The sequence below is a fragment of the Budorcas taxicolor genome, chromosome 1 (genome assembly GCF_023091745.1).
Source record: "Budorcas taxicolor isolate Tak-1 chromosome 1, Takin1.1, whole genome shotgun sequence".
NCBI classification, from domain to species: domain Eukaryota; kingdom Metazoa; phylum Chordata; class Mammalia; order Artiodactyla; family Bovidae; genus Budorcas; species Budorcas taxicolor.
In genome coordinates this window covers 159034582-159178760 of record NC_068910.1, presented here as the reverse complement: position 1 = coordinate 159178760, position 144179 = coordinate 159034582, and the positions used below count along the sequence as shown (strand labels likewise).

The window sequence follows — 144179 nt, the reverse complement described above, 5'->3', positions numbered from 1 at the left end:
TCCAAATGTCCTTGACTAGACGGACCTTTGTTGGTAAAGTAACGTCTCTACTTTTTAATACGCTGTCTAGGTTGGTCATAACTTTCCTTCCAAGGAGTGTCTTTTAATTTCATGGCTGCAATCATCATCTGCAGTGATTTTGGAGCCCAGAAAAATAAAGTCAGCCACTGTTTCCACTGTTTCCCCATCTATTTGCCATGAAGCGATAGGACCTTTTGAACACATAAATGTCATTTCTTTTAAAAACAACATAAAACATCTATATTTTATCCACATTATATTTACTCTACTTTAGTAAATTTCTATTTTAATTAAAACTGATTGTCATATACAGAAAGAAAAGTACTCTATGACTCATTTATATGTGGAATCTTAAAAAAATAAATAGAAGCTCATAGAGAATGAGATGAAATTTGTGGTTACCAGAAGAGGACGATATAGAGAGGGGGAATTGGGAGAAGGTGGTTAAAAAACATAAACTTGCAGTTATAAATAAGTCAGTCAGTCAGTTCAGTCGCTCAGTCGTGTCCGACTTTTTGCGATCCCATGAATTGCAGCACGTCAGGCCTCCCTGTCCATCACCAACTCCTGGAGTTCACTCAGACTCACATCCATCGAGTCCGTGATGCCATCCAGCCATCTCATCCTCTGTTGTCCCCTTCTCCTCCTGCCCCCAATCCCTCCCAGCATCAGAGTCTTTTCCAATGAGTCAAGTCTTCGCATGAGGTGGCCAAAGTACTGGAGTTTCAGCTTTAGCACCAGTCCTTCCAAAGAAATCCCAGGGCTGATCTCCTTCAGAATGGACTGGTTGGATCTCCTTGCAGTCCAAGGGACTCTCAAGAGTCTTCTCCAACACCACACTTCAAAAGCATCAATTCTTCCATGCTCAGCCTTCTTCACAGTCCAACTGTCACATCCATACATGACCACTGGAAAAACCATAGCCTTGACTAGACGGACCTTAGTCGGCAAAGTAATGTCTCTGCTTTTGAATATACTATCTAGGTTGGTCGTAACTTTTCTTCCAAGGAGTAAGCATCTTTTAATTTCATAGCTGTAGTCACCATCTGCTGTGATTTTGGAGCCAAAAAAATAAAGTCTGACACTGTTTCCATTGTTTCCCCATCTATTTCCCTGAAGTGATGGGACCAGATGCCATGATCTTCGTTTTCTGAATGTTGAGCTTTAAGCCAACTTTTTCACTCTCCACTTTCACTTTCATCAGGAGGCTTTTTAGTTCCTCTTCACTTTCTGCCATAAGGGTGGTGTCATCTGCATATCTGAGGTTCTTGATATTTCTCCTGGCAATCTTGATTCCAGCTTGTGCTTCTTCCAGTCCAGCGTTTCTCATTATGTACTCTGCATAGAAGTTATGTAGCTTGATGTCTAGAGCTAACTCTGCTGTATGACATATAGGAAAGTAGTTAAAAGAGTGAATCCTAAGAGTTCTCACTCATTACAGAGAAAGATTTTTGTTCCTTTTTCTTTTCTTTTTTTGAATCAGCCACGGATGTACATGAGTTCCCCATCCTGAACCCCCCTCCCACCTCCCACCTCATATCGTCTCTCTGGATCATCCCCGTGCACCAGCCCCAAGCATCCTGTATCCTGTATCGAACATACACTGGCAATTCATTTCTTACATGATAGTATACATGTTTCAATGCCATTCTCCCAAATCATCCCACCCTCTCCCTCTCCCACAGAGTCCAAAATTCCGTTCTAAACATCTGTGTCTCTTTTGCTGTCTCGCATACAAGGTTATCATTACCATCTTTCTAAATTCCATATATATGTGTTAGAGTCCAAAAATCTATTCTTTACATCTGTGTCTCTTTTTCTGTCTTGCACATAGGGTCATTGTTACCATCTTTCTAAATTGCATATATATGCATTAATATACTGTATTGATGTTTTTCTTTCTGACTTACTTGTTTCTCCACTGATCAAAGACAAGGGTTATTGGTGGGATTAAAATCATTTCCAAACTTACTGAATATAATCTTATATATTAACCGCCTATAAAATGAAGGAAAATAAAAGAAAGGAATCAATGAAGACTATGTCGGCTTTGGCCTCAGAGATTAGGGACAGCAACATTGTGGAAGGGTATTAGGAAAAAGAGCAACTTGGTAATAGTAATTTTTCTCATTTGAATTTCTCCCCAGAACATCTTTAGTCTATGATTCCATTTAATATATTTTAACATCAAAATGGTTTCTATTAACAAAGCATTTGTCAGTTCAGATTTAATCAGCAGTTTTAAACAACTGGATGGATTCCTGGTCTTAGTTGCTTTCCCAGAAGTTTGTCTCTTCTCCCATTGTCTGTAGAAAGATGTGGGAGGTTATTCCTCATATAAACAAGTCTCCTGGGTGTTAAACATTTTTCTATAAAGGTCTATTGCCTTGTCCAGTAACTTGGATACTCCTTTTGTGCTCTCACTGCTCCCAAAGAAAATAGCTATCTTGACTTTTGTGATACTTAGTTTCTTGCTTTAAAAAATATGTAGTTTTACTGCCTGACTTCTATTTCTATTTCTAGAAAGTGAAAATCTCTGCAACCCCATGGACTATACGGTCCATGGAATTCTCCAGGCCAGAATACTGAAGAGGGTAGCCTATCCCTTCTCCAGGGGATCTTCCCAACCCAGGGATCGAACAAGGGTCTCCTGTATTGCAGGCTTTACCAGCTGAGCTACCAGGGAAGCCCTGAATTCTATGTACATAGAATCATATAGTGAATGTTCTTTTGTGAGTTGCTTCTACTCAATCATATTATGTTTAAGGTTCATTCATAGTGACCTATGAAGCTGCAGTTTGATAAAATTCTCACCACTTAAAAATGTTCCATTACGTAAAAATTTGACGATTTATCCACTTAATTGTTAAAAGGCTTTGGGGTTGTTTTTGATAGTGTTGCCATGAACATTCTTATACACAGGTGCTCTGATGCACATGCCCATTTATCTGTATTATAGGTTATGTTCCTGTCAATTTAACAGGGAAAGTTTCCAAATGCTAGTACCAATTGGTAATTCCATCTGTGGTAAAAGACTTCCTGAAAGTTCACCAATACTTGACATTGTAGGAGTCTTTCTTATCAGTCTGTTTGATGCATAATGGGAAGCTATTGTGACATAATATGTATTACCTTACAATAACACTCAGTATCTCTTGATATGTTATTATTCATTTACAGATCCATCTTCTGTGCAGTGATTATTCAAGTTTATTTTTTAACCTTCTCTTTCTGTGGGATTATTTTATTCTTAATGGCTCATGAAAAATCTTCATATATTTGGGATTCATGTGTTTTGTTGTTTGTAGATGTTGTAGATATCTGGTACTTTTCTGTATTTTCTTTGCACTCTCCAAATAATGCCTTTTGATAAGCAGATAGTCCTAATTTTTATATAGTCAAATTTATTAATCTATTCCATTATGGCTTGTGTTTTATGTCTTGTTTAAGAAACCCTCTCTGTCTCCAAATTGCGACTATGGTATGAAATTCCATTTACTTAGGTCTTGATATTTATGCTTTCAATCACCTGGAATTTTTATTATTATTTTGGGGCTTCCCTGGTGGGTCAGACAGTAATGAATCCGCCTTCATTACTAGGATTAAACCCTAGGATTAAACCCTAGGATTAATCCCTGGGTTGGGAAGATTCCCTGGAGAAGGGCATGGCAACCCATCTCAGTATTCTTGCCTGGAGAATCCCCATGGACAAAGGAGTCTACTGGGCTACAGTCCATGGGGTTGCAAAAAGTCAGACACAACTGAGCAACTAAGCAAACACATTATTATTTTTTGGTATGGAGTGTGGTAGGATGTCTCGGTTCCTTTTATATGGATAGTCAACTGTCTCAGAATCTTTTATTGATAAATCCACACTTTGCCTATCTATCTCAAATACTAACTCTGTCACATACTGAGCATCTTTATATGCATAAGTCTTTTGAGTTCCCAGTTTTGTTCATTGATTTGTTTGTTGCCATGGGAATGCAACATTGTCTTCGATAGAAAGCCCTCTCACCTTCTTCAAGATAGTCTTGGATATTCTTGTCTTTTCTTTGGTTTTCTTAACTTCAGAACTAGGAGTTAGTACTAGATCATCCCTATGGTTCTCTCTAGATCCAAAAGATGTATTATATTTTATATCACATTAAGCTGTATAATAACATGGTTGCTTTTCTTCATGGTACCACTGGATATACCAATTATTGCCAAACTACATTAATCTTTTAAAATAATTTACATGGTTCTGTGGTTATTAAATTAATACCTCTCCTTTTTTGAGGATTTTAATGCTGTTAGCCTCAACACCATTTTACAATAGTGGCATTGCTGATATACAAGTAGTTATAGAGTATTACATGTGCCCAGCAGTTGCCTGGGGTTTAGAGGAAATGCAAAGAACCATGCATCACTGTCTGATGGGGAATAACACATACTTTAACTGGGGAGACATGGCAATGACACAGTGCTACCTTTGACTATATCTGGATTTGATCAACAAATTTTCAGGACCTCAGGTTTTTGTGTTTTTGTTCCTTATTTTAAAAAACACCCCTTTTAGGCCCTCATATTTGATGAATTGACATACAACAGCTCTCTCTATACCCTGCCCATCAGAAGGCTGTCAAAACACAGATAACCTCCTGAAACTTATATAGTATTGTATGCCAACGATGACTCCATTTTTGAAAAAAGCAAGCCAACCTACACATAATAGGGATTCCAGGAAGAGACCACAACAGTATGCAACTAGATATCCACCACAGAAAGAAAAATGAGAAAAGAAAAGATTACATGGAGACTAAACAACATGCTGTTAAAATACTAATGGGTCAATGTGGAAATCAGAAGGTAGCTTGAGAGAAACAACATTAAAAACACCACCATAAAAAGTCCATAGGGTGCAGCAAAAGCAGCTTTAATACGGGTGTTTACAGCAGGACTTCACGCTCAGCTGTGTCTGATTCTTTGCGGCCCTATGGACCATAATCCACCAGGCTCCTCTGTCAGTGGAATTTCCAGGCAAGAATACTGGAGTGGGTAACACTTCCTGCTCCAGGGGGCTTTCTCAGTCTAAGGATCAAACCTGTGTCTCTTGCATCTCCTGCATTGGCAGGTGGTTTCTTTACCACTAGCACCACCTGGGAAGCCCCAGGCCTTCCTCAAAACACAAGAAAAGTTTTAAATGAAGAGCAAATGAAACCATAAACAAAATGAAAGGAAAATCTACAGAATGGGAGTAAATATTTGCAAACAAAGCAACTGACAAAGAATTAGTCTCCAAAATTTACAAACAGCTTATTCAGCCCAATTTCAGAAAAACAAATGACCCAATCAAAATATGGATGGAAGACCTAAACAGACATTTCTCCAAAGAAGACATAAAGATGGCCAACAGGCACATGAAAAGATACTGAACATAACTATTAAATAAATGCAAATCAAAACTATAATGAAGTGCCATCTCACACTGATCAGAATGACTATCATTACAAAGTGCACGAATAACAAATCCTGGAGAGGGTGTGGAGAAACAGGTATACCCCTACACTGTTGGTGGGAAACTAAATTTGTGTAACCACCATAGAGAACAGTAGAGAGTTTTCCGAAACAAAAAGAGTTACCATATGATTCAGCAATCTCATTCCTCAGCATATATCCAGAAAAGATAACAATCTAACTTGAAAAGATACATGCACCCCAAAATTCATTGCAGCACATAAGACATGGAGGACATGGAAGCAACCCAAGTGTCTGTCAATGGAAGAGTGGATAAACAAGATGAGGTACATATATACAATAGAATACTACTCAGCCATAAAAAGGAATGAAGTAATGCCATTGTCAGCGATATGAATGGACCTAGAGATTATCATGTGAAGTTAGAAAAAGACAAATATGATATGTAGTATATCATACAAATATTGTACAATAGCACTTATATGTGAAAGTGAAAGTTGCTCAGTCGTGTCCGACTCTTTGCTACCCCATGGACTATACAGTCCATGGCATTCTCCAGGCCAGAATACTGGAGCAGGTAGCCTTTCCCTTCTCCAGGGGATCTTCCCAACCCAAGGATCGAACCCAGGTCTCCCGCATTGCAGGAAGATTCTTTACCAGCTGAGCCACAATGGAAGCCCACTGATATGTGAAATCTAAGCTATTTTACAAACGAATACACAAAACAGACCCACAGACATAGAAAACAAACTTGTGGTTACCAAAGGGGAAAGAGGGTAAATTAGGAATATGGGATTAACAAATATACAACTCTCTATAAAAAATAAACAAGAAGGTTTTACTGCAGAGCACAGGGAACTATATTCAGTATCTTATAATAATGTATAGTGAAAAAGAATCAGAAAAAAATATATATGTATAACTGAATCACTTTGTTGTACATCTGAAACACAGTGTTGAGAAAGATGACCTTTCTCTGTACTATGTGAGGACACAGCAAGAGGATGTTTGTCTGCCAACCAAGGACACGCTTACCAGACACCAAGTCAGCCAAAACCTTCATCTTGGACTTCCCAGCCTCCAGAACTGCGAGAAATAAACGTTCATTTTTAAGACAAAAGCCAAAACCACCACCGCCAACAACAAAAACCTCACACAAACAAAAACAGATAACCTGCAAGGTGATTCGTCTAGGGAAGAAAAAAGAAAACCTTGGAAGAGATAGTCTCTCCTTTAAAGAAACAGTTAGGAAACAGAAAAATAACCTACCACATCTGTGCCAATTAAAAAAAAAACAAAAACCTTTGTATTCTCTTCTTCTCTCTGTTGAAATCAGGAGTCTCAATTAAGTTGTTTGTTTAGGAAGGAGCCTGGACTCTTGCCATAGTAATCTGCTTTCCTGCTTTGTATGCCATCCAAATGTTAGGTATGATGACAAAGGAACTGCGTGAAAATAGTAACGCACCAATGATGTTTGAAATATTTTGAACCTAAGTAAAAGATGCTGAAAGGGAGCCTCCTTTCCAAGTGAATGCTGCAGGGTGACTTTGCCTTGCCCTAAAGAGGCAGGGTAATTTTCCTTAGATTATCCAACTAGACAGAGGTAAAACCATGACTAGAATTCTGATTCCCAGACTCCTGATCGGCTCTTCCTCCACACTGTTATTGTTGTTTAGTTGCTAAGTCATATCCAGCTATTCCCCACCACCCCCATGGAAAACCTCCAGGTTCCTCTGTCCTTGAGATTTCCTTGGCAAGAACACCGGAGTGGGTTGCCATTTACTTCTCTAGGGGATATTTCTGACCCAGGGATTGAACCCACATCTCCTATTTTGGAATGTGGGTTCTTTACCACTGAGCCATCAGGGAAGCCCCCTTTCTCCACATAGAAATAAATAAATCTGATCCATATAGCCTTTGGGGGAAGCCTGTGTGAGACAGGAAATGCACTCTCTCTTAAATTTTATTAAAACAAGTATTTCAAATGCAGATAGTGATAGCATTTTCCTAGGAATGCAGAGAGGGAAATCATGTATGTCATACACCACAGAAGTAAATATTTATAGTCTGAGTTCAAGGTTAATAAATATTTTTCAGGAGATAGAATTTTTGGCAGTACATCAAAAAATATGTTTGATCTATGTTAATATCTGTTACGGGTCTGATTGTGTTCCTTCCAAAGTGATATGTTGAAACCTAATCTCCAGTACCTTAGAAATGAAAATGGAAGCGTTATGGAGGTAATTAATGAAGGTTATAAGAATGGAGCACTAATCTAATATGTCTGATGTCCTCATAGGAAAAAGAATAAACCCCAGGGATGGGCACACACAGGGAAAAGGCCATAGGAAGACACAGTGAGAAGGCACCCACCTATAAGCCAAGGAGAGAGGCCTCAGGAGAAACTAAGTCTGCTCATATCTTAGATGTTTGGCCTCCAGAACTATGAGAATGCAAATTTATATAGAAATGTAAATTTCTGTTATTTAAGCCACCCAGTCTGGGATGTTTTATTATGGCAGCCCTAAGAAATGAATGCAATATCTATTGAATCTCCTTATCTAAAAATTACTCATTATTGCTCTAAATGTTTTATTGTCTTAATTCTATAAAAAATATTCTGTCTGAAGTCTCCTTTCTCTATTAAACAAAGTACAAGAACCTTCACCGGGCTGTCTTGGGCTCTGGCTAATTGCTTTTCCTGATGTATGTATCTTGGACCAAACTCTCCTATCTGAGAGTGGAGCCTCTTACTCTGGCCTCCATGTCCCCTGGGTTTCCTCTCAGGTGTTCAGGAGATACTGTAAAGGTAGGGTCACTCAGACCTGAGATGCAGGAGGACTGCAGTTTTTCAAATCAACACATATGTTACTAAGTAAACAAAAAGTCAAGAGTATTTTTGCCAGAATATTATGTGGCCAAGGTGGGATGTTGATGTTGATTTGGAAAACACTAGCAAGGTAGATGCTAATTTTCCTAGAATTAAAATAATAATTCTTTTTTTAAATGCAGAGATCTCTGGATTGTCAATAGGGATATCTGTCCAAAGTTATCTTGCTTAATTGTTTACCCAGTTCAAATTCTTCAGATAATACTCTCCACTTTGTGATGAGTAAGCATGGTTCAATTTTACTGAATCAGTATTTTGTAAAATGTAACTCGTGGAGTTTCTCTGTGTTGTATTTAAAAAGAGAAAGGTTTCTATTGCTTAAGAATAGTAAAAAGTCCTCTCTTGCCCCTGTAACCCAAGGCACTTACTTTTATTTATTTACTTGTCCTGATTGACTTTGTGCCTGACACTGTGCTAAGTGCCTTCTATGCATTCTCTCATTTAATTCTTGCAGTGTATTTCTCAGTCATGTGCTAATAAATTTTATATGTAAGAAACCTGGGATCAGAAAAGTTAAATGATGATCCTAACTAATGATTCATGGCTGAGTTAGGATTTGAACACAAATCTGCCACTTAACACAAAATATTTTACCAATTTTCTTTTCTTTCTTGACTGTCAAATCATCCTGAGAAATGTTTTCCACAAAGCATACCCTAGAGAAGTTTTAAAACTGGAGAAAAAAAATGATGCAAATATACCAGTTTTAATGGGTGACAAGTATCTTTTAATAGAAGCACAATTAAAATGCCACTAATTAAAATGTTGGCAATTTGATCTCTATTTCCTCTGCCTCTTGAGAAACCTGTATGCAAGTCAGGAAGCAACAGTTAAAACTGGACATGGAACAACAGACTGGTTCCAAATAGGAAAAGGAGTACGTCAAGGCTGTATATTGTCACCCTGCTTATTTAACTTCTATGCAGAGTACATCATGAGAAACGCTGGACTGGAAGAAGCACAAGCTGGAATCAAGATTGCCAGGAGAAATATGAATAACCTCAGATATGCAGATGACACCACCCTTATGGCAGAAAGTGAAGAAGAACTAAAGAGCTTCTTGGGGAAAGTGAGAGAGGAGAGTGAAAAAGTTGACTTAAAACTCAACATTCAGAAAACGAAGATCATGGCATCTGGTCCCATCACTTCTTGGCAAATAGATGGGGAAACAGTGGTTGACTTTCTTTTCTGGGCTCGAAAATCACTGCAGATGGTAATTGCAGCCATGAAATTAAAAGACGCTTACTCCTTGAAAGGAAAGTTATGACCAACCTAGACAGCATATTCAAAAGCAGAGATATTACTTTGTCAACAAAGATCTGTCTAGTCAAAGCTATGGTTTTTCCAGTAGTCATGTATGGATGTGAGAGTTGGACTATAAAGAAAGCTGAGGGCTGAAGAATTGATGCTTTTAAACTGTGGTGTTGGAGAAGACTCTTGAGAGTCCCTTGGACTGTAAGGAGATCCAACCAGTCCATCCTAAAGGAGATCAGTCCTGGGTGTTCATTGGAAGGACTGATGTTGATGCTGAAACTCCAATACTTTGGCCACCTGATGCGAAGAGCTGACTCATTTGAAAAGACCCTGATGCCGAGAAAGATAGAAGTCAGGAGGAGAAGGGGACAACAGAGGATGAGATGGTTGGATGTCATCACCGATACAATGGACATGAGTTTGGGTAAACTCCGGCAGTTGTTGATGGACAGGGAGGTCTGGTGTTCATGGGGTCACAAAGAGTCGGACATGACTAAGTGACTGAACTGAACTGAATTAAAATGTAATTAATCAGAAAGTCTTTTTAAGTAACGTGAATGGTGACTGTTTGGGGTCACCCTAGAAGTGGAACTTGAGATGGGGGTTCTTATGCAAGGGATATGATAAAAGAGTGTTCTTAGGAGAGGGAAAGGGTTCCCTGAGCATGCAGGACAGAACAAGGGAAGAAGTTAGGCATGGATGAAGCCTCAGCACAGGCTTAGCTTTGAGCTGATCCCAAGAGCTGCTCTGGAGCATGAATTTCACCACATCATTTATCCCACAGCAGGACAAGTGAAAGTGTTAGTCACTCAGTCATGTCTGATTGTTTGTGACCCCATGGACTGTAGCCTGCCAGGCTCCTCTGTCCATGGGATTCTCCAGGCAAGAATACTGGAGAGGATTGTGATTCCCTTCTCCAGGGGCTCTTCCCAACCCAGGGATGGAACCCAGGTATCCTGCATTGCAGGTAGATTCTTTACCAGCTGAGCCACCAGGGAAGCCCACCAAGACAAGGGGACTGTCTTTTTGTACCATGTCAGTCAGTGATTTGTTTCACATTGCTCCTATGGGGAGGAGAGATGGGAGGGCGTATCTTCTTGAGGCAGCTCCTATTGGTTAAAGAAAATTCTTTGGAGACTGAACAGCCAATAAGGCAGAGGGATGGTGACTGAGTCACCAGCTCCCTAGAGGAGATCTGAGATATCAAGAGCACCCGCTCTGTCCTCTCTATGTACTGGTCAAATCCACTTGCTCCTTGTATTAATTTCACTCTGTCTAGGTATAGATTCTTTAGGGTCTTCATTGATCACAATTCCTGGGAAAGTTTACAAAAAGATTTGATGGGATGAACTACAGTGTCACTGTTGCAGTTGGTCCTGGGACAGTAAATAATGCTCAATTATCTTTTTCCCCCACTGATATTAGTTGCCATCCCTATCTATTAATACTTAGGCTGGTCCGGTTAAGTGTCCCAGACCATCATCTCTGGAGTGATCTGAGTCACTGGTGACCATGGCCAAACAGGTTGTGGTTGCTACCCTTGCCCACATACAGCTAAAATTCAGCACAGAGTGCTAATATATGCCCCAGTAGAACACACGAGAACCAAATATATTCCCATTGTGTAGTATAAGCTCTCCATCTTAGGGAATATCTGTCAATTAAAGAAAACTGAGCACCAAAGAATTGATGCTTTTGAACTGTGGTGTTGGAGAAGATCTTGAGGGTCCCTTGGACTGCAAGGAGATCCAACCAGTCCATCCTAAAGGAAATCAGTCCTGAATATTCATTGGAAGGACTGATGCTGAAGCTGAAACTCCAGTACTTTGGCCACCTGATGCGAAGAGCTGACTCATTTGAAAAGACCCTGATGCTGGGAAAGATTGAGGGCAGGAGGAGAAGGGGATGACAGAGGATAAGATGGTTGGATGGCATCACCGACTCAATGGACATGGGTTTGGGTGGACTCCGGGAGTTGGTGATGGACAGGGAGGGCCTGGCGTGCTGCAGTTCATGGGGTTGCAAAGAGTCGGACACGACTGAGCGACTGAACTGAACTCTTGCTGGTGTGCTCTTTTTGTAGCTATTGCTCCATTTGTGCAAGCACCCTAAAATGATCAGGGTGCAGCTAAAGCTTCAAACTTAGTGGTACTCTTACTATGTGAATAGTGTAATTGACCATTGGGAAACCAGGATATTCAGACCCACAGAGACTAAAGCTATAGGAATAGTAAGTATAAATTTCCCAAATGTTTGGAAATGATGTCAAGTGGGGCCCTTCTGATTTCTACATCTTGTTTCCCAGGCTCATGTATTCTACTTACTGAGTTCAGCATCACATACTGGCCGTTGGTTTAGGGTATATATTGCACCTTGAAGTTTAGTGCCTCACCATCGTGTGTGTGTGTGTGTGTGTGTGTGTGTGTGTGTGTGTGTGTGGTGGGGGAGGGGGGAGTTACCTCCAAACTGGTGTCTTAGCTTCAAAAAGCCATCCTAGAACTCTTAATGGCCAGCATCTTCCAGATGGAATGTTGTGTGGTAGGGTCAGTGGGTCTCATTGCCATTTTCCTGCCAGCTCACTCCCTATACTATAAAGAGAATCCTTTGGGCTGAGGTGATATTATATGGGATCCCACGTTGGTAGATTAGGCCTTGAGTGGTGGTGCTGATTGAAATATCAAAAGCAAAAATGTAATCCACTTGCCACCAAGTGACTGGTAACCCCCTTCAAGGAATGGTTTCAGGTCAGGGGCTCTGCATTCATATCTGTACCAACAGGGTGGATATTCAGCAGTCATGCATTTTGATGAAAGTGTCTGCACAGTTGGATACATGTGTAACTCCCTTTCTGCTATCATGAGCCCATTGCACAGTTGGGTTGGTTGAGACAGTTGCTGGCTGACATTTGCTTTCTGAGTTATCCTGTCCACTTGTTTGTTTAGTGCTTCTTCTGCGATGGATGCTTTTTGGTGGACACTAGTGGAGACTATCAATGATAGTGAGAGATCAGGCTTCAATAGCTGCTACCGAAGCCAGGGGAAATAGACATGACACTTCCCCTAGCCCCAGCAGCTGGACTGTTTAAGCAGATGCCTCTACCAGTTCTTGACTCTCAAAATAGACTCAGATAGCTCTCAGTTACTGCAGCTATAGCTACAAAGTCTAGATTCCAGGGCCTGGGGGTGGAAGAGTCCTGCAGCACAGAAAGCAGAGATCAGTCAGCCAGCCACACCGGCAACAACAAATGATGTCCTAAGGGGCAGTTCAGTCGGTTCAGTTGCTCAGTTGTGTCTGACTCTGTGACCCCATGGATTGCAGTATGCCAGGCTTCCCTGTCCATCACCGACTCCTGGAGCTTGCTCAAACTCATGTCCATGGAGTCAGTGATGCCATCCAACCATCTCATTCTCTGTCGTCCCCTTCTCCTCCCACCTTCAATCTTTCCCAGCATCAGAGTCTTTTCAAATGAGTCACTTTTTTGCACTAGGTGGCCAAAGCATTGGAGTTTCGGCTTCAACATCAGTCCTTCCAATGTATATTCAGGACTGATTTCCTTTGGGATGGACTGGTTGGATCTCCTTGCAGTCCAAGGGACTCTCAAGCGTCTTCTCCAACACCACAGTTCAAAAGCATCAATTCTTTGGTCCTTAGCTTTCTTTATAGTCCAACTCTCACATCCATACATGACTACTGGAAAAACCATAGTTTGACTAGATGGACCTTTGTTGGCAAAGTAATGTCTCTGCTTTTTAATATGCTGTCTAGGTTGGTCATAGCTTTTCTTTCAAGGAGTAAGTGTCTTTTAATTTCATGGCTGCAGTCACTATCTGCAGTGATTTTGGAGCCCAAAGAAATGAAGTCTCTCACTGTTTCCATTGTTTCCCCATCTTTTTGCCATGAAATGATGGGACCAGATGCCATGATCTTAGTTTTCTGAATGTTGAGCTTTAAGCCAACTTTTTCACTTTCCTATTTCACTTTCATCAAGAGGCTCTTTAGTTCTTCTTCACTTTCTGCCATAAGGGTGGTGTCATCTGCATATCCGAGGTTATTGATATTTCTCCCAGAAATCTTGATTTCAGCTTGTGTTCCTCCAGCCCAACATTTTGCATGATGTTCTCTACATATACGTAAATAAGCAGGGTTACAATATACAGCCTTGATGTACACCTTTCCTGATTTGGAACCAGTCTGTTGTTCATGTCCAGTTCTTACTGTTGCTTCTGCATGCAGACTGCATACAGATCTGTATACAGACCTGCCTACAGACTTCTCAGAAGACAGGTAAGGTGGTTTGGTATTCCTATCTCTTTAAGAATTTTCCACATGGAAAATTCCACATGTTTGTTGCAACCCACATGGCCAAAGGCTTTGGCATAGTCAATAAAGCAGAAGTAGAATGTTTTTCTACATCTAAGAAAAAGATACCTCTTTTCTGTCCTAAAAGGCAGTTCCTGTGAAAAGGTCATGGCTGTGCTTTCCTCCCTTGACTTTGCTGGGATCTGGCTGTTTGGCCTTCTCTCCAATGCTGTTAGCAACCCAAGACTCTTTCAGTGATTTCCTTTTCTTACTAATTTATCTAGAATCAGTTTCTGGTTTTGCAAGAATCATGACAAACCCATTATTTTGTTAATATCAATGAAAACTGGAAAGGTAGGTAGTGCTAGATAACAGATGCAGAATGACCTTTAGAAAGAGAATTACCAAGCCAAGATAGTGTAAGGAAATGAATCCATGTGACAGGCATTCATATAACCTGGCCAGGTTGGGAAGAACCTCATTAAACGGAAGAGATTTGGCTATTTCAAGATAGCTGATATCTTGTTATTGAAGTTACAAACGAACAGTAACACCATATTTTCCCCATCATCTTTTGCTTATAAACTTCAGGGACCAAAGTCCACCTACTGACTCTCCATTTCATTTAAATTCATGTGCCTTTCCTCCTCATGCCACGAAACACTTTGAAAAGGAGAAATACTCTTATCCATATTGCCACATTTAGCAGTTCAACCAAAATTTTCATGTTTTCTTTCCCAGAATATAAAAAATTATTTTAAAAAAGATGTAGAGTTCCCTGGTGATAAAGAACCTGCCTGCCAATGCAGGAGACACATGTTCAATCCCTGGTCTGGGAAGATTCCACATGCCTTGAAGCAACTAAGCCCATGTGCCACAACTACTGACCCTGTGCTCTAGAGCCCAGGAACCGCGACTACTCAGCTCATGTGCCACAGCTACGGAAGACTGCATGCCCTAGAGCCCATGCTCCACAACAAGAGAAGTTACTGTAATAAAAAGCTTGTGCAACATGGTTAGAGAGAAGCCCCCACTTGCCACAACTAGAGAAACTCCCTTGCAGCAATGAAGACCGAGTACAGTCAAAAACAAACAAACAAAATTTTAAAAGATATTTACTTACTTCCAAACCACTCTGAAATCAATATTTCCTTCCATCTTCCATCAGATGAAAATCTGTCCCTCCATCCTTCCCTCCTTACCACACTTCCTTCTTTTCTTTCATTCTATGTCTTTGTCTTTTACAACTTTTATTTAATAAAATTTAATATATATATATATTTTTTAAGGGATTAGAATGGACAAAAATGTAAAAGAAAGCAATAATCAGTAATTGTACTTGCCATAGGTCTTTCTTTTTGTTTCTTTGATATATTTCCTTCAAGATTTTTTCCTGTTCATTTAAGTCTGTAGTAACAAAATTGTGATAAGAAATTGACAATGAAGGGAAATATTTACATACATACAATATATGTATAATATGTATATCATACATTTTACTTTACCCACTTAATATTTTAATTTTCCATTTTATAAAGCTATTTGAAGATATCATTTTTATTATATAATATGCTATCATGTGACTTAACTTTTTATCCATTTCTCTGATAAAATTTGGATTGCTTCCAAATAGTACAACTAAAATAATATTGTGAATATTTTATTTATTCATGAATATTGCCTTCCCCACATACCAAATTACCTTGTAGCAGAACTAGTAGGTTGAAAGATACAAAAATTTTAAGTTTATTGATGCATATTGTGAAGTTATTTTCAGAAAGGTTATACTAATTCACATTCTCACCAGCACTGCATAAGAATACAAATCTCAATATTGTATTTTTTAAAAACCTTTACTGACTTGATAGTTTATCTCAATGATGATTTACCCAGCTTCAAGATATAAATTCTATTTCTGCTTTGATGATTAAAGCTGTCATTCATCTTTTATTTCAGATTTACAAATGCACAGCTTGTTGGAAGAGAACCGATGATTTTAAAAACATTCTTTATCAGAAAAATATCTAGTGTGAGTTAACCTACTGTAGGAAAGGAGAAATACTCTGTTGACTAATTTCTTTGTGTGACTGGGTAACTCCATGTGAAATTTCAGACAGGTTTTCTCCTAAGCTTTTGACCTTTCATGGCTGGTTCACACTTCAAAAGAAATTTTTCTGTACTTGATACTTTACAGAGAATAACAGCTTTCCTTTATACCCAGTCATTTGTTACCTGTAGAAGAATGAACTTCAGGATTCCCTAATATACACTCATACACATATTTATGCACACACATTTACCATACCATATCCCCCTCAGCCTTCCTTCACCAGTCTCCATTTAAGGCATCTAAGAAGCAAGCCAAAAGTGTGGCTTCTGCATCTTCCAGTGCAGATTAACTTGATAACCATAAATTAAGCACTGGACACTAGGCTTAGAATCATATCTGGTCTAGAGGGCATGTCTAGAGGAAGTGATTTGAAGATAAGGCAATTTTTCCAGTTCTTTAAAGAGGCTCTCAAGAACTAAATAGCTGCATGACTGTATATGAGCAAGTTTCATCCTCAGATCTACATTAACTAAGGATTTAGAAAGGTTCTGGACACACAAAAATACTGTTTCCTAAAATTTAAACTGGAAGCCTATGCTGGGAAGGTGACTAATAGTTGCATGATTTCGTGATATTAGTATGAGGACTGACTGACTAATTTTTAATTGCTCAGTCATGTCCAACTCTTTGCAGCCCCATGGACTGTAGCCACCAGACCCCTCCATCCGTGGAACTCTCCAGGCAAGAACACTGGAGAGGGTTCCTAGTTGAACTCAATAACATAATAACTTTTTAAAAAATAGTGAGAATGCTAAATAAATCAGCATTATCTAGAGGAAAAACTGGAAACACTTATCACAGGCCATAATACAAGCCCAAAACATCCATCTCTCTTAATCTAGCAATCTCACTACTAGGAATTTATCCTAAGAAAACAGAGTCTTCAAAGAGATTTATCTGCAAAATTCCCACTGCATCATTATTTATCAAATAAAAAACTGGAAATAACCTAGGAATCCAGGAAGAGGGAAATATTGGGTTGAAACACATAAAGTTGATGCTATTCAACTTGTGCTAAGTTGCTTCAGTCATGTCTGACTCTTTGCAACCCCGTGGATTGTAGCCTGCCAGGCTCCTCTGTCCATGGGATTCTCCAGACAAGAATACTGGAGCTATTTCCTTCTCCAAGGGATCTTCCCATATTCAACTATTTTGACTTGCAAAATGGCAATTTTATGTAGTTCAACTTAAATATATATTAAATATATTGTGTTAGATCTGATTTTAGACCAGATACTTCAATAAAGAAGATACTTCAATAAAGAATCATGTGTTTAAAAAACACTTAATCATGTGAAAAAACATCACAACATACTGATTAGAGAAAAACATCATAACAAAACAGTGAATAGGACATGTTTCTTTTAGTGACTGGATAGACATACATCTATGACTTAACATGTATTATCTCTGGCTGTGGACCTATGGATTATTTTATATTCATCTTTATGACTTTGTCTTCCTGGTAATCATGTATTATTTTTGTAAACATTGGGCTTCCCTGGTGGCTCAGTGGTAAAGAATCCACCTGCCAAAGCAGGAGATGCAAGTTTGATCCCTGGGTCAGGAAGATCCCCTGGAGAAGGAACTGGCCACCCACACCAGTATTCTTGCCTGAAAAATCTCATGGACAGAGGAGCCTGGTGGTCTACAGTCCATGAGGTCGCAAAAGAGTCGGATATGACTTAGCAACTAAAAACAACAATAACAATATGTACATACAACTCAGTAAAAAGACATGGGAGTGTATTTGCACTTTGCTTTCCCACACAGCTTTCCACAACTCTTGTCATGGGGCCATTTTCATTTGCAAGTAGGCAGATTGTCATGGACATAAAATAATTTATTGTTGTTGTTCAGTTGCCCAGTCATGTCCAACTCTTTGTGACCCCATGGACTACAGCTTGCCAAGCCTCCCTGTCCCTCACTATCTCCCGACGTTTGCCCAAGATCATATCCATTGCAGTGGGGATGCCATCCAGTCATCTCATCCTCTGACACTCTCTTCTCCTTCTGCCCTCAATCTTTCCTAGCATGAGGGACTTTTCCAATGAGTTGGCTATTCGCATCAGGTGACCAAAATACTGGAGCTTTGGCTTGACTGATTGATTGATTTCCTTTAAGACTGACTAGTTGGATCTCCTTGTCCACCCTTAAATCAAGGTTGGCTTTTAGTTTAGACAGAATTAGGTGAGGGGTGATGTGCCTTCAGAAAGAACATTCTCTATGCTTCTCAGATGGTTGAAATATCTTTAAAAGAGGAGAAGCTTTCAACAGGACAGGCTTCTTCCCTGAGAGGTAAAATTCTCATTAGATTGGGGGAAGGGCATGGGGCTCGTGCACAAAGACTGATCAGAAGCCAATACAAGAGCAGTATAGGGGGCAGGGCAGGAAAAGCTGAGAAAGAGCAGGTTGGTGCCACTGCAGACCTACTTGAGGTCCCAGTAAAGCAACAGAAAAAATAAGAAAATAAAATGAACAAGAGCAATGAGCTTCTAATACCTCTTGAAGTTGGGATATTAGAGAAAGATCTTGGAGTCCCTATGAATACTTAGATTTAGATCCAGTTGTTGAGAAATCTATTTGGACTAAATTCCAAAATTCACTGGAGACCGTAAAAACATGTCAAAACATTAGGGTAAATGATCACAAATATGAATAATTCTATTCTTGTTTCAGTACGTGTGACATCTCAAAGCATGAATTTAGTTGCTTCATCATTTGGCAAGACTGAAACAAGATAGTTCTCTGCTAGGGCCTGCAGATAAACTGCTGGATCCACCTGGAATTTCAGAATTCTTCTTTCAGTGATAGTAAAGTAAGTTTCTTTCCTATGGTTTAATAAAACAAAGAGTTGAGAAAAACACAGTGATTTACTAAGTAATTCATATGGACAGCTATTTTAACATAAATGAGTATCATTTTAACTACTGATTTCTTTAGTCAGGGACTAGTAACAGAACTAACTCCAGAGCCAGACTGCCTGGGTTTGCATACCAGCATAGCCATTCATTGGCTGTGTGACCATACCCTTGCTGTGTCTCAGTTTTTCTATTTATAAAATGGCAGTAGTTATAATAAATAACCCCCTTGTTGGATTATTGTGAAAACTAAATGAGTTGAAATATGTAAAGCGCTGTAATAGCTGGGCATAGCAAACAAAAGGGGAGTATCGGCTCTCAGTATCTCAGTATTCTTTTGTCTTCTATATCAATCATTAATTTTTCTCATCACAGTGAGAAATATAGTATGCTCGTCAGTAATGGTTGCTTATTATGGCAGTGATTTTTAAAAGGAGGGTATAAGACTTCCCATGTGGGAGGAGGAGTTCCCTCACTTTCTAAAAGCTCTCTAGATGACTCTGATATCCACTTACTTCCAGGAGAGTGATAGGGTAGAACAGCTCATCCAGCGACACTGTTCTGCACTGTACTCCTCTCTTCCGCTCTAACCTAACTATTTCTTGGATGGCTTTAGTCCTGGACAGAATAGTTCTTGGATACCACCCCCACCCCCACAACTCACATACCATTTCAAATTATTAATATCATATATTTGATTCTCTTTGTGTAAAAACTTGATGACGATGCTTATACCACACCTGTCATGGGTGTTCTTTTTGCCACTGCACACTCCATTCACTAGCCAATCCACTTTTTATCCACTCATTGAGTCATGCCACCTCTCTAAGTAGGAAACAGCTCTGTATACTCTCTATACTTTGGCAACAAGTTATGGATTAACCCTGTGATTTGGGGCAGAAAGAGCCAATATATGGGGATGTTGTTAAAGCATTACTTCTTCCTTTTGCTGTAGGAAAACCTCCAAAGGCCATCTCTCTGCACGTTTCCCTGTCTTCTACTACAAAAGATTGCAGGTCAAAGAATCACCTTCCCCTCGGGCCACAGCCAGAACTACACAATGACTCTCCTGGGCTCAGGGCACTTTGGCTTGATGGGCCCTTCCTTCATCAAAGTATTGTTACATTTTATGACTATGTTGGTATAAAGAAGAATGCATCAATATTACATATTAAACTTTTTAATTTAACCTAAAAGTTTAAGCTTTTTTTTTTCTTCTGATTTTAAAAGAAGTTAATTTCCATTTCTATGGGCCTGTAAAAGCACGGTGGACCTGAGTTATGGAGCTCATTATGCCTAATGACAAGTTGGCTTTGGCCACACACTTGCCTGGGACCCAGCACAGAAGAGTCTTATCATTATTCCCAGCTTTCACCATGGCTGCACTAACTCCATGGCAAAATCTAGGAGGGGTAACTCAATAAGTCGAGATTGGGGTATGTTAGTATCCTACACCCGGGAGCAGATACTATTGCCTTTTATGCTGAAGGAACGATTGTTATCGAAGTCTGCAAGGTATACTACAAATGCCAGTGCCTTATACTAAATGTGCATGGATTGTTAGTTGAATTGGATGGGCTGAAAATGCAAAGGGCAAAACTAGTCACCTAAAGTAACCAGGCCCTACTCAGTGTCTTTTGTTGTTTCAGAGGCTAAGTCATGTCTGACTCTTGGACTGCAGTGGTCCTTTGCACTCTTCATGGGGTTCTCACAGCAAGGATTTGGGAGTGATTTGCCATTTCCTCCTCCAGTGGACTACGTTTTATCAGAACTCTTCACTAGGACTCGTCCTTCTTGGGTGGCTCTGAACAGCACCGCTCATAGCTTTATTGAGTTGTGCAAACCCCTTCTCCACAACAAGGCTGTGATCCATGAAGGGAATTCAGTGTCTGGGCACTATCATAAGAATTCCATATGTATGAGGTCTTCAGGGTTTTTTTTTAAATTTTGTCTTTCAGACATTCTTGTCCTTTCATATATATAAGCATACCTCATTATATGTTGAAGTAGCACTGATTGGTTATAACACTATTTATCTCAGAAATAAGTTATTTAAATATATGTGTATATTCATGCAAATGTAGCATATTTATTTGTATATTAACATTTATATGTTCTTTTGAGTGCTATGTGTATTTTCAGGAAACAAAAACAGGGATAACAGATGTTGTGTACACTCTTGGCCATTGAGCTTTAATTGAAAATGCAAAGACTATTTACCAGTGAACACTTTGGCATGCTAGTCTGAGTTCTGATTTCTGTAACACATGTAATTTACTTCATTGTAACTTCTTTTTCTGCAATTTATTTGGTATTTTGTAAAATACTTAAAACCATGAATGGTTCACTAAAGTTGTATAATACTGCTGAAAATGATGCAAAGAACTAAAGGAAAGGTACCATGGTGAATGATAATATGCATATTTTAAGGAGTCCAGAAGCTAGACCTCTGGAGGAGGAAATGGCAACCCACTCCAGTATTCTTGCCTGGAGAGTTCTATGGACAGAAGATCCTGGAGGGCTACAGTCCATGAGGTTGCAGCAAGTCAGACATGAGTGACGTGACTTAGCACACAGGCACAGAAGCTAGACCTAGGTGGAGATCAACAACTAATTTGGGATTGTTGTAGAGGTTTAAAAGACAGTAAAAGGACACCGTGAAATATTTTATGCCAATAGATGTAAAACTTTAAATGAAGTAGATGAACTTCTGAAAACAAATAATATATTGAATGGGCTCAGAATGACTGACAATCACCCACTTGAGTTGGCAGTTAGGTAGTTGATGACCTTGACAAGACTGATTTCAGTGCAACAGTGGATGGGAGGAAAATAAATAGATGGTAAGAAGAAATAGTTCTATTGAGGAGTTTGTTGTGAAGGGGAGCAAATTTAAATCTGCTTCACATCTCATCTTAAGCATACTCACTCACACTCACACACACACACACACACACACACACACACACACACACACACACCAGCTTGCTTCACCAGGCTTTACCACTTGATTGAATCCATCTCATATGGTAACTTCTGGATTCTATATTGAATTGTTTTTATGTTACCCCTGTATAGATGGATCACAATACTTATAAATACTTAGATAACACTGCATGTCAGTTTGCATAACTCTAAAGGCTTAGCCTGTCTCTACAGTCACAGAGTTATGCTAATACGCCAAGTTATTTCATTTCTCTCTTTTAAGTTTCTAATTGGATTTTTTAAGATGTATCACTTTCCCACTCTGAGTTAAGTAATTATGTTGTATCTGCTATGGCACTATATCCAGTCTGCCAGTCCTTAGGGTTTTTTTTCTTGACATCTATTTACAAAATTCAGCTGGACTGGCATTTTCCAAAATGTTTCTCAGTTCAGTTCAGTTGCTCAGTTGTGTCCAACTCTTTGCAACCCCATGGACTCCAGCACACCAGACTTTCCTATTCTTCACCAACTCCCAGAGCTTGCTCAAACTCATGTCCATCAAGTCAGTGATGCCATCCAACCATCTCACCCTCTGTCGTCCTCTTCTCTTCCTCCCTTCAATCTTTCCCAGCATCAGGGTCTTTTCCAAGGAGTTCGTTCTTTGCATCACGTGGCCAAAGTATTGGAACTTCAGCATCAGTCCTTCCAATGTATTCAGGACTGATTTTCTTTAGGATTGACTGGTTGGATCTCTTTGCAGTCCACGGGACTCTCAAGAGTCTTCTCCAACATCACAATTCAAAAGCATCAATTCTTCAGTGCAATTCTTTGTGGCCCAACTCTCATGGTTTCTAAGGAACACTAATTTCACAAGCCACACTATCAAAAAGGTTTCCATGGTCAGCCAAGTTTAGGAAACCCTGCATATTGGATCCACCACCACCCTCCTGATTATCCTTTTGGAAATTTACACTGTGCAGAGATAGCATAGTAAAGGTTTTAAGAGGCTTCAAATCTGTTGAGTTTTATTTAGCACAGCTTTTTACAATAGAAATACTTGTAATTGGGTCTGGAAATATGTAATGATATCTGCACTTTAACTTCAGCATGGACTCAAACGGTGGCCCTAAGAGAATGGGCCACAGCCAACATTGCTGATCAGCCAACATTTTAAATGCCAGAAGTGATTATTTCAAACGCTTCTCTTGGCACTTACCGGGAGGTCCAGTGGTTAAGACTGCACTTCCACTGCAGCAGGCATGGGATCAGAAAACTAACATCCCACATGCTGCACGGCATGGCCAAAAAAACCCAAAAAACCAGTTTTGGCATAGTAAACATTAGAAATTTTTTGATGAAAATAATGGCTGATTAGCCTAACAAATGATAGAAATGAATTTTCACTGGTGAAATGAAGGTTTTTAGGATATGTAAATTGGCTACAATCTGATACTTGGCTTTCATTATAACCTGGCAGCAAAGTTGCATGGAGTTAATGACCCTCACTCACTGCAACCTTTTTCAGTGACTACTATTATCTACTGAAAAAACTGAAAGAGTCAGGCATTCCCAAATTTTCTTTGCAAAACAGTATTTAAAACAACAACAACAACAACAACAAGAAACAGGTGTTATGGATTGGAGAGTACAGATGAATAAGTGAAGGGTGATATCTGAGGCAAGAATTCCAAATAAGGTGAAGATAAAAGCGTGACTTCCCCTGAGTCTACAAATGATTATGTATTAGTTCCTCTGATTGTATTACCTCAGGCAGAAGACAATGGCTAGAGAAAATGAGTCTGTAGAGGACTTGTCCAGGGCACCTGCCTGGAAATTAGTCAGAAATATCCACAACTCCCACATATCCTCTCGACTCCATCCATGATAGAATTGTCAGAAGAAAATAGCGCTGCTGCCATGTTAATGCATCTGTGATTCATGGACCCCAGGGTAAGCAAAAATGAAAACTTCTAACTGTTCTATGCGCTAATGAGTGTTGTGAACTGACTTAAGCATGTTTGGCTGATTACAGATATCAGATTCTTTTGGGGAACCTCTAATATTTAGTTCAGGGCTAGAACTTTCCTCTTCTCATAACCTGCCTTCCAGGTAACAATGACATCAAGGATCAGTTAGCATTCTGCTACACAAACAAACACCAGCAATGGTTATTGCAGCTGCCCTCATTAGCTTGACAAAGTCCAAACTCTGTTCTATCAAAAATGGGCTCAACCCGCATCTTTCATAAACAGTTTACTTCAGGTAAACTCAATAAATTCTAATGGCAGAATTCAGCCTCACTTCCTAGGGAGAGTCAATGAACAGTAATACTCAGGGAAATCTACTGGGCAAGGAGTACACTGGGATCCTAAATCTAAGGGGTCATGACAAAGGGTGTGGACTACTGGTCTCATTAAATACTTTGACCTTGTTCAGGCTGGCACAGAAATACAGGTACAAAATCCCCAGAGAGCCTGAACACCTTGACTACCACTCATTGCACTGAAGAAAAATTTATTTCTACAAGTTAATTACACTACTTAACCAGGTCCCTTTTTTTGTTCTAAGAGAAACACAGCAGAAGCACTTGTAGGTTTTTAAAGGTTACTGTAAATCTCAGGAGTATATGCTCAATTCAGATAGAATGTAGATTTAAATTAATAAAGCTTTGTATTCCAACCACAATGGGGTAACTTGCCCTCGACCCATCTTTCTACCATTAAACAACTGGATGCATGCATGAATGACTATTTTCAGATGTTGAACAGCAGGGAGTTGTAGTGATCCCTGAAAGAAGGAAACAAACAAGGTGAACTCAGAGATCACCCAGCTCTGTGCCTGGAGGCACTTTTGAGGCTGCCACACAAACGGGAAACCCAAGTACAGCATGGCCCCCTCCTGAGCTGAGTACCACCAGGGAGAAGGGAGCTACATGAAAAAACCAACACATTGGTCCCTTGGTCTCTGTGTCCTAGCCCGCTCATTCCCTGGATGCAGTTTCATGAGGCTAGACAAAGGAGAACTACTGCTGAGGAAAGAAAAACCACCAGGGAGCTGTGAGCTGAACAACTATTAGAGATTCGGAGAGCTGGAAGATGTTCCCAGCTACTCTGAATGAAAGGACATCTGTAGCCTCTGGGCCTTCAGTGGTGACCCTAGGAAGGTGATGCCTTAGGAGCCTACTAACCCTAGTCTCTTGAGGGCCTACCAGGGGCTAGGGAGTAAATAACACAGGGTGTTTCTACCCTTTACGTAACAGAGGACTTTTCCCGAATCTCATGACAGTTTGGATTATGCAACTTTGGGTGTAAGAGTAAAGACAGTGCTGAATTCTTCCACCAAATATAAATAGAAGGGAGGTGGGACAATGGTGAGAAGGGATTCAGGAGAAACAGAAAGAGTGGCCAGTACACCTGGGCCAGGGAGCAGAGAGTCCATGGGTCAAGTTTTTGGTGGCTAAAACAGCTACAGAAGGAACATTGAAGAAAGAAATACCTAATAGAGATTAAAAAAAAAAAAATGAAATGAGGAGTGAGAGGAGTTGTGCAATGCAAACTCATCTTGTTCATTTCCTCTTTGATATTTCTAGCAAGTTTACATACTTTTGTGCAAAAGAATTCTCTTTAGCAATTTCAGAGTTGACTGACATTAAACTGTGAAACCAGCTTGACCCAGCATGAAACAGAGATAACATATAACAGATGTAAGGACCAGAGGAAAAGGAGATAGCTGCTGACTGCATGGGCCTGCAACAACCCTGGCAGGAAGGTGAGGTTTTCTCCAGTACCTCAGGCCAAACTCAAGGAACCCTGCTGCTCCCTCACTGACATGTCATACAGTGCAGCATCCCACCCCACTCTTCAGTACATTTGCAGTTCTCCTTGAAATGAGAAACTTTGTGGGGAACAGTGGTCTAGGATAGGAAGCTTTATATTCCATTAAATTCTCCTTTGTAGAAAAAGAAAAACATCTCTATGCTAGTGTTTAGAACATAACAAACTGTACATGTTTCCAATACTTTTTTTACTCTAGGTAGCATTAAAAAAACTGCTCTTACTCTGGCAACCTCAATGTTGGCTCCGGAAAATGTCATTTCTAATTGTCCCTTGGCATACTGAGTATCAAGGAACATTTATGTAGGGATCAGTTTTCTTTGAAGGAATCATCTTTTTTTATATATGTTACTGAATTCCCCTCCTTCAGTGCACCAACATCCTTAAGTGAAAAATGAAAACTGTGTTTCCCAGTGGAGAGAATGAATTCTTAAACCAGAGCTTCCAAAGGGCTGAGAGAATATGAATTGGTCTTCTTGCCTGGTCCTGAGTAACATTTCTTCTTGTTTATGAAATAAGGAGGCTGCTGTTGACTTGCAGAACTCTCCACATCCAAGCCTCTGAGAACATGAAAAGCAGCTTGCTAGATGCAGAGAATGGACTTATGGACACAGTGGGGGAAGGAAAGGGTGGGACGAATTGGGAGGGTATCACTGAGATATATATACAATGCTGCTGCTAAGTTGCTTCAGTTGTGTCCAACTCTGTGCGACCCCATAGACGGCAGCCCATGTGTAAAATAGACACCTAGTAAGAAGCTGCGGTATAATACAGGGAACAAAGCTCAGTGCTCTGTGATAACCTAGGAAGGTGGAGTGGCGGTGGGGTGAGAGGGAAGCTCAAGAGGTAAGGGATATATGTATACTTTTATCTGATTCATAGTGATGTACAACAGAAACCAACACAGTTCAGTTCAGTTCAGTCGCTCAGTCATGTCCGACTTTTTGCGACCCCATGAATCGCAGCATGCCAGGCCTCCCTGTCCATCACCATCTCCCGGAGTTCACTCAGACTCATGTCCATCAAGTCTGTGATGCCATCCAGCCATCTCATCCTCTGTCGTCCCCTTCTCCTCCTGCCCCCAATCCCTCCCAGCATCAGAGTCTTTTCCAATGAGTCAACTCTTCGCATGAGGTGGCCAAAGTACTGGAGCTTCAGCTTTAGCATCATTCCTTCCAAAGAAATCCCAGGGCTGATCTCCTTCAGAATGGACTGGTTGGATCTCCTTGCAGTCCAAGGGACTCTCAAGAGTCTTCTCTAACACCACACTTCAAAAGCATCAATTCTTCGGCGCTCAGCCTTCTTCACAGTCCAACTCTCACATCCATACATGACCACAGGAAAAATTATAGCCTTGACTAGACGGACCTTAGTTGGCAAAGTAATGTCTCTGCTTTTGAATATACTATCTAGGTTGGTCATAACTTTTCTTCCAAGGAGTAAGCGTCTTTTAATTTCATGGCTGCAGTCACCATCTGCAGTGATTTTGGAGCCCCAAAAAATAAAGTCTGACACTGTTTCTATTGTTTCCCCATCTATTTGCCATGAAGTGATGGGACTGGATGCCATGATCTTCGCTTTCTGAATGTTGAGCTTTAAGCCAAATTTTTCACTCTCCTCTTTCACTTTCATCAAGAGGCTTTTTAGCTCCTCTTCACTTTTTGCCATAAGGGTGGTGTCATCTGCATATCTGAGGTTATTGATATTTCTCCAGCCAATCTTGATTCCATCTTGGGCTTCCTCCAGCCCAGCATTTCTCATGATGTACTCTGCATATAAGTTAAATAAGCAGGGTGACAATATACAGCCTTGACATACTCCTTTTCCTATTTGGAACCAGTGTGTTGTTCCATGTCCAGTTCTAACTGTTGCTCCTGACCTGCATACAGATTTCTCAAGAGGCAGGTTAGGTGGTCTGGTATTCCCATCTCTTTCAGAGTTTTCCACAGTTTATTGTGATCCACACAGTCAAAGGCTTTGGCATAGTCAATAAAGCAGACATAGATGTTTCTCTGGAATTCTCTTGCTTTTTCCATGATCCAGCGGATGTTAGCAATTTGATCTCTGGTTCCTCTGCCTTTTCTAAAACCAGCTTGAACATTAGGGAGTTCACGGTTCACGTATTGCTGAAGCCTGGCTTGGAGAATTTTGAGCATCACTTTATTAGCATGTGAGATGAGTACAATTGTGTGGTAGTTTGAGCATTCTTTTGCATTGCCTTTCTTTGGAATTGGAATGAAACCTGACCTTTTCCAGTCCTGTGGCCACTGCTGAGTTTTCCCAATTTGCTGGCATAGTGAGTGCAGCACTTTCACAGCATCATCTCTCAGGATTTGAAACAGCTCAACTGGAATTCCATCACCTCCACTAGCTTTGTTTGTAGTGATGCTTTCTAAGGCCCACTTGACTTCACATTCCAGGATGTCTGGCTCTAGATTAGTGATCACATCATCATGATTATCTGGGTCGTGAAGATCTTTTTGTACAGTTCTTCCGTGTATTCTTGCCACCTCTTCTTAATATCTTCTGCTTCTGTTAGGTCCAGACCATTTCTGTCCTTTCTCGAGCCCATCTTTGCATGAAATGTTCCCCTGGTATCTCTAATTTTCTTAAAGAGATCTCTAGTCTTTCCCATTCTGTTGTTTTCCTGAATTTCTTTGCATTGATCACTGAAGAAGGCTTTCTTATCTGTTCTTGCTATTCTTTGGAACTCTGCATTCAGATGCTTATATCTTTCCTTTCCTCCTTTGCTTTTCGCCTCTCTTCTTTTCACAGCTATTTGTAACTCCTCCCCAGACAGCCATTTTGCTTTTTTGCATTTCTTTTCCATGGGGATGGTCTTGATCCCTGTCTCCTGTACAATGTCACGAACCTCATTCCATAGTTCATCAGGCACTCTATCTATCAGATCTAGACCCTTAAATCTATTTCTCACTTCCACTCAAGCCGGCGCACTAAGCGTGGGTGGCAGCCTAGAGTGCCAGGCTGCGACTGTGCAGGAACGGCTGAGAGGAGCTACCCTGCGACCGAGGTCAGGGGCAGTGGCCGAGAGGAGCTACCCCACGTCCGAGGTCAGTGGTGGCCTGGAGGAGACACCCCGCGTCCGAGGTCAGGGCGGCGGCTGGGAGGAGCTACCCCACGTCTGAGGCCAGTGGCGGCCAGGAGGAGACACCCTGCGTCTGAGGTCAGGGGCGGCCGGGAGAAGCCACCTCGCGCCCGTGGCTGGGGGCAGTGACCCTGAGGAGCCACCCCAAGCCCGAGGCCAGGGGCGGCAGCTGGGAGGAGCCACCCACACCCAAGGCCAGGGCCGGTGGCCGGGAGGAGCAACCCAAGGAGCAGTGTCTGCGCAGGCACAGGAGGGCCTAGAAGAGCTATCCCACGTTGAAGGTCAGGAATGGCGGCAGTAAGGAGATACCCCTCGTTCAAGGTAAGGAGCAGTGGCTGTGCTTTGCTGGAGCAGCCGTGAAGAGATACCCCACACCCAAGGTAAGAGAAACCCAAGTAAGATGGTAGGTTTTGCAAGAGGGCATCAGAGGGCAGATGCACTGAAACCATACTCACAGAAAACTAGTCAATCTAATCACACTAGGACCACAGCCTTGTCTAACTCAATGAAACCAAGCCATGCCTGTGGGGCAACCCAAGATGGGCAGGTCATAGTGGAGAGGTCTGACAGAATGTGGTCCACTGGAGAAGGGAATGGCAAGCCACTTCAGTATTCTTGTCTTGAGAACCCCATGAACAGTATGAAAAGACAAAATGATAGGATACCAAAAGAGGAACTCTCCAGATCATTAGGTGCCCAATATGCTACTGGAGATCAGTGGAGAAATAACTCCAGAAAGAATGAAGGGATGGAGCCAAAGCAAAAACAATACACAGTTGTGGATCTGACTGGTGATAGAAGTAAGATCCGATGCTGTAAAGAGCAATATTGCATAGGAACCTGGAATGTCAGGTCCATGAATCAAGGCAAATTGGAAGTGGTCAAACAAGAGATGGCAAGGGTGAATGTCGACATTCTAGGAATCAGCGAACTAAAATGGACTGGAATGGGTGAATTTAACTCAGATGACCATTATATCTACTACTGCAGGCAGGAATCCCTCAGAAGAAATGGAGTAGCCATCATGGTCAACAAGAGTCCGAAATGCAGTACTTGGATGCAGTCTCAAAAACGACAGAATGATCTCTGTTCATCTCCAAGGCAAACCATTCAATATCACAGTTATCCAAGTCTATGCCCCAACCAGTAACGCTGAAGAAACTGAAGTTGAACAGTGTTATGAAGACCTACAAGGCCTTTTAGAACTAACACCCCAAAAAGATATCCCTTTCATTATAGGGGACTGGAATCCAAAAGTAGGAAGTCAGGAAACACCTGGAGTAACAGGCAAATTAGGCCTTGGAATGCAGAATGAAGCAGGGCAAAGACTAATAGAGTTTTGCCAAGAAAATGCACTGGTCATAGCAAACACCCTCCTCCAACAACACAAAGGAAGACTCTACACAGGGACATCACCAGATGGTCAACACCGAAATCAGATTGCTTTTATTCTTTGCAGCCAAAGATGGAGACGCTCTATACAGTCAACAAAAACAAGACCAGGACCTGACTGTGGCTCAGATCATGAACTCCTTATTACCAAATTTAGACTCAAATTGAAGAAAGTAGGGAAAACTGCTAGACCATTCAGGTATGACCTAAATCAAATCCCTTATGATTATACAGAAACCAACACAACATTGTATAAAGCAGTTGTCCTCCAATTAAAAAAAAGCTTGCCAGGAAGGAGATGCTTTTCATGGATCACTGCCTTGTCATGGCAAAGGGGCTTACAGAAGTCAGGAAAGTTCTGAGCCATGTCATTCAGGTCACCCAAGATCATAGTGGAGAGTTCAACGTCATAGTAATCCAAGGTCATAGTGGAGAGTTCTGACAAAACGCGGTTCACCGGAAGAGGGAATGGCAACCCACTCCAGTATTTTTGTTGCGAGAACCCCATGAACAATATGATAAGGCAAAAAGATATGATAATGGAAGATAAGCTCCCCAGAAGGTGCTCCTCAGAAGGTGTCCAGTATGCTACTGGGGAAGAATGAAGGACAATTATGAAGTGCTCCAGAAAGAATGAAGTGACTGGGCCAAAGCAGAAATGATGCTCAGCTGTGGTTGTGCCTGGTGGTGAAAGTAAAGTCTGATGTTGTAAAAAACAAGATTGCATAGAAACATGGAATGTTAGGTAGGTGAATCAAGGTAAATAGGACATGGTCAAGCAGAAGATGGCAAGAGTGAACATCAACATCTTTAGGAATCAGTGAACTACAATGGACCAGGATAGGTGAATTTAATTCAGATGAACATTATATCTACCACCGTGGGCAAAAACCCCTAAGAATAAATGTAGTAGCCCTCATAGTCAACAAAAAATGTCTGAAATGCAGTACTTGGGTGCAATCTCAAAACCAATAGAATCAACTCAGTTCATTTCCAAGACAAAGCCATTCAACATCATAGTAATCCACGTCTATGCCCCAAGCACTGATGCCAAAGAAGCTGAAGTTGAATGGTTCTATGAAGACCTACAAGACCTTCTAGAACTAACACCAAATAAAGGTGTCCTTTTCATCATAGGGAACTGGAAAGCAAAAGTAAGAAGTCGAGTGATACCTGGAGTAACAGGCAAGTTCGGCCTTGGAGTACAAAATGAAGCAGGGCAAAGGCTAACTGAGTTTTGCCAAAAGAACACACTGGTCATAGCAAACATCCTCTTTCAACAACACAAGAAACAACTCTACACATGGAGATCACCAAATTGTCAATAACAAAATCAGATTGATTGTATTCTTTGTGGCCAAAGATGGAGAAGCTCTATACAGTCAGCAACAAAAAAAGACCTGGAAATGACTGTAGCTCAAATCATGACCTCCTTATTACAAAATTTAGGCTTACACTGAAAAAAGTAGGGAAAACCACTAGGCCATCCAGGTATGACCTAAATCAAATCCCTTATGCTCATACAGTGGAAGTGATGAATAGATTCCAGGGAGTAGATCTGATAGAGTGCCTGAAGAACTATGGACAGAAGTTCATAACCCTGTACAGGAGGCAGTGACCAAAACCATCCAGAAGAAAAATATAAATGCAAGTAGGAAAAATGGTTGTCTGAGAAGGCTTTACATATACCTGAGAAAAGAAGAGAAGCAAAATTCAAGGGATAAGGGGAAACATATGCAACTGAATGCAGAGTTCCAGAGAATAGCAAGTAGAGGTAAGAAGGCCTTCTTAAATGAACAGTGCAAAGAAGTAGAGGGAAAAACAGAATGGGAAAAGCTAGAGATCTCTTCAAGAAAATTGGAGATATCAAGGGAGCATTTCATTCAAGGATGGGCACAATAAAGGACAGAAGTGGCAAGGACCTAACAAAGCAAAAGAGATTAAAAGAGGTGGCAAGAATATACAGAAGAACTATACAAAAAAGGTCTTAATGACCTGGATAAGCATGATGATGTGGTCACTCAACCTAGAGCCAGACATCCTGGAATGTGAAGTCAAGTGGGCATTAGGAAGCATTACTACAAACAAAGCCAGTGGAGGTGATGGAATTCCAGCTGAGCTATTTCAAATCCTGAAAGATGATGCTGTTTAAGTGCTGCACTCAATATAGCAGCAAATTTGGACAACTCAGCAGTGGCCACAAGACTGGAAAAGATCAGTTTTCATTCAATTCCCCAAAGATGGCAATGCCAAAGAATGTACAAATCACCATACAATTGTGTTCATTTCACATGCTAGTAAGGTTATGCTCAAAATTCTTCAAACTAGGCTTCAGCAGTATGTGAAACAAAAACTTCCAGATATTCAATCTGGATTTAGAAAAGGCAGAGGAGCCAGAGATCAAATTGCCAACTGCCAACATCCCTTGGGTCACAGAGAAAGCAAGGGAGTTCCAGAAAAACATCTACTTATGCTTCATTGACTACACTAAAGCCTTTGACAGTGTGGATCACAACAAACTGGAAAATTCTTAAAGAGATGGGAATACCAGACCATCTCACTTGTCTCCTGAGAAACCTGTATGCAGGTCAAGAAGCAGTTAGAATGGTACATGGAACAATGGCCTGGTTCAAAATTGGGAAAGGAGTACATCAAGGATATATATTGTCACCCTGCTTATTTAACTTATATGCAGAGTACATCATGTGAAATGCCAGGCTGGATGAAGCATAAGCTGGAATCAAGATTGCTGGGAGAATTATCAGCAACCTCAGATTTGCAGATGATACCACTCTAATGGCAGAAAGTGAAGAGAAACAGAGAGTCTCTTGATGAAGGTGAAAGAGGAGACTGAAAAAACTGGCTTAAAACTTAATATTTAAAAAAATAAAGATCATGGCATCTTATTCCATCACTTCATGGCAAATAGATGGGGAAAAAGTGGAAGCAGTGACATTTTATTTTCTTAGGCTCCAAAATCACTGTGGATGTTGATTGCAGCCATGAAATTAAAAGACACTTGCTCTTTGGAAGAAAAGCTGTGACAAATCTAGACAGTGTATTAAAAAGCAGAGACATCCCTTTGCCGACAAAGGTTTGTCTAGTCAGAGCTATGGTTTTTCCAATAGCCATATACGGATGTGAGAACTGGACCATAAAGAAGGCTGAGCACTGAAGAATTGATGCTTTCAAACTGTGGTGCTGGGAAATACTCTTGAGAGTCTCTTGGACATCAAGGAGATCAAACCAGTCTATCTGAAAGGAAATCAACCCTGAATATTCATTGGAAGGACTGATGCTGAAGCTGTAGCTCCAATACTTTGGCCATCTGATGCCAAATAGATGACTCATTGGAAAAGACCCTGATGCTGGGAAAGATTGAAGGCAAAGAGAAAAGACGGCGACAGAGAATGAGATGGTTAGATAGCATCACCATGGACATGTATCTGAGCAAACTCAGGGAGATAGTGAAGGACAAGGAAGGTGGACATGCTGTAGTCCATGGGGTTGCAAAGAGTCAGACAGGACTTAGTGGTGCAACAACAGGAAGGAGATAGGGCATGGCAAAATAAATGTTTTTACAAACTGAGGTGTTTCTCCTTGGCCTATATCTGCCTATTGTTTAGAGGTCATTTTTAAGTCTACCCTCTCAGGATCTGTGAATTTTCTGGTTCACACCCTCCTCTCAGATGAGCATGGGGTTGGGATGGTGGGATCTAGAGTTTTGACTCAGGTGGGGAGTTTTGGCCTGCATGGGTTTTTGAAAATGGGTATGTCCATGGGCTTAAGAATATGGATCTAAGGGAGGCTGGGGGAAAATATGCACCTGCACTGTCATAACCTCCAATGGAAGGTGAGGATGATTATCAAATGGATTGAGTTGTTGCTGACTCTGGAGCTTTCAGAGAGAAAGAATCAGGTAATAGACACAAAGCGGCAGGCAAGACAACCCAGGATGGACATGTGGATGTGAGATGAACCATGGCAGGAAGCTGACCTGGAAGATTCTCTGCGATCATTTCTTTGGTAGATGGGAGGTGAACCATTAGGGATGCTGTTTTTTATGGGTTGAATTGTGTTCACTCCCAAATTCTTATGGGGGACTCCTAATACCTAGTATCTCAGAATGTGACCTCATTTGGAGACAGGGTCGCTACAGAGGTAATTAAGTTAATATGAGGTCATTAGAGTAGACCCTTGATGGCTCAGCTGGTAAAGAATATGTCTGCAATGCAGGAGACACAGGAGATGTGGGTTTGATCCCTGGGTTGGGAAGATCCCCTGGAGGAGGAAATGGCAACCCACTCCAATATTCTTGCCTGGAAAATCCCATGGACAGTGGAGCCTGGTGGTCTACAGTCCATAAGTTGCAAAGGATCAGACACAATTGAGCGACTAACACACAAGTTAATCCAATGATTGGTGCTGAGGGCATTTGGCACAGACATGCATACAGAAGAATGCCACCTGAAGCTGAAGGCAGAAACGGAGATCAGGGTGATGCTTCTATACACCAAGGAATGCCAAAAACTGTCAGCAAAACTCCAGAAGCTAGGGGAGAGGCAGTAACAGATTCTTTCTCATAGCCCTCAGAAGGAGCCAATCCTGTTAACACGTCAGACGTGCAGCCTCCAGAGCTATGAGACAACAAATTTCTGTTGTTTAAGCTATCAACTTTGTGATACTGTTATAGCAGGCCTGGCAAATAAGTACAGATGCTGAAGGATTTTAGACACAAGCACCTAATTATAACCTCTCTGCTTTTAGAGATGAGAAACAATGGGAAGTCAAATTAAAAAACAGAAGCACACCTGTTTAGTGATTATCCTCTCACAGTAACATTTATCAGATCAAAATCAATGATAATTCTGAAAGTGAAAGTGTTAGTCATATCCAACTCTTTGTGACCCCATGGACAGTACCTCTGTCCATGAAATTCTCCAGGCATGAATACTGGAGTGGGTTGCCATTCCCTTCTCCAGGGGATCTTCCTGACCCAGGGATCGCACTTGAGTCTCTTGCATTGCAGGCAGAGTCTTTACTGTCTGAGCCACCAGGGAAGGTGATGGCTTCATATTCCACTGAATCCAAACTGGAAACCACAGCCTGGAGAGCAGGAGGGTCCTGATAAGGTCACATGGTGAGACAGAGGTCCACAGTAGACTCCTGTACTAGTCCACTAGGGCTACCATAACAAAACACCAGGGACTGCATGGCTTAAACAACAGAAATGAATCTTCTCACCGTTCTGGAGACTAGAACTCAAAGGATGAGATGTCAGCAGGTTTTTTTCTGAAACTTCTCTCCTAGGCTTGCAGATGACTGCCTTTTGCTATGTCTCCACATGATCTTTCCTCTGTGCAGGCGCATATCTGATGTGAGTCTAAATTTTCTCTTCTTATAGAGATACCAGTCAGATTGGATTAGGGCATAGCATGATGCCTCATTTTAACTTAATCTTTAAAAGTCCGATCTCCACATACACATTCTGAAGCACTAAGGGTTAGGGCTTCAACATATGAATTTTGGGGGCACACGATCCAGCCCATAATATTCTGCTCCCCCAATTCATGTCCTTTCACATGCAAAATACATTCACCCTCCAATTCCAACAGCCCCAAAGTCTTGACTCTGAACATCAATTCTAAATCCCAAATCTCATCTAAATATCTAAATCAAGTATGATTCATCCTGAAGCAAAATTCCTTTCCAGCTACGAACCTGTGGAATCAGATAAGTTGTCTGCTTGTTTTGTGATTAATACGTGATCTATCCTTGAAAATGTTCAGTGAACACTTGAGAAGAATATATATGCTGCTGCTGTGGGTGGGATGTTCTATATCCATCTGTGAGGTCTATTTGGTCTATAGTGTTCTTAAAGTCCACTGTTTCTTTGTTGATTTTTCTGTCTGGCTACTCTAGCCACTATTAAAAGTGAGATATTGAACCTCTATATACTATAATATTAGAGTATTGCTGTCTATTTCTTCTCTAGTTCTGTCAATGTTTGCTTCATATACTGAGGGCTCTGATATTGAAAGGAGATTGTATCTTCCTGTTGAACTGATCTTTTATCATTATATAACATCTTTCTTAGTCTCTTGTTACAGGTTATTTTTTGGGACAGTTTTTGACTCAATGCCTATGTTGTCTGACAAAAGTATAGCCACTCATGCTGTTTTCTGGTTATAATTTGCATGGAATATCTTTTTCCATATCTTCACTTTCAGTCTACGTGTGTCTTTAGACCTAAAGTGAGTTCCTTGTTGATAGTTTATCAACTTTGTTATACCTTATTCTTATATCCATTCATCCATTCTGTGTCTTTTGATTAGGGAATTTAATTCATGTACATTTAATCTAATTATTGTAAAAGGATTTATTATTGCCATTTTGTTGTTTTGTTTGCTTTCGTAGTTCTTTCATCTTTTTCCCTTGCTTTTCTCATATTTATTTTCTATATTGATGTGCTTTGATTTCTTTCTCTTTTTCTTTTGTGTAGCTTCTATAGATATTTTCTTTATAGTTACCATCAGTTCAGTTCAGTTCAGTCACTCAATTGTGTCCTCTTTGTGACCCCATGAATCGCAGCATGCCAGGCCTCCCTGTCCATCACCAGCTGCCAGAGTTCACCCAAACTCATGTCCATCGAGTCAGTGATGCCATCCAGCCATCTCATCCTCTATCGCCCCCTTCTCCTCCTGCCCCCAATCCCTCCCAGCATCAGGGTCTTCTCCAATGAGTCAACTCTTCACATGAGGTGGCCAAAGTACTGGAGTTTCAGCTTTAGCATCAGTCCTTCCAATGAACACCCAAGACTGATCTCCTTTAGGATGGACTGGTTGGACCTCCTTGCAGTCCAAGGGACTCTCAAGAGTCTTCCTCTACACCACAGTTCAAAACCATCAATTCTTCAGCCCTCAGCTTTTTTCACATAGAGCTTACCATAGTCTTATAAAGTTTAAGTTGATGAGAACTTACTTTCAATCACATATAAAAACTCTACATGTTTACTTCTCTCCGTACCACAGTGAAAGTGAAAGTGATTTCACTCAGTCGTCTCCGACTCTTTGCAGTCCCATGGATTGTAGCCTACCAGGCTCCTCCATCCATGGGATTTTCCAGGAGGCAAGAGTACTGGAGTGGGTTGCCATTTTCTTCTCCAGGGGATCTTCCCAACCTAGGGATTGAACCCAAGTCTCCCACATTGCAGGCAGACACTTTACCATCTGATCTACCAGAACAGTTTCCTGTACCACATGTACTTGGTTATTAATGCCACAATTTATATCTGTTTGTACTGTGTGCCCATTAACATCTTTAAAGTTATAGTTATTCTTAATATCTACCATCATTACAATAATATTCTGTATTTATCCATATATTTATCTTTACCAACAAGTTTTGCACTCTTTCTTATGCTACCATATTGTTGCTGTTTAACATCTTTTTATTTCAAATTGAAGAACTCCTTTTAGTATTTCTTGTAAGGTGGGTTTAATGGTGATGAACTTCCTCAGCTTTTGTTAATCTGGAAAAGTCTATCTCTTATTCATTTTTGAAAAACAGTTTTGCTGAATATAGTATTTTTTGTTGGCAGTTTCTTTTATTTCAAAAACTCTGAATATATCTTGCCACTCTCTTCTGGCCTGAAAATTTTCTGCTAAAAAGTTTGCTTATAGTTATATGAAGATTCCCTTATACTTCCCTGGTGGCTCAGACGGTAAAGTGTCTCTCTACAATGTGAGAGACCTGGGTTCGATCCCCGGGTCGGGAAGATCCCCTGGAGAAGGAAATGGTAATCCCCTCCAGTACTATTGCCTGGAAAATCCCATGGATAGAGGAGCCCGGTAGGCTACAGTCCATGGGGTCGCAAAGAGTCAGACATGACTGAGCGACAGGTTGTCTCTCTCTTGATGCTTTTAAGATTCTCTCCTTGTCTCTAAACTTTGACAATTTAATTATAATGTATTTCAGTATGTTCTCTTTGGATTCATCGTGTTCACCTTATTTAAAGCTCTCTAGGGTTCCTGGACCTGGAATGAGTTTGTCTAAGTGCTTTTGCCATTGACTAAAAATATCTACAGAATCTGAATACCTGAATAATACCTGTGAATAACTATCAGAGTCAAACAGAAAACATATTCCTGAAAGGGAGGAAATGAAACAAAACCACCCATTTTACGCTTTGATTACAGGCTAGCCTTGGTGATGAAAAGCAAGTCAGTATAAATTAATCAGGAATCCTAATAATAACAGTCTTATGTTGCTAAAGAAGAAAAAAACATCTGCATTTACATATAAGAAGAAAAACGTTTACGTATACTTTTTTACCTACAAGTTTTCTCTCAGAAGTTGTTTTAAGGTTGTCAGCATCTAACCTTTCTTTTAAAGTTGCAGCTAGATTGTTTTCACAAAAGGAGGAATTAGGAAACAGAAAGCAGAGCCAAAGGGAGAGAGAGAGAGGTGGGGGGAGGGGGTAAGGGGGAGAGTGTGACATGGGGGATGGGAATGAAGTGGTATGATTGGGTGGGTTTGCTATCCTGCTCCTGGGTTCCCTGAGGTAGGGAAAGTTCCAGGAATAGACACTGACTTGAGAGCCTTCTATGAGAATTCTTTCATACTAATTGGGCCTTTTTCAAATTGTTAAACAATTGAAGTTTAACTATTTATTCATGTTCTAATTCTCTTTCACTTCTGGATTATGTAACACCAAGCCAAAGAAAATGGCCAACCAAAGAAAACTAATAAATTTTTCTTCATGTTTTGGCAACTGTATTTATAAGTTAAAGATCTAGATATGAGAAAGAGTTTGATAAAAGTGAAGTTGCAATTAGAAAATGGAATGCCACAGAAACATACTTACTGGTCTCTCCTGGGTGAGATTTCAAGTTAATATATTTTCAGCAGAATGAATCACATATCTTCATGGTTACTAGTCAAGTGGAGATTGCTCTGGGTAACAGAAATGTTGCTGTACTTTCTGCCAGCATAATTGGTGAGAATGCCCCTGAATTCAGATCAGAGGATTATTTACTGCTGTTACCTCCAATACTGATATATGACTTTGTTTTGCAGTCATATTCACGTCACTGCTTATGGTATTGAGAACTTTCTTTTCAATGCAGATGATAAGCGAATAGTTCAGTTCAGTTGCTCGGTTGTGTCTGAATCTTGGCGACCCCATGAACCGCAGCACACCAGTCCTCCCTGTCCATCACCAACTCCTGGAGTTCACCCAAACCCATGTCCATTGTGTCGGTGACGCCACCCAACCATCTCATCCTCTGTCATCCCCTTCTCCTGCCTTCATTCTTTCCCGGCACCAGGGTCTTTTCAAATGAGTCAGCTCTTTGCAGCAGGTGGCCAAAGTATTGGAGTGTCAGCTTCAACATCAGTCCTTCCAATGAACACCCAGGACTGATTTCCTTTAGGATGGACTAGTTGGATCTTCTTGCAGTCCAAGGGATTCTCAAGAGTCTTCCCCAGCACCACAGTTCAAAAGCATCAATTCTTCTGTGCTCAGCTTTCTTTATAGTCCAACTCTTAGATCCATACATGACTACTGGAAAAACCATAGCCTTGACTAGACAGACCTTTGTTGGCAAAGTAATGTCTCTGCTTTTAAATATACTATCTAGGTTGGTCATAACTTTCCTTTCAAGGAGTAAGTGTCTTTTAATTTCATGGCTGCAGTCACCATCTGCAGTGATTTGGACCCCCCCAAATAAAGTCAGCCACTGTTTCCACTGTTTCCCCATCTTTTTGCCATGAAGTGATGGGACCAGATGCCATTATCTTCGTTGAATGTTGAGCTTTAAGCCAGCTTTTTCACTCTCCTCTTTCACTTTCATCAAAAGGCTTTTTAGTTCCTCTTCACTTTCTGCCATAAGGGTGGTGTCATCTGCATTCCTGAGGTTATTGATATTTCTCCTGGCAATCTTGATTGCAGCTTGTGCTTCTTCCAGCCCAGCGTTTCTCATGATGTACTTTGCATATGAGTTAAATAAGTAGGGTGACAATATACAGCCTTGACATACTCCTTTTCCTATTTGGAACCAGTGTGTTGTTCCATGTCCAGTTCTAACTGTTGCTTCCTGACTTGCATACAGGTTTCTCAAGAGGCAGGTCAGGTGGTCTGGTATTCCCATCTCTTTCAGATAATTTTCCACAGGTTATTGTGATCCACACAGTCAATGGCTTTGGCTTAGTCAATAAAGCAGATAAGTGAACAAAATGGTTTAATTTATGTTAAATAGAGAAGTAGAGGCTATTGTTATCTTTTGCAAGATCACTTCTCTTTTTCTTTGCCCACGCCTCATGGCTTGCAGATCTTAGTTCCCTAACCAGAAATTGAAACTGGGCGATGACAGTAAAAGCACCGAGTTCTAACCACTGGACCACCAGAGAATCCCCTGGATGATCACATTTTAATCTGAGTGAAATCTATGAAAAAACATAAACAAAACCATATATGCGTCAAATGTGAAATGAATTCCTTAAACACGAAAGTTCATGGCCATAATGTAAAAGAAACAACAATAAAATAGTTATCCCAAAGCAGGCATGAGCCCCACGTCTAGTTTGATTTAGGTCATCTTGGAGACAGTTACCACTTCTAAAATGGAGATAGTAACAAATGCTTATCCTACCTATCTCATAGGGACCCACAGAACCTAAGAATAGGAACCACTTCCACAATAACTTGTTTTCTTTTTCACAGTGACACCTCAAATATTATGCATCACACTCAGTGCCTTGTTCTTTTCATTTGTTCTTCCCAACTATTCTGGAACCTGAGGGCCTCTCCCTTTTTCTCTCTCTCCCTCCCCCTCTCTTTTTTCTCTCTCTCCCCCTCCTCTTTCTCTGTTTTATAGAAAAAGAAATTAAAACTCAGAGACTCTAGGGAATTTGTCCAAGGTATAAGTGAATGAGTCATGAAACAGAAGACTTTGAGAAAAATAGAAATTATCCTTCATCAGGAGTTCTAGGGCATTTGACTTTGGACTGATGCTACTTTCACATGATTGTTTTACTTGACAAAATCCAGGTGAAAAAGCTGAGTGGCTTAATCTTTCACACATTAAATAACTTTTTCTTGGGAAATGTTAAAAGAGTAATTATCAAAACTAATAACAATCCTTTACATTTATTTATTTTTGTTTGTTTGTTTTAGTTTCTTTAAAAATTTTTTTAAATTTTTTAATCCTTTACATTTATTTAAGTGCTTTCCCAGTTTATATACTAATTTCTCAAATATAATCTCTGCTAGAAAATTTTCTGATTTTTTTTTTTACTTTTAGTTACTAAAAAATATGACTCAGTTGTCTCCTTTATAACCCCAAACAAAGCAAACTAAAATATAAAGAAGAAACATACAGAAAATAACTTTTATCACACCACTTTAAACAACTGGCCAAAGTCAACATCATCAGTAAAGGGATAAAGAAACATTATGGACCTCCTGGTATGAGGTACAGAGAAGACAGCAACACTAGAGTGATATTCCTCACAAAGACAAGTAATCTATGGTTAGACAGTCAGACAAACCCATGCTGAGGGACATTCCACAAAATAATTGGCCCGCACACTTCAAAAATGTTTATGTCCTAACACACAGGAGATCTGAGGAACCGTTTCAGATTAATGGAGACATAAATGACATATTAATTGTATGCAATGCATGATCCAAGATTTTCATTTGTTATAAAAGACATTATCAGAATAACTTGCCACATCAGAATAAGATCTGTATATTAGATAACAAAATTGTATCAGTGTTAATTTCCTGGTTTTCATTATTGTGTGATTGTACAAAAGAATGTACAAAGGTATTTAATGGTAATAGGTATCATGCCTCAAATTTATTTTCAAATATTTCAGAATGGATATTGAGAGAGAAATGTGAAGCAAATGCACTAAAATATTAACATTTGGGAAATTGGGATGAAGAGCATTCAGGAATTCTTTGTAATAATCTTGCAACTTCTCTGTAAGACAGAAATTCTATCAAAATGAAAAAAAAACAAAAAAAATTTAAAGCACCTATGCAGGTTTATCTTGGGAAGTTTCCCTGTCTTCTGCCTCTCACACCTTTCTAGGCCCAGGCATGGAATTGGTTATTTTTCCAAGATGCCCTGGTTTGTTTTGGTGGAAAGATGGTATGATAAACTATAACATGTATACTAAATGTACATAGTAGTGCAGTCCATCTTGGATGCCAGTTTTAGAAAACAATTTTAGTGGATTATCCTAGAAAAGATACATTTTGCTTCCTTTTAAGGCATGTGTTTATACTGATCTTTCAAATTCAGTTCTAACACTATTGTGTTATTTCTTAAATTATTTTCTATAATTATTTCCATTTCTTTTATGCTGAAACAAAATCTTGATTTTTAACAAAATAAATATTATTGCTAATAGTTTTTACCTAACTATAAAAAGAAAGTGATTCTGAAACAATAATACCATGAATACAAACGGTAAGATGATAGGGACTTGCCTGGTTGTACAGTGGTAAAGAATCCGCCTGCCAGTGCAGGGGACACAGGTCCAGCCTATGATCCAGGAAAATTCCACATGTCCCATACCCCACAGGGCAACTAAGCTTGTGTGCCACAACTACTGAAGCCCAAGTGCCCTAGATCCCATGCTCCGCAACAAGAGGAACAACCGTGCTGAGAAGCCCATGAACCACAGCAAAGAGTAGCCCAGCTCTTCACAACTAGAGAAAGCCTGAGTGCAGCAACAAAAACCCAGCATAGCTGAGAATAAATAATATATATATATTTAAAAGAGATGATAGGATGAAGTTCACAATTTTCTTTCACTTGTTGTTATACATCTCACTATGAATACATTGCCAGCTTGTTTTGGCCTACAATCATTCACAATCACTCATTTCTTAACATGTTATAAAACACTTACCTAATGTGTGATTATTTGTTCCTTTTCAATTTGAGGTTGTTCATATTCCTTTGGTGACATTCTCAGGTTTTAGAAGAATTTTAGCTTTATTTCAGAGAAGAACAAAAGTCCCTTAAGAGACAGGAGGGGAAAAGTCAGCTACTGAATCTGTAAAGTTCTGTGTATAAATTTCATTCAAGCCACCATCACCAGTAACTAAATGAATGATATGTTTAAGATTCAAATGCATAAGTCCCAGCAGGGCAAACCAATTCTGCCTTTAATATTCTATAATTATAAAGTATTAATGTTATTATATCTAAGTTCCTGTGGAATTAAATCTGTAAAAACAAAAATTACTTCACATGTAGAGGCCAAGTTGCTCCCAGTTATACTTACTCAAGTCTCAGAATCATTGCAACTTGTTGGACTCAAATTATTTGATAAAGCACTTGCTCTATCCTCTATCCTAGGCTTAGCCTGAGGATGAAGCTGCTTCATGTTGGCTATTTCTAGTTTCCAACTATGAAGATCAAATCTTCCAGGTATTGAGTCCATTATTTCCAGAGTGGTTCTTCCAAAATGTTTTGAGACTTTAGAGATAATGCCTTGAAGGCTCAAACTTATTATGAGGCAACCTGATGTATGAGATCTTGGAGTCTCAGGGGATAGTTAACTAGAGGTTCCTAAGGGTTCAGAACAGGGAGGATCTAGGGGATTTGGGGAGCAGAGAAGGAGAGAAGCCTAACTGACCTGATTTATGCTCTAGTCAAGTGTAGGGTAGGGTGGAGACCAGAGGATAGTCTTGGGGGCCATTTTCCAGAATTTTAAAGGTACTTGAGGTGTCCACTTAGACTTTTTCCTTGAGTTTCTCAGTGAGATCTTGGGTAGTAAGCTTCATCTCCCCCAACTACATACACACACACCCCATCAATCCATCTAGGCAAGAAAAGCATTTTCCATGATTTTCCTTAGATGTTTCAAGATCTGTTGAAGATTTCTGAGACTTCTGTTTATCTATTCCAAATTTTAAAATATTTCACATTTGGTGACCATTATCATCCAGCATGGATAAGCACAGGTAGGACTCCCTTTCACAATCTTTATTGCAGTATAGTTGACTTATAATGCTGTGCTAGTTTCAAGTGTACAGCAAAGTGACACATATATTCATTTTCAGCTTTTTTTCCATTACAGGTTATTACAAGATATGGAGTATAGTTCCCCGTGTAATTTGTGCACTGGGTATGTCCATAGTAAGTAGTTTGGCTTCAGTGATGCAAGCCAGAAACCATTCTTTTCACAGATTTCACAGAATATACATGAGGTGGAGTAACACAGAGGTTATCTGGGTGTGGGAAAAGGGAGAAGCCATTTTTCCCCCTCCTTTAGAGGACAAAGCTTTTTGACATGAAAGTGGTGCAGGATTGTTGCTGTTGTTTAATCACTCAGTCGTGTCTGACTGTTTGCAACCCCATGGACTGTAGCCCACCAGGCTCCTCTGTCCATGGAATTCTCCAGGCAAGACTATTGGAGCGAGTTGCCATTTCCTTTTCCAGGGGATCTTCCCAACCCAGGGATCAAACCCGGGTCTCCTGCATTGCAGGCAGACTCTTTACTGCTATGCCACCAGGGAAGCCCTGGTGCAGGATTAGAGCCCAGTAAAGGCAGCCCAGAGGGTGAGACAGTTGGATGGCATCACCTGCTCAACGGACATTTGAGTTTGAGCAAGCTCCAGGGGTTGGTGATGGATAGGAAAGCCTGGCATGCTGCAGTCCATGGGATTGCAAAGAGTCAGACGTGACTGAGCAACTGAACTGAACTGAACTGAAGGCAGCCCTGGAGAGTGGAAAGGAAGTGAAAAACAGAAACAAGACTTTACCTTGTCACTGTTTCTCATCTGGCAATTTCTTCAGCTAGATCTTGATAGGGATTGCTCCAAGTCTCCCAAGACTGAAACAAATTTTAAATGTGAAAATTAAACCATCAAGCCAAAATTTCAGAAGAAGGGAGTGACTCGCTAGCCTACTTGGTATCTTCAAATGGTAACTGTTATTTTAACATTCAAGCTGGTTTTAGAAAAGGCAGAGGAACCAGAGATCAAATTGCCAACATCCGCTGGATCATCACAAAAGGAAGAGAGTTCCAGAAAAACATCTATTTCTGCTTTATTGACTATGCCAAAGCCTTTGACTGTATGGATCATAATAAACTGTGGAAAATTATCTGAAAGAGATGGAAATAGCAGACCACCTGACCTGCCTCTTGAGAAGTCTGTATGCAGGTCAGGAAGCAACAGTTAAAACTGGACATGGAACAACAGACTGGTTCCAAATAGGAAAAGGAGTATGCCAAGGCTGTATATTGTCACCCTACTTATTTAACTTATATGCGGAGTACATCATGAGAAATGCTGGGCTGGAAGAAGCACAGGCTGCAATCAAGATTGCCGGGAGAAATATCTATAACCTCAGATATGCAGATGACACCACCCTTATGGCAGAAAGTGAAGAAGAACTAAAGAGCCTCTTGATGAAAGTGAAAGAGGAGAGTGAAAAAGTTGGCTCAACATTCAGGAAACGAAGATAATGGCATCCGGTCCCATCACTTCATGGCAAAAAGATGGGGAAACAGTGGAAACAGTGGCTGACTTTATTTTTCGGGGGTCCAAAATCACTGCAGATGGTGACTGCAGCCATGAAATTAAAAGACGCTTACTCCTCGGAAGGAAAGTTATGACCAACCTAGATAGCATATTGAAAAGCAGAGACATTACTTTGTCAACAAAGGTCCATCTAGTCAAAGCTATTGTTTTTCCAGTGGTAATGTATGGATGCAAGAGTTGGACTGTGAAGAAAGCTGAGGGCTGAAGAATTGATGCTTTTGAATTGTGGTTTTAGAGAAGACTCTTGAGAGTCCCTTGGACTGCCAGGAGATCCAACTAGCCCATCCTAAAGGAGATCAGTCCTGGGTGTTCATTGGAAGGACTGATGTTGAAGCTGAAACTCCAATACTTTGGCCAGCTGCTGCAAAGAGCTGACTCATTTCAAAAGATCCTGATGCTGGGAAAGATTGAGGGCAGGAGGAGAAGGGGATGACAGAGGATGAAATGGTTGGATGGCATCACTGACTCAAAGGACATGAGTTTGGGTAAACAGGAAGTTAGTGATGGACAGGGAGGCCTGGGGTGCTGCGATCCATGGGGTCGCAACTGAGTGACTAAACTGAACTGAAGCCAAGTTCCTTGAGCTGCTTGTTAAGGGACTCTTTATGGGAACTAACTTTCTGTGTGATAAGGCTTCTTTTTCCTCCCTCCACCCCCAGGAGCTTTTGTTCCTTCTCAGGGCAGAGCAGGGCCAGCGCTTGCCAGCACTTTCATTGTGCAAGAAATCTTTTCTCAAGACACTTCTATCTGTGGGAAAATTGTATAATAAATAAATCCAGAATGTGTGCTCTATGACTGGCACCCCCAGGTAGACAGGACCCCAGGTGTGTCCTGGGGCTATTGTCTGCCTGTGAGGCTGATATGGGGCTAGTGTTGGCCTGGTGGTGGGCAAGGCAGGGTCCTGGCATAACTAGGGGACTGACAGGGGCCTAGGCCAACTGCAGCCTGCTGGCTGCTTGCCTGGGGGGTTCCCAGGACTGGGGCAGATGGGCTGGTGGGGGGGCTGGGTCCCAGCTGCTAAAAAATTTAGAGGAAGGACTCTAAAATTGTGCCAGTCAGCACCTTTGTCCTCACGGTAGAATGAACTCCACAAAAGGCTGCTGTCAACATCTATGTCGCCAGGAGTTTTGGTTGCTTCCAGCACCTCTCCAAGATCAGTGGGTGGGTCTGGCCCAGGCTCCCTTTAAAGGACTGATTCTGCCCTGGATCTTGGAGCGTGCGAGCTCCCTTTTAGAGCAGAGTCTGTTTTCTGTAGCACTTTGGCCTTCCTGAAAGTCAGCCCTGCTGGCCTTCAAAGCCAGGAATTCTAGGGGGTTCATCTTCTCCACGCAGGATGGGGCTAAGGAACCCAATGCGGGGCTTGGGCCCTTCAGTCCTTCACGAGAATCCTTCCAATTGTGATTATCTTCCTGTTTGTGGGTTGCTTACCTGGAGGTGTGGGTCTTAACAACACCATGCCTTTGCTGCTCCTGGCTTCTAATTGTGGATCCTCTTTTATATCTTTAGTTGTAGACCTTTTCTGTTAGTCTTCAGGTTGTTCTCATCCACAGTTGCTCTGTAAATAGTTGTAATTTTGGTGTGCCCATGGGAGGTGAACTCAGAGTCTTCCTACTCCACCATCTTGGCAATTTCCCTCTTCCTATCCTTCTAGTTGCAGCTCCCAAACCAGCTCCTGGTGAAGGGGATCAAAAATGCACTGGGAAAGGCAACCTCGAGCATGTGGTCTTTCAGCCACGTACGGCTGGGCTTTCCTAAGAGCCCATACACCTGTGCTGGGTTTATCATCTTGCATGGGAATAGAGCTCCCTGTTTCAGACCCTCCATGTGCGCCTTTGTTTTTCTTAAGTGCCTGTGTCAGTGCCCTCAGCACACGCTCAGCTTTCTGTAAGTCAGAGCCCACCTGTGTGGGGTTAGAGTCTGGGTCCTTCTACTGCAGCACAAAATAGAGGACGTGTAACCACACTCCCTGAGTTGGTTGCTAAGTGGATCAGCTGGCCCTGGGGCCTGCCACATTGCTAGGAGGTGGATCTTATGCATGTTTTCTCTCCTCTTGCTATGAATAAATGCTGTGTCACTTGAGCTTGGTGTGTGCGTTGTCTGTTCTCAGTGACTTCAAATCACGCACTGGTTTCTTCTCTGGGTGACATGACTGCCCTTTAGCCTTGGCCCCACTCATGTTATACTCTAACCTGCAGCAAAGCCTGAGCACCCAGTGGTCACCCAGTTGCTATGATAACCTGAATAATGGCCCCTCAAAGATGTTCACACCCTAATCCTCAGAAACTGTGAATATCTTACTTGAAATGGTAAGAGTGACTTTGCAATGGGATTAAATTAAGGATCTTGAGTTAAGGAAATGCCTGTGGACTATCCAGGTGGGCCAATGCAATCACAGGGTTTAACAAGAGAGGCAAAAAAGGGTGAGAGTTGTGAAGATGTGATGACAGACAGAGGGAGGAAAAGAGATGTGATGAGAGGCCACAAGTCAAAACAGGCAGATAGACTCTGGCTGCTAGAAAAAGCTACACATTCCCTCCTACAGTCTCAAGGAAGAACTGGTCTTGCCACCATCTTGATTTTAGGACAGTGAGATTGACTTACCTCCAGAAATGCAAGATAATAAATTTGTGCTGTTTAATGACATGAAATGTGTGGCAGCAAAAGGATGCTAATAAAGACAGCCAACAATCAGACCCAAGAACTATCTTTCCAGCAGGCAATTCACAGGCAGGAAGAAGGGCGCTAAAATGTATTGAGTGTTCTAGTACGTGCTAAGTGAAACAGTACACGTAACACATGTGTTCCGCTTGGTATGACTGTGTAACAAGCAGGGACTTGGAGAAATCAAGTAGCCTAGGACCTGAGAGGAGTCCAGCTCCAGCCTTGTTGGGTGGATTTGCATTTCTGAATTTCATTGTACCTCATGGCAAAATGCTGGTACTAACCTTGCAGTGTTGTTTTGAGCATAAGACTATATCTAAAGCACTTATGATAGAGTATTACTAATATTACTATTATTGTTATTATCACAACAGCAAAGCATGGTGTCCACATGGCTCCTATTAGTGTCAATAAGGCCACATCTCGGTTTTAAATAGTCCCTCTTTGTTTCCTGGTTCACTGGCTACTCCTTGTTACCATGGCCTGTCCCTGTGGCCCTGGCTCCACTATAACACAGCAAGTGGTAGTTGCTTTTTACTCTCCTCTTAAAGACAGAGGCCGCAAAGACAGTCCCCTCTACCCACCCCACTGGAAATATGGAATTTCACTACTTGTTGTTTAGAGGGTGCTTGGGCAAGAGCAAATTATGCGTAGATAATGGTATTTACAAGGCCTTTACAGTTTTCTGAGCTGCTTCCCCATTTTTTAAAAATGGAATATTCTTTTCTTAATTAAAAAATATTGACTTTTATTTACTTGGCTGCACCATGTCTTAGTTGTAGCCCATGGGTCCTTTAGCTGTGGCATGTGGGATCCGGTTTCCTGACCAGGATCAAAGCTGGGCCCCCTGCATTGGGAACGTGGACCTCCAGGGAAGTCCCTTCCCCCATTCTTTGCATGATCCTTAAGGGCTCTCAGGTGTCTGCCGCTCTTACTATTGAGCAAGACCTCTCAATCTTGATCTGTTCAAGAAGCAGTTTAACCAAACAGTGGTTTTTCTGCCTGCCCGTATCTATTATACTAGAGAAACCACCTTCTAATGTGGCAAAAAATATTAGAATGCACAAAAGTTATTCCAAAGAGTTTAAAATAAGTTAGATTGGTTTTGCCTGTGAGATGTTCCTCCTGAGGTTGTGTGATGAAGTGATATTTTTTGGAATAAAACAAAATGCCACTGATAAGCTGGCTTGAACTGGGGGAAATTATCTAGCCTCTTAAAAAATGTTTGTGTGTGTGTGCATACAGAAGCAATATTCCACGTAGTAAAGAACCTGTTTCCTTTCTTTTGTTAGTTTATATGTGATTATTTTAAATTTTGACTGCTTTCCTGTTTCTGTTTTGACCATTGTTCAGGTGTGTCCTCAGTTTCGCTTTCCCCTATTTGTGGGTACGAGTTTAGTGAGGTCTTTCCTGACTAAATGAATAAAAAGAGTAAGAAGGATATAGACAATTTAGGTTTGGTATATTGGTCATCATGTAGAATAATCATTCATATAGAGCAATGAAAGCTTACTTTGTATTTTTATGGTAGATGAATCCTTATACATGCTTATTATTGCAAATACATGAAAATTGCATTATAACTACATAGTCTACTCACATGAAGGAATTTTTAAGAATTCACTCAAGTATAGAAATACAAACATGTAACACCTTGTTCCTCTTTGGGTTACTTCTCATAGTGAAACAACAGAGAAACAAAAGCAGTACCTTAAAAGAAAATACAAAAAGAAACAGCTTATGTTTGTTCCTGAAACAGAATTCAAATTAAACTTAGGAAGGAAGCTTCCTTCATCTTGGGAATCAAACTGTTACAAATAAGTCAGAAAAAAAGAGTCAGTTATGTAATGTTGGTTAATAAGGAACTTAACTGTTGATGAGTCAGTCATTTAATTAATTTTACTTTGCTAAAATGAAACTTTCTTCTCAAGTGGGGCAAAAATTTTCATTTACGGGTCTACATACCTCATTAATTCAAACTCTCCTGGGTTATACAAGATTGATATTTTGACTGGGTTTCATATTCACAAAAGTATTGAGAAGAAATGATTCTTGATATCAGGTGGCCCAGGTGGTGCTAGTGGTAAGGAACCCACCTGCCAATGCAGGAGACCTAAGAGACCCAGGTTTAATCCCTGGGTCTGGAAGATCCCCTGGAGAAGGGCTCAGCAACCCAGTATTCTTGCCTGGAGAATCCCAGGGACAGATGAGCCTAACGGGCTATAGTCCATAGGGTCGCAAAGAGTCAGACAGGACTGAAGTGACTTAGACAATTCTCGATAGGTGAAAGCAAAGCATCTGGCTAAATGGTCACCTTTTTAAAACACATACTTTATTTTTTTAAGCGTTTATAGAGTCCATACAAAATCTAGCAAAAAATGGAGTGAGGGATTTCCCTGGTGGTCCAATGGTTAAAACTCTGCATTTCCAATGTAGGGGACACAGGTTTGAACCCTGATTGGGGAACTAAGATCCATATGCCACATGGCAAGACCAAAAAAAAAAAAAAAAAAAAGAAAGTGGAAAGAGTTCCCATATACTCCCTACTCCCATACATGCACAAATTCCACCACTATCAATATCCCACACCAAAGTAGCATACTTGCTACAACTGATTAACCTACACTGACACATCCTTATCACCCAAAGTCCATAGTTTACATTAGGGTATATGTAACTCTTGATGTTGGACATTATATGGGTTTTGACAAATATGTAATGGTGTGTGCCCACCGTTATAGCACCAAAGTACTTTCACAGCCCTAAAAATTCTCTGTGCTCTTTCTCTTCACCCCTCCCTCCTCTCCAACCTCTGGCAACCACTGAATGGACTTTTTACTGTCTCCAGAGCTCTTCTTCCAGAAAGTCATGATATTTGGAATCATACAGTATGTAGCCTTTTCAGATTGGCTTCTTTCACTTGGTATTATGCATTTAAGTTTCCTCTATGTCTTTTCATGGTTCAATAGTTCATTCCTTTTAGAGCTGAATAATATTCCATTGTCTGAATGTACCAGTTTACTTATTCATTCACCTACTGAAGGACATCTTGGTAGCTTTCAACTTTTGGCAATTATGAATAAAGTTGCTACGAACAATCATGTAAAGGATTTTTGTGGACATACATTTTCAATTCACTTGGGTAAATAAACAAGAAGTGGGACTGCTATATCACATAGTAAGAGTATGCTTAGCTTTGTAAGGAATTGCCAAGCTGACTTTCAAAGAGGCTGTAGCATTTTGCATTCCCTCTAGCAATGAATGAGAGTTCCTCTTGCTCTACATCCTCCTCAACAGGTGGTGCTTTCAGTATTTTGGATTTTGGTCGTAGTGTGTGGTGATATCTCTTTGTTATTTAAAATTTTCAATTTGCTAATGATGTGCTGTTAAACATCTTTTCATATGCTTATTTGCTATCTGTGTATCTTTGGTGAGTTTTCTGTTCAGATCTTTTGTCCGTTTCCCAAACAGGTTGTTTGTTTTTGTATGTTGGTTTTAAGAATTCTTTGCAATATTTGGGTAACAGTCTTTTACCAGATACACCTTTTGCAAATATTTTCTCCATGTTTTTGTTTTGTTTTGTTTTGTTTTTAATAAAATCATAGTATACAACCTGGTACTAAGCCTTGATTTTGGGGCGAGGTGGCTTGATGGGACATCAGGATGTTAGGGTATGTTGACTACGACCTGGAAACTTAAGTAAAATCATATGAGTGAGAAGCTTCTACCACGTGTGGCCTGTCTAAGAGGCAGAGAAGGAGGAAATACAGCTTATCTAAGAAACATTTTCCTATGACTATAAATCCAATATGGTTGAATGACAGACTTGAGCTTTGCAGATTTAAAAAGCTGGATTCTTTGTATTAAACTAAAGTCGGAGGAAGAAAAGAAAGGGGAAAAGGGTTGGATATAAGTTTGAGACCTGGAGGAGCCTGATTCCTCAGCCACTAACACAACTTTTGGGACTCTTTTTATTGACAGAGATGACAATTACCCCCACTGTAGAAACCATTCCATGATGCAGAACATGGTGTAAAGGGAAGAGATGAACCAGTCTTCCCCAAACCAGGCTATAGTTTTCCACTGCCAAGTTTAATGCTGAAAACTTACAGAATGGATGGAGCTCTAGAACCTGTTGCTATATGACAGAACCCCTCAGATTTAGCTTTTGACTCCAGAACCATAAGTCATCAAGATCTGTGGAACTGAACAGATATAAATCAACAAAGGCTACCAGAAGAGAAACTGCAAGTTTATTTCCCAAGTAACCAAAGGCCTCTTTAGGTCATTTGAGGTAAGAGAAAGTAAAAGTGAAAAGCTAAACAATTCTAGGAAATCAGCTCAAAAACTGGAAAAATAAGTACACATTCAAACAGATCCCTACAGTCACTCCTCCACCCAAACACCCAGACACACGCAAGGAAAAGCCATCTCATGAAAGCACCTTATTTTATTTAAACTCAAAAGAAGTGTGAGTGAATTTATGAGATAGTGCTACAGGCATTTATTTACTTCTGGGATATGGATCTATAGTACACTGATCCTTCTCAGACTAAACTGAGAGTATTTAAGGCAAATTTTGCCAGCTAACCTGGGTACACTTTGGTTCATCTCTTTCCTTATTTGTTTACTCTGGTAAAAATACATTTGTAAAGTCTTGCAGTGTGGTAAATACACACCTAATTTTTTTCCTTCTTTTCTTTTCCTGATTCTATCTTCAAAAACCAAAGAAAATTAGAGAGACTAGAGATCAGAAAAGGAGAGCAGAAAAAGGAAGAAGAGAGAAAAGAGAAAATACGGGAAAAGGATTTAGGTCTGAGCATAAGAGATATATCTCTTTAATGTGTTTACTATAAGATGAAAACATTATAAAGAATCAGTAGGGCCATTTTCTAAAGAAAAGAGGAAAACATTCCTCATCTTTACAAATTAAATATATAAGCATGGATATTTATTTTCTCCAATGCATTTTTTTTCTTTGAAATAATGAGAATTCTTTGGAAAGACCCTGGGGGTTTAAGAACATCAGCTTCTATGCAGAGTCAATCCCTTATTATTATGACTTTTTTTTTTCTTTCATGAAGCAGGATACGGTAAATCTCTTTTAAGTCTTTTCCTCTTTTCTTTCTTTTTTAAAACAATTTTATTTCTTTATTGACTATGCTGAGTCTTTGATGGTGCTTGGGCTTTCCCCTAGTTGTAGTGAGCAGGGGCTATGCTATGCTCTAGCTGTGGCGTGTGGGCGTCTCATTGTGGTGGCTTCTCTTGTTGCGGAGCACTGGCTCTAGGCATGTGGGCTGCAGTAGCTGTAGCACCCAGGCTCAGTAGTTGTGACACACAGGCTTAGATGCTCTGCAGCATGTGGGAGCGTCCCTGACCAGGGAACAAACCCATGTCCCCTGCATTGGCAGGCAGATTCTTAACCACTAGACCACCATGGAAGCCCCAGGATGAGCTAAATCTTGACAGGCAAAGCATTCAGTTAAAAGGATTTGGTTTTGTTTGTTTCTTTTTGTTTTGCACTTGCTAGGGTAGAATGAGGGAAGAATTAGTCAATCAATTCCTTTCCTAGGTCCAGCTGCCTCTCTCTCATTCACCTTTGGTAAGGCTTCTCAGTCAGTCACTCATGAGCTTCTTGCCACACAATAGTATGAAAGGAAAGTAAGCTTCAGTCCAAAATATCCCAGTGGATTTTTCTTTAGCACTGGAATCTCTACCGAATAACTTTTCTTAAAACTTTTGCCTTTCCTAGGTAAAGATGCCTGGTAGAAAGATGGGCAGGGGTCCAGAGGCCAGAGATAGGTTGTTTGGTTCCCTTTTCTGCCCAGCAAATCTAGGTATCATGGGAACACAGTTCTGAGCTATAAAATGTGCGTATGCTGATGTGCACCGAAGCAGAGTTTCAGTCCGAGAAAACTTTCTCCCCACGTCCCTGAGGACATCATTGTCATGCTGATTTTGTTACAAACACAGCAGAGACCAAGAAATAATTTATTGTTTCTCCTTAAAATTCTGAAAATTCTAGAATTCAACCCAGACAAATCCACACTAAGTCACCTAAGGCAATCAACTTATGAGTCTGTGTGTTGGAAGTTTCCCCTCAAGTGTCAGTCTAACAGGCAGGTGTTCCTGTCTGTTCAAACTCAGCCAAATTCCCTGAGTGACCTTTAAGAAATCTCAGTTTTGATTTCTCCTCCCTTCTTCCTTCCCTTTGTCCTGCCTTCCCTCCCTCCCAAAGACAGTGCTGCTAAGTCACTTCAGTCGTGTCCGACTCTGTGTGACCCCACGGACGGCAGCCCACCAGGCTCCCCCGTCCCTGGGATTCTCCAGGCAAGAACACTGGAGTGGGTTGCCATTTCCTTCTCCAATGCATGAAAGTGAGAAGTGAGAATGAAGTCGCTCAGTCGTGTCTGACTCTAGCGACCCCATGGACTGCAGCCTACCAGGCTCCCTTGTCCATGGGATTTTCCAGGCAAGAGTACTGGAGTGGGGTGCCATTGCCTTCTCCACCAAAGACAATGCAGACAGGAAAATAAGAGCAGTAATTATACTTTGAGTTTTCCAGAGGTAAATAAATATTATTACTTTAGCAATTAGTTATCAAGATATAGATAGATATTGCATAGGGTATATATTCATGTATATAGTAAATGAATATATATATATATATATATATATAGAGTTTACATGTATGTATCCTGAAAGCTGTAGAAATAGGTTGTCTATCTTATGGTTCTTTTAGATAAGAACAGTATTTTCCCTTTATACTTTATTCCTCAGGTAAAGAGAACATGTGGGCCATAAATTCAGCTAAGCTGGTACAGTCATCTAGAAACTGCTCCCTTGGTGGCTAACACACTACTTGCCTGATTAACCACTTCCTGGTGACTCAGATGGTAATCCACCTGCAGAGCAGGAGACCCTGGTTTGATCCCTGGGTTGGGAAGATCCCCTGGAAAGAGAAATGGCTACCCACACTCCAGTGTTCTTGCCTGGAGGAGTCCATGGACAGAGGAGCTTGGCGGGCTACTGATGGAAAGTTAATCTGGACTTTGCCAAGGACAGGGTGGAGTTCTTAGATAAGTTTTGAACTGAGTCCAAGATTTTATGAGACTGCACATTTCTTTTCAACTTAAAAAAAAAAATCTTTCCCTGGATGGAGAGAAAATCCTTATAAACATGACAGAGAAGGGAAAAGGAATAATAACTTTTTAAAACTAGTTTTAGAAGTAGGTGAGCTCAGAATGTGTATTTAGAATTTTCTGGTAGTTTGCTTTTACTTCAAGTTGCTGCTTCCTCTCACAGGCTGAAGTGTGAAACTGTTGGTTTGTGATTTTGCCCCGCCCTGCAATTTGGGGTCACCAAATTTGACCCTGATGCTTTTTTGTGTCACTATGAGATATAGTCAGAGGGGGAGGAAGTGTGCACTGATCAGGCTTATTAGAATAAATCTTACAGATCTGTAGAGCCTAGAGTTCTATGAGAAATAAGGGATAAACAGGCTTTATAAATCCTGGTGTATGCCTTCCCTTGACAAGAATGGAAACTGAGAACTTAGATTAAGAAATAGAAAGTAAAACTGACAAAGCTATTTGAAATAAAACAACTCCGGGGTTGACTTTCACAGCATCTATGCCCTCTGTCGGCTTCCCAGGATAGTACACCGGGTGGGACAGGAACTTTGAGATGTCCTTTTGCTGGTTTTCTTTCTGATACAGAATTCAAATGCTAGAACCTTCTTGAGCCTCGGGGTGGGGCGGGGGGAGTGGAAATGTGACCTTGATACCTCCCTCTTGCAGAGATAGTGTGCACCCTTCTAGGAGGGAGACTTCAAAAAAATGTCACAATAGAAGGCCATGTATTCAGTGGAGGTGTTACTTAGAGGTTCAGTTCAGTTCAGTCGATCAGTCGTGTCCGACTCTTTGCGACCTCATGAATCGCAGCACGCCAGGCCTCTCTGTCCATCACCAACTCCTGGAGTTCACTCAGACTCATTTCCATCGAGTCTGTGATGCCATCCAGCCATCTCATCCTCTGTCGTCCCCTTCTCCTGCCCCCAATCCCTCCCAGCATCAGAGTCATTTCCAATGAGTCAACTCGTCGCATGAGGTGGCCAAAGTCCTGGAGTTTCAGCTTTAGTATTATTCCTTCCAAAGAAATCCCAGGGCTGATCTCCTTCAGAATGGACTGGTTGGATCTCCTTGCAGTCCAAAGGACTCTCAAGAGTCTTCTCCAACACCACACTTCAAAAGCATCAATTCTCCGGCACTCAGCCTTCTTCACAGTCCAACTCTCACATCCATACATGACCGCAGGAAAAACCATAGCCTTGACCAGACGGGACCTTAGTCGGCAAAGTAATGTGTCTGCTTTTGAATATACTATCTAGGTTGGTCATAACTTTTCTTCCAAGGAGTAAGCATCTTTTAATTTCATGGCTGCAGTCACCATCTGCAGTGATTTTGGAGCCCAGAAAAATAAAGTCAGCCACTGTTTCCACTGTTTCCCCATCTATTTCCCATGAAGTGATGGGACCAGATGCCATGATCTTCGTTTTCTGAATGTTGAGCTTTAAGCCAACTTTTTCGCTCTCCTCTTTCACTTTCATCAAGAGGCTTTTTAGCTCCTCTTCACTTTCTGCCATAAGGGTGGTGTCATCTGCATATCTGAGGTTATTGATATTTCTCCCAGCAGTCTTGATTCTAGCTTGTGTTTCTTCCAGTCAAGCATTTCTCATGACGTACTCTGCATATAAGTTAAATAAGTAGGGTGACAATATACAGCCTTGATGTACTCCTTTTCCTATTTGGAACCAGTCTGTTGTTCCATGTCCAGTTCTAACTGTTGCTCCTGACCTGCATACAGATTTCTCAAGAGGCAGGTCAGATGGTCTGGTATTCCTGTCTCTTTCAGAATTTTCCACAGTTTCTTGTGATCCACACAGTCAAAGGCTTTGGCATAGTCAATAAAGCAGAAATAGATGTTTTTCTGGAACTCTATTGCTTTTTCCATGATCCAGCAGATGTTGGCAATTTGATCTCTGGTTCCTCTGCCTTTTCTAAATCCAGCTTGAATATCAGGGAGTTCACGGTTCATGTATTGCTGAAGCCTGGCTTGGAGAATTTTGAGCATTACTTTACTAGCATGTGAGTTGAGTGCAATTGTGCAGTAGTTTGAGCATTTTTTTGCATTGCCTTTCTTTGGGATTGGAATGAAAACTGACCTTTTCCAGTCCTGTGGCCACTGCTGTGTTTTCCAAATTTGCTGGCATATTGAGTGTAGCACTTTCACAGCATCATCTTTCAGGATTTGAAACAGCTCAACTGGAATGCCATCACCTCAACTAGCTTTGTTCGTAGTGATGCTTTCTAAGGCCCACTTGACTTCACTTTCCAAGATGTCTGGCTCTAGATTAGTGATCACATCATCATGATTATCTGGGTCATGAAGATCTTTTTTGTATAGTTCTTCTGTGTATTCTTGCCACCTCTTCTTAATATCTTCTGCTTCTGTTAGGTCCATACCATTTCTGTCCTTTATCGAGCCCATCTTTGCATGAAAGGTTAGACATGGTCAATAAACTTGTAACTTCCTCCACCTCTTTTCATCCTTGGAGACAGCTGTAAAGAGAAAAGGATACTGCACTTTCCTAAGTCTAAAGTTGTTCATTCCAGTTACAGCACTGTAAATAAATTATATCTCCTCTAAACTTCTTCACAGAGACCAGAGTTACAAGAAACACTCCTCATCTAAAGATAAAAGGTAGCAGCAAAAGATCAAGCTGAGTTAATCCTCTTATAATAAGGAGCAAATTTCAAAGTATATAATAAAAATAATTACCTTAAAGTCAACAGAGTATATGATTATTTGCAACAACGTGCTAATTGTTAGTCCAAAGAATGTTAGGGGGCTGATGTGGCTTAGAGAGAGAGGACATATTTTCTTGGACAAAATTGTAGAATGGCACAATGCAATATCCTTTAGTTCATGTTACTCTGTGCAACACTATCAAAGGGGATCATTATTCCAAAATAATTTAAAAATCAAGATTTTTTAAAAAACCAATGGTTTTAATCAATCTTCCAAAGAGATTTTTAAAACTCTTTGGTATTTAAGACAGTACCTTTTGGAATCATTTATTGTGTCATCATCCTTATCCATTTTCTCTTATTTTACTCTTCAGTTTTTACCTATTAGTACACACAGCCAAAGTCGTGTTTGACTCTTTATGACCCCCTGGACTATAGCCTGCCAGGCTCCTCTGTCCATGGGATTCTCCAGGCAAGAATACTGGAGTGGGTTGCCATTCCCTTCTTCAGAGGATCTGCCCAATCCAGGGACTGAACCCAGGTCTCCTGCATTTCAGGCAGATTCTTTACCATCTGAGCCACTGGGAAAGCCCCATTTTTACCTAGCCTTTTAAAAATACATATTTATTTATTTTTGGCATGTTAGGTCTTTGTTGCTGAAAGGGCTTTTCTCTAGCTGCGTTGAGCAGGGGCTACTCTTTAGCTGTGGTGTGGGCTTCCCATTGAGGCGGCTTCTCTTGCTGTGGAGCATGGGTTCTAGGGTGTGGGCTTCATTAATTGCAGCTCAAGGGCTCAGTAGCTGGGGCTCCTGGGCTCTAGAGCACAGGCTCAATAGTTGTGGCTCACAGGCTTAGTTGTTCAGTGGCATGTGGAATCTTCCTGGACCGGGGGTCAAACCCATGTCTCCTGTGTTGGCAGGTGGATTCTTTACCACTGAGTCACCAGAGAAGCCCTATCTAGTCTTTTGATACATAAATATACATGAGACTGAAACAGTTCTCTAACATCACTTTTATCAAGTCATAGAATTCTGCACATTTTGCAAGAATTGCAATTTCATTTTGTCACCTACATTCTTGCACTGTGGGATATATATATATATATATATAAAATATCCCACAATCGATAAGAGACAAACTATAAAAATTTTGATTGGTTGATCAAGTCATTTAAGCCAAGCTTGGAAGGTTGTTTGAGAGATGAGAACAATAGTTACCCTGAGTTGGGGGGCAGTATTGACAGGGAGGTGACACAGTGAGCCTCCTGGAATGTTTTATATTTTGACATGGTGGTGGTTACATGGGTGTATGTAACAATTAACTGAGTTGAACTCTCAAGATGTGTACACTTTGTATGTAAGTTAGACATACTTCAGCAACCCACTCCAGTATTCTTGCCTGGAGAATCCCATGGACAGAGGAACCTGGCAGGTTACAGTCCATAGGATCGCAAAGAGTAGGACACAACTGAAGCGATTTAGCATGCATGTAATATATATGTTATTATACATGTCATATTTTGCATATACATATAATTATATATATTAAAGGAAAAAGCTAGCAGTGAGTGAAAATTGTGTTGCTGAGAAACCTATGCCTTCAGATGCAAACATTTTCAAATAACAAAATAGCTATATTTCACTAGGGACAGAAAACCTAAAAATATTATCCTTAAATTAAAAAACTGAAATGACATTTAACAAAATGTTAGGGAATTAATTCCCTGGCTGTCCAATGGTTAGGATTTTCCACTGTTTTTGCTGGGGAGAGAGTACAAGCTCAATCCCAGGTCAGGGTACTAAAATCTCACAAGATGTATCACACAGCCAAAAAAAAAAAAAATGTTAATACTGGCATTGTATGTTATTTTTATGGTCCTCTTCATGCTTTTCAATATTCTCTCAATTTTCTATGTGAGCATCTCAATTTATAATTGGAAAAATATATGCAAATAACTTAAAGTATCTGCTAAAATGTTAACTAAAGTAGTATCTCATTTAATTTCAATTCAGTGAGTTATAATATTAACATTAAAGATGGTTCCTTTTGTGTTGTTGTTTTTTTTAAATAAAGGAGATAACTGACTATTAAGTCACTTTGGGCTAATACTTTTTTGGACAACAGACACTAAAGGAATATGATTTTTCTTTAAAATCATATGCAAGCTTATGTCTTTCTTGCTTTACATGAAAGCAGTGTGGCCTGCTATGGACTCATGACTGACTGGTTGAGTTTATAAACTCAACTATGCCTTTTTATAGTCCATTTCTAGTAGGAAAGTGGTTTACTCCCTTTAATTTTCAGTTTCCTCTGAACAAGGGATGATAATAGAATGGGAAAAACTAGAGATCTCTTCAAGAAAATTGGAGATACCAAGGAAACATTTCATGCAAAGATGGGCACAATAAAGGACAGAAACAGCAAGGACCTAACAGAAGCAGAAAAGATTAAGAAGAGGTGGCAAGAATACACAGAAGAACTGTACAAAAAAGGTCTTAATGACCTGGATAACTAAAATGGTGTGGTCACTCAGCTGGAGCCAGACATCCTGGAGTGCGAAGTCAAGTGGCCTTAGGAAACATTATTACAAACAAAGTTAGTAGAGGTGATGAGCTATTTCAAATCCTAAAAGATGGTTTTATTAAAGTGCTGTACTCAACATACCAGCAAATTGGGAAAACTCATCAGTGGCCACAGGACTGGAAAAGGTGCTTTTGTTCCAATGCTAAAGAAAGGCAATGCCAAAGAATGTTCAAACTACCGCCCAATTGCACTCATCTCACACGCTATCAAAGTAATGCTCAAAATTCTCCAAGAGCGTTTTCAACAGTACATGAGCCAATAACTTCCATATTTTCAAGCTGGATTTAGAAAAGGCAGAGGAGCCAGAGATCAAATTGCCAACAGTGCCAACATAGAAAAAGCAAGAGAGTTTCAGGAAAATATCTACTTCTGCTTCATTGACTACACTAAAGCCTTTGATTGTGTGGATCACAACAAACTATAGAAAATTCTTAAAGAGATGGGAATACCAGACCACCTGACCTGCCTTCTGAGAAACCTGTATGCAGGTCAAGAAGCAACAGTTAGAACTGGACATAGAATGACTGGCTCGTTCAAAATTGGGAAAGGAATATAAGACTATATATTGTCACCCTGCTTATTTAACTTATATGCAGAGTACATCAGGTGAAATGCCAGACTGGATGAAGCACAAACTAGAATTTAGATTGCTGGGAGAAATATCAACAACCTCATATATGCAGATGATACCACCCTAATGGCAGAAAGTGAAGAGAAACTAAAGAGCCTCTTGATGAAGGTGAAAGAGGAGAGTGAAAAAGCTGGCTTAAACTCAACATTCAAACAACTAAGGTCATGGCATCTGGTCCCATCACTTCATGGCAAATAGATGGGGAAAAGGTGGAAACAGTGACAGATTTCATTTTCTTGGGCTCCAAATTCACTGCAGACAGTGACAGAGGCCATGAAATTAAAAGATGCTTGTTCCTTGGAAGAAAAGTTATGACCAACCTCGACAGAATATTAAAAAGCAAATACATCACTTGCCAACAAGAGTCTGTATAGTCAAAGCTATGCTTTTTCCATTAGCCATGAATGGATGTGAGAGTTGGACTATAAAGAAAGCTGAGCGCTAAAGGACTGATGCTTTCGAACTATGGTGCTGGAGAAGACTCTTGAGAGTCCCTTGGAGAGCAAGGAGAGCAATCCAGTCAATCTTCAAGGAAATCAACCCTCAATATTCACTGGAAGGACTGATGCTGAAGCTGAAACTCCAATACTTTGGCCATTTGATGCAGAGAGCTGACTCACTGGAAAAGACCCTGATGCTAGGAAAGAATGAGGGCAAGAAGAGAAGGAGGTGACAGAGGATGAGATGGTCGGATGGCATCACTGACTCAATGGACTGTAGCCGGCCAGGCTCCTCTGTCCATGGAATTTTCCAGGCAAGAATATTGGAGTGGGTTGCCATTTCCTTTTCCAGGGAATCTTCCCAACCCAGGGATCAAATCCACATCTCTTGTGCCTCCTGTATTGGCAGGCAGATTCTTTGCCAACTGAGGAAGCCCCAGTGGACATGAGTTTGAGTAAACTCAGATAGTGAAGGACAGGGAAGCCTGGTGTGCTGCAGTCCACAGGGTCACAAAGAGTCAGATTGAGCGACTGAACAGCAACAACAACAAGGGATGATAATAGTATCCATATCAAGAGGGTTATAAATAAATAAATTTTATCATCATTATTATGATATATGATTAAATTGGTTTTGCTCTACATCAAAGAGTCACATTGTTTAAGGAGGGATGGTTTTACATTAAAAATGAATTAGTGTTCTAAACTCTCAAAAAATGAATGGCATGGTGCTAACCAACTGATCTTCCAGTCGACGCAGGACATCAGTAATCGTCTGCATTGTCTAATCCTCACAAAGGCTCTGAAGTAGGCAGAGCAGTACTCCTTTGTCAGACATATCGACACTGAGACCCAAATTGGTGAAACAAGCCCCCAGAAGACAAGGAGAGACCAGAGCAGAGCTAAGGTTTTCTGACTCACAGACCTGGCAATACTTGCTCCACCATGTCACACTGGCCATGGTATGCACAGGGAAATTTCTTTCTGGTTAAGTTTAATCTTTAATTTCTATATGCTTCTCTGGTTTCTCCATTGATATGAGTTGGGTCTGTCACCCTATTCCAATCACCCATGCTGTTTTCATCAATCAAACTGTGCTGGTCAGTGAACTTTTCCACTTATACACATGTACTCATAGGGCCCTTTTCCTGCCAACTTCAACACTAAAATCATATTCTTCATCCTTTGTAAAGTATTTTCTAATTTATTTATGTAGTACGCTGTTTAAACTTTAGCCTGTTTTGAATCCTGATAACTGTTTGTTCTCCCTCTTACTTGTACTTATAAAGCTGTTTGCATTTCAATTATTTGGGGCAATCGTCTTCCCCCATACTTCTATTATTTATCTTGAAATCTCTTATAGTACCCAGCATAATGGTTAAAAATGAAAGATGCTTAATGGGTGTGTATTGAATAAATGAATGAGTTAATGATATAACAGCTAAACAGATACACGTTTTTAATATAGATTTATGAAATGAGCTTGGGGGCATATATCAGAACACACAGTAATACTTTCCTTGGTTGGGATATTTGAATGCAGCCCATGACTTGCAGATTCTACTTGCATTTCATTCATGAAGAATTTTTTGAGTTTTTTAAAACAGGATTCTTGCTCAGTTGTCCTTGGGTCTGATCTCATTAATATACTGGAAACTAATTTGCTCCTCTTTGGGGGCATAATTACTCCTACAGGCCACAGAGATAAGGCAGTCACAGAAAATCCCCTGAATGTCAAAATGGGTCAGAAAGCCAAGCCAGAGCTCATTGGTGGCAAGTAGGCAGACAACCTTTCCCCAGGTGGGTCACAATGCTCCTGCCCACAGTAGCATCCTATTCAACTGCTTTGCTTCACAGACTCCTCCATATAGTTAGGGAGACTGGTGGGAAAACCCTCTTAGGTGTGGCATAGTTGATTATACTATCTAATGCAAAATGTGGTCTTAGAAATTGGGTGAATTATCCATTTTGATTTTTATGCACTTCAATCTTTTAATGTCCCCTTTTCTGACCTAAAGATGAGTTTCATATGACTTGAGATAATTTATACAATATATTTTATCTATTAAGAGTGTTGAACTAAGTATGCAAACTACAATATAAAATCACTTTCTACTTTGCACCAAAGAACTTGACCTTTTAAAAAATAAATTTTATGTTTAAAACTTTAAAAGATAAAAGGCTTTAGTTCTTTTTGGATGATAAGTCATTTTTATCTTCTGAAATTCTCAGTAACATCAAAGGTAAGTGGGTTTGAATTTTGCCATCAGGGAAGTACAGTGGAAATTTCCAGAATGTTATCAGAGATGAGTGCATCAGAGGCTTGGAGGTGAACCAGGTGAAACATAAACAACAGCTGAATACCAGATGAAATAAATAACAGATTGGCTGACCTTAGAACACTTGATGAGAAGAGTTATGTATTAGTCTGAGTCCTCCCAAGAAAGAAAAGCAATAAGAAATAGGAGATATATATTCAAACATACATATACCCACACAAACAAATATATGTAGTTGACCCCTGCACAAGTGAGAGAATAAGGAATGCCAACCCCCACCCTCTGATCCCCTATAGTCAAAAATCTGTGTACTGCTATCTCTTCCTCAAAAACAAAGAATTGATTAATGACTCACCCAAGGACAGGAAGCTGAAACAGTTCAAATAAAATCAGGACTAAAACCCTAGTTCTGCTGATTCTGCATATTGTGATCTTTAATGGAACACAAACTTTTCCCCATGCTTTGTTAATATCAAGATCTGTAAAATGAAAATGCAGGCACTATATTTATTGAAAAAAGTCCACATATTTATAAGTGGATCTGCATAATTCAAATTGTTCAAGGGTAACTGAATATTATATATATATGTATATACATGTATATATTCAGATATTTATAATATGTGAGGGTAATATATGTATACACATATATGTTTATATATATAAACAAGTATTTTCAGATATTTATAATAAGGAACTGGCTCATGACAGATGCTGAGCCTCCCGTGATCTGTAGTCTACAATCGACAAACAGGAGAGTTGGTGGTATAATTCTAGTTCAATTTCAAAGGCCTGAGAACCAGGAAAGCAAATGGAGTAAGTTCCAGTCCAAGTCCGGGTTCAAAAGCAGAGAAGACCAATGTCCCAGCTCAAAGACAGTCAGGCAGAAGGAAATCTCTTTCTATTTACAGGCAGTCAGTCAGCCTTTTGGCTCTAGTGAAGCCTTAGTTGTTCAGATGAAGCCTACCCACATTGGGGGCTTCCCTGGTAGCTCAGCTGGTAAAGAATCCACCTGTAATGTGGGAGACCTGGGTTCTATCCCTGAGTTGGGAAGATCCCCTGGAGAAGGGAAAGGCTATCTACTCCAGTATTCTGGCCTGGAGAATTCCATGGACTGTATAGTCCATGGGGTGGCAAAGAGTCAAACATGACTAACCGACTTTCACTTTCACTTTCACCCACGTTAGGGAAGGCAATCTACTTTACTCAGTCTACCAAGTCAGATGTTAATCTCATCCCCAAACACCTTACAAACACTCAGAATAATGTTGGACCAAATATCTGGACTTCCTGGTCCAGTTAACTTGACACACAAAATTAATCACTAGTTTTTTAATAGAATATCCTTCCACTGCCCAAAACAATCAATGCAGCTTTTAGGACTTTAAAGTCAGGATCAGAAACTTACTTTCTTTGGGTTGGAGTGATGTGATAAAAGAGCACAGAGCACAAACTTTGGAGTTAAACTGACCTGGATTCAAATCCCTTATCTCAGCCACTTTCCAGCTATGTGATCTTGGATAAGCTAATTAACCTCTCAATTCCCTCATCTCCAAAGCATAACATACTGCAGACTGTTAGGGAAAAATATTGCAATATGCTTATCACATATATAAGCATTCAATACATCATATCTATTATTATCAGTGTTTCCCTCAGGATTTATATAGCATTGTTCCAAAAAGTAATCTCTGGGTACTTGGTACTTTAGGTAAAACAGAAAATAGTTCGTACATGGAAGATAAATTAGAGTAGCTTGAATGTAGTATTTTTTAAGGTATGTTAAGTGTTCTTTTAAAATCAGTTAAGTGTATCCAAAACATTTGATAAAGTCTTAAAAATCAAACCAGATCATGATGTTAATATTTAGTATGCTCCATGTTCCTCCATAATGTACTTTGACTTGGTAAATCCTGAATCTTCACTGGGTGTCTGATGTACCAGATTTGGCAAGGTAAGCCAAAGAGGAAATAGGACACATCTCCATTGATGGACAACAAAGTGTTTCCCCTTCTTTACAGAACTTTTAGGTCACGCCAATTTGGAAACTGGAAAAAAAAAATCATGATGGGTTGGGACTAGTTACCTATTATGTAGGCAAGATACTATAGACTGTTAGGGGAAAATATTGCAATATGCTTATCACATATGTAAGCATTCAATACATCATATCTATTATTATTAGTGCTTCCCTCAGGATTTATATAGTATTGTTCCAAAAAATAATTATTGGGCACTTGGTACTTTAGCTCAAAATTTTCCAAGGCAGGCTTCAGCAATACATGAATTGTGAACTTCCAGACATTCAAGCTGGTTTTAGAAAAGGCAGAGGAACCAGAGGTCAAATTGCCAACATCCACTGGATCATGGAAAAAGCAAGAGAATTCCAGAAAAACATCTATTTCTGCCTTATTGACTATGCCAAAGCTTTTGACTGTGTGGATCACAAGAAACTGTGGAAAATTCTGAAAGAGATGGGACTAACAGACCACCTGACCTGCCTCTTGAGAAACCTGTATGCAGGTCAGGAAGCAACAGTTAGAACTGGACATGGAACAACACACTGGTTCCAAATTGGGAAAGGAGTATGTCAAGGCTGTATATTGTCACCCTGCTTATTTAACTTATATGAAGAGTACATGATGAGAAATGCTGGTCTGGAGGAAGAACAAACTGAAATCAAGATTGCTGGGAGAAATATCAATAACCTCAGATATGCAGATGACAGCACCCTTAGGGCAGAAAGTAAAGAACTAAAGAGCCTCTTGATGAAAGTGAAAGAAGAGAGTGAAAAAGTTGGCTTAAAGCTCAACATTCAGAAAACTAAAATCATGGCATCTGGTCCCATCACTTCATGGGAAATAGATGGGGAAACAGTGGCAACAATGGTTGACTTTATTTTTCTGGGCTCCAAAATCACTGTAGATGGTGACTGCAGCCATGAAATTAAAAGACGCTTACTCCTTGGAAGGAAAGTTATGACCAACCTAAACAGCATATTAAAAAGCAGAGATATTACTTTGTCAACAAAGGACCATCTAGTCAAGGCTATGGTTTTTCCAGTAGTCACGTATGGATGTGAGAGTTGGACTATAAAGAAAGCTGAGCCCAGAAGAATTGATGCTTTTGAACTGTGGTGCTGGGGAAGACTCTTGAGAGTCCCTTGGACTGCAAGGAGATCCAACCAGTCCATCCTAAAGGAGATCAGTCCTGAGTGTTCATTGGAAGGACTGATGTTGAAGCTGAAACTCCAATACTTTGGCCACCTGCTGCAAAGAGCTGACTCATTGGAAAAGACCCTGATGCTGGGAAAGATTGAGGGCATGAGGAGAAGGGGATGACAGAGGATGAGATGGTTGGATGGCATTACCGACTCAACAGACATGGGTTTGGGTGAACTCCGGGAGTTGGTGATGGACAGGGAGGCCTGGCGTGCTGTGGTTCATGGGGTTGCAAACAGTTGGACATGACTAAGTGACTGAACTGAAACTGAACTGGTACTTCAGGCAAAACAGAAAATAGTTTGTAGATGGAAGATTAATTAGAGCAGCTTGAATGCCTACATAGAACTTTAGCTTTGGCTTCTGCATTGGCAGATGAGTTCTTTACCTACTGCTGTCTAGGTTGGTCATAACTTTCCTTCCAAGGAGTAAGCGTCTTTTAATTTCATGGCTGCAATCACCATCTGCAGTTATTTTGGAGCCCCCCAAAATAAAATCTGTCACTGTTTCCCCATCTATTTCCCATGAAGTGATGGGACCAGATGCCATGATCTTAGTTTTCTGAATGTTGAGCTTTAAGCCAACTTTTTCACTCTCCTCAAGAGGCTTTTTAGCTCCTCTTCACTTTCTGCCATAAGGGTGGTATCATCTGCATATCTGAGGTTATTGCTATTTCTCCCAGCAATCTTGATTCCAGTTTGTGCTTCATCCAGCCCAGCGTTTCTCATGATGTACTCTGCATATAAGTTAAATAAGCAGGGTGACAATATATATCCTTGACGTACTCCTTTCCCGATTTGGAACCAGTATGTTTTTCCATGTCCAGTTCTAACTGTTGCTTCTTGACTTGCATACAGATTTCTCAAAAGGCAAGTCAGGTGGTCTAGTATCCTCATCTCTTTAAGAATTTTCCAAAGTTTGTTGTGATCCACACCGTCAAAGGCTTTGGCATAGTCAGTGAAGCAGAAGTAGATATTTTTCTGGAACTCTTGTTTTTTCGATGATCCAGTGGATGTTGGCAATTTGATCTCTGGTTCCTCTGCCTTTTCTAAATCCAGCTGGAACATCTGGAAGTTCACAGTTCACATATTGTTGAAGCCTGGCTTGGAAAATTTTGAGCATTTCTTTACTAGCTTGTGAGATGAGTGCAATTTTGCGGTAGTTTGAGCATTCTTTGGCATTGCCTTTCTTTGGGATTGGAATGAAAACTTTTTCCAGTCCTGTGGCCACTGCTGAGTTTTCCAAATTTGCTGGCATATTGAGTGCAGCACTTTCATAGCATCGTCTTCTAGGATCTGAAAGAGCTTGACAGACGAGCCTGGTGGGCTACAAAGAGTTGAACACAACTGAGCACAGGACAACAAGAAAATAGACTCTTCCCTTCCCCACAACGATTCAACCAACGAAAAGCTACCAGCTCTTTGTTTACCATATGAAAGTCAAAGTTGCTCACTTGTCTCTGACTCTTTGTGACTCCATGAACCATACAGTCCATGAAATTCTTCAGGCCAGAATATTGGAGTGGATAGCCTTTCCCTTCTCCAGGGTATTTACTGCATAGTCCTCCCAATTTCCTTTTCCTCTCTGTAAAAACATTCTCCTTTCCCTGCCATGCTGGGACTTGCATGTGGATCATCTTGGCTGAGGCTAGGAATTGCAATTCTCTGCTGATCTCAAATAAACTCATTTTTTGCTGGAGAAATATTTGGTTGCCTACTTATTTCAGGTTAACAAACTCATAACTTTCAAAAAAAATATTCTTCTTTAGCTTTGAATAGTCCTTTGAGGTGGGCAGTAGGGTAAGCACTATTACTTTGATTGAGTGAAACATATGGATACACTGAGGTTTAAAATAATGTCCTCAGTTTTCATAAAAATTGACTAAATAGTTATGTATGAGTTCCTATTGTATTTGCTTTAAAATAATTAAGGATTTTTTTCATTAAGTTGCAAGGAGGGATTTTTTTTTTTTTAATTCAGTTAGGGAAACACCAACCCTAAGAAACTGGAATGCCTCAGAAACACTGATAGAAACACCAAATCACTAATCACGTTTTCTACTCTTTTCCTTAACTGCCAGGGGACTCAGAGCCAAACCAGAAGTTAACCACAACTGAATTTTCTAGTTGGCATATTTTTGTTCTTTTCTTTGGCTATAAGTGCCTATTTCTATATCACTATTTCATTATATTTTTACATTATCAGCTGTTTCAAGTATTTTCAGGCAGCAAGAAAGTTTAGGTAAATATAAATTTTAAATGGGGAAACCAAAGCACCAATGAAGAGTTACCTAAATTCACTGAGAAATTTCTAGTAGAGCTAGTACTGGAATTGTGGTTTCCTTCCTTAATTCTAGCACAGGCTGTTTCTTCGGTTCTATCGTGAGCTGGGTGACAAGCTTTTTCCCTTAACCATGGACATATTGTGCGTGTGTGTGTGTGTCTGTGTTTGCGCCTTCAGTTGCTCCATCGTGTCCAACTCTTTGCAGCCCGATAGACTGCAGACTGCCAGGCTCCTCTGTCCATGTGCCTTTCCAGGCAAGAATACTGGAGTAGGTTGCCATTTCCTTCTCCAGGGGATCTTCCCCACTCAGGAATGAAACTCTTGTCTCCTGCATTGGCAGACTGATTTTTTTTTTTTAACCCACTGAGCCACCAGGGAGGCCCATGGAACATATCTGTTTTTTAAAGTATAGCAATATGAAAATGTCACTGTTGAATGTTGTTTGAATTGAAAACGTGCTTTAGCTTTTAAAGGCTACCTAGCTCTGCCTTACCTATTGTTTTCAAAGGTAGTTTCTTCCCAACTAAGGATTCATCCAGCACTGGCTGCTGGGTTTGGCCAGCAAGCACAACAAAAGATGAAGGTCCTGTATTTCCTGCTATACTAAGTGGTACAAAAATGAAGAACGCTGTTTTTCTGTCAGCCTTTTCCCAAATGGATGGCAAATATCTACCTTGAATAAAAACATGTTTTTTTAAAAAAGACAAAACACTTTGGTGGGCAGAGACTGCTTTAACAAAGAATCAGTGTGAGTTTTAGTTTTGCCTTGCTTTGAAAATGCAGTCATGGGGAGGGAGGTGGGAGGGGGATTCAGGATGGGGAACACGTGTACACCTCTGGCGGATTCATGCTGATCAATGGCAAAACCAATACAATATTGTAAAGTAATTAGCCTCCAATTAAAATAAATAAATTAAAAAAAAGAGAATGTAAAAAAATAAAAGTTAACACATACACACACGAAAGAAAATGCAGTCATTTACTCTAGGTATGTGTGGGGTGCTCAGTCGTGTCCGACTCTTTGTGCCCCGTGGACTGTAGCCCGCTAGGCAGGTGGACTTTTTGCCACTTCCCACTGAGCCTGGGAAGCCCCTCTAGGTACTTTTGAGGATTTTAAAGTCTCTCTATTTTAAAAACGCTCAGTTTACCTTATTCTGTGATTAAATACAGCATGCCCTTTTATTTACCTATTATATGCGCTTAGTCGCTCAGTCATATTCGACTCTTCGCGACACTTTGGACTGTAGCCCGCCAGGCTCCTCTGCCAATGGGCTTTTTCAGGCAAGAATACTGGAGTGGGTAGCCATTTCCAGGGGAATTTTCCACACCCAGGGATCAAACCTGCATCCTCTGTGTCTCCTGCATTGTAGGCGGATTCTTTGCCTGATAAGCCATTTGGGGCAGCCCCTTACCTTTCATTGTGGAGAAAGTTCTTAGTTGCTTAGTCATGTCTCTTTGCAACCCCTTGGACTGTAGTGCTCCAGGCTCCTCTGTCTATGTAATTTTCCAGGGAAGAATACTGGGGTGGGTAGTCATTACCTTTTATCAGCTGTTAGGAAATCTCTTTTTAAATTCCAGGTGAAACAAGCTGCTGTATGGATGGCTAATGCCATCTACTTTCAAGAGCGCCCTCTGCTGGCTGTTGCATTGAAATTAAAATATATTCTGTAGGCACCAGGATTTCATTTGTTGACCGGATGTCTTGAATGAATTAGTAGAAAGAGAAACATTGGGGGGGGGGGGGGGGGGGGGGGCGGGAGGGGAGGCGCGGAGAACAAAAATAAATTTTTGTCTTGAGTAAATAAACAAACAAACAAAAAAAGAGTAAATAAATATATATAATGGCACCAGGCATAATTTTCAGTCAGTTCAGTTCAGTTCAGTTCATTTGCTCAGTCCTGTCCGACTCTTTGCGACCCCATGTACCGCAGCACGCCAGGCCTCCCTGTCCATCACCAACTCCTGGAGTCCACCCAAACTCATGTCCATTGAGTCGGTGATGCCATCCAACCATCTCATCCTCTGTCATCCCCTTCTCCTCATGCCCTCAATCTTTCCCAGCATCAGGGTCTTTTCCAATGAGTCAGCTCTTTGCAGCAGGTGGCCAAAGTATTGGAGTTTCAGCTTCATCATCAGTCCTTCCAATGAACACCCAGGACTGATCTCCTTTAGGATGGACTGGTTGGATCTCCTTGCAGTCCAAGGGACTCCCAAGAGTCTTCTCCAACACCACAGTTCAAAAGCATCAATTCTTCTGGGCTCAGCTTTCTTTATAGTCCAACTCTCACATCCATACATGACCACTGGAAAAACCATAGCCTTGACTAGATGGACCTTTGTTGACAAAGTAATGTCTCTGCTTTTGAATATGCTGTCTAGGTTGGTCATAACTTTCCTTCCAAGGAGTAAACGTCTTTTAATTTCATGGCTGCAATTACCATCTGCAGTGATTTTGGAGCCCAGAAAAATAAAGTTTGCCACTGTTTCCACTGTTTCCCCATCTATTTCCCATGAAGTGATGGGACCAGATGCCATGATTTTAGTTTTCTGAATGTTGAGCTTTAAGCCAACTTTTTCACTCTCCTCTTTCACTTTCATCAAGAGGCTCTTTAGTTCTTCACTTTCTGCCATAAGGGTGGGTCATTGAAAATAACACTGTTTTAATTGTGACAACATAAAAACATTTGTTCAGCAAAGATTTATTGAGTTATTATACCATGAGAGGCACTGTGTCAGGCACTGAAGTTATAAAATTGATGCTGACATGACGCATCAAGGATCCCACAGTCTTGTGAGGAAGTCAGACCCACTAACTGGCCATCATCTGCTATGTGTTGAGTGCAATATGGGGCCAGAGGAGAGACCTCTAAAAATCCCAAGTAGGGAGGAGTTAGGACACTCTTCCTGGAGCAGACTGGCAAAGGAAGACAAGGAAGGGCAAGGGCAAGTGTAGAGAAGAGTACTAGGTAAGAGAAACATGGTGTGTGTGCAGAACCGTATGTTGGTTTTGGCTGACTGTAGCCTAGCACCATATACAGGGCTTGCCCAGGAATGATGCTATATGACAGCATTTCTCAGCTCTTTCGGTCTCATAATTGTCTTATATTTATAAAAACTACTGAGGACTCCAAATAACTGTTGTTCATATGAACTTTATTGATGTTTACTGTATTAGAAATTAAAACTGAGAAGTTTTAAACATATTGGATTAGCTAAAAATTATTTGGGTTTTTCCATAACATCTTAAACAAAATTTCTGGCTAACTCAATAGTTAATAATGTACTTAGTTATTACATGTTACCTTAAGCTATATCCTATGGGGGAAAAAAATTACTAAATTTTCCAAACACAAATGAGTGAGAAGTATGGCATTGTTTTATGTGTTTACAAAACTTTTTAATGTCTGGCCTAACAGGAGCCATCTGGATTCTCATATTTGCCTCCACAGTCCATGTATTAAACCACTGCATGTCAAGTAGCAACTGGAAAACTCTACTCTTATGAAAGAAAAACAGTAACAAATAGCTAGTCTGGGTAGAAAGTCTATGTGAGAAGATGGAGCTCTCAATCTGAAGTATCTGGGAGGAACATTCCAAACAAGACACAAAATGTCACCAACCTCTCTCTCTAATGACAAAATGCTGGTGCTAAGTGGACAGGGCTGAGCAATACATGTATGCCTACTGTAAATCATATTTACATTTCCAACCTCTGAAATCATGGGAATGTCGTGCTGATATCAGTATCTTCTAGATGTTTAAATAAGGGATCTGTTGGAAAATATGAGATTTTTAAAAATGGGGGGTTAAAAAAGAAAGATCACAAGAAAAAGCAATACTAAAACACTTACAGTGCATTTTAAATGCCCCAAAGGAACCATTAGTGGATCCTGCCAGCAAAATATAGCCACCCACCAGAGGTTTTGTTGGAGAAGATGAAAATAACTCTAATTGAATAGGAAAATCTAATTTATCCACACGTATGTGACCATTTAGAACCAAATCAATTTATTTTGAAAAAAAAATTTTTAATTAATTCCTATGATATTGAAGTAAACTGAGCATAACAAACTCAATCATGAAATTATTAGCTTTGCTTGTAATGTCAGAGTTAGTGTGAAAACTTGCCTTCAGTGGTATCAATACTTCTCTGGTTGAACTTGTTCAAATACAAATTCATATGCACTGTGATACACCCTTAATGTGTATTGAAAGTCCTCAGATTGTTGCAGGGTCTGCCTCATTTTTATTAATATTCTAGCCAGTTCAAGGCAGGTTTCCAGTATGAGCAGCACATACTGTATCCAGACACAAAATGAATGCCATAAAGGAGGCCGCTGAGCCCTTCTCAGTAATTGAAAGGGAGCTGGAGGACTCTAGGGGGCGAAGATTTGCGCACAATTTCCCATTGTGGCTAGGGACCTGGGATATGGAGAGAAAGGGAGATGGGAACCAGAAAATGAATGAGGGGAAGTGAGAGGCACATTCCCAGACAGAGACAGTTTATTTACAAACATGAATCAAACAGATTTATACTTTCCTACCTCCACAGTGGATTTTCGTCTTACAAAATAGATTGGCTACCAAAATCCTTCATAAAATCTGCCTTCCCCTTTGCAGTGAGAAATAAGCAAAAAGTCAAAGGTTAAAAGATCATGCACAAAATATTATATTCCCAAATATAATTATACAAGTCTTTAACTTCTTCACAAATCAATGATAAAAGATTAACTAACTTATACTTCACTATATTTTATAGTACAGATTTTTTCATCATATATTTATGTTCACATTTCACAAACAACATTATAAAGAGACTGTCCACTTCTTTTCTTAAAATGGGAAAACAAAGCCATAACACTTAAAAAAATCAATTTGCTGAGCATAAACTTTTTTTATAGGAACAAAACAAACTCATTTCAAACCAAAGTATCTTCAACACAAACTCTGTATGTTTCCCAAAGGAATTCTTAGCACTCAGATTTTGGTTGGTTTAGCCTCTCTTGTGGGCTTCCCTGGTGGCTCAGTGGTAAAGAATCCACCTGTTACTGCAGGAGATGTGGGTTCAATCCCTGGGTCAGGAAGATCCCCTGGAGGAAACGGTTACCCACTCCAGTATTGTTGCCCAGGAAATCCCATGGACAGAGGAGCCTGGTCGGCTACAGTCCATGGGGTCACAAAAAGAATTGGACATGACTTAGCGACTAAACAACAATAAGCCTCTCTTGCATCTAGTGCTTCTTGTGTATCATGATTCCCAATTATTATTCCAAGGAAAACTTCAAGCAAGGTGGGATACACTGTAAGTCATTATCACATACATAAAGGCTTTATTTATTTTTGACCTCGCCACATGGCTTGCAGGATCTTAGTTCCCTGACCAGAGATCAAAACCAGGCCATGGCAGTGAAAGGGCCAAATTGTAACCACTGGACCACCATGGAATTCTCAATATAAGCTTTAATGAAACTTGAGATGCTTCATCAGAAACAGTGCTTGACCCCCTTTTTCTTTCACTCCCTCTTTTCATCTGAGAGAGCCCTTTGGACATCTAGAAGGGCTAGATTTATTGTCTGTAGTTACTACAAAATTTGGCTCACAACTTTGGGGAAAAATGCCATTTTAAGGAATTTTGTGCATGTATTATATTTTCTTTGCTTCCCTAGAGATGGATAACCTCAAAATAAGATCCAAACATTGGTTTCTTCAAATGATGTAAAAAAGAATAGTATTAAATGAGGAGGTTAACTATCATAGAATAAGAACTAAAGTCCAAGTTTTTTAGGAAAAAAAAAAAAAACTGGTCTTGCATATGTCTGTGTATATGGAATAATGACCTAGAAAACAAAACACTGTTGAAGAAGAAGCCAATACAATTCGCCAGTCTGACAAAATGGTTGGAATGTATAATTTGAAGATACCTCATAAAGATGTTCAATTCTCTGATTTTAGAGGACAGGCCATAAAGGCCCAGAGATGGTAAGTGACTTGCCCGAGTCCATTAGCAGGTTAGTCTGTATGATTATTTTCATACACACATAGGCACACACACATATGCTCACTGTTGCATTTACTTCCGTACATAAAATGCTCGTAACTTAAATAATAGATGAACAATAAATATGCAGATTCTCATTTGTTATTTCATCCTCATAAGTAGGAAATACCTATTTTCCAAATGAGTAAAAAGGTTCTACTTTCTTTCCTCTGGTGAATTTACTGTATCAAGGCTTGGCTGTATGTCTGTTTTCTGCAGTGCCTGAAAGAAGCACAGACTGGAGCAGTAGGAAGAGTGGCAGGAAGGAGCAAAAACATAGTCAAGTCGAATCAGAATTGGAGCTTCTTTCTGTGCCAAGGATGTCCCACTGGCAGTGAAGGCTTCACATGAAATGAAACTTGGTCTACTGTAACTTCAGACCTAGCTGGAAGGTGATAATGAAGGGTATCACCACAAGAGTATGAAGAATTTCCTCCAACGACAGACAGCAGAAATGACCAGTGCATATCTCATCTAAGTTACTGAACTATGAACTTAGATGACTTTACTAGGCATAATCATAGTGTCTAATTATTTTAACTTGTTATACATATAAACATCAAAATATTTAGGCTTTTTATTCAATATATAATAATATTAATAGCTATTTTACCTCTTTCCATAAAATTATTTGTGGATATAATTTTAAAGTCACTTTTTTAAACCTTAAGGTAGTTTTTTTTAAAAAAAACATCATTATTTTTAATCTTCTTTACTGACTTTATCCTGAAAAATCTTGTCTAGCTATACATATTAACATTAAATAACTTAAAAAAATAAATGATACATTATATATACCAAAATAGTCCCATTTTAAAGCTACGCAAGTGAAAAGGTTGAGTTTTCAAGAATAAACTAGACCCTCTAAAGGCATTTTTCATAATTTTAATATTAAACGTATCATCTTCTCTGACAATGCCAAATATATACACACTATTCTTAGTAACTTATGTCAGATGTAGCCATTATGAAAACATTGGGTTGGTTCACTTGTCTATTTTTACTTGTTTTGTAAAAGAACATTTATTCTAAATCTAAATAAATTTGCTCCCAGAAGATCTCCCCCAGGGAGATGGCATAACCAAAAAACAACGGTGTGCAGATATCCAGTGCATGCAACCTCTTATTTTCTAATAATAGTGGTAGAAAGTAACTTTCAAGTATTATCATAATCCAGCTGGACTTATAGATAGCTATCATATAAATTAACACTGTAAAGGAAGAAAGTCATTTGAGAAACTTGTCCTTGCTAGAACAGCTTTGCCAAAATTCCCATAGGAAACAAAACCACCCATCCATAAAGAACAGAGGGCATTTGGTACCCAGCACTGACCCTGAAGTACACATATTTAACACTGCTCTGAACTCAAAGTAAACTCTAGCAAGTTGAAGAAGAGCCCACATTTTCTTTACTCTTTTCTTTAAAGGTCATCCACAGTGGGTAGAATTTCTTCTAAAAAGAACTTGACGGAGGCAAGACCCAAGCCTAATTCCAGCTCCTAACCCTGCTGTCTGTAGCTGTGGGCATTAGTAGTAATTTGGTTAAAACATGAACAGAGAGACTGGCCCACTTACAGGACCAGATTCAGATGTTTTTGCACTTATGTTACTCAAAAGCATTTCTTAAAATTAAATTAACATGAAGTCTGCAGGGAATAGAGATTCCATAATTCATAAGTAATGAGAGGAAATTAGTCGACTAAAGAGTCAATGTCTTTCCAAAGCAGGTGCAGGTCATCAGGAGGGGCTCAAGCTTTTCAGAAATCTCCCTTCTTCACAGGTTTTGATCCAGCCACTTGATATAACTATTCCTAGTCCGAATTCCCACTGAGAAGTTAGTTGGCCAGCTGGTGAAAATCATGCATCCGTGGAAGCCATCCTCAAAGTGATCCAGGGTCACCTCCACACCTGCACTCTCCAAACGCTTTGCATACATGATTCCGTCATCTCTTAGGACATCGTGCTCACAGGTCAGAATATAGGTCTTTGGGAGGTGCTGCAGGACCTCCTGGTCTGCGATGAGTGGGGCCGAGCGGGCATCCAGCAGCTGAGGGATCTCCTGGACAATCCTGGAGTTGCCAGTGGTCTGCATGACAGGCTTATAGTTCTTTGTGATGGAAGTGGGCAAAAGGGATGTCCAGTTTAGACGGGCCCTGAGGGCAGAAGCCTCATCCACATCCAGTGACGTGTGATTGTTGACTATCATTGCCTGGACAAAGTCATAGTTGCCATTGAAGTAGTCCACCCAGTACTTCACCATGACATACCGGGGCAGAATGGGGGTGTTCATATTTTGCTGATAAGAGGGTGTATTAAAATCTAAAGCTTGAAGAACTGGATAAATTAAAGCTTGCACTTTGAGCTTATTTTTTAGGTTGGTATCTTGATTAAACTGGAGAAGAAAAAGCAAACACATTATTTCATTTCACTTTGAATGGCCACCACCATCACCACCACCCTTCAAGCTATTGGATATTTACTAAGAAAGGTGTGATGTTTGCAACTCATAATTTTGAGTCAACACTTCGAAAGTACATGATCTCTTAGGTCTTTAAATGCCCATCAACACTCTTTGTTTCTATCCTTTGGCATAATACTCATCATGCTGGGAGTTATGGATGGATAGTTTTGTATTGTCAAGAAAGGCCCCAAAAGGCAGTGGCTTACTGGAGAGAAAAAACTAGGCTGACTCTTCCAGAGGACATGGGTATGAAAAGCTAAATGAACAGATGATGGGACTCCAAAGTCTTTTAACAGGACCTCATGGTCTCTCCTCTGAAGAGCCTCGAGTCCTCACGGTTGGTGAGAGGGAGGGAATTTCAATCATGCTGGCAGTGCACCTTCCATTGTACTTCATGAGTGTGTGTCTGAGAGTGCAACTGAGATGGGAATGTGACTGAACCCCTACCACTGCAGAACTCCATTCCCCCAGGTCTCCCTGAAATGCAAATATATTGCCTCATTTTGTAATTCTAATGTCTAAAATGATATATTTTTTACATCTAAAAGGCAGCTAACTAGGTCACTGTGTTTTACAGGCTACTAAACAATCTTCAAGATAACTTCAGCCAAACAATTTTGTTTCGCAACAGACTTTAGAACCCTATCCTGAGGGAAGATGTAATTGCTCTGTAAAAGCAGTTCTTAATACATGCCAAGAACTGTACATACATCATCTCACTAAGTCCTGGCAACAGCTCTTCATTCAGATGGCACGATCCTCATTTTCCTGAGACTTGCCCAAAGCCGTACAACTTCCCTTGGGGGGCCTGGATTCCACCCAGTTCTGTCTGGTTCTAAAGTCCATGATTCTCTCCCCAGTGCACCAGGACATGTGGATAGCAAACCCACCAGTGCCAAGTGGAGAACTAAGTTCTTTAATTACAGCAAAAGAGAAGAAATCAGGACATTCCACAAATGAAAAGGCAGATGCTATTTGAGAATGCCAAAAGAAATTTGGAGGTAAGAAGACAGAAATGCTATTCTTAAATTATTTAACCTATATGAGAGGAAAAAAATGTACTCATCTTTGAATTTACACAGCTGCCCAAAATCTGGGATGCCATTAGAGCTAGACAAAATTTAACCAAGTAAAACTCAGTGAGTGAGTAAAGTCACTCAGTCGTGTCCAACTCTTTGTGACTCCATGGACTGTAGCCTACCAGGCTCCTCCCTCCATGGGATTTTCCAGGCAAGAATACTGGAGTGGGTTGCCAATTCCTTCTCCAGGAGATCTTCCCGACCCAGGGACTGAACTCAGGTCTCCCGCATTGTAGGTAGACGCTTTACCGTCTGAGCCACCAGAGAAGTCCCTGAAGTCAAGCTCAGATTAACATATATTTTAACATTCAAAGTGGCTGAACCATTTAACTTAAAAGTTAACATTTAACTTTTTCTTTTATATTAACAAACACTTTTAAATTTTTTAATTTGGCTCAAAGTTTAAGGAAACAATCTTAGCAACTGAAACATAGCAAAAATACTGTTTTTCAAGTCCAACATGGAAAAGGAGCAGAGAAGACTTAATTTCCACACATATCCCCAAGGGCAAGGGTAGGATGCTAAAATGCTAGCTCTCCTCTCTCATTAATTGTAATCAGGGCCTTTCCAAGGACTCAGAGATGACACTTCTTTCAATGACCCATTTTCCTACTTCACAAAGATCTTTGAGAAGTTTCCAAGTGCAGTCGTCTCAGTAACTTGGCCCCTGAGTAACCAGCCTACTCGGCTAGGCCTTCGCCATGCCTAGTGGACATGTGCTGTCTGCAGAACATTAACATGCACCCTCCTTTCACCAGCACCTCAGGGATCTCTGTTACCTGTTGGCCCAGGGCAGCTGCCAAATTCCCACCAGCACTGTCACCAGAAATGCCGACTCTGCCTGGGTCAACTGAATACTTGCGTAAGACTTCTGGCTGCAGGAAGTACTTCGTGGCACGTACAACATCATGAATTTGCTCAGGAAAATAAACCTTTGGAACTAGCCTGTATCTGTGAAGAAAACACAAAGTCTTTACAGGCCTTTTAAAGGTTAAAGGGAAACTGGTTCTTTTGAATCCATGAACAAACAGGTAAGGAATTATAATAAATATAAAAATAAACCATTTGCATACAATTCAAATGCTTAGTTTAAAAAATATAATAATTTTGTCATATATGTATGGCTGAGTTCCTTCACTGTTCACCTGAAACCATCACAACATTGTTAATCAGCTAAACCCCAATACAAAATAAACAGTTTACCAAAAATGCAATGATTTTGTAATAGTAATTTTTTCTATTAGTCACCAAACCAAACAAGCAAAACAAAAATCTACAGCTATCACCAAGGAAGATAACAAAACTTTGAAGTAAAATGCAGATGCGGATTATTAAAATACAGAGAGAACCACAGCAGATTCTGGAATACTATTTCTGGAAATCAGTGTTCCATTCACTACACTTCTGGGTTAGAAGGTGACTTGGAAGCACTAACCACTTCATTGGTCTCATGTTTATTACGCCCACATGGTATTTTTCATGATTTATTTGATAAATAAAATCATACTCCAATAAAGAGGTCAGGCCTTCCTGACATTAAGCCCAAGAAATGTGTTTGCTCCTTGGAAGGTTGAAACTAAAATGTCAGTTGTCAACCAATAAAAGGGAAACCAAGTTTCCAGAAGGCCCATGGCAGGCCCTCTGGGACACTTCTGAGGCTTATTTTACCACCTTACTTTTCAAGATTAGAGTCTCTTTGGGATTCTACTCTGTACACTTAGTGAAGACGGATATTCCCTAACAGCCGGAAGAAAGTTGGTTTTGTCAAATGCCTCTTTTGTAATGTCATCTTATGAATCCATTAGTAGTTTCAGCTTGGAGCATCCCAAGGTCTCCACCCTCCTTTCCTTGTTTATTATTTCTCACTCATCCTTTAAGTTTTACTTGAGAGTTTGCTTCCTCCAAGAAGCCTTCCTTGAGTATAACTCCACTTGCTTCTGGGGCTGAGCTGGCAACCATTCCTTGATAATTCTATGTGCTGGGGTATATTGCTGTTTATATTGCCTCATATTAGCATGACTTCTTTCTGTATTTCCTCTTAAGAGTGTGTTCTCTGATATCAGGGACTGTGTGTTTCCAGCGTATATTTATCAATGTGCTGAGCACACAATCATCCATCTAGTAAACCAATTTTTGAGTATTAATATATCTTCATTTTTCAAATGAAACTGAGGCATAGAAAGCTATTTAACTTGTAAAATAAATCAAACGCCAATCAAATAAGGTAGGATAGAAACCAATTAATTAAAATCTAATAATAGTCAGTTAATACTCAAGTCCTTTGATTTCAAATTTATAATTAGCATATTTATTCTCAGAAATTAGTTTTTTCTATACTACTCTATACAGGTCATTCATTTCCTCCATCTAAATTCCAGATATATAGTTGATTAAATATCTTGACATTCTGGGAATTCCCTGGTAGTCTTCTGCTTAGGATGCCATGCTTCCATTTCAGGGGGCACAGGTTCAATCCTTGGTCAGGGAACTAAAATCCCCAAAGCTACACAGTGCAGCCACCAAAAAAATCTTGACATTCTGTGCCGACACAATCAGATCAACAAATATTTGTGAAATGCTTTGATAAACAGTGAATGTATATCTTGGTCTTTCAGGAATTACTACATTTTAAAACATAGAATGCAATAAGAAATTCCCTTAGTGGTTGCCCTGTAACATATAAATTAAGTTTTCTAATTTCTTTTCTACTTTTCTATTTGTGATGACCAAGTAATCATCTGAAATTATTTTTCTCCAGTTGATTTTCACAGTGCCTTAGTGAAGCTCCCACATCTTTGGTTCATTTATTAGTAATGGGTGATAGGAGTAGGAGTACACCACTTTGTCCAATAGGTGGAGTCATCTCATATGAGTCTATTTACCATCAGTTCTGGAATGAGGTTTCAATTTTTAAATTTCATTATTACCAAATTGAATTCTTAATTCTTTCAATGAAATAAGAATAAATGCATTTTATGACTCAAGGTGTGAAAATACAGGCTGTTTTGTCTCAGAAAGATGCCAGACAGCATGAGAGGCTGTCTTCTTGGTGGCCCAGGGGGTGAGAACATATTTTGCTATGTTATGAACATACATGTGAATCAAATGTTCAGATGTTGTTTCACAAAAGATCTTAGTGACTTTTGAACCAAGAGGAACTGATAATCTAAAAAACATTCTATTGCCTCAAATCTTATGAGTTGATTAATGGTGCTAAGTTGCTTTAGTCGCGTCCAACTCTTTGTGACTCCACAGACTGTACCCTGCCAGGCTCCTCTGTACATGGGATTCTCTCCGCAGTACTTGAGGGGGTTGCCATTTCCTCCTCCAGAGTTGATTAATAACCGGCTCAAGTAACAGAGTAAACAACCTAGTCCTCCTGGTTTCCTTGAAGGTCAGTCTCCTAAACTGCTCCTCCCCTTATCTTTGTTCATTCTGGAAACATTCTCTGGTTTTAGTCACTAAGAATAGATACTATTTTCACAGACTGAAGAATGCAGTGAAACTAGATATTTCTGAGGTCACCTAGTATAAGATGAGCCTTCAAAGTAGCTCAGAATTGACCTGAGAAGCATCACAATAGTTCTGTAATAGCATTGCAGACACAGAAAACTGAGTCGGGAGGAAATTTATGAGTGGTATAGTCAAAGAAAGCATGCATAGATACATGCATCTGCTGCTTTTGTTCAAGGCTGTGTCCCTGCAAAGTACTCAAAGAGGATTCCGCCTTTTCCCTCCCCAGTTGTATTGAGTTAAAGCACCTGATGAATTTGAGGCAAATACAGTCTCAATTTGCCTAACTCAGTGAAGGATAGATGACTCTGCAGTGTTTAGCTTCTGCCTACCTATTACAACACGTGCCTCCTACCAGAAGAACAAAATTTGGTGTAAACTCGAGAATGAGGCTTACTCAATTTAATGTATATGTACACTCTACAAAAATTAACTTTTTCCTGCTAGGTGAGGCACTTCACCAGGTGCTCTACAGAGGTTACACTCAAATCTCAGAGCAAATCTGTGGGTGTGAACAAGCAGTTCAAAGGGGATGCATAACCAACCTACAACAGCTAGTAAGTGGCAAAGCTACAATCCAAATTTACACCCCACACGCCTCATCCTTTTAAAATATTCTCATTCTTCAAAACCCGCAGACTTCAAATGTACACGTGTGTCCTTATTACCTCGTCAAAGCAGTAAATTCTCAAAACTGTAGATTTCTCACATCCCAGAACTTCTCTCATGATTTCAATGTTTTTGCAATACTCTCAAAACAAATCAGCTGAGACAGCATCTGGCCCATGGTACATCTTTAATTATCCGTACATGATAAATCTTTAAATAAATTTAATAATTTAATAATGATATTTTTATTCATCCCAAATAAAATTTTAACTTTTATACCTTTAATATATTCAGTGTATACCTTTTACTATAAAAGGTATTTAGTGTATACCTTTTATATGTAAAATCTGTCATTATAGCAGCACTGTTATAGTAGGGAAAATATTAAGCCATATACCTTTAAAGACATTGAAAAAAGAAATTGTTCCCTAATCACCTACTCTTCAGGCATGTCTCCAAGGGCTGTCTGGGCTGTCTGTAGGCTCTGCATAGCTCAGAGTTTCTCAACTCTGTATGCACCTTAGGATAATCTTGGGAGATTTATTAAAAAAAAAAACAAAAAACACTAAGGTTTGAGCTCCTCTACAAAACATTCCCATTTATTTGATCTGAAGTGAAGCCCAGCATATCTGTATTTGAAGAAAAAGTCTTCCAAGTGATGCCAGGGTTCCGAAATATCACTGAATCCAGCTGTACCATCAGTATCCTCTGAACATATCTTCCTGTTCCTGTTCCCAAAGCATTGATCCCTCTCTCCATCCCATGTGCCCTTCACCCAGCAATTCCATATCAAACGTTCCCATTCTTTAAGTCTCATCTCAAATGCAGCTTCCTCCATGAAAACTTCTAACAGCCCAGCCAAATGCAGCTCTCCTTTTTTGGAGCCCTCAAAGTCTCTCTTACAGTAAGTCATAACAGACATGCCAGCTTCTAGGAATAGACAGAAAGTCATAATTATGTACTAAAGTGGTCCAGGTATAAGCAGTGCCATTTCCACAATCTATTAATTCATTACCTACTTTATTAGTGAGCAGAGAGATGGAGCAATGCTCAGAAAGACTGACAAATTCCTCCTTAAGTCAAAGGTAGATACATGAGTCCAGAGTTCAGGGGGGATGACTCTGGAAATGGAATCCCTGAGTGACACTAGTGTTCTGAGAGTGTTATAAAGTACATTCTTCCTCAAAATAACCTGGCCTGGAAACACTAGGACAGCCTTCTGCAGTCGGGAAGGACACTGAGTTCTATTCATGTAGTGCCAGGTGGGTGAAAGGTACATATGATATTCTGGAACGAAATTCTACTCCTACTTGATTCAAGAGGGAGACAAAATCACATTCCTTTTTTGCCCCCTGCCCCCACCTTTTTTTCCCCCTTTTTACTGTCTCCCAAGAAGAGCTCAATAGATTCATCTTGAGAACATAAAAAAATGTTAATATTTTGCTCATTCTTAAGGAACCTGTATGTTCAGCTGGGGTTATCTGAAACAAATCAACAATTACACTCTTACTGTGCTGTTTGAGGGAGACAACTCCAGAGGAAGAATCTGTTTATTCTTCTAATAGGTAAAGCTTCCTTTCCTTTAGAAGAATATAATAAAATTTATAATAAAATTATGAAACACTGTGAATAGATATAATTGTTTCTCTTTTCATTTGTGCAATAATGTTGGCGCATAAAGGTTGAGGAAGGGTTTTCCTTTCTGTTTCTTCTCTCAAAATTGCCTCCAGAGACACCTTTGACTATCAGTCATTCAGCAAGGGAGAGCTGAGCTTAACAAAAACTTGGTTGATTGGACAATAAGTACATTCAAAAGAACTGACAGATGTCAGGATGTATCATCAAAATTCTAGGAGTGACTGATCCTAGAATTATGATCCATTCAAACAATGTGATTCCCTGATGCTGTTTGCAAATTAAGGCTTCTCCATGGACACAGCTGGGAGCTCCCCAGCCTCCCTTCCCCCATTCAGATACAAACCTTGCCTTTAACTTCAAGGGGTGCTAAAGAGCCAAGCAGTCCCTCAGGGGGCCACTGGAGCCCAAGTAGGCTTGGTGCAAAGTCCCTCTGACCTACTTTCTCTGTGATTTCAGAAGCTAAACTGAGCTCTGGGCTCAGGTGTGGGTGGAACTAAGCTTCCCCAGCTCACTGCTTGTTTACAGCACAGGCTTTCTGTACAGCTTCACCCTCCTCCCCACAAATTCTAAGAGGCCTAAACCACAAGAGAGAAACCAGTGAATTTTTATTTTTTTAGTCAAAAACAGAGTCAAGAAGACTTTACCTTAATATGTCTAAAAAGGAGACATTCATTAGTTAATGATTGTTAAGGATCTAAAACAACCTACATTTTAAAAACAAGCCACAATATTATCTTTCTGTAGCATTAAACTGTTTCTAACACTGGCCTTTAGGTTTGCTAATACAGTGGCCTGGACTGAGTAAAAAGAAAGTTTGGGACAAATCTTCCCTTTCTTGGAGGGAACCCTCAAGAAATTCAGTCTGCCCACCTCCCAGGGCTGCCTGAGTCAGGGTGATACGTGAGGATTTCTCCACTCAGGACAGGGAGGAAGAGCAGGAAAAGGAGCAGAGGGCAAGTCACAGTGAGGTGACTGTCACGTCGTGTCTTTCATAGTATCTTGTTTGAACAACTATCAACATGTTTGTCTCACTGTGCCTCCTAGAAGCTCTGTGATTTTGTCAGCTTGCACTCATCTAATCTTATGGATGAGGAAGACTGAGTCATAAAAGTCCCATTGCTTATAACTGTTAGCAGCAGACCAAGATACACACTCCAGCTTCCTTTCTGTCTACTGAGCAACGTTCTTCTTTACAGCTCTGTCAAGTTTTAAGTTCTCTGTGCATAGTGCTACCTGATATTTGGTGGATGGGAAAAGGTCTCCATCAACACAAAATAGAAGGTTTGAGTGTAGCAAAGACTTAAGCAAAACACAACTTGAAACCATTTTTCACAACCCAAAAAGCTAGAATTTAATAATATCCAGCATAATAATACTTTGTTATTATCTTACATCTTTTTGTAATTGAAGTACAATGACCACACATGTACAACATACTGATTCGACATTTATATATATTATGACATGATGACTACAATAAGTCTAGTTACCATTTGTCACCATACACGGTTAATACAATATTGCTGATTATATTCCCCATGCTGTACATTAGCATCTTATCTTTCAAAAAAGTTTAATATTCCTTCTCCCTGATGTTTTATGGTTTTAGTATAGTGTTTCATTATATAAACTATAGTTAAACTGCACTGAAGTTTATGAAAATAAGCTTATAAACATAAACTTTCCTCCCAGGTTATGTAAATGAGGATATATCCATGTATTTTTGATATTATAAGGTAAACTCTTTCATTTACTTCATAAATACTTATTGTGCAATTATGTGTAAAAATAGCATAGTGTTGTTGAAGCTACTGAATAGAAGTCACGGCCTATTTGTATGCCTTGAGATCTTTATCTACCTTAGTTGTTATATCTGTCCCCAGAATCTTGAGCCAATACCAATGATGTTAACTCAGGAGTTCCAGCTCATGGTTGTGCTTCATGTGAAGTGATTGCATCCTCAACCCTTGCCTATCAGCTTCCTCAGATTATATATAACCTTCCAGAAGGCCATCCCCACACTGAAACAAAGCCATGACAACACTGCCCACTCCTGTTAGCCTCAAGGATAAGCAGCAGTTGTGTCCAGACAGCCTCCCTGCTAGGAGAAGGAATTCCAAGAGAATCAACAGTCCACCATATTTCTGAAGGCTTTCCAGGTATACACCATATTTCTTATTTTCCTTAGTTATCTCCAGAAGCATGAGTCCCTCCATTAGTCACCTCTCATATTTCATTTCCTTAATGTTCTCATCCTCCTCCTTTCCTCCCAATTCCTCTCATTTCCCCACTTTGTACTTCCATGACCAACTCACTCTTTTAACTAGGTTCTCCTCATTCTTAGGAGTACAATTCATACCTTCAAACTAGGTAACATCTTATCTATTAGATGCCTCCATTACTACTTCCCTTTCTATTTCAAACCACTTATCACATTATTAACATTACTTGTTCAAGATTTGCTTTCCCATCTAGACTGTAAACTCTTTGAGGGCAGAGTTTATGTTTGTCTCACTGTTATGCATCAGAATTTAACACAATAGCTTGCACATTACAGGAAGTCAATAGATATTTATGGAATAGAAGAAGGAAGAAAGAGGTGAACAGTGAGAAGAAATATGGTCCCACGTCAGACCTCTGAACATACTTTCCAAGAGAAACATCACAGTCTTATGGTGTTGGCCATACCTCAACTAGAACATACAGGTTATGTGGCTCTTCACGGGTGGCTGGCCTGGATGGATCCTAATCACCTTAGCTCAATATTGCTGCAAAGAAAAGTTCTTTGAGTTCCAAACATGCTGATGAATAAAGTTGGACCTTTCTGTACATGGGCTAGGGCACTGAGCCTCCAGACTTGCCTAGTGTCTTAGAGCATCCAAGGCCCTTTCATCTCAGATGTCCAAACTGATTCTTGTAACAACTCTCTGAAGTCATTAACCCAACTCAAAGTGTATTTATTCATTCAGTTCAGTCGCTCAGTCAGTCTGACTTTTTGTGACACCATGAACTGCAGCAGGACAGGCCTCCTTGTCCATCCCCAACTCCCGGAGTTTACTGAAACTCATGCCCCTTGAGTCAGTGATGCCATCCAACCATCTCATCCTCTGTTGTCCCTTTCTCCTCCTGCCTTCAACCTTTCCCAGCATCAGAGTCTTTTCAAATGAGACAGCTCTTCACATCAGGTGGCCAAAGTATTGGCGGTTCAGCTTCAACATCAGTCCTTCGAATGAATATTCAAGACTAATTTCCTTTAGAATGGACTGGTTGGATCCCCTTGCAGTCCAAGGGATTCTCAAGAGTCTTCTCCAATACTACAGTTCAAAAGCATCAATTCTTTGGCAGTCAGCTTTTTTTACAGTGCAACTCTCACATCCGTACATGACTACTGGAAAAACCATAGCCTTAACTAGACACACCCTTGTTGACAAAGTAATGTCTCTGCTTTTTAATATGCTGTCTAGGTTGGTCAAAGAGTCGGACACGACTGAGTGATTGAACTGAACTGAACTGAACTGAGGTTGGTCATAACATTTCTTCCAAGGAGTAAGCGTCTTCTAATTTCATGGCTGCAGCCACCATCTGCAGTGATTTTGGAGCCCAAAAAGTAAAATCTGACACTGTTTCCACTGTTTCCCCATCTATTTCCCATGAAGTGATGGGACCAGATGCCATGATCTTCGTTTTCTGAATGTTGAGCTTTAAGCCAACTTTTTCACTCTCCTCTTTTACTTTCATCAAGAGGCTTTTTAGTTCTTCTTCACTTTCTGCCATAAGGGTGGTGTCATCTGAGGTTATTGATATTTCTTCCAGTAATCTTGATTCCAGTTTGTGCTTCATCCAGCCCAGCATTTCTCATGATGTACTCTGCATATAAGTTAAATAAGCAGGGTGACAATACATAGCCTTGATGTACTCCTTTTCCTATTTGGAACCAATGTGTTCCATGTCCAGTTCTAACTGTTGCTTCCTGACCTGCATACAGATTTCTCAGGAGGCAGGTCAGGTGGTCTGGTATTCCCATCTCTTTTAGAATTTTTCAGTTTATTGTGATCCACACAGTCAAAGGCTTTGGCATAGTCAATAAAGCAGAAATAGATGTTTTTCTGGAACTCTCTTGCTTTTTCCATGATCTAGTAGATGTTGGCAATTTGATCTTGGGTTCCTCTGCCTTTTCTAAATCCAGCTTGAACATCTGGAAGTGCACAGTTCATGTACTGTTGAAGCCTGGCTTGGAGAATTTTGAGCATTACTTTACTAGCATGTGAGATGAATGCAACTGTGCAGTAGTTTGATCATTCTTTAGCATTGCCTTTCTTTGGGATCGGAATGAAAACTGACCTTTAACAGTCCTGTGGCCACTGCTGAGTTTTCCAAATTTGCTGGCATACTGAGTGCAGCACTTTCACAGCATCATCTTTTAGGATTTGAAATAGATCAACTGGAATTCCATCACCTCCACTAGCTTTGTTCGTAGTGATGCTTCCTAAGGCCCACTTGACTTCGCATTCCAGGATGTCTAGCTCTAGGTGAGTGATCACACCATAGTGATTATCTTGGTCATGAAGATCTTTTTTGTATAGTTCTTCTGTCTATTCTTGCCACCTCTTCTTAATATCTTCTGCTTCTTTTAGGTCCATACCATTTTTGTCCTTTATTGTGCCCATCTCTGCATGAAACGTCCCCTTGGTGTCTCTAATTTTCTTGAAGAGCTCTCTAGTCTTTTGAATAAGTGTCTCAGGTCTTTCACTGGCTCACAGGTGTATTGTTCTTCTGCTGTGACCTGCTGCTGCTGCTACTGCTAAGGGTTTCTATAAAAGAAACCCTGCAGAAACCCTGTTTCTGTCAGACCCAACTGAACAAGTCAGACCCATTCTGTTGCTCTATATTTAACTTCTTTTAAAAAAATCTTAAAAACATCATATCTATCCTTCTTTGTTTTATGATAAACCTAGGCTTAAAAGAACACTTGGAAGATAAAGCTCATGTGAAGAATCCTCATGGTGCCAAGTAAAACAAGACCACCTTCTGTCCTTTGCTCTGGCTTTTGAGGAACTGGAGCTACACAGGAAACCACTGAAGAGGCCCTGAGGCCAGCTCACTAGCACTGAGCTTCAGGGCCTTGATCTATAATGGGGTTTCATTTGCTTAAACAGTTGCAGTCTTCCTCTGACCAGCTGCCCAGGCCATATGATATAAAAATTTACTTGACACTTCTTGCAATATAAAATTGCACCAGGGGCCCCTTGAGTGATCTGGGAGGCCCTGATGAGTATCCAGGATGGCCTGGAAGTTGTCTAGGGCTGTCTAGTGTCAAATTTGCTGAGGAGGCTGCCACAGCACCACTCTGGTTCTAAGATTCTTGTTCATAGTGTCAGAGCTGCTTCAATGACTTTGGAGACTAGCCCTTCCAAGGGACTGGAGAGGCAAGGATTCCCTTAGGTTCCTGATCTAGAGTAGGGGCAAAGAAGAGATAAGCTGTGAATAGGATCTCAGCTGGCAGAGAGAGGCAGAGGGAAGGTAAGGCAAGGTCAGGGCATGGAACGTGGCAAATGTTGCCATAAACCTGTCACTTGTCATCATTAGCTTCCTTCAATGTTATATTTCTTTTTTCAATTATTTTTTGAGATTATTTTCCATTATAGGTTATTATAAGGTATTGACTATAGTTCCCTGTGCTCTACAGTAAACCTCTGTTGCTTGTTGCATATCTACTTTTTAAAAATAAGAAATGTAGCATTCTATTCATACCAAGTCAAACAAGTGGAATCAAAATGTCATAAATTTTTTAGTTAGGCGAAAATTCATAAGTTTTCTAAAATATATATATTATACATACTATTTATGTATATGTATGTGTTTGTGTGCTTAGTTGTTCAGTTGGGTCTGACTGTTTTGCAGAAACCCTGCAGGTCACAGCAGAGGAATATACCTGTGAGTCAGGGAAAGACCTGAGACACTTATTCAAAAGATAAGTAATCTGATCAATAGATAAGTAAAATGATGTAGTAGGTTGACTCCTATGTAAAGTCTTAATGGGACTTGGGGCCTCTCTTGTTTCCTTGGCTAATGTGGTTCTTGACAATTGTCTGGCCCTTGGTTGCCTTCTCGCAGAACAAGGCAGACTTTGTACAATAACTAATACTTCCTGCTGCACTTAGATCAATGTGACAGGACAGTCACACACTAACTAACTAAAAGTCACTCAGTCATGTCTGATTCTTTGAGACCTGAAAGAGCCCACCAAACTCCTCTGTTCACGGAATTTTCAAGGCAAGAATACTAGAGTGGGTAGCCATTGCCTTCTCCAGGGGCTCTTCTCGACCCAGGGATTGAACCCACGTCTCTTGTGTCTCCTGCATTGCAGGCTGATTTTTTTTACCACTGAGCTACCAGGTAATTCCCATATATGTGTGTACAAAAGTTTTTCTATTACTCTTGATAAAGGCATGAAAAAGAACATTAAAAAAAAAGAAGAGCTGGAAAAATTGGAAAACATAAACTATATGAAATGGGAGCACTGAATATAAAATATAAAAAGTGAAACAAACTAGATGAAAGTATAAAATCATCAAACAGTCCAGTTGTTTTTAAACATGACTGTTCATTAGAAACATATCTGGAGCTTTGGAGAAATAAAAACAATACCTGGGCATTTGTATTTTTCAAAAAATTCCAAGGTAATTCTGATATGCATCTGGATTTTAAAAAGTGATTACAAGTTTTTCTATTAAATGGTAGTTTTGATGATATAGAATTCTTTCTAGAATTATTTTTCTGTTGATCAATCATGATACAATGGTATTAAGTGGGTAATACATAATCACAATAATAAAAGAAGTTAATCAGTTTTCACAATCAATAGCCTGACAAAAAATAAAAGATAATTATAATTGTAAGCCATAGTGGGAATATGATTAACTTAACAATATAAAATAATTACATACAATTTGAGGGGTCAAGCAGAGTGATGTGGTAAGTGGAAGTACATCCATGCACATGTTTTTATCCACCCATCCAGCTATGTCTTTTGGTTGGTGCATTTAATCCATTTACATTTAAGGTAATTATCAATATGTATGATCCTATTACCATTTTCTTAATAGTTTTGGGTTTATTTTCTGTAGGTCTTTTCCTTCTCTTGTGTTTCCTGCCTAGAGAAGTTTCTTTAACATTTGTCATAAAGCTGGTTTGGTGGTGTTGAATTCTCTGAATTTTTGCTTGTCTGGAAAGCTTTTGATTTCTCCATCAAATCTGAATGAGAGTCTTCTTGCTGGGCAGAGTATTCTTGGTTATAGGTTCTTCCCCTTCATCACATTAAATATATTGTGCCATTCCCTTCTGGCTTGTAGAATTTCTATTGAGAAATCAGCTGATAACCTGATGGGAGTTCCCTTATATGATATTTGTCATTTTTCCCTTGATGTTTTTAGAAGTTTATCTTTGTCTTTAATTTTTTTGAGTTTGATTACTATGCGTACTGGGGTGTTTCTCCTTGGGTTTATCCTACCTGGGATTCTCTGTGCTTCCTGGACTTGGTTGACTATTTCTTTCCCATGTTAGGGAAGTTTTCAGCTATTACGTCTTCAAATATTTTCTCAGATTCTCTCTCTCTCTCTTCTCCTTCTGGGACCCCTATAATGAAAATATTGGTGTGTTTAATGTTGTCCCAGAGGTCTTGTAGGCTGTCTTCTTTTTTTTTTTTCATTCTTTTTTCTATATTCTGTTCTGCAGCAGTGATTTCTACCATTCTGTCCTCCAAGTCACTTATCCATTCTTCTGCCTTAGTTATTCTGCTATTGATTCTTTTTAGGCTATTTTTTGTTAAGGGACCAGACCTGAGCCATGACAGGCTCAACAAGCTATACTAGGCCTAAGATTCAGATTCTTGTAAAACCTGAGTCATGATTCCGGGAAACCACACCCTGGGAAAGTCCCCGATGGCGCCAAACCTGAGCCAATCCGGATAGGGATGCGGGATTTGAAAATCACGCACGTGCGTAAGGCTCAGCCAATCATTACCCATCAGCTGTACTAAGAACCGCCTGTATAAAAGCGGCTGTGATTCAGAGCTCGGGGTTCTCCTCGAGACTCCACTGCGCTGGATGAGATGGGAGCCCTAGCTCGAGCTAGCAATAAAACCCCTTTATGTTTTTGCATTGCTGTGGACATCTTATTCTCTCAGTTCTGGGGACTCGGACTTCGGGCATAACATTTTTCATCTCTGTTTGTTTATTCTTTAGTTCTTCTAGGTCTTTGGTAAACATTTCTTGCATCTTCTCCATTCTGTTTCTGAGATCCTGGATCATCTTTACTATCATTATTCTGAAGCTTATCTCCACTTCATTTAGTTGTTTTTCTGGGGTTTTATATTATTGTTCTTTCATCTGGGATATAACTCTGCTTTTTCATCCTGATTAACTTTCTGTAATGTAGTTTTCTTTCTAGCTGCTGTGGGATTGTAGTTCTTCTTGCTTCTTCTATCTGCCCTCTGGTGGATGAGGCTAAGAGATTTCTGTAAGCTTCTTGATGGGAGGGACAGGGTGGGAAAAGCTAGGTCTTGCTCTGGTGGGCAGGACCTTGTTCAGTAAAGCTTTAGTCTAACTATATGCTGATGGCTGGGATTACACTCCCTCCCTGGTAGTTGTGCCTGAGGCAACCCAGTCCTGGGGTCTACAGGCTCTATGGTAGGGTTAATAGTGACCTCCAAGAGGGCTTATGCCAACAGGGACCTTCCAGGACTGCCGCTGCCAGCGCCCCATCCCTGTGGTAAGCCCCTGCTGATCCAACCTCCCCAGGAGGCCCTCCAACACTAGAAGGTGTTTTGGTTCAGTTTCCTGTGGGGTCATTGCTCCTTTCCTCTGGGTCTTGGTGCACACAAAATTTTTTTTGTACCCTCCAAGACTGGAGTTTTTATTTCCCCCAGTCCTGTGAAAGTCCTGTAATCAAATCCCACTGACCCTCAGGATCAGATTCCCAGGGGACTCCCAGTCCCTTTGTCAGATCCCCAGTCTGGGAAGCCTGATATGGGGCTCAGAACCTTCACAACAATGGGAGGACTTTTTTTGTATTATTATTCTCCAGTTTGTACGCCACACACCTGGTGTTTATGGGATTTGATCTTATTCTGATTGTACCCCTCCTACTATCTCACTGCGGCTTCTTCTTTGTCTTTGGATGTGGCGTAACTCTTTTTGGTGGGTTCCAGCAACCTCCTATCTGTGGTTGTTTAACAGTTATTTGCGATTTTGGCACTCTCACATGAGGAGATGAGCACACGTCCATCTATTCCACCATCTTGAACCAGAAGTCTTTTAATGTTAGTTTGATTCTGGCTCAAAGAAACACAGGAACCTGGGGTGTGATTCCACCTGACTTATTCAATTCTTCACTCCACCTATGTGACTTCATGCAGATTACTTAACTTTATGGACCTCATATTCGTCATCTATGAGGAAAATTATCAAAATACTTATTTTGGATGACTTTTACGAGAGCTAAGCAAAATTCTTCATTCATTCATTCTATAAATAGGTGTTCAGTGTTTTTCTGGTGTTTTGTGACTAGTTTTCAACGTGTGTTTGTTTGTTGGGGGGGTGCTGGGGTAGGGGAGGGGCTTGTCCCATACCTCCATCAACCAATGCACCAGACATCAGTTGGGTGTCTCTCAGTTCTGCGAGTATCTACCTGGAGATAGCATCAGATTCCACAGATTAAAGGATCAACATTTGTTCTCTGTGGTTCAGTCAGTAAAGAATCTGCCTGCAATGCAGGAGACCACGTGAAATGCAGACCTGGGTTCAATGCCTGGGTCAGGTTGGGAAGATCCCCTGGAGAAGGAAATGGCAACCTACTCCAGTATTATTTCCTGGAAAATGTTATGGACAGGGAAGGCTGGTGAGCTACAGTCCATGGGGTCACAAAGAGTTGGACACAACTTAGTGACTAAACCACCACTTACAAAACTGTAGATACCTGCCCTACTTCAGACACTGGACACAAGCCCAAGTAATCACCTATGTTTCTCAGCAAGTTATAGATGGGAGGTTCCAACAATCCCCTCCAACTCAGGCTGCCAATCCCAAGTCCAAGTTATTACTTATACTTCTTTCCACCTGGCTATAAATCAGAGGGTTCCACAACTTCCTCTTTAGGCTCAATTAATTTGCTAGAGCAGCTCACAGAACTTAGAGAAACGTTTTGCTCTCCAGGTTACTGATTTATTATAAAAGGATACAACTCAGGAACAGCCAGATGGAAGAGATATGAAGGGCAAGGTACATGGGAAGGGTTCAGAGCTTCCATGTCCTCTCAAAGGTGTACCACTCTCCCATTTACATATGTTCACCAAGTGGAAGCTTTCTGAACCCTGTCCTTTGGGTTTTCATGGAAGATTCATTACATAGGTATGACTGATAAAATCACTGACCACTGGCAATTGATTCAGCCTCCAGCCCCTCTCCCCTCCTCAGAGAATAGGAAAGTTCCAGCCCTCTAATCACATGGTTGGTTCTCCTGGCAACCAGTATCCCCATCCTTAGGTGCTTCCAAAGGTCATCTCATTCACAAAACAAAGACATCTTTATACTCTGAATACCAGAAATTTCAAGGATCTGGGGAACTGTGAGCCAGGAACTTTGGATTAAGAACAAGTAAATATGAAAAATATATATTTGGTCATCTGTATGACAAAACATATATTTCTTACAAATCACAGTATCACAAATGTCTTCTATCTGCCAGGGACAATTCCAGACACTAATGATCAGCTATGAGCAAAACAGACAACCATCCCTAAAATCTCTGCCTTCACAAAATTTACATCTTCTATTTCTACCTGATACAATAAACACATAATAAGTTATATATATGATCTGTCAGTCCACTGATAATTGGAGATAGTTTTGAAAATTTGGAGAATTATAATTGATAATTTTGGAGAAAAATAAAACAGAAGAAAAGTGGACTGAAATTTTAGGGGTATGAAGGAAGGCCTTGTTGAAAGGATAATATTTGGACAAAGATCTGAAGGAGGAGAAACAGTGTACACATAGCACCTGCACCATGCCTGCCATGGAACATCATGATTTTTTGTGTGACTACAATCATTGCAGTTGTTAAAACTATTTTTCACATTCTTCAGTTCAGTTCAGTTCAGTCACTCAGTTGTGTCCAACTTATTGTGACCCCATGAAATGCAGCACACTAGGCTTCCCTGTCCATCACCAACTCCCGAAGTATACTCAAACTCATGTCCATTGGGTCGGTGATGTCATCCAATCATCTCATCCTCTGTCATCCCCTTCTCCTCCTGCCTTCAATCTTTCCCAGCATAAGGGTCTTTTCCAATGAATAAGTTCTTCCCATCAAGTGGCCAAAGTATTGGAGTTTCAGCTTCAGCATCAGTCCTTCCCATGAATATTCAGGACTGATTGCCTTTAGGATGGACTAGTTGGATCTCCCTGCAGTCCAAGGGATTCTCAAGAGTCTTCTCCAACACCACAGTTCAAAAGCATCAATTCTTCAGCACTCCGCGATCTTTACAGTCCAACTCTCACATCCATACATGACTACTGGAAAAACCAAAGCTTTGACTAGACCAACCTTTTTAGCAAAGTAATGTTTCTGCTTTTTAATATGCTGTCTAGGTTCATCATGGCTTTTCTTCCAAGGAACAAGAGTCTTTTAATTTCATGGCTGCAGTCACCATCTGCAGTGATTTTGGTGCCCCCCAAAATAAAGTCTGTCACTGTTTCCACTCTTTCCCCATCTATCTCCCATGAAGTGACGGGGCCAGATGCCATGATCTTCGTTTTCTGAATGTTGAGCTTTAAGCCAACTTTTTCACTCTCGTTTTTCACTTTCATCAAGAGGCTCTTTAGTTCTTCTTCACTTTCTGCCATAAGGGTGGTGTCATATCTGAGGTTACTGATATTTCTCCCAACAGTCTTGATTCCAGCTTGTGCTTCAGTCCAGCATTTCTCATGATGTGCTCTGCATATAAGTTAAATAAGCAGGGTGACAATATACAGCCTTGACATGCTCCTTTCCCAATTTGGAACCAAGCTGTTGTTCCATGTCCATTTCTAACTGCTGCCTCCCGACCTGCATACAGATTTCTCAAGAGTCAGGTCAGGTGGTCTGGTATTCCCACCTCTTTCAGAATTTTCCCCAGTTTCTTGTGATCCACACAGTCAAAGGCTTTGGCATCGTCAGTAAAGCAGAAGTAGATATTTTCCTGGAACTCGCTTGCTTTTTCGATGATCCAGTGGATGTTGGCAATTTGATCTCGGGTTTCTCTGCCTTTTCTAAATCCAGCTTGAACATCTGGAATTTCACGGTTCATGTACTGTTGAGAAGTACTGTTGGAGAAGTTTCAGCATTACCTTACTTGCACGTGAGATGAATCCAGTTGTGGGGTAGTTTGATCATTCTTTGGCATTGCTTTTCTTTGGGCACATTCTTCTTAGTTTCCCAGAAAAACAGCTAATATAGAATTGTTAGAAGCAACTCAAAACACTGATATTAATTCTAACAATGATAATAATAGGCTATACTAAGAATAGTGAACACATCACTGTTTACAAGGTCTGATTTATAGAACCTGACTCCAGGAGAATACCTTTTCCAACTCTTGGATGTAGGACAGATTCTCTTAAAGCGCTTATTGGTTTTTAGATATAAAAGGTGGTAATCAAACTGATTGCATAGATAACTGATTGCATATTTCTCTCAAAATCTCAGTTAATTCCTTTTCCAGAAGATTCTAAAACTAAAGTAAAAAAAGATAATTTGAGGCATTATAAAGCTAGTTGAAGAAATTCTAAGTTACATCAGAAATCATTTTTGTAACCTCGGGAAGATCAGTTCACCTCTCTGGACTTTAATTTTACATTTTATCACTTATAAAGTAACTAGATAGTTACTAAGGATCATTTGTTAAATTTTCTTGTATGACAATTATTAATTACTTACTCAATGGAGACAATGACAGCATTCAATTCCTCAGCCATGGCTGTGCACAGTTCATCATAATACCTGATTTCTAAAAGAGACAAGAGAGCAAACACTCACTATAATGCAGTCTATTTAATACTGACCATTCTTAAATTCTGCTAACTAACTCAGACTTAAGTTATTAATAGTAAGAACAATAAAAAGTAAAAATGAACATACATCTCATTAACAGAGTTACAAGTACAAATACAGAAGAATTAACCTGGTTTCTGATAAAACGCAATTGCTATAAATAACAGGAAATCCATACAAGATTACCTTCGAATGTGTTGTTAACTAAAAATTTATTTCATAATTGTCTATATAAAGTACATTAGATTCATTCTGATTTTGTAATTCTTCAAAGAGGTATGCCTTTCCCAAAATCGTAGTGAATAAGCAGTCCCTCCTTAGAATCCCCCAATTTTTCTTTTAATACCCTCATTTGCTGTGATTCAGAAAAGTCACCAATTTGAAGACTATGGTATTCCATTTAAACCAACATATAACAAATAGAGTTGTAGGAAGTCTTAGCACTTCTTAGAAAGAGAATCTAAAGGTTTTTACATATTTTAATACATAACACTTTAATCCCTTAGCTGTTCTTTGGATATTCTTACATTAAGTGCTAGATTGTCTCAACAGAAAGCCACAAAATACCTTATTTATAGACTTTCCAAGGCAGTATTAGAACCAGAAGTTCAATAACTACATAAACACTTGATATCTCCTCCAGACTAAGCCTTTTTTCTCTGATGGGACTGATGAGTCAAAATTGTGTGGAAAAGGCTAAGCTGACTCATAATCCATACCATTCCTGGCACTTCCACATCCTGGCCTCTGGTGTACTGTCTCTCCTGGCAAGCATCCAACGCTACAGATGCTATCCTTTCTAGGGCAGAGACTCTGTTTTACTCATTTTGTATTCCCATCATCTAGCACACATTAGAGTGACCAAAGGTCCAGGTTTGCACACAACTGTTTGAGGTTTTAATACCCAAAGTCCTATAGCCCAGGAAATCTCTCAGCTCTGGGGAGACCTACATATTCAGTAATCATCTGTTGGAAATATGAACAAATCAATGAATAAAAGAATAAATGATGAATATGGAGTTAAATGAAATGAGATTACTAGAGAAAGTTACACTTTTTGGCCTTTGCCTTTTTTTTTTTTTTTTTTTTACTGTTATTTATTTATTTCGTTTCCTTGGTGGCTCAGCCAGTAAAGAATCTGCCTGCAAAGGAGGCGACCCAGGCTCAATCCTTGGATCAGGAAGACCCCCTGGAGAAGGGTATGACAACCCACTCCAGTATTCTGGCCTGGAATTCCATGGACACAGAAGCCTGGTGGGCCACAGCTCATGGGGTTGCAAAGAGTTGGACATGACTGAGTGACTAAAAGCAACATTTATTTATTTGGCTGCACTGGATTTTAACTGTGGCATGTTGCAGCATGTGGAATGTAGTTCCCTAAAGCTAGGTGCCCTGTATTGGCAGTGTGGCATCTTAGCTACTAGACCACCAAGGAAGTCCCATGAAGTCCCACGGAAGTCCCATTGCCTTTAAACTTAATGGATGAAAATCATCTCTGGGCTGAAGATAAGAAAGTAGCTCCATAATAATTATGAGCAGAGGTAAGGCCCTTATCCCTCCTCCTTAGTATGCTTTTCACTGGCTGCTCCACTTGGCTGCCTGCCATTTTTAATGTGTATTCTGCTCATGAAAGTTATCCAATGCTAAAAAGAATGTTCTTGAAATTTTCAAGGTCATTTCCCTTTAACTGGGGCATACATTTTATATTTTCATCTTTGGTTTCATAAGCAGATGAAATGTTAATGAATTAACCTGTATACACAGACATCCTTGTTCTATTTCATAGAAAGATGTCTTCAAAACACAAGTTAGTCTAGAGCTACAGATACCTGCCTCATATTCTGGCCCAACTTTACCTTGTTTGGGTATAGAAAGCAACTTCACTACTTCACAATAAGTTAGTGTATTATTTAGATTACAGGAAATATTTTCAAAACAGTCTGCCTGAATTAACAAACAGGCAAAACTCTTGGTGTAGGGTAGCTATATAATTAATCAACCAAACCAGGATCCTTTCAAGAATGACAAGTGGGGACAAAGGGCTGCTATGAATAACTTTGCTGGGATGGTAGGGTAACTGGGACTGCCAAGGGACCAAGTCCAGTGGTCCCTTTCTCCTCACCCAGTAAGAAAGTCAACCCAGTCATATATCTCTGCCAGGGCCGGCCACAACCCCAAAAAACCTAAAGGTGAGGACATACTTGCGCTTGCCAAGGCCCAGCCTCCTCCATGGATGTAAACAACGCTGCGTTTCAGAGGCTCTTCTGGCTTTGGAGGGCCTTCAAACACTCTGACTTCCACACCATCAAAGTCAGTGTCAGTCACCTTCACCCGAGCAGACGACCAGGCACTTTTCTTGCCAAAAGAAACGATGATGAAGTTCAGCGCAAGCAGATGATGGCTGAGGCCCAGGTAGTGTATCAGGTTGCTCTGGAGGATGAGGGGAAGATGAAGGAGAGTGTGCGTCAGCTTTGTCGTCACCTGAGCCACACTCACCAACCCTCAGCGTTTGAATTCTTACATGCAATTGCCACTACCCTTGAGGACTCACTGGCCACTTTCAATAAGATAACACAATGTATCTATCTTTCATTCCTTGAGCTTCCAGAGTGTTTTCTTATATGAGATCTTCTTTGATCTTCAGATAATCTCTGAGCAGGAAATGTGTCACTAGTCTTGTTTTATCAAGCAGGCTTAGGAATTAGCTGAATGTGCCCATCTTGCTGGTTAACTGGAAGTTCTTCAACTCAAACCTGGGAACTGTAAATTCCAGTTTTTAGTCCCTTTCCTCACCCTAAATTAGCACATCACATTTCCAATAACATCCTAGGAGTGAAGGAAGAGTACTTTATTTGAATACACATAAAAGACTCTTTGCGACCCCATGGACTATAGCCTACCAGGCTCCTCTGTCCATGGGATTTCCCAGGCAAGAGTACTGGAGTGGTTTGCCATTTCCTTCTCCAGGGGATCTTCCTGGCCCAGGGATTGAACCTAGGTCTCCCGCATTGTAGGAAGACGCTTTACTGTCTGAGCTACCAGGGAAGATCTCAACTATATCTCCTAGTGGCTCTCAAACCTTGAAGGGGAGCAGCTGAAGATTTAACGGTGTGCTTCTGTAAAATATTAAACAGAACACTGATGATTAGTGAAATATTTAATGCCATCATAAGATCAAGAAGACAATGTCATGAGTAGAATTAAGAGCTATATGTAGTCTGCAATACACCATAATACAGCTTCCCAGCACATGCATGGAGCACACTGTTATGTCTTGAAGAGGACACAGATGTGCTATGACACTGATCCTCTCTGTCCCTGAGCAGTCAAGTTCCTGAGCCGTTTACCCCACTGTCTCATATAAAATATTATTACTGTACACATATGCCCTGCCGTGAAAAGAGCTGGAAAGACTGCATTATAGAACAACTAGCCAGTGTTCATGAAAAGCAAGAACCAGAAGCAGTTTATCTAACCATGAACAGTTTTTCCAGCAATTCCATTAATACCTATTAGCTGCCAATATATGCAACAGCAAAGCAAATGAATATTAATAAAATAACTCAATTTCAGTGTGTATCATTTGATCAATTTATTGAAAAAGTTAAAACAACTTTTACTGTTTTTGATATGAAACAAACAAATGTGTTTGTGCACATACACATATACAGAGGTGTCTAATCGTAAGATTAAAGGTTTAAAGTCTTTGGCAAATTAGGAAGAGGTACAGGGTTGCACAGAGTCGGACACAACTGAAGCGACTTAGCAGCAGCAGCAGCAGCAATCATCATTTGAGTTTTGTGGTAACACATCAGTCTAATGGGGGAATACAGAGATTCACTGGGGCCTAGCTGAGAATCTCTGTATTCACTAAGATTTCTAGACTCAACACGACAAACCCTTGTGAATTAACAGAGAACCCACAAGATCAATTCTATTTCTCACAGCCAAAGTAGCTCAATAGGCATGAAATAATAAAATATGAAGAAAGAAATGGCAGGCTTGACTCAGTTACTTTATGGACTACATTTTTTGCTTTTAGCTGAATGAAGACTTTATTAAATATTTAAAACAAATTATATGAGTTTCTTCAATTAAAGGAAAGCTGTAAAACAAGTGAACTGTCTTTACAGAACAGATTACAGTAGATTATTCGGTTTACATAGCATCCACCCCTGGTTTCCCTTCTGCATTGCATCCTCTTATTGCATGCAGACTTACCTCAATCTGCCCATACCTTTCCTAAGGCACTTCTGCTGTATTAGCTTTCGATCACGGACTTGAATGGGGTTTCTGAACAACTATCTGCATTGTTTACAACACTGACAAGGGACAAAAATGCTCACTGGAGAAGGGACAGTTTGTTTATGAAGGAGAAAAAGGGAAGGAGATGCATGTAAGAAAGGCTAGGTGGGTGTGAAAACTGTGCTAATATTTGGAATTCATTGATAAATTTGAGAATGAAAAATCATTATCCTACAGATAATAGTGAGTTTGTTTCAAAATTTGAAAACAGAGATAAGCAAACAGTAATCTGTCATTAACCAATTTATTATTACTATTATTAATAATAGTTATTACTGCCTGAGTGCCTACAGTGTGAGGAGAGGTTGTTGAATTCTGGCTACAGTTCTATTATTTTCCTCCTTCTGAGGAAGAGAGAAAAGAAGCTTAGAGACTAACCAGGTTAGAAGCTGGATTCCAGAACTATGAGAGGGCTGCAGGACATACAGAATTACCCTAGAGATGCTTGTTGAGAACAGTGTGAGCCCAGGAAGCTGCTCTGAAAACTATCCAGGATAGGATGACATTCACATGTGTATGTGATATTGTGTGGCATGCTAAAACTGTGAATGGTATCCAACTTTTCCCTCTAATATCTATTGCTTTCCTTAGCTCTTCTCACTACTCCCCTCCTATCTCTGCTGCTGCTGCTGCTGCTGCTGCTAAGTCGCTTCAGTTGTGTCCGACTCTGTGCGACCCCAGAGACGGCAGCCCACCAGGCTCCCCCGTCCCTGGGATTCTCCAGGCAAGAACACTGGAGTCGGTTGCCATTTCCTTCTCCAATGCATGAAAGTGAAAAGTGAAAGCGAAGTCGCTCAGTCGTGTCCGACTCTTCGCGACCCCATGGACCGCAGCCCACCAGGCTCCTCCATCCATGGGATTTTCCAGGCAAGAGTACTGGAGTGGGGTGCCATTGCCTTCTCCGCTCCTATCCCTACTGTCCGGCAAATAAAATCAGTAGCCAAGCCTTTCTGTAGTTGTTACCTCAAGGAAGGGATATGAGAACAAATAGCAAAGAAACAGGAGTGTTTTCCTGCTTTTAATTTTCAAAAGCCTACATCCTTTGGAAAATTAAAACAAAAACCAGACACTGATTTACAAGATTGCATGATGAATAAGAAGTCGCCTGAATAGAGAGTGAATCTCCAAACTAGGTGGTGGGAGATGGAAGGAGAAAGTATTGGGAGATGAAATGAGGAACGTAAGGATTGATAACTGAGATTCAGTGAAAAAAGAATCTTGGGACACAGCAACCCTCGGATATATCTATGGAATCTGAGAGCAATAGACATATGTCTCATGCCCAAAACAGAACCCTGGAAAAAGACAAGACTCTTGGGAAGACTGACTTCAGAATATGTCTAGGAAGGTGGTGCCTCAAATGACCTCAGAGAGCTCCTTGGGCTCCAGCTGGTGCAGGAGCAGCAGCAGAATTCCATGTGCCCAAAAGGCACAAAAATAGCAAGGTTGCATGAATGTCTTGCAGACGTTTCTGAGACAACTCCATTATCCATGGCCCATGACACATTCTCAAGGGTCCAACAGGAATAGAAGAGAGCACTAATAGATCTAAAAGGCTCTCATAGGTAAGAACAAAGGATATCCCAGGGCAACTTGTAGGAACCAAACACCAAGGACCAGGTGGAACAGGAATGTGGGCTGAGGATGTGTACCCAGATGCCTCCCCCCACCACCCAAAGTATTATGTCTCAACATACAAAACACCCCAAAACCTGAAAGAAAACAGTGATGGAGGAATACCTAAATTCGTTGGAATTAAGTTCTACCTAAAGAATAAAGGCTTGAAATATAGATCAAGTTATACTTCTTGCATTCTTGAGTTCATGAAATGAGATTCAGATCCACCCAAGAGACATTCTCAAGTTGTTTCCTGAAACCTTTTTAGAAGTAGCCAGAAAACTCCAGTAGCACAAAGAAGCATTCCAAGTGTTAAGAGTTTCATGGGTTGTGAATTGACCCAGTCTCGGCTAGCTTAAGTACCCTAAGGCAATGTTAGAGGTCTTAAAACTTGCCCCATAACTATTCCAGGAACTAGAAGGGAATTCTGCCTGAGGATACTCATTACACCTTAGTAGAACCAGATATACAAAATAGGTTGGCCACTGGTTCCCTACCTGGGTCTGATGACCAAAGGTCAGAGGACAAGCAAAAATGAAAGGAAGTCAAGCAAAAACTGTACTCTGCTTAAATTATACTCTGTTCATTTTTGTGTTTATGAATGGGATTGTTCTCTGCTAATTCATTCATCATTCGAATAAGAAAATATATTCAATGGACAGGGAAACTTAAAGGGGAGAAAAAGACAATCTTCTGGAGCTTAGAGAAACAGAAGAGAACCAAGAACTGTAAATGAATAGCTGATGTTAGTTAGTTAAGTAATCCAAGTTTAGTAAGAGAAACCTAGATAAAGGGTTGCACAAGCCCAGAGAGGAAGGAATTACTTGTGCCTCTTCTTGTTGAGATGAAATTCAGTAAGGCATCTATTTTGAATTGTGCCTTAATAGAAGATGAAGGGGCTTCCCAGGCGGCTCAGTGGTAAAGAATCCACCTGCCAGTGCAGGAGATTTGGGTTTAATCCTTGGGTTGGGAAGATCCCCTGGAGAATGAAATGGCAACCCACTAAAGAATTCTTGCCTGAGACAATCCCATGGACAGAGGAGCCTGGCAGGCCCCAGTCTGTAGGGAGCAAAGAGTCAGTCATTATTGAGTGTACACACACACAGAAGATGAAGTGTGAATAGTAAGGAAAAGGATAGGAAACCAAGATGCCAAAGTGTTGGACAAATGCCTATGGGAAGAAAATGTAATCAAGGGAAGTGGAGGTATGCAGAGCATGGCAATTGAGGCTCAATGTAAGAGTCATGTCAATGTCAGGTTTTACTTTCTTGGGGTCCAAAATCACTGCTGACAGTGACTTCAGCCATGAAATTAAAAGACGCTTGCTTCTTGGAAGAAAAACTATGACAAACGTAGACAGTATATTAAAAAGCAAAGACATCACTTTGCTGACAAAGGTCCATATAGTCTGAGCTTTGGCTTTTGCAGTAGTCAAGTACAGATGTGAAAGCTGGACCATAAAGAAGGCTGAATGATGCTTTTGAATTGTGGTGTTAGAGAAGACTGCTGAGATCCTTGGACTGCAAGGAAAACCAACCAGTCAATCCTAAAGGAAATCAACCCTGAATATTCATTGGAAGGACTGATGCTGAAGCTCCAATACTTTGGCCACCTAATGCAAACAGTCAACTCCCTAGAAAAGACCCTGATACTGGGAGAGACTGAGGGCAAAAGAAGAAGGCAGCAGAGGGTGAAATGGTTGGATGGCATCACTCAATGGACATGAATTTGAAAAAACTTCAGGAGATAGTAAAGGACAGTTGGCATGTTGCAGTCCATGGAGTCAAAGAGTCAGACATGACTTAGAGACTGAACAATAACAACAAGAGTCATGTCAAACACCAAAGTCAGTAGCATAGACTCCACAGTGATGCTCGGGTTAAAAGCCCAGCTTCCCCAACTGCCAGCAAGTTACTAATCTCTGTGCTTCAATTTCTCATATATAAAACAGAAATAATAATGCTAATTGGTTAAAAAGATTGTTGTGACGCTTACAAAAGTGGAAACAGGTACTAGAATAGTACCTGGTTTATACTAAGTCTTCTATTGTTACTGTCACGTCACTGATCTGGAAAATCCTGCATGATGAAATGTGAGCCCAGGGATAGACAGCCCCATGTTTCCAGGGAAACTGAGATGATCGTTTTTTTCCCCATTACGTAATTTGTTATTAGGACCACAATGATTACCAAGTTCTGAAATTATTACAGGTTAAAAAGATGTAAAATTGTTATCTCTAAAAAGTTCACTTGTATGCTCATGTCAAAGTGGGAGGGAGAGGTGGGGAAAAGTCCTAGTACACTCCACACACATCAACAACTCAGTGTGTAATAAAATTTCAACATAAACCAACCACATTAGATACTTGGAGCATCTATTATAACTCACTACCCGCTTCATTTCTCACATTCAAAAGTTTGTATTCCACACAAGTGGTTCTCCACCTTTTCCAGTGATGGCCATTTCATCCTGTCAAGCAGTTTTCTAATTCTCCTCTCCAGATTCTGCCTTTTTCCTGCCTGTTATAGGACAACAATTTCATAGAACAAAATATCTGCATGACCATAAAGTCACATTTAAAAGAAAATTTATTTATTTTTGACTGCTTCAGGTCAGATGCAGCACTTGGGGATCTTCAGTTGTGGCACATGGGTTCTTCACTGGGACACCTGGGCTTCTCTCTCGTTGTGGCCCACAGGCTCAGTAGTTTATGGTGCATGGGTTTAGTTGTCTCACGGTATATGGGAGCTTAGTTACCCCATCAAGGATAGAACCCATGTCCCCTGCACTGAAGGTGGATTCTTAACCACTGGACCACCAGGGAAGTCCCGGTCGCATTTTTTTTTTTTTTTTTTGATTGAAGGGTAATTGCTTTACAGAATTTTGTGGTTTTCTGTCATACATCAACAAGAATCAGCCATAGTCTGGTCACATTTTTTAAACATTGTAAAGTTTGAGTATACTTTAAAATGCATATTTATTTATTTCTATTGGTGTGCAAATTACATGACCTTCACTTTTTAACACTGTACAGATCACCTGTGACTCACTAATGCAGTACTTTTTTTCTACAAACAACTTCAATGTTTGTATCAAGAAACTATCAAAAGTCAGGTAACAATAATTCAACAAGTATTAATGAGGCCCTGACTAGTATGTGTAAGGACTTCCCAGGTGGTGCAGTGATAAAGAATCTGCTTGCCAATCTGCTTCCCTGGGTCAGAAAGATTCCCTGGAGTAAAAAATGGCAACCCACTCCAGTATTCTTGCCTGGAAAATTCCATGGACCAAGGAGACTGGTGGGCTACAGTCCATGAGGTCGCAAAGAGTTGGACACTACTGAGGACTGAGCATGAACGCACAGAGTATATGTAAAGATTCTGCTATACGTGACAGCAATACAAAGATAGGTGAAAGATGGACTCAGAACTTGAGCAGTTAAGAATTCAAATCTTGACTCACTGCTGCAAATTTCCATCTGTCTTTAAGCTTTCAAAGTTAACTAAACTTTCTCTGCCTTTAGCTTTTAAGGGAAATCCTCTGATTTTAAATCATTGATTCAGATCAATTTTTTTTTAAGTTGCAGACCAAATAAAACTTGCCTGCAGGCCAAATCTGGACTAAACCACCAGCTGCAACTTCTGATGCAGAAGATGATGCAGTCTGACTAAAGGTGCAGCTGGAAAGATGGTGGCAGATGAAATGCTCTTAGTTGTTAATGGTTAAACAGCAAAGATTTTGGACACTCTTTTTAATGAGACTATATTTTGGGCAGAATGATGCAGCTGAGGTGTACACAGTAGATTGGTGAGAGACTAGAGGACCATAGCCGTAGCATTTGGCAACTGTCTACAGGAAGAAAATGAAGGTCTGCCCCAGGAGAATATAGGGGAGGGAATATATTCAAGAGGTATCACTGAGGCAGAGTTGATGCACCTTGGTAACTGCACACAGAGTAAGAGATGGTATCAGGAAGCAGGCTGGTAGGACACAGGCAAAGGACTGAAAGACCCTGGAAGTCTTCACTTAGGGTATGAGAAACACAGAATACAGGCAGAAGAACAATCAGGAAAGGCAAGAAAATTCCATTTTAAAATTATTCCATTTAAAGTCAATGGAACATCTAGGTAGACAGGTATAAAAGACAGGGTCAGAGATTCAGGGAGGCAAGGCCTGGAGGAAGAGCTCAGAGGTATCTGTTAATAACGCAGACAATAGTAAGACTCAAGAGATCTAGCAAAGAAATAAAACACAGTGACAAGGAAATAGACCAAGGAGGGAAATATTCTTTCTCCTAGCCAGGAGAAGTTTTGGGCACACTGTGGAGGCATAATCCAATTATTTCGATAGTCTCATCACTGCCAGCTCTGCCCTCTGACTACTGCTCCCTTAAGAGATCTAATGATTGCCAACCTCCTGGGTATTTCAAGATCTTCTCATGCCTTCTGTTCCAACCTGCAGAGAATTCCCATGATCATGACTGTTCAAACCAAGCAGCAAAAGTGTCAGTCCAGGCTAAGTGATACTAAGAATTACAGCACCATTATCAGCTTATGATATGATGCAGAAACTTAAAAAGTAGAGATACATGACTTAAAGGACACAGGTATGTATAACTCAGTTCAGTTCAGTTCAGTTCAGTTGCTCAGTGGTGTCCAACTCTTTGAGACCATATAACTAGCCTTCGAGAAAAGAGAATCTGTCTCATCTGGTTGCCTGGAGGCAGTATCAGCTGATTAAACAGAGTTTAATAGAGACATTACTTTGCCAACAAAGATCCATCTAGTCAAGGCTATGGTTTTTCCAGTGGTCACGTATGGATGTGAGAGTTGGACTGTGAAGAAAGCTGAGCGCCGAAGAATTGACGCTTTTGAATTGTGGTGTTGGAGAAGAATCTTGAGAGTCCCTTGGACTGCAAGGAGATCCAACCAGTCCATTCTGAAGGAGATCAGCCCTGGGATTTCTTTGGAGGGAATGATGGTGAAGCTGAAACTCCAGTACTTTGGCCATCTCATGCGAAGAGTTGACTCATTGGAAAAGACTCTGATGCTGGGAGGGATTGGGGGCGGGAGGAGAAGGGGACGACAGAGGATGAGATGGCTGGATGGCATCACTGACTCAATGGACATGAGTTTGGGTAAACAGGAGTTGGTGGACAGGGAGGCCTGGTATGCTGTGATTCATGGGCTCGAAAAGAGTGGGACACGACTGAGCAACTGAACTTAACTGAACTGAGTGAGTGATCAGTAGGCTGGATAAGAAGAGAAGGGTGGGGAAAGGCACAGATGTTTGTGGTTGTGGAGCACGTGTTCTACACTGGTGCTTTCTGCCCACCACCTTTACTTTGCTTTACAAATGTTCAGCATCCTCCTCCTCCAGTAAGGAAAATATATTGAAGTCCTCTTTCCTACTGCCGCCTAGATTACAAGGATAAAAACATCCTTTTATTTACTGAGGGTTGGAGATCTCTAATCCAATCCAACTCTGATGAAAGGACAGGCTCTGTTGGGAGGCTCTAGGCCATATGGTGCGTGCATGCACAGTTGTTCAGTTGTGTCTGACTCTTTGGAACCCCAGGGACTACAGCCTGCCAGGCTCCTCTGTCTTTGGGATTTTCCAGGCAAAAATATTAGAGCGGGTTGCCATTTCCTCCTTCAGGGGATCTTCCTGAACCAGGGATGGAACCCAATAGGTTCACCAATGATATCGTGACCCTGCTGCCCACACCAATGACATATTTGGCTTCTGCAGGTATTTAACAACGTGTTCTTTCTTGAAGCTTTCTTCCTTCTATGTCTCACTGGTTTCTTGCCACATTAATAATTAATTCTTCCTTTTTCTCTTTTGGATATTTTATTGATTTTTTTTCTTCCTTTCCTGTCCACTGGCCCTGTAAATGATGGCTTTCCCCAAGATTACATATTTTATTCATCTACATAATTCCTGCTTTCCTTGAGCAAAGCAATGCACTACCATGCCAAAATGCCCGGAAAATAGGAAGTGCTAACTAGCAGCTTAATAAATTAAATGGCTATGATCTCTATCCATGTGCTGATGACTTCCATATCTCCTACCCACGGTCTATCTTTCTTAAGCTCCAGGTCCACATTTCCAACCATCTCCAGGATTATAGCCTATAAACTCTTCAAAATGAATATGTTCTATACTTTTTTCTCCAGTCCTGACTCAACAACTCACTCCATTAAATTCTCCATTAATGATCTGTCCATAAATCTAGCTTCCAAGTTAGAAATCTTGGTATTTTCTTCAGCTCCTTCCTTCTCGCATATGATATCCAAGCAATCAATTCATGTCAATTCCACCTGCCAGCATTTACTGAATCTAGATCTACCCACGGCCTCCACCCCGACTCCCACTGCTGCCTTGATTAGATGCTCATTGTTTTCATTATCTTCCAACTAACTTGAATCTAGAAGCACTTTCGTTCTCTATAACCAGAGTTCTCATCCAAAAAGACTGATCACAACACCTGGCTGCTTAAAAACTTCCACTGACTTCTAGTTTCTTACTGGGAAAACAAAAACAAAAACAAAAACAAATACCAAACTTGACATTCCAATCTTGTCCCTCTCTTCATTATCTCCATTTCTTACTGCCCCACCCTTTGTACTTATTGGGCATAATTCGCATAACTTACTTTTTTTCTGTACCTAGCTATTCTCTTTGGCAGTACCCTTCAGTTTTCTGCTGGAGCCAGCTCTTGCCATGTCACAAAGACCAGTGTAAATGTACAAGTCACTTGACATCAATTCAGTAGCTTGAAAGCACCCATGGTGGGGGTATTTATATTATGGAAATCAGTAAAAGCTCCAAATCAGTGTTTCCACCCCACCCACAACCCCAGAGAGCACTCCACTGCCTCTGCTTGACCCTTCCTCATCCCCAGTCGTCCAGAGCATAGCATAGTATTTGGGAGTGTGGATGGTAAAGTCAGTCAGCCAAGGTTCCATCCTGGCTCTAATACTTGCTAGTTGGGTAATTCTGGGCAAGTCACAAAATTCTCTTTGTCTCAGTTTCTTTACCTGTAAAATTGGAGTGATCATAAGATATCTGACATTGAACTTAGTACACAAGTGCTCATAATATTACCTCTTTTTATTTGCTTACATCAGGCCTTCACAGCACTTCAGTTTGTCCTATAGGGAAATCTCACTACCTTAGGTCAGCTCTGGTAATTCACAAAGTAAATTTCACATTAACTTGAAGCCAGGCTGAATCACCAGCTGGGAGTGTGCTAAGTCGCTTCAGTTGTCGGAGGAACCTGGTAGGCTGTAGTCCATGGGGTCGCTAAGAGTCGGACATGACTGAGCGACTTCCCTTTCACTTTTCACTTTCATGCATTGAAGGAAATGGCAACCCACTCCAGTGTTCTTGCCTGGAGAATCCCAGGGACAGGGGAGCCTGGTGGGCTGCTGTCTATGGGGTCACACAGAGTTGGACACGACTGAAGTGACTTAGCAGTAGCAGTCCAACTCTTTGTGATCCTATGTAGTGTAGAATCCTGCCAGGAGCCTGTGAGGCTCCTCTGTCCATGGGATTCTCCAGGCAAAAAAACTGGACAGGGTTGCCATGCCCTCCTCCAGGGGTTCTTCCCAACCCAGGGATCCAATCCAAGTCTCTTATGTCTCTGGCACTAGCAGGAAAGTTCCTTACCACTAGCGCCACCTGGAAAGCTCGAATCACCAGCTGCACATTCCTAAACTGAGAGCTATATAAGGACTTTAGGGTAGAAGAGCCCTTTAAGTGACATAAACTTCATCCTCAAGGTTTCCTCAGAAGAAAAGTTCATGAAGAATCACTTCTCATTATCCTGCCTTGAGATTCTCTGAGCAAGAACAGAAAGGCTTAAGGAAATATGATAGTGAGACAAGAACACACAACTTGGACAGAGCCCAAGGCCAAGTCCTGGCTCAATCATTTATTAGCTATGTGACCTAGGCAAACTTCCCAAGCTGTCTGGGCCCAAGTTTCTCAGAAAAAAAAAAAGGTATTAAAAGAGTGCATGCGAGGAGTAAACCCACATTATCTCTTGTTGTCCCTTCTCTCTGGAAACCAGCATTGGCAGGATTCTTGCTCAGGCCTTTAGTAGGCACCCCACTCCAGTACTCTTGCCTGGAAAATCCCATGGACGGAGGAGCCTGGTAGGCTGCAGTCTATGGGGTCGCTAAGATTCGGACACGACTGAGCAACTTCTTTCACCTTTAATTTTCATGCTTTGGAGAAGGAAATGGCAACCCACTCCAGTGTTCTTGCCTGGAGAATCCCAGGGCAGGGGAGCCTGGTGGGCTGCCGTCTATGGGGTCTCACAGAGTCAGACATGAATGAAGCGACTTAGCAGCAGCAGGAGCATCTGGTTAAGGAGGGCTTCCCCGATAGCTCAGTTGGTAAAGAATCCACCTGCAATTCAGGAGACCCTGGTTCGATTCCTGGGTCAAGAAGATACCCTGGAGAAGGCATAGGCTACCCACTCCAGTATTCTGGCCTAGAGCATTCCATGGAGTGTACAGTCTATGGGATCGCAAAGAGTTGGACATGACTGAGCGACTTTCACTTTCATCTGGGTAAGGAACCTTCCTATAGTTGTCTTTTCTCCCTTTTTTCCTTTTCAGTTCAGTTCAGTCGCTCAATCATGTCCGACTCTTTGTGACCCCATGAATCGCAGCACGCCAGGCCTCCCTGTCCATCACCAACTCCCGGAGTTCACTCAGATTCATGTCCACGGGGTCAGTGATGCCATCCAGCCATCTCATCCTCGGTCGTCCCCTTCTCCTCCTCCCCTAATCCCTCCCAGCATCAAAGTCTTTTCCAATGAGTCAACTCTTCGCATGAGGTGGCCAAAGTACTGGAGTTTCAGCTTTAGCATCATTCCTTCCAAAGAGATCCCAGGGCTGATCTCCTTCAGAATGGACTGGTTGGATCTCCTTGCAGTCCAAGGGACTCTCAAGAGTCTTCTCCAACACCACAGTTCAAAAGCATCAGTTCTTCAGCGCTCAGCCTTCTTCACAGTCCAACTCTCACATCCATACATGGCTACTGGAAAAACCATTTTCCTTTAGTTAGCATTTATAAACTAACCCTTCTGGACCACACTCTGAGAGTAGACATGGACCAAAAGAGTTTTAGCAAAGCACTGGAGGGAATTATTAAGCCAACCTGTGAAGCACAACTATAATTATGTATTAATAACAGTAGAGTTCTCTGATGAGATTGCTCTATTACATTTTGTATTTGTTCATTCCTCCATCTAAGATTTTCTTATAGAGCTACAAAACAAACCTGATGAAAACCTCACCACCACTCACTGATAAGGTAACCTAGAAGAGAGAAAGGCAAGAACTCTCCGAGGGATCTGACATCCTAAGCCCTTCTCCCTAAAGCCTTCAGTTTGTTCTCTCACTGCACTTCAAGCTGGGAGAGCACAAAAAGGAGAAGATGGTCTCTTTCCAGTCCCTAAACTTTTTTGTTTATTTTTCACTATTGCATAGAAGGCAATTTCTGTATTGCCAAAGTACTTGCTTAGCTCCAAAAGTCCTCTAAATTTGAGGGGGATAATAGCTCATACATATTGACATTTGCACACAGGCAAAAGTGAAGTCGCTCAGTCGTGTCTGACTCTTTGCGACCCCATAGACTGTAGCCTACCAGGTTCCTCTGTCCATGGGATTTTCCAGGCAATAGTACTGGAGAGGATTGCCATTTCCTTCTCCACGGGATCTTCCCAAACCAGGGCTCGAACCCGGGTCTCCCGCATTGTAGACAGATGCTTTACCGTCTGAGCCACCAGGGAAGTCAAATGGAGTCACAAAGAGTCGGACACGACCTAGCAACTAAACAACAACAAATCACTGTTCTTCATGTGAAGTCTCAGGCCAAGAGTGGTCCATGAAAAGTGTTACATAGGCATGAAGTGGTGGCCTGGACTGGAACCTACTCTGGCTCTGGAAACCTCAGCCATCAACCTCTACTGTCACTCACTAGTCAATTGATTCTCAAACCTACTTCATGAAACTGGATGATTTTTACATCTGGAATGACCCTTTTGTTTCCCATATTACACAAAGGGAAACTGAGGCCTGGAATGGATATGTGACTCTTCCAAGATCAGCAGCTCTAGCCATGAACCCTCTGGGCTGAGAAGGCCTCTCCATCTGCCCCTTTTTTCTGATCTCTTCCTCACCAGCACGTTTCTTTCTCAAGACTTTTAGCAACTTGAAACAAGATCTGAGACTTGGAGATCAAATTTTTTTTCCACTGTCCCATGTCCATGGTCATAAACAAATGTCCTTCATGAGGCTACACAAGCTGCAAAAAGCCTCCCTTATTGCCAGGACAAGTAGTATCTGTTTTCATCTGAGTGTTCCAAATAGCAGCTGACTCAAGGCAGCACAAAAGAATTAAACCTCTCAACAAAACCTCCTAAACTTCCTTCTGCTATAGGCAGTACAGAGCTTGCCCACTCATGCCCTCTGCCTGACTTCACAAATGTGTTACACAGGATACTGCAGGAGTTGAGTTAATTTTTTGCTTTATGTAAAGTGCAGAGAAGAAAATTTGATATTTCTTTGAAAAACTATTTATTAAATGGCATATAAACCCAAAAGATAAAAGGCAAATGATTTTTATAGATATTTACTACACATCAGAAGAGCCAGATTCAGATGAAGCTAAGATTTCTTTGTGTATATTGAGCATGTGATTATAATAATTTAATAGACACTATATAAAATATAAAATACATAATAAAGTAGAATATTTATACTAATTATTCTGTATATTGCTTTACAGTTTATAATCGTTTGAACTTTCAGTTGTCTGAATTTCATAAGAACCCGTGAAACAGGAAGAGCAGATATTACATTTTTTTTGTTTGTTTCAGGCTTAGAAACATTAAATGCCTTGCCCAAGATCATAAAACTCCAAGTGACAAAGTACTAGAACCCAAAAGCCCAACTGACTGCCCTATCCCTCTGAATGTTATTACTTAGAGCTCAGAAGAAAATCAACAACTAAACTACTGTTTAATGCTGAGTTTCTCCCATCACACAGGTTTTGAACACCTAAACAAATAAAAAAAGCCTAAAATCAGGCTGGAGAGTGCAAAAAGGTCATGAAATGTATCCCACCCTACCAGCTACAAGTTCTCTTTGCCTGCAGATCTGCTGGGCTGGGTAGCAGGACCAGTTTGCCTAGGTAAACAGTGCCTAAGAAAACTGGCATCAGTGCAAAAGCCAATGGCTTTACAAGCAATTGGAATTTCTACAGCCAGCAGTTTCAAGTTAATACAGCTCAGTCACTAGTTGGCCTGAGGCATTAGGAGACAGGCTGGACCACCAGGCTTAGAAAGGACAGTAGAAGGCAGGGCTGTTGTGAAAGAATCTGGGTTCCCTAGTGATGGAGGTTTTACTTTTACCCCAGGAGAGGCTTCTCAATTTAACAGATTCAGGAAATTGAAACAATTTACTCCTTATAAACATTTATTCATGATTCATAGCTACAACAATCTAATGTGGTTAATGTATAACCTAGTAAGTCTAAGTCAAAATATCTGTACAACAGTGGTCCTCAGTACCCACAGGGGATTGATTCCAGCACTACCACCCCCAGCACATACCAAAAACTGTGGCTGTTCAAGCCCATTATATGCATAGTGCAGTAGGCCCTCCACAACCAGAGCTTCAAGCATAGAAAACTGATCCAGGTGAGGAACAGCAGAAACTAAGGACTGACTGTACTTCTGTCCTAACACAAATTTATAAGTTACATATCCCATCATAAAGAAAATGGTCCATATCTATGATATGACTTTGAATCTCTCTTTACAATATTTTTAAAGAACATCTATTCCTCCTCTCTTGCTTGAGCCTCCTCCTCCACCCCCATTTCAATCTTAGGGAAGTGAAAGTCTGGTTCCAACAAAAGATATAGAGCCCATATGAAGAGACAAAAGGAGTTTGGCACACCAATAGGTTAGTAAATTGTTTGGTTTAAAAATACACTTAAAAAAAAATCCAAAATCCAAACTATAATATAAAAACAGTGGAAGTTATAAGACATATCCTGTTTGCTATATAGTCTCATTTAACACACTGCATTTTAAATTTACATATCTTGTTCATGAACATAACAAAATCTTTGAGTCCAACAGTGATATTTAGGGAGTTCTGTAGTTCTACCAATATCTTGGATGGCACTGCAATTTCCCTGAAAAGGAGTGTTACTTCTCTATGGTTTAAATTATGTTTTCCCCAAGGAAACGTGCTTCTTTGTGAACTGCATTTGAAGGAATGGCTGTCTAGAGCAGAGAACTCTTATACAATATAGCAATTTATACTTATTCTTTGATGGCTAATTCTAAAAGAAGATCCCTTACATTATTTACTATAAATACACTGGTATCTATTATTTATAATAGACTGGGGCAAAGCTGGAATACATAAAAAAGTTTAATAATCAATAGAATGTCTTAAGGCAACTTTGTTCCTTAGAGGTAGCAAGGTCACAATATATTTAATTTATATTTTATAGTATGTCCTTCTATATTTTGTGTCAAAAAGAGAATTCTTTTTGTAAACAAAAATAATTTAAAGAAGTTTTTCTCAGCTGGAAAGTTGATGGTCCTCCCTATCAGCTGCTTTGGAATGCTTTGAGAATAAATGACATTTTAATCAGCTCACACTTCAATAGCTTTAACAATAATACAAAAGTATATATATATAACTGATTCATTTTGCTTTACACCTATAACTAACACAACATTGTAAATCAACTATACTATAATAAAAAAATTTTTTTTGAATACACTTATTTTTAAGAGAAGGACATTGAGAACTAGTTCTTTCATCCCTTATCTCTATTACCCTCATTACAGAATCAGGCAAGCTGTCTAGTCCGAGATTATACGAAAGGTGTTCCCTAAACTGGCAGCATCTGAGCACAAATTCTTGTGGCCTACCTCTGGGAGTAGGACCCAGAAATGTCTCCAAGTAGTTCTTTTGCACATTAGAATTGCCTATAGAGCCAGGCATTCTGGAATGTGAAGTCAAGTGGGCCTTAAAAAGCATCACTATGAACAAAGTTAGTGGAGGTGATGGAATTCCACTGGAGCTATTTCAAATCCTGAAAGATGATGCTGTGAAAGTGCTGCACTCAATATGCCAGCAAAGTTGGAAAACTCAGCACTGGCCACAGGACTGGAAAAGGTCAGTTTTCATTCCAATCCCAAAGAAAGGCAATGCCAAAGAATGCTCAAACTACCGAACAATTGCACTCATCTCACATGCTAGTAAAGTAATGCTCAAAATTCTCCAAGCCAGGCTTCAGCAATACGTGAACCGTGAACTTCCAAATGTTCCAGCTGGTTTTAGAAAAGGCAGAGGAACCAGAGATCAAATTGCCAACATCTGCTGGATCATGGAAAAAGCAAGAGAGTTCCAGAAAAACATCTATTTCTGCTTTATTGACAATGCCAAAGCCTTTGACTGTATGGATCACAACAAACTGTGGAAAATTCTGAAAGAGATGGAAATACCAGACCACCTGACCTGCCTCTTGAGAAACCTATATGCAGGTCAGGAAGCAACAGTTAGAACTGGACATGGAACAACAGACTGGTTCCAAATAGGAAAAGGAGTAGATCAAGGCTGTATATTGTCACCCTGCTTATTTAACTTCTATGCAGAGTACATCATGAGAAACGCTGGACTGGAAGAAGCACAAGCTGGAATAAAGATTGCAGGGAGAAATATCAATAACCTCAGATATGCAGATGACACCACCCTTATGGCAGAAAGTGAAGAGGAACTCAAAAGCCTCTTGATGAAAGTAAAAGAGGACAGTGAAGAAGTTGGCTTAAAGCTCAACATTCAGAAAACTAAGATCATGACATCTGGTCCCATCACTTCATGGGAAATAGATGGGGAAACAGTGGAAACAGTGTCAGACTTTATTTTTGGGGGCTCCAAAATCACTGCAGATGGTGACTGCAGCCATGAAATTAAAAGACGCTTACTCCTTGGAAGAAAAGTTATGACCAACCTAGATAGCATATTCAAAGCAGAGACATTACTTTGCCAACAAAGGTCTGTCTTGTCAAGGCTGTTTTTTCCAATGGTCATGTATGGATGTGAGAGTTGGATTGTGATGAAAACTGAGCACTGAAGAATTGATGCTTTTGAATTGTGGTGTTGGAGAAGACATGAGAGTCCCCTGGGCTGCAAGGAGATCCAACCAGTCCATCCTAAAGGAGATCAGTCCTGGATGTTGATTGGTAGGACTGATGAAACTCCAATATTTTGGCCACCTCATGTGAAGAGTTGACTCACTGGAAAAGACCCTGATGCTGGGAGGGATTGGGGGCAGGAGGAGAAGGGGACGACAGAGGATGAGATGGCTGGATGGCATCACTGACTCAATGGACATGAGTTTGGGTAAACTCCAGGAGTTGGTGATGGACAGGGAGGCCCAGCGTGTTGCGATTCATGGTGTCACAAAGAGTCGGACACGACTGAGCAACTGAACTGAACTGATACTATGTATTTGAGGGCTTCCCAGGTGGTGCTAGTGGCAAAGAACCCACCTGCCAATGCAGGAGACTTAAGAGATGTGGGTTTGATCCCTGGGTTGGGAAGACCCCCTGGAGAAGAAAATGGCAACCCACTCCAGTATTCTCGCCTGGAGAATCCCATGGACAGAAGAGCCCAGCAGGCTGCAGTCCATAAGGTCGCAGAGTCGGACATCACTGAAGTGATTTAACATGCACGCATACTACATTCAAAGTGTTTAACAGTTTCTCATCAGGCCATTTTTGTTGTGACTGATTTTCTTTGCAATGTGTGAAAGTCCTGGGACAGAGCTGCTTGCAAATGACAAGCCATAGAGGAACATCTGGCCCACACTGGCCTCCCTCAGGCTTGAATGATCCCTTCCCCTGAACCCTTCCTTATCCTTCAAGACACTTCCTCTCTAAAGTCCGCTCCCCTTCCGCCCTTGGCACAGAACTGATTTCTTTGCACTCTGTGTGTCACACTGCGTGTCAAGATGTATCACCATTTCTGCACCTCTCCTCTCTCAGTGTGAGGTTTGATTTCTATCCTGCTCCCCCATCAACTTTTTGAGAGTAGAAACCCATTTGAAGACATCTGCATATTCGAGCAGCTGGTGTGCAGAGATGAATGGATGCAGAGCAGGCCTGAGGGCTGCTTCAAAGTTGCTGAACAGGAGAGACTTCTATTTCCCTGCCTCCTCTGTGCAGGAGATCCGGTCAAAAAAGCTTGCCTTCTTCCAGTCCTCCAGCCCGTCCCAGGCTTGGACCAGATTCTTGCCCTGCAGCTGGGCCCCCACAGGAGCCACCCTCCCCTTGGCCACTTCTCTAACATCACAGATTCAGGGAACAAGGGGCCTTCGGAGCCGGGCCAGATGGTGAAGGAGGTAGTGACGTGATGCCCAGTGCATCATGGAAGATGAGGCTGTGCTGGTCACTTGGTAGAGGAGCCTCAGGCCCTGGAAGAGAATATACCAAAGCCTAAAAATGATTTCAGTGAGAGCCTGACTCACTCTGTGAAAAGCCGAGTCATTCCCTTCAAAAGCTGCAGAAGCAACAAGATCAGATAGAAGCTAAATTTGAAAGAATTTCAATCTCTGGCAACAAGCATAATGACGTCCATAAATTCTTACTTGTCAAGATCCACGAGAATACCGGCAAAATGGAGGGGCAGGCATGGGCCTTAGAGGCTAAGGACTCAGGGACAAAGAGGTGGGAGGAGGAAGAGGAAGACAAACACAGTGAGTCCAGGATCTCCACTCCGAAGTGTCTGATGACTCAGAGAAGTAAGAAGGGACAGAGGTTGAAGAGAAAGAAAACCAAAGGAAAAAACAAAGCCCAACTGAAGCATTTAGAAACATGGCTGGACCTAAGAAAGCCTCAGGTTTTTCATTAAAATACAATGTGAATTTGTTATGACATTGCTGTGCTGTGTTGCATGCTGTGCTCAGTCGTGCCCAACTTTCCGCAACCCCATGGACTGTGGCCTGCCAGGACCCTCTGTCCATGGAATTCTCCAGGCAAGAAAACCAGAGTGGGGTGCCGTTTCTTACTCCAAAGCATCTTCGCAATCCAGCGATTGAACCCACCTCTTGTGTCTCCTGCATGGGCAGGCGGATTCCTTACCACTAGCGCCACCTTCATTTTTTCGTATCTATTAAATTTCCTTAAAAACTGATTTGGGAAGAATTGCCTAGTTCAACCCCTTTGTTTTACAATCAAAGCTGAACTGATATTTAACCCAGGCCCTCCGCACTGGGAATGTGGAGTCTTAACCACTGGACCAACAGCAAAGTCCCATATTATTTCATTTTAATCCCTACATCCATTCAATATAGGACTGTGCTGGGTTTCCTCAGTTATACAACTTTATGCAACACTGAACACTGGAACACAGGCCTGCAAAGCCATCCTAAGGATCCTCCCCAGAGGTTACAGGGAATTAGAGGAACAAGTGCAGAACATAATGTCCTGCATTTGACGATTTGAGGCGATTTGAGGGTGACTCTCCAGATAGGGGCTTTAGTCTCTAGGTGAAAGAGTTAGGTAAACCTGGGTCTCTCTTAAAACTTGCTGGTGCTTGCCAAACTACCCTCCCTTCCTATCCACACTTCCTTTTCATTTTCTCCAAGTTTTCCTAGTTGATTCTAGAGACCTTACTAGGCTAAAAATTAAGGTCTCCTGTCCATTTTTTCTTGAGGGAAGGAGAGCTAAGAAGCAATAACACAAAGAAGGAGTTTTAAAAAAGTAGAAAATGTGCTTTGCATAAAGAGAGATGGGCCAAGTGTTTGCACAAGCTGCTTGCTACTTTTGGTATGGGCATTTCCAGAACAATAGACAATGATGGGAAGAATTAAAGAATGGATGTCAGATAGTATTCACTGATGAGGGGCAGCCCAAAGTCTGCTAAACAGCTCCTTTATCCAACCAAACTCTCAGGCCTACTTACAGTTCATACTACTGACTGTTCATTCTTACCAACTTGCTGTTGTTCATATTTTATATTCTTTTCTTCCCCTTTCCCCTTCCACTCGGCTGCCTGCAATGTTATTCTGACCCATTCTTCAAGACACATCTTTGATCTTAACCCTCTCAAGGTCAATCCAGTCCTTCTCTGAGCTTACAGCCCTTGTTAACTCCACTGCCCATTTGAAAATTACCCATGTATACTTATTGCCTCCTGACACCTCTAGGTTTATGCATCTGTATGATTTTACTGGCTGTGTAAATTATGTCTTGTTTCCCCAAGACATAGATTCTGAACCATTCAAGCATGGGAACCTTTTGGAACACTTGTGCAAAATGAAAAATATTTGTTAACTACATGAAACATTAAATGAGTGTTAACTGTAGAAAATAGGTCATGAACTCATGTCTTCAGGGGTCAAGATAGTGCACACAAATAAGTAAAACAGATGTAATACATCAGGGAGTGGGGAGTTTTGTGGTAAACTGGAAAAAAAATGCCCTGAATAAGGAAGAAGCTGTGGGCCTCCCCAGGTGACTGTGTGATGTGGCAATTCTGGCCCAGTGTTATCAGATGATCTGAGTTTTCAAGAAAGTAGGAAGTCCAGATTATTGTGTGAGATATTTTTAATTTTAGGTGTTGGCAATGAAATTTTAAATGTTTAATAAGCAGTATGGGCCAAAAATAACATATCTGCATGTCAATCTGTAGTTCTCAAGCTTGCTGTTTCAAAGTCAGATCACTTTTTTTTTTTCATACAGACAATGTGCATAATTGACAATGCCCTATTCCAAAACTTGGACAATAATAACAAAATTAAGGCATAAAAATAGATATCTTTGATTTTTTTTGGTTTTATTTCACATTTTAAATTGCAGTGACACATAGTAGTTTAACTAGAAAGTAGTGACAATGGACATGGGGATTATGGAGCATATCAATAACCTCAGATATGCAGATGACACCACCCTTATGGCAGAAAGTGAAGAGGAACTCAAAAGCCTCTTGATGAAAGTGAAAGAGGAGAGTGAAAAAGTTGGCTTAAAGCTCAACATTCAGAAAACGAAGATCATGGCATCCAGTCCCATCACTTCATGGGAAATAGATGGGGAAACAAGTGAAACAGTGTCAGACTTTATTTTTTGGGGCTCCAAAATCACTGCAGATGGTGACTGCAGCCATGAAATTAAAAGACGCTTACTCCTTGGAAGAAAAGTTATGAGCAACCTAGACAGCATATTCAAAAGCAGAGACATTACTTTGCTGACTAAGGTCCATCTAGTCAAGGCTAGGGTTTTTCCAGTAGTCATGTATGGATGTGAGAGTTGGACTGTGAAGAAGGCTGAATGCCGAAGAATTGATGCTTTTGAACTGCGGTGTTGGAGAAGACTCTTGAGAGTCCCTTGGACTGCAAGGAGATCCAACCAGTCCATTCTGAAGGAGATCAATCCTGGGATTTCTTCGGAAGGAATGATGCTAAAGTTGAAACTCCAGTACTTTGGCCACCTCATGCGAAGAGCTGACTCATTGAAAAAGACTTTGATGCTGGGAGGGATTAGGGGAGGAGGAGAAGGGGACGACCGAGGATGAGATGGCTGGATGGCATCACTGACTCGATGGACATGAATCTGAGTGAACTCCGGGAGTTGGTGATGGACAGGGAGGCCTGGCGTGCTGCGATTGATGGGGTCGCAAAGAGTCGGACATGACTGAGTGACTGAACTGAACTGAACTGAATGAGAGCTATGGACCCTCCCAAGGACTGTACAGGCTGATGCATCTGTCTCTTTTTAAAAATTATTTTCCCTTAAAGAAGATGTGGTACATATATACAGTGGAATATTACTCAACAATAAAAATAAAGAAATATTGCCATCTCTGGCAATATGGATGGACCTAGAAAATATCACACTAAGTAAGTCAGACAAAGACCAATATATGATATCACTTATATTGAATCTAAAAAACAATACAAATAAATGTATACACAAAACAGAAACAGACTCACAGACACAGCAAACAAATTTATGGTTACCAAGGAGAAAGGGAGTTGGGGAAGGATAAAAATAGGAATATGGGATTAACAGACACAAACTACTATACAAAAAATAGGTTAGCAACAAGGGTTTATTATATAACACAGGGAACTCTATTTAATTTTTTGTAATAACTTATAATCAAAAATAATCTGAAAAAATATGCATAACTGAATTACTTTGCTGTACACTTGAAACTAACAAAACACTGTAAATCAACTATACTTCAAATTAAAAAATTCTTTTTCACTTAAAACCATACAGATTTCCTTGTCCTTGACTACAGTCTTGTTAGCAGTAATTATGGTCATTCTTGAGGGATCACAAAAAAAAGAGGGATAAAGACTAATTTTTCTGAGACAATTAATTGGGTTAGAGTAAGAGGATAAAAGGAAACTATGTTTAAGAGACTCTAATATGATATGACATATGAGAATGAAAGGAGGTCCAAACTGCCTTAATGCTACCTCCTTCTTGGCCCTCCCATCCCAAGGATGCCAGGAAGTGACATCCAGCTGTTCATAACTGGGTGTTACAATGATCGGTGCCCAGTACTGTGCTAAGGGTCACTGGCCCTTCTCCTTGAAGTTGTGAAAGTGAAAGTCACTCAGTCATGTCTGACTCTTTGCAAACCCATGGACTATACAGTCCATGGAATTCTCCAGGCCAGAATACTGGAGTCGGTAGCCTTTCCCTTCTCCAGGGATCATCCCAACCCAGAGATCGAACCCAGGTCTCCCACACTGCAAGCAGATTCTTTACCAGCTGAGCCACAAGGGAAGTCCACCATGCAATATAACCCGAGACTTATTACTTGACAATACTCTCCATATAATTCTGTATACAAAATGAATCTAATTAGTGTAATATCTCTCTTTGGGATGTTTCATGGACCCTCTGAAGCATCCCAAAGTTAGCTAGAAATCTTCATTAGAATGATTTAGGAAGCTTTGTCAACAAATATCAAAAAGGTTTAGAACACTCAGTCAGATAGGATTATTGAAGTTGACAGATGTGTTAAGCATTTGGTGATAACCCACAGGTGCTCTGGACATGCAGATCCTGTAATTCTAACAGGAGTGGAAGCTGACAGTCCTCACACAAACTGAAAACCAAAGCAGCTTTCATAGCATGTAAATCTAACCCTTGCAAAGAAGTAAGGAGTTCACATATGTAATCTAACTGACCAAAAATACTTTTTACAACTACTTTCTTGTGAAAGTACTTTTACAAGACTTTGGTTCACTCCTTTATACCCTTAACAGGGGCAAGTCCTCTTTCCTTGAAGTTGGATTTTATTCCTGGTAAAGCCAAAGTTCCTCTAGATAACAACATGTGTGATGAAGCTGAGGATCACATTTCATTCATAAACAAGATGAGACTATAAAGTAATGAGATGGACGTTCACAAGCACCTCATGAAATGACTTGAAATGAAATTTCTTAAAAAATATTTTAGACAAGTTCTGAGTACAAGCAAGGTATCATCATTAGATTAAAGCTTAGAGGAAGATACCTGGAGGAACAGGAACTTTGTTAACAAGCTCCTATATTTCCCTTTGAAGGGCAGCATAGCAGATTGCAAAGACCAAAGGACTGAAATAAAAACAAACAAGTCTAAATTCCTTCTTAGCCGCTTACCAGCTGTATGAGTTTTGCAAAGATATTTTACTTGTCAAGTATTTTTTTTAATGACAGTTTCTTTATGGTGTTACAGTGAGACTGTAGGTAAATTTTTCTATTTTCTAAATTTTTATAGCATAATTATGTACCTCATGCTATATAAAATAATTCAGTCTTCCTATTTACTAAAGGAAATATACTTTTAGGGAGAAAAAAATTTCAGTGGCTGTGATAGTCAGAGATTACATTCTCCACCCTCTGACATCTACCTACTGCTCAAACAACCTTTTACCTACTCATATTCCTACACACCACTGACCAGTACACACCTCTGCCTGTAAAACTTGCCTGTCTTGCCCACGTAGTATTTACTTTCCTCAAAGGTACAGAAAGCTGAACTGCAGGGCTCCATCTTCTAACGGAATTTCTCCTGCTTTACCAAATTCCAGTTCCTCCTTCAGTGACCATCTCAAATGTCCCCTCCTCTGCGACACCTTGTCCAGCTCACTTCTCAGACAGTTGCTCCTGCCTCAATGCTCTCTAGGACCTGGTTCAAGTTTCTATTTTTGACACTTGCTGTATTGTCATTATGAGTTTCAAGGTCTCCATCTTTGTCCCCCTTGGTCTATTATTATGCCTGGTACATGATTAGTGCTCAGTATAGCTGCTGCTGATACCACTCTAACGGCAGAAAGTGAAGAGTAACTAAAGAGCCTCTTGATGAGAGTGAAAGAGGAGAGTGAGAAAACTACTTTAAACTCAACATTGAAAAAACTAAGATCATGGCATCCAGAAGACTCTTGAGAGTCCCCTGGACTGCAAGGAGATCAAACCAGTCAATTCTAAATGAAATCAACCCTGCATATTCGTGGGAAGGACTCATGCTGAATCTCCAGTTGTTTGACCACCTGATGCAAAGACCCTGAAACCGGGAAAGACTGAAGGCAAAAGGGAAAGAGGGTGATAGAGGATAAGATGGCTAGGTAGCATCACCTATTCAATGGATATAAATTTGAGCAAACTCTGGGAGATAGTGAAGGACAGGGAAGCCTGGCATGCTGCAGTTCGGGGTCATAAAAAGTCAGACACCACTTAGTAACTGAACAACATAACTGCTGAATGAATGGCTTATATTGCTGACTATACTTTCTCTCACTGTTGCTTCAAATTCCTGCTTTCTCAGAAACTTTACTCCTTATCATTTTCTATTTGGGCTCTTCACAGACAGGAAATAGGAATCCTGGGCCAAAGCAAGCACATTTTGCTGGTTGGTCCTATTGATGATGATGCCTTATTTGAGAAGTAGGATGTACAGGGAAAATTTCCTGTCTGGTTTTTATCACCAATACTCTTTATTGTGGAAGCTGTCCAGGGGCTTTGAATTACTCATCATCAATTCACTTAGCAATTATGAGAGTGTTTATTTTCTGCCAGGTACTTTTAGGAGCTGGGTACACAGCAGGGAAGCCCACAGACTTCCTTCCTCCCCTCACAGAGCTTCCAACCTAGCAGGGGAGACCATTACTTAGAGAGAAACTACTTAGAAGGAATAAAAGAAACAATCGCCAATAGCAATATGTCCTATGGAGGGAAAAATCAGGGTAGAATGAGAGAGGAAAATAGGGGTGAGATAGAAATTAGACTGGGTGGTTAAAACAAGAGGTTTCTAATCACAGACACCTAACCTGTTTGATGAACGTACAAGAAGTTCTCGTCTCATAAGGCACCAACAACTGCCAACAACTGCAGTGTTTCTTTCAAACTTTAAGCAAAGAAATACTTTCTGAAGCAGCACTTTAGGAACACAACAAGAAAAACAAAAATTTCTTTAAGTTGGTCTAAGGCAAAAAGCGTCTAAAACCAAACAACAGTAGAAAGACAAACTGTTTTTCAATCAAATTATGTATTTGGCCACTAGAATTTAAATGTTATTCTACTAGTCTGTAACACAGAATATTTTTAATAAGTAGTTTAAAGCTTATTTCACCAAGTAGTACATATTCCTGAAAAATCATATACTGGTTGTATGTTTTCATTATCATATTGGCTTACTTAAAGTTACCATAATTAAAACAGTGAAATATATCTTAATGACACAAGACTGAGACTAGTTCCACCTATGTCCTAGTTATGCAAAGATCTCCTTTACATGTTTCATAGCTCTCTGAAATACAAAAGAAAGAACTCCTGGGTATGTGTCCATGCTGTCCCATCTCAGGGATTTGCACCTGCTGTTTTCTTTTCCTGGAATGCCCTTCTTTCCACATCTGTGTGATGTGCTTCTTTTCATCCTTCCAGACTCAGCTGATCTTGCACTCTCTCTGGGATCCTCTGCCTGAGTTCCCCCCTGGCACACACACAGAGGCTTCTCTGCTGGGCTCCCACAGCACCCACTATGAACCATAGCACTTAGTAGGCCTTGTTGGAAGTGTTTCCTTGGTTTTTCCAAACTAGAAATGTGAGCACTTCAAGGTCTCTACAATATGTGACACCTCCTGGGTGATCAATAAATTGCTGAAAGCATACTGGCACTTTAGAGAAAGCACAATGCACCATGTTCCTCCATAAACAGAAAGAGAAAGAAGTGTAACAGAGCATAACACTATACATTAAGCATCATTTCAGTGGTTACAAAAGACCTTAAGGAAACCTAGCTCTCCCACATGCACTAAAAACCACAGGAACCAATCTTTAATGAGACACCTTTAAGGATCACAAGTATACGGAACTTAAAACATGCTACCCAGGACTGTTTCAGGTTCTCCGAAATCTGAAAATGGAAATAAAATTAAACAAAAACAAAAAATGGGGATGGGGAAGATAATGGCAGAAGATATTTAATCACTGACAACAATCAAATGAAAACTTTTAAAGCAAATTCTAAGGTTTTCCCAAAAACATGCTTTTAGGGAGCCAGGAAATCATATTACTGTTTTAGAGTAATTGAAAATCATTTCTAAACAGGTTCCTTCTGTAGACATGACCAATAACAATGTTCTTTTCATCCAAGATACATCTTCATTTAAGTTGCAAGATGGTGCCATTTGGATTGGCTATGTGAGGCAATCAGAGAGAAGGTATTGGTTTTGGTCAGTAGGCGCTTCTGTGGCCACTAAGCCCTGAATCTGGCACACTCTGTGTCTGGTAAAATTCTGGCCCACTCTCCTTGATGAACATACAGTACATGCATTTAAATGGTACACTGCTAATTACAGAATTAATAGGCATCAATCTGTAGGCAGCAAGTTTAATATTCATCTCGTGTGACCCTCATTGGGAAGCAGACAGGAAAAGCTACTTAGTCTATAAGAGTTCAGATTTTAAAATATGTTTCCACATAGTTGAATCAACCAACCCAAATTTAAAGATAGTCATTTGAGGAAGAGGAGCTTCTTGACTTTTTATTTCCTCTTGTTTCTTAGTTTTATAAATATATTTTTTATTTTCAAATATACATTTACTTCTTTAATGTAATACTAGTAGTTATATATTGATAATTTTTATATATTTATATATAAACCTGTTTAGTACCTCAGTAATATACATTGGTAAACTCCATGTCAGGTTCTTTTAATTACAAGCTATGAAGGAGTTTTTGGCTATTTTCTGTCATAAGTGATAGCTCAGTAATAACACAGCCAAAGTCAAAACATTATTTTTGGCAGACATCCTTGAAATCATTCCAACAAAGAGGCAAAAGGTTGAGACGCTAAAATGTAAAAGCCACTGTTAACTGAAAGTACGTTTTGTGGCTGATCCACTAAAAGGTCCACCAGGATGCCTAATGAAAGGGCTTGATTCCATCCTCAGATTTCTCATTTCTCAGAAAACTCTGACACAGTTGACCACCTCCTCCTGGTGGAGCCTTTGTGGGTTTTGGTTTCTTTGACACTCTGTTTCCCCAGTTATCCTTTGTTCCACGACTGCTCTGTCTCCTTTGTTGGCTCCACCTCTTCTCGCCAACTCTAAAACCACTCTCCTATTCAACCCTGTTTCCTTAGGGAATTCCAGGTCTTTAGGGAATTTCAATTACATTGACCTGCCAACAAGTTTCTCCATATTTCCTATATTTCCTTTATATTGGTGTTGTTTTAGTCGCTAAGTGATGTTTGACTCTTTTGCAACCCAATGGACTGGTTCTTCTGTCCATGAGATTTCCCAGGCAAGTATATTGGAGTTGGTTGTCATTTCCTTCTCCATTCCTTTATATTACTTGCCACATATTTTTGGCTTAGGGTTTTAACTCTAGGAAGGCCAAGTGCTGTTTGTTTTGTGAATTGCTATAACCCCAGAGCCTGACATTTACTGATTACTCAATTAAACCAATGATAGATCCCATGGTGAATTTCTTTTATTATGGTGGTCAAACTGAAGACATCTGCCTTTAGTAACTTTAAAGGTCCAAGTCATATTTTCCAACTTTATAGGTCAGATTTCTGAGCCCAAAAGATAGCAATCATTTGAGCAAATTCAAAGCCCTTTGTTTAGGAAAGTACCAACCCTGCTTGCAAGTGCTTCTTCACTATCTTCACAAGTGGCAGATGGCTCACCATCAGGGCAGAATTCAAGTAAAGCACTTTCATTTATGTAACAAAATGTCGTGTCACCAACTGTACCTTAGATTCTTAAAGTCTAAGGAACTCTTTTCATATTATGCTAAAACGAACGAATATCTTGGCAGAGTCTGATAAATATCTTTGACATAAGACTTAATGTCATAAGACGGTAATGGTCTAAAAGACTGCAATTTCTTCAGCTTTTAGAGTACTAACTTCAAAGCCAGACTGCTTGAATTAGCGTTCTGGCTCTAGGAGTGTAATCTGGGCAAGTTACTTAACCTCTCTGTGCCTCAATCTTTACATTTTTAATACAGGAATAATAGTACTTAATCACAGGGTTGTTATAAAGATTGAGTTAATATATATGTGAAACGGTTAGATGGTATATGTTACCTCTATGATGATGACTCACATATCCAGGTAGAACATCAGCAAACTAAACCCATAGATGCCAAAATTTTAACTACAGGAAGAGGTTTTTCCTTCTTGCTATATACCAATTGCTATGCTAAGAATGTTACACAATCACATTTATCATAGAAAAAGCAGGGGAATTCCAAAAAACATCTACTTCTGCTTCATTGACTACACGAAAGCCTTTGAGAGTGTGGATCACAACAAACTGTGGAAAATTCTTAAAGAGAATACCAGACCACCTTACTTGCCTGCCGGGGTCCAGCCCTGGTGGATCCAGGGTAATTCGAAGGGGAGATGGCGTGGCGTCTTAGAAAGAATTATTTAATTAGAAATATAAGAGAGATTAGGAAAAAATAGTATAGTAGGAAAATTTAGTGGAGAAAAGAGGCTGAATAACTTGGTTTATGTGGAGAACTAATAAAACCTCAGGACAAGAGGTTTGCACCATCTACATTAGGCAACTGGCACCCTTTTGAGGAGGGTGCCCCGCCTTGGGCTCCCTCTCTCGTGGGTCTTAGAAGCCAGGGCAAGTAAGTAGACATGGTGAGTCTCCACGCCCCAGATGGGAATTCAGCCTGAAAAGGAGAGGGAGGAGAGGGAGAAAGAGAGAGAGACAAGGGGGAAACCAGTCTTTCCAGTGACTGGCCCATCCTCTATTGTCTGGAAAGGCCTTTTATACTTTTGATTGTACATAGAGATCAATGGATAAAACAAAATTACGCAGCATCAGCAGCCCTGACTCTTATTGAGACCAGACTTTCTCTCTGCATACCTAGTTGTATACACAAGTCTTAGGTGATTTACATCATCTTCTGGCCAGAAGGCCAATTAACATTTTACGGCCCTTTTCTGATAAGGGTCTGTCCACCAGAGAACTTATTTGTGTTGTTCTTCCCAAAGTCTGGTGCCACTCTCAGAAAGCACTAAATAAAGTTACATTCTTACATAGCAAGGACACAACAATTTATAACAATGAAAGAAGTACAGCGATTTATAACAAAGAGAAAAGTAATTAACTCAAAAGTCTAGTGTTGCTAACATCAAAACTACTATATTCCTTTTTCTATATCCCAATTACATTGATTAATATCCTTCAGGTGTCTAAAAGATAAAGAATATGGAGGCCTGGCAGCAGTCATTGACTCAACAGTGAAACCTGTCACCAATATAATTTTTAGCTCTTTAAAAAAGGCTTTGTATCTTTAAGATGCTTTAAGCTTCGTGCCTCTCGCGGTTGGGGGGCCGTAAACAATCACAAGTTGTAAAAGTCCGGACAGACCAGTCAGGTAAGTTAGAAAGCTATCAGAGGGGTTTAAGCCAAGACATTCTTTTCATATGCAGGAGACTGTTAACTGGAGCCCTAAGTTAATTCCTTTTAGAGGAAGGTGATTGGGGATGGCCCCCTGTTATGTCAGAAGAGTGGAAAGCACAGTACAATAAGGCAGGCAGACTCTGGTTTTGCGGGGTAGATATTCAGGAAAATCCAGGGGGAACCCCTGAAGCCAGATCACGCCTTTGTGTATGTCTGGCTTCCTTCCTCATGACCTTTGCCATGAGCGAGATTCCTCACGCTGGCTCCCAGCACTTGCCTCCTGAGAAACCTGTATGCAGGTCAAGAAGCAACAGTTAGAACCGGACATGGAACAACGAACTGGTTCAAAATTGGGAAAGAAGTATGTCAAGGCTGTATATTGTCACCCTGCTTATTTAACTTATATGCAGAGTACATCATGTGAAATGCTGGGCTGGATAAATCACAAGCTGGAATCAAGATTGCCAGGAGAAATATCAACATCCTCAGATATGCAGATGATATCACTCTAATGGCAGAAAACAAAGAAGAACTAAAGAGCCTCTTGATGACAGTGAAAGAGAAGAGTCAAAAACCTAGCTTAAAACTCAGCATTCAAAAAACTAAGATCATGTTGTCTGGTCCCATTACTTCATGCCAAACAGATGGGGAAAAAATGAAAACAGTGGCAGATTTTATTTTCTTGGGCTCCAAAATCACTGCAGATGGTGACTGCAGCCACAAAATTAAAAGACGCTTGCTCCTTAGAAGCAAAGCTATGACAAACCTAGACAGCATATTAAGAAGCAGAGACATCACTTTACTGACAAAGGTCCATATAGTCAAAGCTATGGTTTTTCCAGTAGTCATGAATGGATGTGAGAGTTGGACCATTAAGAAGAGTGAGCACTGAAGAATTGATGCTTTTGAATGGTGGTATGGAGAAGACTTCTGAGAGTCCCTTGGACAGCAAGGAGATCAAACCAGTCAATCCTAAAGGATATCAACCTTGAATATTCATTGGAAGGACTGATGCTGAAGCTGAAGCTCTAATACTTTGGCTACCTGATGCAAAGAGCTGACTCACTGGAAAAGACCCTGATGCTGCAAAAGACTGAGGGCACAAGGAGAAAAAGAGGATGAAATGATTGGATGGCATCACCAACTCAATGGACATAGTTTGAGCAAACTCTGGGAGAGAGTGAAGGACTGAGAAGCCTGGCATGCTACAGTTGATGGGGTTGCAAAGAATTGGACACAACTTAGCAATTGAACAATAAAAACAACAAGCCTTGAGGGAAGCACTGTCATTATTCCACTTTTATAGATAAGGAAACTAAACCTTTTAAGTTTTAAGTTACTTAAGAGTTTAAGGAACTTGCCCAGTTAGTCTCATGACTAGTAAATGGTAAAGTTATGATTTAAGCCCAGCAGCAGGAGCCAACAGCAGGCCAGGTAAAAATGATCTACAGTTGCATAGAAATCCACGAATTTAAGAGCAGAAGCAGATTGACAAGAATAAAGGTGAAAATTAAAAAATAAAAAACTGCACACTACTATTGGAGTATACTGCAGACGACTGCCAAAAATCAGATTAGGACCAAACATATTTATTTTGTGACAGGTTATTATTCCAAGTGTTTTACTTATTAACTACTGTGGGATGATGACAAACAATAAAGCTTTGTATACGTTATCATTTGCAACCTTCAAAATAACTTCAGGAGCTAAGTATCATGACCAGTTACTAGATTAGGAAACACTCATAGGTTAAATACAAGGTCATAGTCACACAGCTAGTATAGCTCAAGTTGGGATTTGAGCATAAGTCTCCCTGACCCCCAAATCCATGCTCTAGAACACTATGAAAATGGAACCCCAAATTCTGTAAATATACCACCAGTACCATGAAGTTCAAATAAGGATTGATAAGTCAATTAAATATGGGACTCAATTAAATATTCTTTCTTTAAAATTCAAAATACATGTCAGTATGATAGGGATTCTGAAATGTTTCACCGTTAAAAAAGAAATCTTGATTAACTCTGTTTAACTCGGCATTTCCTAGTCTTACTTACCATGGAACACTTCTCAATGGGTAACATATACTAAAACCATCTAGGACTAAAATTTGTAAACAGTAGATAGCAGGCTCCTTGCCCATGAGATGCTTTTTCAATGTGGATTTACACAAAAGATTTGTGGGTGGAATAAGAAGGGGAAGAAGGGAGACTGAACAATCTAACGGGAAGCTGTGGAAGACAGCGGAAACGGTTATGGAATCCAGCAGACCAGGTTCACAGCCCGACTCCCAGTCAGTCCCATGTCTGTGAACCACTCAACCTCACTGAGTTTCTATCTCCCTTAACTGAGGACATTAACTACTATTTCACAAAGTGACTGTGTTTATTATTCAATAAATGTATCTCTTATTATGCAGACACCTACCAGTAATCTTATTCTATTAAAAGTCAATCATCTTTTAAAAGCAAAATTGATTTGTCTTGCGAAGAAAATCAAGGAAGCAGGGATTATGGCTCCTCTGGACTTGCTTCTCTCCAACGGCCATGAAATGGAAGTGACTGAAACCTTGGGATAGAGTGACTCTATTTTAGAACTGATGCATAAAGTAGCAACAGTGAAATAAACATCTTGTGTTTTAGGAAAGTAGACTTCAGAATGGTCAAGAAAAAGGTAATTTGTGTCCCAGGGCAGGGACAATATTATAGGACAGGTGGCACAGAACAGTGTCCGCCAAATTAATTTCTCATGGGGCATTCATCAATTATCCATTCTGGAGAAAAGAGAAAAAGAGAATGATAACAAATGACTGTGGGAATTTGCCAGTTATCTTTTAAGGAGGTGGCCTGTAGTATAACTAACATTTAGCTAGAAACATATGATTCATTACAAATTCAAAAACAGCCATAAATCTACAAAAACATTCTGAGGAAATAAAAAACCCAGAAAACAGCAAGGCTTGCAAAAAACAAACAAAAAAAAAATTGCAAAGGACAACAAAAAGCCATTTTTTGATAAGTTCAGAGTCAGAAGCACAAGAAAGCACCAGTTTTGGTGTTTGGGGCAAATGAAGTAACAGGGAGGACTGAAAGAAAGCAGAACTATGAATTCTTACTTCCTCTAACATGCATTATCTTCAAAGCCCTCTCCCCACTCAAAAACCCAAAAACCAAAAATACTAAAATAGTAAGAGAAAAATTATGTCTATGATAGGTGAGGAAGCTTATGATTTGGTGGGGAGTTTGTATGTAAAGAACCATCAAAGTTAGGAAACATACAAGGGCCATAAAAGAAAAACAAAATGCTAGCAGAGTATGAAGGAGAGAGAGATGAAGGTTGACTGGGGAAAGAGGGGAAGTTTCCAAAAGAAATTATCTTTGAGTGGGTGTTGAAAGATGTGTGGGATGTTGGCTAAAGTAAGAGGGTGGGAGGGCATGTGAGGCAGAGGTGACGACAGGAGGAGAGGTGTCACGATGGTCATGGGGACACTGTGAGGCTAGATTCAGCAGAGTGGTACCAGTTTGGAGCAGGCCCTAAGTGCCAAAGAACTCAGTGCTTTCATTCTGCCACTATCCTAGAGAACAGGAATTCCACCGGTGTGAGGGGTGGGAGCTGGTTCCCTGGAGGATTAACAGTGAAATCTGAGCACAGCAGGGAGCACAGCAATCATTCCACAACTTTGAGTTGATTATGCTGATGAATGCATGTCACATAAATGCAGGCTGAGCATATGTCCAAATTCGTCTGGGAATAGTTCTGGTTTCAAATGGTTGTCCTGCCATGATTATTAATAGCAACCCCTATTACTCTCAGACATGGCATGGTTTGAATAACAAATTTTGAGGCTACTCTAGGTACATGGAACTTGGGGACAATCTCTCTGTGTTTAGTAGCAATATACATGTATTTAAATAGTCACAAACTATAGGGCTTCCCAGGTGGTGCAATGGTAAAGACTCTGCCTGCCAATGCAGGAAACACAAAAGATGTGAGTTCAGTCCCTGGGGTTGGGAAGATCCCCTGGAGGAGAGCATGGCAACCCACTCCAGTATTCTTGCCTGGAAAATTCAATGGACAGAGGAGCCTGGCAGGCTACAGTCCATGTAATAGCAAAGAATGACTGAGTGACTGAGAATACAAACTATAGGAAAGAGCTTCCTTACAGTTTGCATGCTGTACCATTAGCAGCCAACAGATAGGCTGTTAACGGGTTGCAGATGAGCTATAAGACACTGAAAGTTAGGTGTTTTATAGAGGTAAAAACTTAAAAGCATTTTTTATAACTATTCAAAATCTATCAGAGCTGGCATTCTCTTTGAGAACCCTTTGTATAATTTTCTTTATGAATCCTGTGAATTCTGTCATTCAAGTCCTTACAGATTCCCCTAGTATTTCCTCTATGTTCCCCTGGCGTGTTTTACAAATCTCTTACAGGAAAAAAGACTGGAAAACACCAGTGTAGATTTATTTAATAGCAGGAGATTTTAAAAAGTCAGGATACAATGTACCTGTAAAAAGTTATCATGCGCATACCCACATGCATACCTGCAGCTATGAGTACCCGTCCGTCAGGGAGACAGCACTAGAGACAAAAACGGGCAAGTCCATCATGCAGGACTTTGTTTTCAGGTCACTTGGCCCAGCAGTGAAAACACGAAATTAAGAGTCTAGTGATTTTCATTCCAGTCCTGTTTTGCCACTATTACTCATGTGAACTTGGGAGTATCATTGACCCTTTCAGAACCTGTTTCCTCACTCGACAAATAGAAATAACTAACGTCAGGTGGTTATTTATTGTAAAAATAAAATGAGATCATGTAAGCGAAACCCTTTGTAAAACCTGCAGTGCTATAAAAATGTAAGGTGTAACCAAAGAATTATGTTCTTCAGGGTCTCATTCTCATAGGGCTGGCCTTCTCTTCCTCTCACTGGTGAGCTCCTGGGTTTTCTTGGTAGGATCCCCCAGTCCTCCTCTCACTCTAAACACATTCATTCCCACTGCTCCCACCATTACCCATTCACTGACCTCTGCCAAGCCCATATCTTAAGCTCAGCTCTCTCTCTCTCCCCCAAATTCTGGTCTTATATATGCAAACTATTTATGAACAGCTACCCTTAAATTGGTCCCATGGACTTCAAAGCAAGGTACCAAACTCTGTGACCTTCACCCTCAGACCTGCTCCTTTTCCTAATCAGGTGCATCATTACCATTCACCCAGTTACTGCAGTGTCTGTCCCAGAAGTCATCTTTGACTCCTTTCTCTCCTTCACTCTTGCAGTCAGCAACTCTGGCCAGCCTCACTCCAAACCCATCCCATTTTATTAGTTCATGCTCTCCCCTCTCATCTGGATAATTGCTTCTCAAGCGGTCTTTTCCCTCATTTATTTTCTTAAACTCTAGTCTCTATACTGCCACTGAGAAAACTGTTCCCAAATATAGATCTGACCATGTGATTTCCCTGCTAAAATCCTTTCAGCGGCTCCTTTCCTGGCCCACAGAACGCTTCATTACCTGGCCTGTGGTTCCTTTCTACCTCACCTCTCTGGCTTCTGAGCTTTACACTCCAGCCACTCGGAATTACTTTTAGGGCCTTAAAGCTTGTACCATCTTCTCCCACTGGAACATTCCCTTTGTCTGGGATGCCCTTTTGCCCCTCCTTTCTCTCCTTCTTCTCTTCCTCACCTCTTTCACTCGGCTGGCTCTTATGGAAAGTCAACCTAGCATAACGGTTGAGCTCTTAAACTCACAGTAACACAGGCTCCACCTCTTACAAGCTTTGTTATCAAAAGCAAGTCACTTTTCTTTATAGTTCAGTTTCCTCCTTTATAAAATAAGGAAAATAAGAACACCTATCTCATAGAATTATAGCACAAACTAAATGAACTGTATGTAAAGCACACAGCACAGTATCTGGCACAGAGTAAATGCTCAGGACATGCTTAATAGATGTTATTTTTACTGTAAATGAGCTTCCCTGGTGGCTCAGATGGTAAAGAGTCTGCCTGCAGTATGGGAGATCTAGGTTTGATCCCTGGGTCAGGAAGATACCCTGGAGAAGGAAATGACAACCCACTCCAGTATTCTTGCCTGGAAAATCCCATGATCAGAGGAGCCTGGCAGGCTACAGTCCATGAGGTTGCAAAGAGTTGGACATGACTGAGCGACTTTCTGTCTTTACTGTAAATGCTCACTCAGCCTTGATAATTCAGAGCTGATATCAGTGTGAAAGGGAAACATCTGCTCCTGATGCTAAGGTCAACACTGTAGTTGTTGTTTAGTTGCTCAGTCATGGCCGACTCTTTCAGACCCCATGGACTGTAGCCCTCCAGGCTCCTCTGTCCATGGGATTTCCCAGGCAAGAATACTGGAGTGGGTTGCCATTTCCTTCTCCACAGGTTAACATTAGATGTCCTTTTTAAGGCAGCAATCCATAAATGCCTCTATCATAATTCTTCTATCATTCAAGTCACATTCTGTAACTGTCAGTAGATTTATCTCCCCTCGCTGGACTGTAAACTCGTAAAGATTAGACATGTGTTTTATTGTTTCATCAACTCCTAGCATTGTTGTTCATTGAATTAATGATGACTTCGGAATTTTAACTTTATTAAGGATAGGATATTAGGCTAGGATATTGATTTTATTTTGGAAACACTAAAAGACTGTTAAAATTTCATACTATGACACATCTTAGACTAGGTAGGGAAGATAGCTAGGCCTGTCACCATGAAATTTAATTACACGTCTTCCTTTATAAACATAAATGAAGGAGAAAATAAATGGTAGACAGTTACCGTATAGTTTCATTTGTCAGTAAAAGTAAACATATGCTCACTAATTTAAAAGAAGTAATTGTGCATTAATAGGACAGTTCAGAACAATTATTACACTTTCACACCTCAGAAATATTTTCATATCAAGCTCAAGCCACATGTTAGCAATAGGATATCACACTAAAATAAAGTAATAAGGTTGGCATTTCTGTGCTCAGAGCCATATTTGTAGAGTTTCAGGAAAAGTAAAAAGGAAACTGGCTAAACCTCAATACAAAATAAAAAGTTAAAAGAATAAAGAATTAAAAGGAGAACTACAAATTAGGCATTATCTTACACACTTGTATTTGAATCAACCTGACTTTAATATTTGATTGGATCCACCAGCAGGTCCTGTCTACCGAGACCAACTCATTTTGCTCACTTGTCAGAACTAATACTAATCAAACTATTCTTAAAGCCATTCTGCTGCCAGGTATGTTTAAAGAAAATTTCACTAAATCAGCTAAAAATTACTGTGCTTAGTGAGTGAAATCTCTAATTTACATGAAGAAATATGTGTCAAGGCAAGTTGAGAAGGCAATAAGCAAAGCTTATTATATACTAACATTTAAAAGTTAAATTTAGGAGTAAACATTCCAGTTCATGAATGCTTATGAAGAAGGTCACCAAGTTAGAGTTCTGCATGACATCCAGCTGAGCTGTCATTCAAAGCATACCCATACAGCCCAAAGACACATCATGCACAGAGAATTCAGGTGTGGTCACATTCAATTTCAACAAGTTTGAGGACATTTTACAGGATGAAAAATCTTGCTCAACTAGTCCAAAATCACTGTCACTTATAAGAAACAGGGGAAGCATTCAGCAGAAATGCTTGAAGCATTCAGCTTCAATAATCTTTCTTTTACATTATGTCACTGAAAGGATATATAGGATAAGAACTAGAAAGTTAAGAGGTGATTGAGGTTAGAAGTCACACTCTGGCCCTTTATTACCTTCAGTCATCATCTTTACCACCCCCTCTAAACTGTACAAAACCACTCCCTCCTATGAGCTCCTGTAACTGTACCTCTTCTGTGATACTTGTCAGCTCTTGCCTTTTTAATAGCTATACATGAGCATAGCTTCTTCATCATACTAAGCTGCAATTTCTGTGGGTCAGACTCACACACTAAGCTTTCAATCTGTGTTACATTTAAGTGACTGTGCATGAAACCTGCTATCCTGATAGCGGTCAGAGGATCCAAGATGACTTTTTTAAAGAAATCTATTTTAGGGAATTCTCTAGTGGTCCAGTGGTTAGGGCTCAGAGCTTTCAGTACCTCAGTGCCATGGCTGGAGTTTCATCTTTGGTCAGATCCCACAAGCCACACGGCACAGCCAAAATAGAAAATAAAATAAAATTATTTTCTTCATAGAACAATTACTGAAATACTAATCACATTGATATGTATGTGCATTTCAATTCCACTTTAGAAGTAGAAAACCTACTACAAAAAAAGTTTTTAATTAATTTCTTATTTCATGATCATTGCAGAAAAACTAGACTATATAGATGGGAAACCTGAAGATAGAATCTTATGGACCAGAAAAAAAATCAGTATATTTTAAATTATGTCCTGCTTTTTCTATAAATCTACATATAGATTTATAAAGCTATCTGTTTTGATGTATAGATATTTCAAATGGTATAATGGCATATATGCTTTTTGTAGCATTTTCTCACTTAAAGCCCAGTATAAATCACTTGTACATAATTAAACTTTATTTTTACAACTTAATTGTTTGACTGCATAGTTTCCAAAATATGGGTTTACCATATTTACATAGTCTCTTATAGTTCTTAAATTTTTTTAAATAACACTGAAAATAAAAAAAAGAAAAGAAAGGTTGCTGAATGTTCTCTCATATATTTCTTAAATGGCAGTGATTTTGGACTAGTTTAAAAAGATTATTGTACCTATGAAATATTTCTATCTTTATAGCTATAGCTTTGACTATATGCATAATTACGTGAATTCATCCAGAGGGATTGTTGGGTCAAAGAATAAATACTTCCACAGCTTCCCATGGACACTGCCAAACTGCCATCAAAAAAGTTGTTAAAATTTACATTTTTTCCAGAAGTGTATACTTCTCAGTATCTCTACCTGTACCAGGATTTCCATTTTATAAAAATTTTTGCTTGCACAGCATTTTTAAATGTCTTCAGAATGTCCACCAAACTCCTTCCTTTTGTTCCCCTAATCTTCATCTACATCTCTCTCCATTGCCCTTCCCAGACTATTTTTGTTGTGTTTTTCCACTGTTCAAGTCTTATGATGGCTTTGCTATCACACTGAAAGATGCCTAGCTATTTTATCACCTTAGAGCCAAAGTATCAGATTACTAATCTGATAAACATGCTCATGTAAAGGGGTCCTTTCCAGCAACATGTATGCAATATATCTTGAACAGTTTAAGAAAAATATAATCTACATCAGCAGTGTATTTAACTTACAGAGTAGTGGTTCTCAGTTTTTGCTGCACACTGAAATCACCTTGGGAACTGTTTAAAATACTGCTTCCTGGGACTCCTCTCCCAGAGATTCTGCACAAATTTGGTATACATTGTGAATCGGGCATTAGGATTTTTGAAGCCTTCCTAGCTGACTCTAATGTAGCATCTGTGTTTGAAATGACTTGAGAAAGCTCCTAAGTAGCTTCTTCTTAGGTAATATTGAAGGACCCCAAGGAAGAAAAGCACAATGAACATAATCTCCATACTCTGACTCATCTGCAGAAGATAAAGGAGATGAGAAGGGACAGGGAGTGGTGAAGCATTTGCCAATGACAACATAATAAAAGGAGCATTCACTTTTTTTTCTTTTTGGCCATATCACATGGCATCTTAGTTCCCCAACCAGGAATCAAACCCATGCCCCCTTCAGTGAAAGGCGCAGAGTCTTACCACTGGACCACTAGGGAAGTCCCAAGCCTTCACATTTCTTGATATTAGGCAGGTGCCTGCTGTATTAGGAAATTGACCAAGCCTTACCACTGAAGTAGCTTTTCTAATGGAGCCAATCAATTCAAACTAAAATGATGTGGACAACAAACTTTATGCCAGGCAATTTAGTGGTAGCAGTCCAGGTTTCAATGAGGTAGTCTACTTCCAGTTTACATTTACTGTTTCAACAAAGTTGAGCAGTACTACAGATTTTCCCCACAACCCACAGTGGCCCTTTGGGACAATACTTAGAAGAATATTGGAGTGGGTTGCCATTCCCTTCTCCAGGGGATCTTCCCAACCCAGGGATTGAACCCGGGTCTCCCACATTGTAGGCAGACGCTTTTACCGTCTGAGCCACCAGGGAAGTTCACTTAGAAGAATAACTACAATCAATTCCAGCCATTAAAATACGTTACAGCACTCTTACAAAGCATCAATAGCTATCAGCCCTATTATACAAGGAAAGCTGAGGGTCAGAGAAGGTTGGTTAATGGGCTGGCCTTGCAGCCAGCAAGTGGCCTGGCTGAGGAGGGATTCCGGGAGGCATGAGTAACAGTCATGCTCTGTTTACTACCAAGTGTCAAGCACATTGCCTTTTCCCCAGGACAATTTGAAGTGACACTGGTAAACTGCTTTCCTGGGTAGAATATGCTTTCTTGTGGGCTGAATGATCTTTCTGATGTTTTACAGTTCTGAAGACAAATGATAAGAGCCACTTGTGTGCTAACCCAACTCCAACCAGTGTCCAGTGAGGATACTCTGCTACCTTATCTGTCTCTGTGACCTGGCACTATAAACATCATCACTCCCAAACACCAGCTAAGGGCACACTCTGCAGATGACCTAAGGTCTAAAGGCCTTACTGGACTGGTTGCTTTGTTGGGGAAGAAAGACATTTTTCCAATCATGGCTTTTTTCAAATTAGTTATGATAGGGAAGATTTCCTTGGATCAGAAAGGCAAGAATAATCTCTGTGGCCAACACAGTAGTTTGACTTATTTTTTCTTTCTTTCTGTTTTTCTTATCATTAGGCATTATTCTTTTTACTGTAGAAGGCCATTTAAGCCACCCAGGTAAATATCATTGTATCCCAGAATCTTTAAAGGGTGCTACTCCCCAGCAACAAAATTTCTGGAGGAAGAGAGTGATTGCAGAGCATCCTGCACAAGACTGCCTTTCTTGGAGCCCATGCTAGAGAAGGGGACGGTCATTCTTTCGTCTTGTCAACACTGTAGTAAGCAGGAGGGAAGGAAGAGGCTATTGCCTCATAGACTCTTCCTAAGAGAAAATGGGGGACTTGAGGGTGGAAACGTGGCTGGATTCAAGAATAGCAAAATCTTCCTATAAATGTGCTATAATACCCTAGTTAAGGGATTTGTGATAGGACAACGCCTCAGAGACTAGGTAATCCTACACACAGCTGGAATGCACAGGGAAAAGGAATATCAATCCTCTAGGAAAATCCTGTTTGTTCATTTGTTTTTTTCTCTCTCTCCTTAGTTGTCATTCTTTAAAGGAATTTACAAAAATAACCTGAGGTTAAAGCCCAAGGTTGGAGGAGGGGAGGAGTCTCGGTTTGGGAGGAGGGTAGGAATTTAGATAGAGCAGGATGCTCAGAAAACCCTGTTTAGTCTTGCACAATCAGACTTGACAGCTGCTTGTAGTCTAGATTTTAGATGGTCTGGCACTAAAAATAATGCCTCTTACATAGAATAAACCAGAAAGTTACATTTTTCTGTCTACGGGGTTAAAAAATATATACACTCAAGGTACAGTAAAGAGAACTGTCACCCTGCCAGGCTAAGCCTGGATATCCTGACTCAGGCAAAGGTTAGCTCTTCTACAGTTAAGGACATAAACGGAACGCTGCAGGGCGCAAAACAAGAGCATCATGCAAACACCTGCTGTCACTACCGCCACAGCCTCTCCCGCAGCCAGCGAGGCCTCTCCGCCTCCTTTGTTGGGCTGAGCTGAGGCGTGCCGGCCATGACGTGCAGATCTGTGCCATTCCCTAAGTACTGTGGGAGCCCAGGCTGCTGCCCGCGGCAATGGAGGGCTCCACTGTCGGACACAGTGCGAGATCACCGTGCCAAGTCTGCTCTTAACGTGGCTGCATTCCCAGGAACCAGGGCCTTGCTACAACACTTAACTCGCTCTCTGCCGCCCTCTATGAGAGAACAACATGGGGGGAGGGGTGGGTTATAAAACGCTGGAACCTTGATTTTTGACGTTGCAAACCAAGATAGAAGGTGACATTTAGGAAAGACGAAGGATTTAAACAGTCGTCAAATTCTGCTCAAGAACTTCACCTTCTCCGGTATCAACACAGACGAAGACACAGACCCAACCCGCTGCTGGCCAAGAAGCGAATGCGACATCCTGAAAATGTCAGCCTGAAACACTTTAAAAAGCAATAGCCTTATTGCGCCACAAAAATACGCATCTCACGGGACAAAGGCCGGAAATTCTCTTTCCCCCTAAAATATTGCTTAAGAGAAGGGACAGAGAATCAGCCCTGGGCTGCGTCTCACCACTTGCTGTGCGCTCCGGAAAGTGGCGTCCAGCAGCATCAGCTTCCAGGGATCGGAGACGGAGCTGGGCAGAGGGATGTAGATGTAATAGGCAGCCAGTGCCACTAGGGCGGTAAGCAGGACACAGGACGACCTCATCCTCCTCCGGCTCGGCTGGCCTGCCGGACGGACGAGGAGGAAAGGGCAATACCACCCAAAGACCTCAAGCAAGTTTCTGCGAGGGCCAGCCGCTCATTCACCCGTTTCTTGTGTGCCCAGAGCCAATCAGAGGCGGCGTCGGGAGGAAGTCGGAGCGCTGACTTACCCCCTCCACTGTGTCCTTGCAGAGTGTTGCAGACACTCCAGGTTTGAGAAAGCTGTGGGGCTGTGCTGGGCGAAGAACAGCGGACTCCGGAGGACACAGGTGTGTATTGCACACCAGTGACCAAGGGCTTCCCTTCTGCAGGTTTCCAAACGGAAACAGTCCCGGAATAGTTTAAGTGCATTAAGTTTCCCTCTGTCTAAAGCACATCTGACTCAAAATGGAGTCAGATGTGAGAAAGATAATAAAACGATAGTAAAAATTCACTGACTTCTACAGCCAGATTTGCAACGGAATGTAAAGCCTATCTGATATGTAGTGAGAGAAGATAACAAATTCTTATAGCTCAAGCAAACGATCAGCCAGTAGTATAATACATCAAGCACACAAATCTTGGTTTCCAGATCTCATTCTCCAGTCAAAAGAACCATGACTCTGCCATGGCTCCTTGGAGAAAAGACTGATTGTAGGGCCGAGGCAGGGAAAGTACAGGATGGACCTGATCTAGAAGATGAGGAAGTGCTAAAAAATGATGAGAACTTGGTCAAAAGGACACAGTTGGCAGCTTTAAGGGTCTTCCAATGTCAAAAATGGAGATAATTTTAGCATCAAAATAATAATGGATTATA

The 144179-nt window shown here is 40.5% G+C and overlaps 1 protein-coding gene across 1 annotated transcript; it reads right to left on the bottom strand.

The window, feature by feature from the left end:
• Positions 1-77439: 77439 nt before the first annotated feature.
• Positions 77440-143402, bottom strand: NCEH1 (neutral cholesterol ester hydrolase 1). The gene is made up of 5 exons (XM_052646945.1): positions 143250-143402; positions 100256-100484; positions 97941-98010; positions 79985-80156; positions 77440-78057 (listed from the first exon to the last, which is right to left on the bottom strand). The coding sequence occupies exons 1-5, from the start codon at positions 143385-143387 to the stop codon at positions 77440-77442; spliced, it is 1227 nt and encodes a 408-aa protein (XP_052502905.1). The 5' UTR covers positions 143388-143402.
• Positions 143403-144179: the final 777 nt, after the last annotated feature.

Bases quoted from the DNA above. Each gene is read 5' to 3' on its own strand.
- NCEH1 (XM_052646945.1), bottom strand. From the start codon at position 143,387: ATGAGGTCGTCCTGTGTCCTGCTTACCGCCCTAGTGGCACTGGCTGCC. The intron at 100,485-143,249 runs GTGAGACGCAGC...CTCATCCTCCAG, and splicing joins TCCGGAGCGCACAGCAAGTG to AGCAACCTGATACACTACCT. The intron at 98,011-100,255 runs GTATGTCCTCAC...TGTCTCTTTTAG, and splicing joins CTGGGCCTTGGCAAGCGCAA to AAATCAGGTATTATGATGAA.